The 137,324-nt window shown below is 45.4% G+C and overlaps 4 protein-coding genes across 10 annotated transcripts; 3 read left to right on the forward strand and 1 right to left on the reverse strand.

Annotated features, from left to right (window-relative positions):
- Positions 1-38,675: 38,675 nt before the first annotated feature.
- Positions 38,676-49,769, forward strand: SDHAF1 (succinate dehydrogenase complex assembly factor 1). 5 transcript variants are annotated; one of them, XM_040340949.1, is made up of 5 exons: positions 38,695-38,788; positions 43,477-43,533; positions 45,342-45,698; positions 47,671-47,758; positions 49,397-49,769. In XM_040340949.1, exon 3 carries the CDS (start codon positions 45,369-45,371, stop codon positions 45,627-45,629), a length of 261 nt encoding a protein of 86 aa, XP_040196883.1. In that variant the 5' UTR covers positions 38,695-38,788; positions 43,477-43,533; positions 45,342-45,368; the 3' UTR covers positions 45,630-45,698; positions 47,671-47,758; positions 49,397-49,769. The 5 variants fall into 5 exon arrangements, with proteins under 5 accessions (XP_040196892.1, XP_040196875.1, XP_040196883.1 ...); XM_040340922.1 differs by lacking the exon at positions 47,671-47,758; XM_040340930.1 differs by lacking the exon at positions 47,671-47,758 and having other exon boundaries at positions 38,714-38,752.
- Positions 49,770-58,947: 9,178 nt separating this feature from the next.
- Positions 58,948-96,785, reverse strand: AGGF1 (angiogenic factor with G-patch and FHA domains 1). 2 transcript variants are annotated; one of them, XM_040340992.1, is made up of 14 exons: positions 96,346-96,785; positions 94,210-94,300; positions 90,781-90,968; positions 86,468-86,599; positions 84,805-84,990; positions 78,558-78,627; positions 73,380-73,491; positions 73,239-73,290; positions 72,959-73,060; positions 69,339-69,504; positions 66,899-66,981; positions 64,802-64,929; positions 63,066-63,165; positions 58,948-59,690 (listed from the first exon to the last, which is right to left on the reverse strand). In XM_040340992.1, exons 1-14 carry the CDS (start codon positions 96,595-96,597, stop codon positions 59,499-59,501), a joined length of 1,854 nt encoding a protein of 617 aa, XP_040196926.1. In that variant the 5' UTR covers positions 96,598-96,785; the 3' UTR covers positions 58,948-59,498. The 2 variants fall into 2 exon arrangements, with proteins under 2 accessions (XP_040196926.1, XP_040196916.1); XM_040340982.1 differs by lacking the exon at positions 78,558-78,627 and adding an exon at positions 75,784-76,039 and having other exon boundaries at positions 96,346-96,784.
- A 77-nt stretch (positions 96,786-96,862) lies between these two features.
- On the forward strand, positions 96,863-120,719 carry LOC120929501 (THAP domain-containing protein 1-like). 2 transcript variants are annotated; one of them, XM_040341019.1, is made up of 3 exons: positions 96,863-96,960; positions 100,113-100,205; positions 119,747-120,715. In XM_040341019.1, exons 2-3 carry the CDS (start codon positions 100,138-100,140, stop codon positions 120,501-120,503), a joined length of 825 nt encoding a protein of 274 aa, XP_040196953.1. In that variant the 5' UTR covers positions 96,863-96,960; positions 100,113-100,137; the 3' UTR covers positions 120,504-120,715. The 2 variants fall into 2 exon arrangements, with proteins under 2 accessions (XP_040196953.1, XP_040196942.1); XM_040341008.1 differs by lacking the exon at positions 96,863-96,960 and adding an exon at positions 97,729-97,804 and having other exon boundaries at positions 119,747-120,719.
- LOC120929489 lies at positions 113,190-116,298 on the forward strand. The gene is made up of 2 exons (XM_040340970.1): positions 113,190-116,067; positions 116,284-116,298. The coding sequence occupies exon 1, from the start codon at positions 113,203-113,205 to the stop codon at positions 116,062-116,064; it is 2,862 nt and encodes a 953-aa protein (XP_040196904.1). The 5' UTR covers positions 113,190-113,202; the 3' UTR covers positions 116,065-116,067; positions 116,284-116,298.
- Positions 120,720-137,324: the final 16,605 nt, after the last annotated feature.

The raw sequence follows: 137,324 nt of genomic DNA on the forward strand, positions 1-137,324 counted from the left end.
TGCATACAAGCACGTGGGGGCCATACAAACTACTAAGTACCTTTTTGAGTTGCTGCAATGAAATTTCAGTAAAATGGACAAGCCTGCTGCATAATTTTTTACTTTTTTGGGGTGTCTTTGAATTCAGCCCTCTATAGGTGGATAATTTAAATTTGCATCAAACGATGTGGCATCCTTTTATTCCTAACACATTATCCAGTCCATATTAGCATATATATATCAAGCATGATATTTTCCCCATTGAGATCTGATGTGTTTTCAAAGTGTTCCTTAAAATTTTTTTTGAGCAGTGTATTTTCCAGGAAAGTCGCATGACTATCAGGAAGTTCAATAAAACGGTTAAACAAACATATTACCACCTTGGCATCATTTCTCCATTGCTGTGTTGTTGAAAATACAAAGTTGGCACTGAACAATGAACCATCAATCATATCTGAATTCAGTTTGCCCAAGGCAATAACAATCATTAAGTAACATAGAAATCTGTGCATGCAAGAATACAGTATACAGCAAGTATAATGCGGGAATCACGTGAAATATGATTGTTCTGAGAAAACCAGGATACACAAGAGAGATGTGACCCCCCATTCCACAGATTCAGATGATGTTGCATTATTTATTTATTTCCAAATATGCAAGATCCGTCTTTCAAAAGATTCCTTCCTACTCTCCCTTATCAATAATAGTGCTGCTTTCTATTCAGAGATCTAAAGCATGGAGGGTACTTTTAATACAGCGGTTATTTTAGGAGTTATAATCCAATATACGAAGCATCATACTTTCTGTATGTGACACTGGGCAAGTCGCTACATCTCTCAATGACTCAGAAACACAGAATGAGATCATAATATTATTATTATAAACATGATATGCGGAGCTCTGCTATGATCTCTGATGTATAATCTAATAGAGAAAATTGCCACTTTGATTGCTGGAACACTGCGGAGCTGAAAAAAGTTATATTGCCTCTTGTATTTATTTGGTGTGTTGCTATTAACTGTTATTTTTCATATCCTATGGATGATACAGTACTGTTCTCGTGTCCCTAATATTTGCACATGTATCAGAGAACAAATATAAGTTTCATAATTAACCACTTCAATACAGGGAATTTTCACCCCCTTCCTGCCCAGACCAATTTTTAGTTTTCAGTGCTGTCGCACTTTGAATGACAATTGCGTAGTCGTGCGACGTAGCTCCCAAACAAAATTTACGTCCTTTTTTTCCACAAATAGAGCTTTTGTTTGGTGGTATTTGATCACCTCTGCGGTTTTTATTTTTTGCTCTATAAACAAAAGAAGAGCGACAATTTTGAAAAAAAATAAATAAAAGAAAAAATAGATTTAACCACTTAAGCCCTGGACCTTTAGGCAGCTAAATGCCCAGGCCAGGTTTTGCGATTCGGCACTGCGTTGCTTTAACAGTCAATTGCGCGGTCGTGCGACGTGGCTCCCAAACAAAATTGGCGTCCTTTTTTCCTCACAAATAGAGCTTTCCTTTGGTGGTATTAGATCACCTCTGCGGTTTTTATTTTTTGCGCTATAAACAAAAATAAAGTGACAATTTTGAAAAAAATGCTATATTTTTTACTTTTTGCTATAATAAATATCCCCCAAAAACATATATAAAAAAAAAAAATGTCCTCAGTTTAGGCCAATATGTATTCTTCGACCTATTTTTGGTAAAAAAAATCGCAATAAGCGTTTATCGATTGGTTTGCTCAAAATTTAAAGCGTTTACAAAATAGGGGATAGTTTTATTGCATTTTTATTCATTTTTTTTTTTTTACTACTAATGGCGGCGATCAGCGATTTTTTTCTTGACTGCGGCATTATGGCGGACACTTCGGACAATTTTGACAGATTTTTGGGACCATTGTCATTTTCACAGCAAAAAATGCATTTAAATTGGATTGTTTATTGTGAAAATGACAGTTGCAGTTTGGGAGTTAACCACAGGGGGCGCTGTAGGAGTTAGGGTTCACCTAGTGTGTGTTTACAACTGTAGGGGGGTGTGGCTGTAGGACTGATGTCATCGATCGAGTCTCCCTTATATAAGGGATCACTCGATCGATACACCGCCACAGTGAAGCACGGGGAAGCCGTGTTTACATACGGCTCTCCCCGTTCTTCAGCTCCGGGGAGCTCCCCGAGGGAACCCGACCGCCGCATGTAGCGGGGGGGGTCTCGATCGGACCTCCGACCCGCGTAAAGGCAAGGACGTACATGTACGCCCATTTGCCTGTACGTGCCATTCTGTGGACGTACATGTACATGCGGCGGTCGGGAAGTGGTTAATAAATATCAATTTTTTTTTTAACTATTTTTTCCTCAGTTTAGGCTGATATGTATTCTTCTACATATTTTTGGTAAAAAAAAATCACAATAGGCGTATATTGATTGGTTTGCGCAAAAGTTATGCCGCGTACACACGATCAGTCCATGCGATGAGAACGGTCTAAAGGACCGTTGTCATAGGTTAACCAATGAAGCTGACTGATGGTCCGTCGTAAAAAAACGATCGGGTCAGAACGCGGTGAAGTAAAACACAACGATGTGCTGAAAAAAACGAAGTTCAATGCTTCCAAGCATGCGTCGACTTGATTCTGAGCATGCGTGGATTTTTAACCGATGGTTGTGCGTACTAACCTATCGATTAGCAATCCATCGGTTAAAATTTAAAGCAAGTTGGCTTTTTTTTAACCGAAGGTTAAATAACCTATGGGGCCTACACACAATCGGTTTGGACCGATGAAAACGGTCCATCAGACCGTTGTCCTCTGGTTAACCTATCGTGTGTACGAGGCCTTATAGCGTCTACAAAATAGGGGATAGATTTATTTCATTTTTATTTATTTTTACTACTAATGGTGGCGATCTGGGATTTTTTTTTGTGACCGTAACATTGCGACGGACATATCGGACACCTTTGACACATTTTTGGGACCATTCACATTTATACAGCGATTAGTTCTATAAAACTGCACTGATTACTGTGTAAATGTGACTGGCAGGAAAAGGGGTTAACACTAGGGGGTACTAAAGGGGGCTAATATGTTCCCTAGGGAGTTTTTCTAACTGTAGGGGGAGGGAATTTACAAGAGGAGGAGACCGCACCACGAAAGTATGTGCAAAAAGTTCAGTAACAGTCACTTATATCCAGTAATTGTCCATTAATAAACATCCAAAGGTTTAAGAAGCCCAAACTGTAAGTAGTTCCGCAGTGATTAGTGCTCTGATAACACAAAGGTCTTTAGGTGACTATAGGTGCTCCCCCACAAGAGTCCCCACTCACCAGCTCCAATTACCCCTACAGGGGTGATTAGCATATAGGATCAGGTCCAATCGATATCCAGCAATTAATCCCACTGCTCACCAGGTCATCCGAATCCAGGCCTTTTTAATAAAGGTCAGTAAATGGCACCAGCAAATTTCCAGTATCCCCAGATAAAAAGAAAAAGTGCTCCGTAGTGTAGTACCAAGAAAAATTAATTGATTAAAAATAAAGGTTAAAAACAAATAAATAAAACAAGCCGGCTCCTGGGCTGGAGAGTGGCGTAGTAAGTGTAAACAATACAGCGACACGGTACACACGCCAAGCTGGAAATCGCAACGTGCGCTCCAACTGCTTTCCAGCCGACAGTACCCGGAAGTGACATAATATACGTAGCTCCGGCTTACGCGTTTTGTCCTCGACGTCGTCTGAGGCGGTCAAATGGCAATCTTCATCTGGTGGCAGGCGACGTGGCAAGTGACAAGCTGCATCTGGTGGCAGGCGACATTGGCAAGTTACAGTACACACTCAGGGCTCCCACTGATTCTGCATTATGGTGAGTTGAACTATTTAATTTTATATTACAATGTAATAATATAAATAATGCGCTTCAATCATCCTGACACCATATGCAGTTATGATTGAAGCTCTAACACTAGCCATAGCCCCCGACAAATTGCAGGAAAAAAATAGAGCATCTGGAGATTTGGAGGAGGCTGAGAGCAATAAAAGAGACTTTTTTTTAGTTAATGTGACATTAAACCCAAAAACAAAAATATCTTATATTGCAGCTTACCAATTCTTAGATGTGATGCCTGCATTTGTAAATTTTATACTTTATTTTCACCTGTTGATCTAGCCAGTAAGTCTGTTATTTTTCAACTCATTTTACCAGACCAAGCATTCCAGCACAAGTCATAGAAAATTGGAGGGTTCAGACAAGCCATTTAACAATTACAATAGTCAGCTTTTGTTCATCTATGTAAAACCTAAAAGGAAAAAAAAAATGTTGCTGTAACTGCATAGTCTAGTACATCTAAATCTGCTAGCCCATCTAGCACCTCCCTCTCCCCAGATCGACAATGTTGCTGTCGAAGGGTGTCTCCAATGCTGATTGGAGACACCCTTATAAAGGAAGGCCCAGATTCACATAGGGAGCGCGTATTTGTGAGCGGGCGTAATGTATCCTATTTACGCTACGCCTCCGCAACTTTGACAGGCAAGTGCAGTATTCACGAAGCAAAGTTGCTGCGGCGTAGCGTAAATAGGCTGGCGTAAGCCCGCCTAATTCAAATATGGAACATGTGGGCATGTTTTATGTCAATCTATTGTGACCCCACGTAAATGACGCTTTTTACAAACGGCGCATGCGCCGTCTGTGAAAGTATCCCAGTGCGCATGCTCCAAATGAACCCGCAAAAAGCCAATGCTTTCGGCGTGAGCGTAAATGACGCACAGCCCTATTCGCGAACGACTTACGCAAACGACGTAATCGACGGAAAATTTGACGCTGGCCCGACGTCCATACTTAACCACTTCCCGACGGCCGTACGAATATGTGCGGCCGCAGGGTGGTTCTAAATCTCTAACAGGACGCATATATGCGTCCTCCGCTCTTCCATGCCACTAGAGGGCGCGCGAGCGCTGCCGGCGGCGCGCGCGTGCCCGCCGCATTCCTGAGATGCCGATGCGCGTGCCTGGCGGCCGCGATGTCCGCCAGGCACTCGCGATCGGCGGCTACAGGGACAAGACGTGGAGCTCTGTGTGTAAACACAGAGCTCCACGTCCTGTCAGGGAGAGAGGAGACCGATCTGTGTCTCTTGTACAGAGGGACACAGCATCGGTCACCTCCCCCAGTCACCCCCCTCCCCCCACAGTTAGAACACACCCAGGGAATACATTTAACCCCTTCCATGCCCCCCTAGTGTTAACCCCTTCACTGCCAGTCACATTTATACAGTAATCGGCGCATTTTTATAGCACTGATCGCAGTATAAATGTGAATGGCGCCAAAAATGTGTCAAAAGTGTCCGATGTGTCCGCCATAACGTCGCAGTCCCAATAAAAAATCGCAGATCGCCGCCATTACTAGTAAAAAAAAATTATAATAAAAATGAATAATAATTCTGTCCCCTATTTTGTAAGCGCTATAACTTTTGCGCAAACCAGTCGCTTATTGCGATTTTTTTTTTTTTACCAAAAATATGTAGAAGAATTCGTATCGGCCTAAACTGAGAAAAAATATATATTTATTTTTTTTAAAAAATGGGATATTTATTATAGTAACAAGTAAAAAATATTGACTTTTTTTAAAAATTGTCGCTCTTTTTTTGTTTATGGCGCAAAAAATAAAAACCGCAGAGGTGATCAAATACCACCAAAAGAAAGCTCTATTTGTGGGGAAAAAAGGACGCCAATTTTGTTTGGGAGCCACGTCGCACGACCGCGCAATTGTCAGTTAAAGCGACGCAGTGCCAGAAGCTGAAATTTCACCTGGTCAGGAAGGGGTATACGTGCCCAGTAAGGAAGTGGTTAACATTGGCTGCGCCTCATATAGCAGGGGTAACTTTACGCCAGAAAAAGCCTAACGTAAACGGCGTATCTGTACTGCGATGGCCGGGCGTACGTTCGTGAATAGGCGTATCTAGCTTATTTACATATTCTAGGCGTAAATCAGCGTACACGCCCCTAGCGGCCAGCGTAAATATGCAGTTAAGATACGACGGTGTAGGAGACTTACGCTGGTCGTATCTTAGAGAAATTCTGGCGTATCTGATTCTTTGAATCATGTGCCAGGATATGATGCCTCACACTCAGAGATACGACGGCGTATCTGGAGATACGCCGTCGTATCTCCTACATGAATCTGGGCCGAAGTGTGTTACTGGCTGGCTCACCAAGTGAAAAAAGTAAAAAAAAAAAAGAAAACAAATGCAGCCACCAATGAGGATTGGTAAGCTACAATAATAGTGGTCTCCAAACTGTAGCCTAGGGGCTGGATGTGGCCTTTTGCTTGCCCTTTTTTTCCCCTCCCACTGACACCAATAGTGGGGCTCTATTTCTCCCATGGACATCAACAACGGGGCACTATTCCTCCCATTGACACCAAAGATGCGGCATTATTCCTCCCATTGACACCAACAATGGGGCACTGTTCCTCCCACTGACACTAGTGATGGGGCACTCTTCCTCTCACTGACACCAACAATGGGGCACTATTCTTCTCCCTAATACCAAAGATGCATTGTTTAATGCCACTGATACCAGGACAATTTCTACTCCCAACGGCCAAAGTCTAGCCCCCCAAAGGTATGAAGGAAAGTACTTTAGAAAGTTTTGAAACCCCTGTGCTACAATAAATTTTTCATATTTGGATTGCTTACTGCTTCAATAATATACAGTATCTTACAAAAGTGAGTACACCCCTCACATTTTTTTTTTATATTTTATTAAATCTTTTCATGTGACAACACTAAAGAAATGAGACTTTGCTACAATGTAAAGTAGTGTGTTCATACATCTACGTCTTGTGGTTTTCGAGCAACAGATCTCCAGTGGCAACCTGTGAATCTCTGGTGAACTCCATGCCCAAGAGGGTTAAGGCAGTGCTAGAAAATAATGGCGGTCACACAAAATATTTTTGGGTAGATTCACGTAGAGGCGCCTAAAATTAGGACGGCCTAGCCTACTCTTTTTAGGCTACACCGCCGTAAATTATTTAGGTTAGTAGTGATTCTCAAACCACTTACCTTCAAATTTTCGGCGGCATAGCCTAAAACGAGCGGGCGTAAGCGCGCCTAATTTAAATGACTGGGAGGGGGGGTGTAGTATTGAAATGAGGCTTGACCTCACGTTTTTTGACGTTTTTTTACACTGCGCATGCGCCGGGCAACTACATTTCCCAGTGCGCATTGCGGCTAAGTAGGCCGTACGGGCCTATTGATTTCGACGCGTACGTAAACGACGTAAATCCCGATTCGCGGACGACTTGTGCAAACGACGTAAAAAATTCGAACCTCGCGGCGGGAACGGCGGCCATACTTAACATTGTTAACTTTAGGCGGCCTATCGCGTACGGAAACGACGTAATGCGACGGTGTAGGCCCGGCGTACGCTCGTGAATCGTCGTGAATCGTCGTATCCCCTCATTTAAATAATCTAGGCCGGCCGCAATGTAAGCGCCATCTAGCGGTAAGCCGGAACTATCTTAGATATGTTTAAGTGTATCTCTGTTAGAGAATACACTTAAACATAGGTCGGCTTAGATTCAGAGTTAGGTTGGCTTATCTGTAGATAAGCCGGCCTAACTCTTTGTGAATCTACCTATTTGTGCGCAAGTTGGACATTTTCACTTAGGGGTGTACTCACTTTTGTTGCCAGCGGTTTAGACATTAATGGCTGTGTGTTGAGTTTTTTTGAGGGGACATCAAATCTACACTGTTATACAAGCTGTACACACACTACTTTACATTGTAGCAAAGTGTAATTTCTTCAGTGTTGTCACATGAAAAGATATAATAATATATTTACAAAAATGTGAGGGGTGTACTCACTTTTGTGAGATACTGTGTACTTGAATTGCTTTTTAAACCAGAATTTAGTGTCACTGTAACATTGCACATAAAATGTAACAAATCTAGTTTGTCCCTCCTCTACACTGTAAAGCGATGCGTAAACTGTTGGCGCTATATAAATCGTGTATAATAATAATAATAATAGTTAGAGATGTTACATTTATAAAGCAAGAAATAAAGAAAGGCTTCTTTTGTAGACGTGTAGATATTTCTTCTCCATCAAAAATAGCCGCACTGTAACTCAGGAACAATAGTCCCTTTTGGCTGCCAGTGCCAAGGCATGGGTTTTCAAACTTCGACTTCCTGGACATTTCTAGGAAAAGGCTTATTAAAATGTGCTCTGGTGTGTTTGTTCTCCTCACTTTGTGCCAGAATTGTGTTTTAGTAAATAAAGACAGTCACGTGATCTGGTGCTTGAAAACATCAAGACGTAAATGTATGAACACACCATGGAAGGATTCATGTTTAACATTTCAGCATGGACAAAAATGTAAATATACAGTAAAACCTTGGTTTGAGTGTAACTTGGTTTGAGAGCGTTTTGCAAGACAAGCAAAATGTTTTGCCTTGATATACAAGCGATGTCTTGATATAAGAGTAGAGTCATGTCACAACTGAGTATAAAAAATAAGAGAGGAGCCTCTAATTGTAGCAATATTGTTACATTTAACCATATACCCCCCTCCTGCCCAGGTGAAATTTCAGCTTCCGGCACTGCGTCGCTTTAACTGACAATTGCGCGTGCGATGTGGCTCCCAAACAAAATTGGCGTCCTTTTTTTCACCACAAATAGAGCTTTCTTTTGATGGTATTTGATCACCTCTGCGTTTTTTATTTTTTGCGCTATAAACAAAAAAGAACGACAATTTTGAAAAAAAATACAATATTTGTTACTTGTTGCTTTAATAAATCCCAATTTAAAAAAAAAAAAAAAAAAAATTTCAGTCTAGGCCGATACGTATTCTTCTACATATTTTTTGTAAAAAAAATCGCAATAAGCGACTGGTTTGCGCAAAAGTTATAGCGCCTACAAAATAGGGGACAGAATTATTATTTTTTTTTTACTAGTAATGGCGGCGATCTGCGATTTTTATTGGGACTGCGAAAATTATGGCGGACACATCGGACACTTTTGACACATTTTTGGCACCATTCACATTTATACTGCGATCAGTGCTATAAATATGCACTAATTACTGTATAAATGTGACTGGCATTGAAGGGGTTAACACTAGGGGGTGAGGAAGGGGTTAAATGTGTACCCTGAATAGTGTTCTAACTGTGGGGGGAGGGGGGTGACTGGGGGAGGTGACCGATCTGTGTCTCTATGTACAAGAGACACAGATCGGTCTCCTCTCTCCCTGACAGGACATGGATCTGTGAGAGCCGGTGACTTGTCCTCAATGTTCCCTAGCGGGGAAGTTCCTTCACTGACTGCACAGGCGCAAACTTTCCGACGGAAATCCCCGAACCTCGCCCGGCATCCAGGCTCATTCTTTAACATCACCGTGGATTGGAGGATGTTAAAAAAAGAGCCAGGAGGCCAAGCGAGCAGAGCGAGCCGTCCGAGCGCAGCGAGGACGTGAGGCCGACTGGCCACTTACCTCGAAATCCACGTCGCCCTGGATGCCGGCCGTGGTTCGGGGATTTCCGTCAGCAAGTTTGCGCCTGCGCAGTCAGTGAAGGAACTTTCCCGATAGCTGTAACCGTCTCAGCACATCAGTTTGCGCATGCACTGGAACTTCCACGATAGCTGGAACCAGCACGGCAGATCACCGGCAATGAGAGATGATCTCATACTGTATGTTTACATATGAGATCATCTCTCATTGGCCACACAGATCGCCTACCAAACGGCCACTCCGATAGGCCGTTCACGGCTATCTGTGATTGGCTGTGTCCAAGGGCCAGCACAGAGTTTCCCCGCTGCGTGCTCGGGAGCCCGCGCGGGGAACGAGGAAAGGGGCGGACGTCATTTGAGGTCCAGTTGGATTTTCAGGTCCGCGCTGTAGCCGTCATTCGGCTATAGCGCGGGCCTCAGGTGGTTAATGAAGGTACAACATTTAGCAACATATTGCTACACTTGCTTCACAGTGTCTCCCCGCAAGGATGTAGTCCCAATGGAGGGGTACGCACGCTAACTAACCCCAAGCCAGAACGGCTCGGATGATGGGGGCAAGCTTACTGAGGAGGAACAGGAAGTGAGAAATTCAGGCAAAGAAGAAAAACATTTAAAAGGAAAATCTAAGGAAAAGGTAAGTGAACCAACAATGCACTAGCTTAAAGCGGAGTTCCGGCCACAAATTGAAAAAAAAAAACTTTTTAAATATAAATACCCCTGTAATACACAAGCTGAATGTATTCTAGTAATGTTAGTCTGTAAACTACGGTCCGTTTTGTTAGGTTGTTACAGCATTTAGACACTTTATAAAATAGAAATTGACTGGGGCCATCTTAAGTGTGGGCATCATGAAGCCAGACTGTATGACTTCCTGGATTTCAGCCTCGCACATGCTCAGTGCTGTAGAAGCAGTGTAATGGTTTCAGATCAGTTTTCAATAGCAACGGGAGTGTCAGAGGAAGTTACCGCCCCTTATCTATGCAAAGCAAACCTCTCCTCCCCTCCTCCCCTCCTCTCCCCTCCCCCTCCTCCTTCCAGGAACCAGTAAATATACACAATAATTTGTTCCTGTGCAGATATATCTACATAACAAGATGATATATATATATATATATACATCTCTTGTTATATATGTGGTGTGTATACATATACCAGACATGTGCACTGTCAATAAATTCATTTTGTTAGTGCGGTGATGTTAGTGCGGTGATGTTAGTGCGGTGATGTTAGTGCTGCGATGTTAGTGCTGCGATGTTAGTGCGGTGATGTTAGTGCTGCGATGTTAGTGCTGCGATGTTAGTGTGGTGATGTTAGTGTGGTGATGTTAGTGTGGTGATGTTAGTGTGGTGATGTTAGTGCGGTGACATTAGTGCTGTGATGTTAGTGCTGTGATGGTGCGGTGATGTTAGTGCGGTGATGTTAGTGCTGTGATGTTAGTGCTGTGATGTTAGTGCTGTGACATTAGTGCGGTGATGTTAGTGCGGTGGTGATGTTAGTGCGGTGACATTAGTGCGGTGACATTAGTGCTGTGATGTTAGTGCGGTGATGTTAGTGCTGCGATGTTAGTGCTGTGATGTTAGTGCTGCGATGTTAGTGCTGTGATGTTAGTGCTGTGATGTTAGTGCGGTGATGTTAGTGCGGTGATGTTAGTGCGGTGGTGACATTAGTGCGGTGATGTTAGTGCGGTGGTGATGTTAGTGCGGTGACATTAGTGCGGTGACATTAGTGCTGTGATGTTAGTGCGGTGATGTTAGTGCTGCGATGTTAGTGCTGTGATGTTAGTGCTGCGATGTTAGTGCTGTGATGTTAGTGCGGTGATGTTAGTGCGGTGATGTTAGTGCGGTGGTGACATTAGTGCGGTGACATTAGTGCTGTGATGTTAGTGCTGTGATGTTAGTGCGGTGATGTTAGTGCTGCGATGTTAGTGCTGCGATGTTAGTGCGGTGATGTTAGTGCGGTGACATTAGTGCTGTGATGTTAGTGCTGTGATGGTGCGGTGATGTTAGTGCGGTGATGTTAGTGCTGTGATGTTAGTGCTGTGACATTAGTGCGGTGATGTTAGTGCGGTGACATTAGTGCGGTGACATTAGTGCTGTGATGTTAGTGCGGTGATGTTAGTGCTGCGATGTTAGTGCTGCGATGTTAGTGCTGCGATGTTAGTGCTGCGATGTTAGTGCGGTGATGTTAGTGCGGTGATGTTAGTGCGGTGATGTTAGTGCGGTGATGTTAGTGCGGTGATGTTAGTGCGGTGGTGACATTAGTGCGGTGATGTTAGTGCAGTGGTGATGTTAGTGCGGTGACATTAGTGCTGTGATGTTAGTGCGGTGATGTTAGTGCTGCGATGTTAGTGCTGCGATGTTAGTGCTGCGATGTTAGTGCTGCGATGTTAGTGCTGTGATGTTAGTGCGGTGATGTTAGTGCGGTGATGTTAGTGCGGTGATGTTAGTGCGGTGGTGACATTAGTGCTGTGATGTTAGTGCGGTGATGTTAGTGCTGTGATGTTAGTGCTGCGATGTTAGTGCTGCGATGTTAGTGCTGCGATGTTAGTGCTGCGATGTTAGTGCGGTGATGTTAGTGCGGTGATGTTAGTGCGGTGATGTTAGTGCGGTGGTGACATTAGTGCGGTGACGTTAGTGCTGTGATGTTAGTGCTGTGATGTTAGTGCTGCGATGTTAGTGCTGCGATGTTAGTGCTGCGATGTTAGTGCGGTGATGTTAGTGCGGTGATGTTAGTGCGGTGATGTTAGTGCGGTGACATTAGTGCGGTGATGTTAGTGCGGTGGTGATGTTAGTGCGGTGACATTAGTGCTGTGATGTTAGTGCGGTGATGTTAGTGCGGTGATGTTAGTGCTGTGATGTTAGTGCTGTGATGTTAGTGCTGTGATGTTAGTGCGGTGACAGTGCGGTGATGTTAGTGCGGTGATGTTAGTGCGGTGATGTTAGTGCGGTGATGTTAGTGCGGTGACAGTGCGGTGACGGTGCGGTGACAGTGCGGTGATGTTAGTGCGGTGACAGTGCGGTGATGTTAGTGCGGTGATGTTAGTGCGGTGATGTTAGTGCGGTGATGTTAGTGCGGTGATGTTAGTGCGGTGATGTTAGTGCGGTGACAGTGCGGTGACAGTGCGGTGATGTTAGTGCGGTGACAGTGCGGTGACGGTGCAGTGACAGTGCGGTGACAGTGCGGTGATGTTAGTGCGGTGACAGTGCGGTGATGTTAGTGCGGTGACAGTGCGGTGATGTTAGTGCGGTGACAGTGCGGTGACAGTGCGGTGATGTTAGTGCGGTGACAGTGCGGTGACAGTGCGGTGACAGTGCGGTGATGTTAGTGCGGTGACAGTGCGGTGATGTTAGTGCGGTGACAGTGCGGTGATGTTAGTGCGGTGATGTTAGTGCGGTGACAGTGCGGTGATGTTAGTGCGGTGATGTTAGTGCGGTGATGTTAGTGCGGTGACAGTGCGGTGACAGTGCGGTGATGTTAGTGCGGTGACAGTGCGGTGACAGTGCGGTGATGTTAGTGCGGTGACAGTGCGGTGACGGTGCAGTGACGGTGCGGTGACAGTGCGGTGATGTTAGTGCGGTGACAGTGCGGTGACAGTGCGGTGATGTTAGTGCGGTGACAGTGCGGTGACGGTGCAGTGACGGTGCGGTGACAGTGCGGTGATGTTAGTGCGGTGACAGTGCGGTGACGGTGCGGTGACGGTGCGGTGACAGTGCGGTGATGTTAGTGCGGTGACAGTGCGGTGACAGTGCGGTGATGTTAGTGCAGTGACAGTGCGGTGACAGTGCGGTGATGTTAGTGCGGTGACAGTGCGGTGATGTTAGTGCGGTGACAGTGCGGTGATGTTAGTGCGGTGACAGTGCGGTGACAGTGCGGTGATGTTAGTGCGGTGACGGTGCGGTGACGGTGCAGTGATGTTAGTGCGGTGACAGTGCGGTGACAGTGCGGTGACAGTGCGGTGACGGTGCGGTGACGGTGCAGTGACGGTGCGGTGACAGTGCGGTGACAGTGCGGTGATGTTAGTGCGGTGACAGTGCGGTGACGGTGCGGTGACAGTGCGGTGACAGTGCGGTGACGGTGCGGTGACAGTGCGGTGACAGTGCGGTGATGTTAGTGCGGTGACAGTGCGGTGATGTTAGTGCGGTGACAGTGCGGTGACAGTGCGGTGACAGTGCGGTGATGTTAGTGCGGTGACAGTGCGGTGACGGTGCGGTGACAGTGCGGTGACGGTGCGGTGACGGTGCGGTGACAGTGCGGTGACAGTGCGGTGATGTTAGTGCGGTGACAGTGTGGTGACAGTGCGGTGATGTTAGTGCGGTGACAGTGCGGTGACAGTGCGGTGACAGTGCGGTGATGTTAGTGCGGTGACAGTGCGGTGACGTGCGGTGACGGTGCGGTGACAGTGCGGTGACAGTGCGGTGACGGTGCGGTGACGGTGCGGTGACAGTGCGGTGACGGTGCGGTGACGGTGCGGTGATGTTAGTGCGGTGACAGTGTGGTGACAGTGCGGTGACAGTGCGGTGATGTTAGTGCGGTGACGGTGCGGTGACAGTGCGGTGATGTTAGTGCGGTGACGGTGCGGTGACAGTGCGGTGATGTTAGTGCGGTGACAGTGTGGTGACAGTGCGGTGACAGTGCGGTGATGTTAGTGCGGTGACGGTGCGGTGACGGTGCGGTGACAGTGCGGTGATGTTAGTGCGGTGACAGTGTGGTGACAGTGCGGTGACAGTGCGGTGATGTTAGTGCGGTGACGGTGCGGTGACGGTGCGGTGACAGTGCGGTGATGTTAGTGCGGTGACAGTGTGGTGACAGTGCGGTGACAGTGCGGTGATGTTAGTGCGGTGACGGTGCGGTGACGGTGCGGTGACAGTGCGGTGATGTTAGTGCGGTGACAGTGTGGTGACAGTGCGGTGATGTTAGTGCGGTGACGGTGCGGTGACGGTGCGGTGACAGTGCGGTGATGTTAGTGCGGTGACAGTGTGGTGACAGTGCGGTGACAGTGCGGTGATGTTAGTGCGGTGACAGTGTGGTGACAGTGCGGTGATGTTAGTGCGGTGACGGTGCGGTGACGGTGCGGTGACGGGGGCGGAGGAGGACGGGGGCGGCGGTGACAGACGGGTGGAGGAGCTAGGACGGGGGCGGAGCTAGGACGGGGGCGGAGCTAGGACGAGTGGAGGAGCTAGGACGGGGGAGGAGTTGGAGAGGGAGAAGAGGAAGGACACCACCTCTATGGGCGGCACTGCCCTCCCTCCCTCCCGCCCCCCGAGATGTTCATCCACGGCTGCGATGTTGAGGCCAGCCTCCTGGGATTGAAGACACACATATCCCAGGAGGCATAGCAGCGCTGGATGCGGCGGGGGGGGCCATTCCGCCGCGGCGGGGGAATAAGAGACTCACAGATAAAAACGTGAGTTTTTAAAAGACAAAAATAAAACATCCCAAATGTATTTAAAGGGGCAGTGTAAAAACGAATGCAAAGAAGTTGTAAAATAGGGTGGAACTCCGCTTTAAAGGAACCTATTTAAAAAATAAAAAACTAACCTTTACATCCCCTTTAAATCTTTAGTGAAGAATACGACTCTCCCAAATCCCTCACAGGCTTTGAGTCCTTATGCAGAATGGCTTCAACTACAAAATATATTTCTCCCTAATCTATGCCTCAGTCACACAGTCAGGTTGAAAAAAGACACAAGTCCATCCAGTTCAACCAAAACATTTTTAAAATATCTACAATCCCATTGTATCACCCACAGTTGATCCAGAGGAAAGTGAAAAACCCCAGCAGAGCATGATCCAATTTGCTACAGCAGGGGAAAGAAATTCCTTCCCGATCCCCCGAGAGGCAATTAGACATGTGCACTGCTGAAAAAGTGTTTCATTCTTTTTTTTAGCTTTTTTTTTGGAAATTTGAAAATTCGGAAATTTGAAAATTCAGAATTCAGAAATTCGAAATTCGGAAATTAGAAAATTAGAAATCCAAATTTTAAGATTTTTGAATTTTTGAATTTCCGAAATGTCGAATTTTAAAATTTCCGAATATCTGAAAATTCGGAAATTGAAAAATTTGGAAATTTTGGAATAATTAATTTGGCAAAAATGTGTTCAAAAATGAATTTGGAACTAAATGAGATGCACATGTCTAGAGGCAATCGGATTTTCCCTGGACCAACTTTACCTATAAATGTTAGTACCCAGTAATATTGGGCCAGATCCACAGCCAGCCGCCGTAACTTAAAAATTCCCATTTAAGTTACACTGGCTGAAAATTTCTACCTAAATGCCCGATCCACAAAGCACTTACCTAGAAATTTTCGGCTGTGTAACTTAAATCCGGCCGGCGTAAGGCGTTCCTATTCAAATGGGGCGAGTCCCATTTAAATTAGGCGCGCTCCCGCACCGGACGTACTGCGCATGCTCGTGACGTCATTTTCCCGACGTGCATAGCGCGAAATTACGTTACGCCGAGCTTCGTGAATCGCGCCGGGTCAAAAAAGTTGCGTCGGGAAAAAAAACGAGTTGCGGCGGGAAAAAAAAAAATAATAAAAAAAAAAGACAGCGTCGCTGGAAAGAAGGGTCTGCTTTTACAAGGTGTACTAACTTTACACTTTGTAAAAGCAGCCCTAATTTTACACATGCAACTTAATACTTACGGAGAAAAAACGAAGCTGAACAGCTTTGTGGATCTCCGTAAGTGCTAATTTGCATACCCGAGGCGGCATTTCGACTCGAAATGCCCCCAGCGGCGGATGCGGTACTGTGGTGTCCCAGTACAGGTATTTGCTGTAGGCCCTGTCAGATTGAGGCCCTCGGCTTGTGGGGTCTCCCCTGCAGGGACTCAGTTAGTTATGATGTGATTTATACTGTTATGGTTGTATAGCTTTAAGGGGTTTAGCCAGCCATCTCATGTTCAGTCAGAGTGTATTACCATCTCATGTTCAAGTGTATTAGAGTCGGGAGGACTGAATGCTAGACAATACCTTATTGTGTTGTGTTATACTACAGGTCAGTCTCTATGATCCACAGCTCTCAACCAATAGGCTTCAGTCTAAACAGGCCCTTATAAGGGATTGTACTTCCTGTTTAAGCCAGTCTAATGCTTCACACAGTTCCTAGCAGAGCCAACACAGTCAGAGGAGAGGCAGTGCAGGCCCGAAGCCTCCAGGAGAAAATACAGCAAAGAGTGGAGTATCCCTAAACATTACAGAACCAGTACTTCAGCTCATTTATCAGATCAATCCGTTATTCCGGCAAAAAGCCTCAAGTCTACAGACACTTCAGTAAGTGTATCTATTTTTCAGCCTAGTTAAGCATAGGCCCTGAATTACTATCCGGCTTTTGCAGCCGAGTATATACAGTATATGATCAACTAAGCTCAAGCATTATCAGCTGTGTGATCCAGAGACTGCCTACAGAACATTTTGACACTCTGTTTAAAGCTGTGAAGATTTTGACACCTGCCTTCATGCCAGTAAATCCTTTGTTGTTTTAACCCCCTGTTGTGGACTGTGTTATTACCATCCTAACTAGCGGGGATACGGAGGCCCCCGGAGCTGTAGTTTCCCGGGGTATACCAAGACTACAGTGGCGTCACGTGACAGAGAGGGTTAATACCATCCGGCCCTCACTAAGGGTTAATACCACCTGACCCTGGGCTCCTAGCCCCAAGAACCAAGTAGCTAACCATCAAGCGCATGTGTGTGGCCGTGGGACTCACCCTCCACGGTCACCACATCGTTTTCTGGCGTCACGAACAGGATACGGGTGTACGCCTTAACCATTCAGCCACTAAAGCAAGTCCTCCCCCCCCCCAGAATCTGAACTGTGTCATTGAAAGTAATTTACTCAGCGAGGCGCATATACAAGTGGTGGGGGAGGTGAAGGAAAGACTGTTAGCTGCCATTGTTAAGTGGAGAAAGTCTGTACCTGAAGGGGTTAAATTGTTTCCAGCATTTCCCGCGCGCGGGAGCGGTCGCAGCTCCGCCCAGTCAAGCCCCGGCGGTGACCCCTTTTCAGTGTGCAAGCCGGAACTAGAGAATCCACTCTGTGTTGCACGGAGGAAACAATTGCTGACCGGACCAAAAAAAAAGGAAGTTGCCGGGCGCAGCCATAGCAACGTGTCCGGCAATAAAAGACAGCGCACTCAAAGACAGCGCACTCAACGACATCGCACTCAAAGACAGTGCACTCAAAGTTTCTTAAAGTGACAGCGCACTCAAAGACAGCGCTCTCAAAGTTTCTTAAAGTGACAGCGCACTCAAAGACAGCGCTCTCAAAGTTTCTTAAAGTGACAGCGCACTCAAAGACAGCGCTCTCAAAGTTTCTTAAAGTGACAGCGCACTCAAACAAGGCTACAACATGTCAGCCCCAAGATCACCAGATGCAGGTGATGTACCAGATCCTCTTGCGGCTCCTGCACAAGCTACCCCTCCGGGATCACCTCCAGTACGACGTCATGACAGTGGGGCCCCCCCATTCTACCTGGGGAAGCCTGTGTTGCCTAACTACAGAGGGGATCCCTTTTCCCTCAAGGATTTCCAGGAGAGCTTCCAAAGCATTTTCTCTCTCTACTCTCTTCCCCCTAACCAACAGGTGCTGTTGCTCTTGGGACAGTTGCAGGGACCTGCACGTGAGGAAGTCCGTACCTGGCCCACTTCTGAGAAGACCACAGTAGATCAGATCTTCGAGGGATTACATCAGGTATTTGAGTCCCACTCACCCTCAGAGGTCCGCCTCAGGCTGTACGAGAGGCGACAAAAGCCGGGGGAAACACTAAGGGCATATGCAGTAGCCTTGCAGAATGCCCTGGAGGCAGTCCAGAAACTGGACAATATCACCCCTGACCAGGGTAACAAACTATTGATGGATAGATTCATAGAAGGGGTCCAAAATAAATGGGACAAGGCGCAATTAAAGATGTTAGCTGTACAGAACCCCAATATGTCTTTCTCTGCCTTTAAGCGCCTAGCCCTTCAAGTTATAGAGCAGGGGGCAAGCCCTGAGGAGCATCCTGACCCTAAAACGGAACCCATGGGTGCGGCGGCGTGCCCTGCACCACTGTTACCACCAGCCCCCGCACCCGTGGCTGTCACCCCGGCCTCCACTACAATTACTGAGATTCAAGAGGTTAGACAAGATATTGCCCAGCTTACCCAAGTGGTAAAGGAGTTGGCTAATCACACCACTCGGGTACTTAGAGAGCCTCCAGAGACTAAGAGACCTACTCCTGCCCCTCCTCCCCGTTATAGCGGGCCTCGCTCGGGACCCTCTAGTAGGCCTTACTGTGATTTCTGTGACAAACCCGGTCATTGGAAGATGCAATGCTGGGCTTAAAACGGGCGTCCCCTGAGGTCGAGGACCGGCCCTCAGGAAAACGAATCACAGGTCCAGCAGAAGAGCCAATATACTCAGGACAGTCCTTATACATTGCATCCTGCCCCTATGTAAATGTTACCATAGATGGTGTCCAACTGCAGGCCCTGATTGATACAGGCTCGCAGGTGTCTACCATCTCTAAGGGCCTATTCTATAGGTACTGGAATGTCGATTCATTGTGTGAACCAGATGATATGGATTTTAGTGTCCTGGCAGGGGACGGGAAACCAATTCCCAGACATGGGTACTGGGAGCCCACTATTCAGCTGAGAGGTCACACACTTAGAGGTCAAGGTATAATTGTCACTAATGTCACGGTACCAGGGGCCACAGAGTTTATATTGGGGATGAATATAATGAGACATTGCTTCAGTGATATTTTGGATGCCTTGCATGGCTCTCTCCCCCACATGTCTTCCTCAGGTCAGAGGACTGCGCAACACCATCTCAAAATTCTGAAAGCAGAACAGAAGTTCGCGAACCGGAGAGGAGAAATCGGTAAAGTTCGGATCCAAGACATGAGGCCCGTGACCCTGCAGCCGAACACAGAGACAATTTTGTGGTGTCGGGCGCGCCCTGGTGTAAGGAATCAGGACTATCAGGCCTTACTGGAGCCCATACAATCTGAAGATTTTCCTTTGGTCCGAGCTGCAAGGAGCCTAGTGACGGTGGTGAATGGACGGGTCCCAGTCCGCCTAGTTAATTTGTCCGGCGTAGCCACCACCCTACCAAAGTACACTCCAGTGGCCCAACTTGTTTTCTTGGACTCCAGTGACATACTCTCTTCACGGAAGGCGGCCCAACAGCTGAGTGCCCAAACCGTGTCAGGGGCTACCGAAAATTCTCCAGAACCTTGGTGGCGCCAACTGCAAATAGGAGGATCTCTCACCCCACCAGAACAAGTCGAAGGGGTCATCGAGGTGGTGAAGGAGTGCCAGAGTGCCTTCAGCAAACACCCAACCGATTTTGGAAAAACCTCCATGATTAAGCATCGAATCCTGACCGGCGATAAACCCCCCATCAAGGAAAGGCATCGGCCTGTGGCACCAGGCATGTACCAAACCATCAAGAAACTGTTAACCGACATGAAGGAGGCAGATGTAATACAAGAGAGCCAGAGTCCCTGGGCAGCACCCGTGGTGTTAGTTAAGAAGAAGGATGGGACCATCCGTTTCTGTGTTGATTACAGGAAATTGAACGACATCACCCATAAAGACGCATACCCTCTCCCCCGGATTGAGGAGTCACTCACCGCGCTGGGCTCCGCGGCCTACTTCTCTACATTGGATCTGACCAGCGGATACTGGCAGGTGCCCATGGCCGTCGAAGACAGGGAGAAAACAGCCTTTGTCACCCCCATGGGTCTTTTCGAATTTAAAAGTATGCCCTTTGGGCTGTGCAATGCCCCAGCTACCTTTCAACGGCTGATGGAGAGATGTCTGGGACACCTTAACTTCCAGAGTGTCCTACTCTACCTGGATGACGTGATTGTGTATTCCAAATCCTATCAGGAACATTTGACTCACCTGTCCGACGTCTTCCAAGTACTGATCCAGCATGGTCTGAAAGTCAAACCCGCCAAGTGCCACCTACTCAAGCCACAAGTACATTACCTGGGCCACGTCGTCAGCGCCGAAGGGGTCCAACCTGATCCAGCTAAAGTCGAAGTTGTCAAGAATTGGCCTATCCCACGCACCGTTAAGGATATTCGGAGCTTCTTAGGATTTGCAGGATATTACCGCCGCTTTATTCCTCATTTTGCACAAATTGCCGAGCCATTGACCTCTCCCCTGCGAGGCACGGCGAAGGGGAACTATAATGGCAAGCTGCCTGTGGAATGGGCCAAAGAGCAAGAGGTGGCCTTCCAGGCTCTAAAACATCTATTGACAGAGCCTCCCATCCTGGCCTATCCGGGTTATACTCAGCCTTTCCGACTGTATACAGATGCCAGCTTTGAAGGACTCGGGGCAGTGTTGTCCCAGATGCAGGGAAAACAAGAGAGGGTGATAGCTTACGCCAGCCGGAATCTGCGAGGGGCTGAGAAGAATGATTCTAACTACAGTTCCTTCAAGTTAGAGCTCCTGGCCCTCGTGTGGGCAGTCACCGAAAAATTTAAGGACTATTTGTCAGCCACCTCATTCACGGTCTACACCGATAACAACCCCCTGGCTCACCTGAACACCGCTAAACTAGGTGCCCTTGAGCAAAGATGGGCCTCCAGACTGGCCAACTATGACTTCTCTATCAAGTACCGAAGTGGCAAGTCTAATATTAACGCAGATGTGCTATCACGCATGGCTCCTGGCGAAGATCCCCCAGTGGAGGACAAGTGGGAAGATGTGGAGATGCCTCCCTTCTATCAAAGATTCGTGAATCAGGATGTGGTCGTCACCCGCGAGGGGAGTGAATCTGGGTCTAAAACAATCCAGGAAGACCTGTATACCTGGAGGACCCTACAGGAAGAAAGTCAGACTATGGGAGATCTGCAGGAGTATTTATTGACCAGGAGGGTACCTCCCCGGTTGCGACGGGGCCAGAACGACTACGAATTGAAGCGATTGTGGCGTCAGAGGAAAAGACTATTTGTGCACAAAGGAATGGTGTACAGGAACTTCTTGGACCCAGTGTCGGGTGAAAGGCTACACCAAATTCTGATCCCTCGGAGAGATGCCGCCATGGTATTGAATGCCTACCACGACCAGTCAGGACACTTTGGGGTCCATAAAACAGAAGCCACCATCCGACGCCGGTTCTACTGGATTGGAATGAGGAGCGACGTTGAAAAGTGGTGCAGTGAGTGTGCAGTCTGCAATATCACCAAGAATGGTCGCAAGAATGCGCGAGCACCCCTCCATTCCATTCAGAGCGAGAGGCCCAACCAATTGGTCGCCTTGGATCATGTCAAGCTGTCACCTACCCGGTCCGGGTATTCATATGCTCTCACCATGGTGGATCACTATTCCAAGTGGGTAGTGGTTGTGCCAGTCAAAGACTTAACAGCCAAGACGACAGCCCAGAAGTTCTACACCCATTGGGTACAGATACTTGGATGTCCTGAAACTGTCTTGTCCGACCGAGGTCCGGCCTTTGAGGCCCAACTGTTTCAAGAATTGTGCCAGTTCCATGCTTGTAAGAAACTCAGGACCACTGCCTATCATCCGCAAGGGAATGGACTCTGTGAGAGGATCAACCAGGTGTTTATCCACATGCTGAGAGCGGCTTCTGTATCCCGACCTGAAGAGTGGCCTCAACTAATGCCTGAATTGTTGGAAATCTACAACAATACCATCCACTGTTCCACTGGTTATACTCCATTTTACCTCATGATGGGCCGACACGGTCAACTGCCTAAAGACAGGGTCTTTGGACTTCAAGCACCTTTCAACCACTCCCCCCAAGCCTCTTCGGAGTGGGTCTCGGAACATCAGAAAAGGATTCAGGAAGCGAGAGAGATAGTCAACAAAAAGATGGGCGAGGCACATTATAGGCAGCAACAGGACTACAACCGCCATGCCTCTGCCCAGCCATTGCAAGTTGGTGATAAAGTCTGGCTGAAGAAGCATCCTAGAACCCATAAGTTGGACTCCCTTTGGGAAACTGAACCGTACACAGTGATTTCCATCCCTTATCCGGACTCGGATGTCTACTCAGTTCAAAAAGCCGGATATGCACCACAAGTTGTCCACCGAAACCGGATCAAGCTGTGTCACAAAGGGAACCTGCCTGTGTTGGTGCCTCCTTCTGCACCACCAAGTCTTCCACCTCCAGTTCAGCCAGCACAAGTGCAGCCCACCAAGCCAGTTGAGCCTGAGAGGCCACTCCTGATGTTCGAAGATGATCCTCTCTTCCCTTCTGATCAAAACGTCTTCTTTGGTTATGTGCCAATCAGTTCCATTCCATCCACCTCAGTCTTGGCACCAGAAGCTCCAGAGTTTACTCCAGCCATCCGCTCACCTGCTGCAGTCCCATCAGAACCTTCTAATGTGGGAGAAAGCTCCATAAGTCAAGAGCCATCACAGGCCCCCATTGTCCAAGATGAAGGTGCAGCTGTCAGTCCAGAAGAAGCAAGTGTTCAAGGAGAAAACAGTGCTCCAGAAAACTCAGAAATGGTGTTGCGTAGATCCACCAGACCTAATTTCGGATATCCCCCAGCAAGATATAGGGATTAATCCATTAGTTATACCTACAATATATGTAGATAGACTACATACACCTCAGTTAGTATACATCTCAAGTATACATCATTACTAATTAATATGTCACTAGTTACCTACTTACCTTATTTAGTGTATAGGAACATACCTGGCCAGTAAGTCTCCTATCCCTCACTTAAGCACTACAAAAAGAAAAGGGGTATCCTCTAAGAAATGTCTAATTGTGTACTTCAGGCATAGAATAAAAATGTCTAGCAAATATTAAAGTGTGTTCTGGGGAGAAGAGCTAATAGCCTAAGGGCCCCAGTAGCCAAGGCATTGGGTAGAAAGCCTCCGGCAGCCCAATCCAAAACCTGCTCAGTCTTAAAAGTGTGATCTAACAATAATATACTATTCAAAACTGAGTGATAACGTTTAACAGATATGTATTCTGTCTGGGACCCAGATAACCACTTACCCTGCACAAAATAATGATCTCACTTTATCTAATAAGCCTGCAAGGGACATTTATGTGTATAATGCCTCGGGACTTATCATATGATCCTGTTCTTATATGTTTATTTTTCCCAAAGAACCTGGAACGGACATTGGTGTACAAATGCCTCAGGACTTCTAGTGGCCCCAAGGTCACCTCATTCCTCAATCCGTCAGTGCCTTAATCGTCGAGGACGACTTCTGTTTAGTGGTGGGGTTTGTGGTGTCCCAGTACAGGTATTTGCTGTAGGCCCTGTCAGATTGAGGCCCTCGGCTTGTGGGGTCTCCCCTGCAGGGACTCAGTTAGTTATGATGTGATTTATACTGTTATGGTTGATAATACGTTTATTAGGTGTGTATAGCTTTAAGGGGTTTAGCCAGCCATCTCATGTTCAGTCAGAGTGTATTACCATCTCATGTTCAAGTGTATTAGAGTCGGGAGGACTGAATGCTAGACAATACCTTATTGTGTTGTGTTATACTACAGGTCAGTCTCTATGATCCACAGCTCTCAACCAATAGGCTTCAGTCTAAACAGGCCCTTATAAGGGATTGTACTTCCTGTTTAAGCCAGTCTAATGCTTCACACAGTTCCTAGCAGAGCCAACACAGTCAGAGGAGAGGCAGTGCAGGCCCGAAGCCTCCAGGAGAAAATACAGCAAAGAGTGGAGTATCCCTAAACATTACAGAACCAGTACTTCAGCTCATTTATCAGATCAATCCGTTATTCCGGCAAAAAGCCTCAAGTCTACAGACACTTCAGTAAGTGTATCTATTTTTCAGCCTAGTTAAGCATAGGCCCTGAATTACTATCCGGCTTTTGCAGCCGAGTATATACAGTATATGATCAACTAAGCTCAAGCATTATCAGCTGTGTGATCCAGAGACTGCCTGCAGAACATTTTGACACTCTGTTTAAAGCTGTGAAGATTTTGACACCTGCCTTCATGCCAGTAAATCCTTTGTTGTTTTAACCCCCTGTTGTGGACTGTGTTATTACCATCCTAACTAGCGGGGATACGGAGGCCCCCGGAGCTGTAGTTTCCCGGGGTATACCAAGACTACAGTGGCGTCACGTGACAGAGAGGGTTAATACCATCCGGCCCTCACTAAGGGTTAATACCACCTGACCCTGGGCTCCTAGCCCCAAGAACCAAGTAGCTAACCATCTAGCGCATGTGTGTGGCCGTGGGACTCACCCTCCCCGGTCACCACAGTACTGCATCCTAAGATCCGGCAGTGTAAGTCCCTTACACATGTCGGATCTTCTGTCTATCTCTTGGAAACTGATTCTGTGGATCAGTTCCAAGGATAGAAACAGGGATACGCAGGCGGAACAGCAGATACGCCTGCGTATCTCTTTTGAGGATCTGGCCCATTGTGTGCATTTAGGAAAGAATCCAGGCCTTTTTTAAAGCAATCTACTTTGCTTGCCAGAACCACCTCTGAAGGTCTATTCCACATTTTCACAGCTCTTACTGTGAAGAAACCTTTCCGTATTTGGAGACAAATCTTTTTTCCTCCAGATGTACAGAGTACCCCCTTGTCCTCTGTGTTGACTTTAAAGTGAATAACTTAAATGGAGTTCCACCCATTTTTTTATGTTTGTCTGTGCTGCATGCCCTAATCTCATAGCGTTCAGAATGGACAATTTTTATTTATTTTGTTGCTTGTAAATACCTTTATTTTGTAGTCCTTCATTACTTCCTTCTCCTTATTAGCCTAGGCTATTAAGTCACAAGGCTATTCGCAAGGGTTTCTGGGATAGGCTAAACTAAATGCTGTAACAACCTAACAAAACGGACCTTAGTTTACAGACTAACTTTACTAGACTACATTAAGCTTGTGTATTACAGGGGTATTTATATTTAAAAAGTGAAATTGTGGGTGGAACTCCCCTTTAACACCAAGTTCACTATATGGACCCTTTATGTATTTGTACATGTTGATCATATCCCCCCTTAATCTCCTCTTCTCAAGATAAATTCTCTTCCTCTTTAATCTTTTCTCATAGCTGAGCTCCTCCATGCCTCTTATCAATTTGGTTGCCCTTCTCTGCACTTTCTTCAGTTCCCTGATAACCTTTTTGAGAACTGGTGCCCAAAACTGAACTGCATATTCCAGATGAGGTCTTACTAATGATTTGTACAGGGGCAAAATGATATCTCTCTCTCTGGAGTCCATACCTCTCTTAATACAAGAAAGGACTTTGCTTGCTTTGGAAACTGCACCTTGGATTTATTATTGAGCTTATGATCTACCAAAACCCCCAGATCCTCCTCCATCATTGATTACCCCAATTGGACTCCCCCTAGTATGCATATTCTTAGCCCCCTTAGTTTTGGGAAACACTTTTAAAAGGGCACTGCCCTATTGTGCCCTCTGGGAACATAACCTGAACAAAACTCCTCAGTCGGCAAACTGAGTGACAATCTTGCAAACAACATCTACATGCTCCTGTAATATTCAAGCACTGGAAAATATATGTAGCGCCTGGCTACTTTTATGGCAGGTGCTATTGTAAATTTAGAAGGGGGTCAGAGAGTTAATTAACTCTGACCGTGTTGATTTGGTTAAATTTAAGGCCTCTTGTCAGGGAAATGGCCGAAGAAGGTCTGGCAATTCCGCCCAGGACAATCATGGCCGCCATGGTGACTAAGGTGGGTGGTACTTCCTCCTTGTAACCTGAACAGATCACATGACCAACTTCCTGGTCTATTTAAACCTGCTGCTGGAGCTGCTCATTGCTGCATTATCTCTTCAGTCTCCTGTGTACCTTGACCTTGTCTCCTGATCCGTGCTTCTCTGTTGTGACCCGGCTTGCCTTAACCTTGCTTCCTGATCTCCTGTGTTTGACCCTCGGCCTGCTTCTTGACTCTACTTCTGCTTCCTGATCACCCGGCTTGACCTTCGGCTTGTACCTGGACCCTGCTCGTGTATGACCTTGGCTCGCCCCCGTATATGCTCTGGACTGACCTACCTGTGTTTGACCCCTGGCCTGGCTTCTGGTATCTCTGTTCATTTAAATACTACAAGTTCAGTTCTGCCTGCCTCAGCCACCCCTCAGTGGCTGAGCTCATCAGACTGCAAGCAAGCACCTGGCATACCCCGCTTCTGTGGGCACCGCGCTTCCTGTTCCCAACTCCAGGGTCGCGCTGCACTCAGCCGCAAGGGGAGCCCTCTTAGCATCTCGATCTCCATACTCGTCCCTGACACCTCTGTTCCAGCCCTGGCTGTGCTGTGTGCCTATCCTCCTGTCTGGGGACTTCAGTCACCTCCAGACGGTAGGGGGCAGAAGTAAATACAGGGTCGTGTGGATACTTCTCCTCGGCAGCCAATCAGGAGGGTTGATCGCCTCGCTGTGCATGCTGGGGAGGGGTATTTAGGGGGCAGACGCCATTGGTGCAGGTCATCGTCGCCCTCCTGGCCAGGGTGTGTGATGCTGTGTTCCTGGCTTCAGAACCACATTGGTCCGGAGCATTAATCTACCTAATAGGCTCAGTAAGCAGACTGAGTCTACGAACCTACAAGTGGTCCTATGCTGTCTGTCCAAAGTGGAGGAAGCCGGTCGATGGGGAACCGGTCTGAGGGACACCGAGCACAAGGCTGGTGTCGCAGGAGAGGCCTATTCACTCATCGAAGGACATTTCGTACCTGAGAGGCTGGATGATGGTCGCCTGTCAGTTATTGCTGCAATTGGAGCTATTTGAAGTAGATCCGGGTGCTGAATCCAGTTGAGAGGGATTTTGGACCGAAGTCATCTCCACCTTTAGGAGGGTCTGTGTCAGAGACGTTAACCTAAAGTTCCGAGTGACACTCTGGCTGCTAGGCCGGTGAGAGAGGCCTGTCCAGATGCACTATACCCACTCTGGCTAGAGTGGTGAAGAGATTTATCATTGGGAGCAGGACTGTTTCCACGCCAGTTAACCCTGAATCCGTCATTTCTCAAATTTTTCTATCCCTTCACCCTTCTACTATTTACCGTTTTTACCCGGCTAGGTAATAAAAGCACAGAAAAGACTATGGGCCAGATTCACGTACAGCGGCGTATCAACACAGAGAGGCAAGACCAGTATTCACAAAGTACGGCGGCGTAGCGTAAATGGGCCGGCGTAAGCCCGCCTAATTCAAATTAGGAAGGTAGTGGGTGTGTTGTATTAAAATTAACTGTGACCCCATGTAAATTAATGGCCGAACGAATGGCGCATGCGCGCGCATGTTCAGAATCACGTCGCATATACTCCCTAAGATACGACGGCTCAATGCGTACGACGTGAACGTAATCTACGCCCAGCCCCATTCAGGTACGACTTACGCAAACGACGTAAAATCCGACGGCTGTTCCGACGTCCATACCCTAACACGACTTACCCCTGCTTTATGAGGCTTAACTTTACGCCGGATGTACGCCTTACGTAAACGGCGTAGCTTACTGCGACGGGCGCAAGTACATTTGTGAATCGGCGTATCTAGGTCATTTACATATTCGACGTGTAAATCAATGGAAGCGCCCCTAGCGGCCAGCGTAAATATGCGCCCAAGATACGACGGCGTAGGAGACTTACGTCGGTCGTATTAAGCCAAAATTCAGGCGTATCTTGTATTGTGAATTAGGCGCATTGATACGACGGCGCATTCGTGGACTTACGCGGCGTATTAATAGATACGTTGGCGTAAGTCCTTCCTGAATCCGGGCCATTGACTTTATTAGCAGCTCCTTCGGGGGTAGTGCTACACGTATATAAAAGTATTTTCCCACTGGTACTTCACACTGGCACAAGTAGCCAGACGCATTCCAAATTGCCCATCATTATGCTTTTGAGGTTGCGGGGCAGAGAGTGAAATGTTCTATATTTTGTGGGCTTCTTTAAAGGCATGCCGTATGTGGATAAGAGTATACGCCATGATAAACTTGATAACGCAGATCAATCTTCGCAAAAACCCATGGAAAACGACTCCACAGACCAGTAAAAGACATTGCACGGTGCACCTGCTGTTTGACCACCCACATTTTTATGGTTATGAAACAAACCATAGCATATGCATAGAAATTGCCATCCCTATACTATGAAGAAGTGAAATTGAGACTTCAAGGGACATTTGTAAATGAAAAATTTACTGTAGTCTTACAAGACAAACATGATTTTGACATGTGAAATTCAGATGACATTTTCGCTATTTGGAGATTTGGATGTATCTGAATTTCTGAATCACAATGGTAACAAATTTTAACGAATCCAAATAAAATTTTAATTAAATGAATATTTTGAATTTGAAAGTGAATTTGAAATAGAAACATGTTGCAATAAATACATTAAGGTATAAAAGTGAAAAAAGATGATTATTTCTAATTTGCTTTATAGAAAAGAGTAACATAGAAAAAAAAGAACAGAATAGAAAAAAAAGAAAATAATAGAATTGAATAAAAAATTGAATAGAAAATAATAAAACAGAATAGAATAGAATATAGAGAAATAGAATAGAATAAAACAGAAAATACTAGAATAGAAAATGAAGGAATATAATAGAATAGAACAGAAGAGAAAAGAATAAAATTGAATAGAAAAGTAGAATATAATTAAAAAAAAAAATTGAACAGAATAAAATAGAATGAATATAGCTGTCTTCTGAATTTCAAAATCTATTTGAAAATAACAAATATATTTTCAAATTTCGAATCGATTTCAAAATATACAAAACTAATCCGAATATACAATTCAAATTCCGAAAAATAAATCATTCTAACAATGAATATGACAAATCGAAATTATTAACGTAACAAACGTATTTGAAAAAAAAAATACATCTACTTTCCGGGGATCCAAACCCTTCTTCAACAGAATTTGATGTAGTATCTTATCCAAACGCCTCATATAGTCGGATAACTTTTCCCCTGCGTTCTGGTAAGTATGCTTCAATTGGTACATGAGGTCAGAAGCCTTTTCAGTGCACCCAAACACATCCTGCAGAATGCTCAGGTAAAGCAGGAACAAAAATTGTCTCTGGACAGCCGCACTCTGAACAAATTGTAGCCTTTATTAAAAGAAGGACAGCACTACAAGTCACAGCAAAGTAAAATGAAACCCAACTACTGACGCGTTTCGCACTGAAACTAGTGCTTAGTCATAGCCATGGCTATGACTAAGCACTAGTTTCAGTGCGAAACGCGTTAGGGTTGGGTTTAATTTTACTTTGCTGTGACTTGTAGTGCTGTCCTTCCATGGCTATGACTAAGCACTAGTTTCAGTGCGAAACGCGTTAGGGTTGGGTTTAATTTTACTTTGCTGTGACTTGTAGTTCTGTCCTTCTTTTAATAAAGGCTACAATTTGTTCAGAGTGCAGCTGTCCAGAGACAATTTTTGTTTCTTGCTTTTGCTAAGTGCATTGCCTGCACCTGAGTTGTCTGCAACGGTGGATGTTCGTCTGGGTTCCCACCTGGAGCGGCTATTCCCTTTCCCAAAATGTTCAGGTAGTCTTGAGCAACTCAATCTTTCTTACTGAGCTTCAGATTGCGGATAGCTTCTGAGGCAGGGCCTCTTAGACTCTCTGTAATTCTCTGCTTCTTGTGAGTCTAAGGAATGTTCCATTCATCCAGGGCTTGCGTGGCCTGGTCCAGCCACTCTTAAAAGTTGTCCTCTCCTGTAGGCACTGGATGTCTTCCAGAAAAGGCCCGGAGTTTCGGGTATTCATTTCCAGAACACAGTGGGGTATCCCTCTGATACTTTGACACGAACTCCCCCATAGCAGTGAAAAATTCTGACCCAATCACGGCTGAAGGTGTCGTGGATGGGTCTTCTTCCTTCATGGCTTTTACTCGACTGGTACTTGCCTGACACCTCTCTGGTGTGTGTGTGACTGGATTAAACAAAACTCAGTCTGGTCGGCCCACCGCACACTGGATCCGCGGAAACGGTCAGGTATCAGGGTGGACTGGCCTACCGGGATACCGGGAAAATTCCCGGTAGGCCGGCTGCCTGGCTGCGCCTGCCTGGCAGCGGCTCCTGAAAAAATATGGCTGCAGCCGGGCCGACATGCAACTGTGCATGCGCAGTGACACGATGGCGCAGAGCGGCGCCATTTTTAAAAATAAAGCAGTACCGCGCTGTTCAGTGAGTCCTCGTCTAGCGCGCGTGTGCCTCTTTCTATGTCGCTCCACCGGAGACTCTGACCTCCTGTTCACCGCCCCCCACAGCCTCTGACCTCCTGTCCACTTCCCCACAGCCTCTGACCTCCTGTCCACCCCTCACGCAGCCTCTGACCTCCTGTCCACACCCCACAGCCTCTGACCTCCTGTCCACTCCCCCACAGCCTCTGACCTCCTGTCCACCCCTCACGCAGCCTCTGACCTCCTGTCCACTGCCCCACAGCCTCTGACCTCCTATGCACCCCCTGCAGCCTCTGACCTCCTGTCCCCCCCCTCATGCAGCCTCTGACCTCCTGTCCACCCCCCTGCAGCCCCTGACCTCCTGTCCACCACCCATGCAGCCTCGGACCTCCTGTCCACCCCTCACACAGCCTCTGACCTCCTGTCCACTCCCCATGCAGCCTCTGACCTCCTGTCCACCCCCCACGCAGCCTCTGACCTCCTGTCCACCCCCCCTGCAGCCTCTGACCTCCTGTCCACCCCCCCTGCAGCCTCTGACCTCCTGTACACCCCCCTGCAGCATCTGACCTCCTGTCCACCCCCCCACGCAGCCTCTGACCCCCTGTCCAATAATAATAAAGCAGTACCGCACTGTTCAGTGAGTCCTCGTCTAGCATGCGTGTGCCTCTTCCTATGTCCCCCCGGAGGCTCTGACCTCCTGTCCCCCCCCCCCCCCCACAGCCTCTGACCTCCTGTCCACTTCCCCACAGCCTCTGACCTCCTGTCCACCCCTCACGCAGCCTCTGACCTCCTGTCCACCCCCCACAGCCTCTGACCTCCTGTCCACTCCCCCACAGCCTCTGACCTCCTGTCCACCACTCACGCAGCCTCTGACCACCTGTCCACTGCCCCACAGCCTCTGACCTCCTATCCACCCCCTGCAGCCTCTGACCTCCTGTATCCCCCTCATGCAGCCTCTGACCTCCAGTCCACCCCCCACGCAGCCTCTGACCTCCTGTCCACCCCCCACGCAGTCTCTGACCTCCTGTCCACCCCCCAGGCAGCCTCTGACCTCATGTCCACCCCCCGTGCAGCCTCTGACCTCCTGTTCACCCCCCGCGCAGCCTCTGACCTCCTGTCCACCCCCCCTGCAGCCTCTGACTTCCTGTCCACCCCCCTGCAGCCTCTGACCTCGAGTCCACCGCCCGCGCAGCCTCTGACCTCCTGTCCACCCCCCTGCAGCCTATGACCTCCTGTCCACCGCCCCCTGCAGCCTCTGACCTCCTGTCCATCCCCCCTGCAGCCTCTGACCTCCTGTGCACCCCCCCTGCAGCCTCTGACCTCTACTGTCCCCCCCCCCTCTGCAGCCTCTGACCTCTCCTGTCCCCCCCTCTGCAGCCTCTGACCTTTCCTGTCCCCCCTCTGACCTCCCCTGTACCATCCGCAGCCTCTGACCTCCCCTGTACCATCTGCAGCCTCTGACCTCCCCTCTACCATCCCCAGCCTCTGACCTTCCCTGTACCATCCGCAGCCTCTGACCTCTCTTGTACCATCCGCAGCCTCTGACCTCCCCTCTACCATCCCCAGCCTCTGACCTTCCCTGTACCATCCGCAGCCTCTGACCTCTCTTGTGCCATCCGCAGCCTCTGACCTCCCCTGTACCTTATATATCACGTCTGCAGTCTGGACAGGAGTCAAGAATGGGAGTGCCGCCGGGATGGGGGTCATGGGAGAAGTCAGACATGTGTGGACTGTGGAGAGGAAACTATAGGAAAACCAGAGCCACTAAGCTGGAGCCGACTGACTGATCCCTGCACAGTGCACCTGAGAGGAGGTCAGTGACAGCACCGCCAGGCCAGTCTAAGAGGGGGGGGATCACTGATGTAAGGGGCATTGATTAAAGGTTTCCCCCTTATATTAGTAAACCCCCTTACTTTAGGGTTTTCTTTTTGCAGAAGGTGGTCTCTGGTTAGCAGAGTCCTCCCCACATTCCCAGAGCTCCCCTTTACATCATAGCCTCGCTGTGCATGCTGGGAGGGGGTATTTCTGTGGCGGAGGCCGTTGTTCTGGGTTCTTCGCGGGTTCCTGTATCCAGGTGCGGCACCCACCTTTAGGGTGTGCGCACATCGCGGAGTTCCTGATTCTGGGCCCTCCTGGCCTGGAACAACTGATGCCACAAAGGGGCCCCAGTGACTTACTGGGTCCCCAATTCTACTGAGGAGATCCCAGGCTGTATGCCGTTCAGTGGGGGATCGACTTGAGGAAAACCTGGAGGCAGGTTATCCAAAAGGGCTTGAACGAACCATCGGGGATCTGGTGACCGGACATTGACAGGTACACTTGCACTGTCAATCGGTGACCCTGAAGTGATCTATTGGGAGGAATCGCTCTGCTGTTCACATTGTCAGTATTGAGCCTGTGGCAGAGGTTTCATCTGGCATCCTAATCTAATCAGAGCCAAGTCTGTGGCAGAGACTTGTTCCTCCCAGAAACCTAAAGTGATGCTCCGGCTGCCAGGCCTGTGGCTGAGGTCTGTCCGGGGGCACTTCACCCACTCTGGCTAGAGTGGCGACGTATTATTACAGCTGTTGAAAAGCAGGACTGCTTTTCCTTATCCAAGGCCTAATACCGCAGAGTTCCTTTATTTCATCAACCTTTTCTGTCGTTGGACCAAGAAATAAAGCATTCAGAAAAACTTAATTTACCGACTGGACATTCAATTACTGCTCTACTCACTACCTTCACCCCTTCATCGCCCAGAGGCGATTCAGTTCGCATGTGTTGCGCTATATAAGTTTCTCACTCACTCACAACACATAGAGGTAACTTAATACGCCGATCCCAATACAATCAGCGGCTCCTGAGGGGACGTAGCGCTACAGGAACACAATAGAAGACACTGAATCCAGAGCTGTATGTGTGTCAGCTCATATTAGGCGCCTTTCACACGGGCAGCTGTTTTGCCGCAGATAAAAGCATGTTTATGTTTTTCTGTAATCCAAGACTTAGCTGCATTTGTACAGTGCTTTTAGCTGCGGTTGCGTTTAGCCGCGGCACGATATTGAATGGGGATCCGACTTGGATCCCTGCCAATACCAAGCACTGAGTTTGGTATGAATCTTGAGGGGGAACTCCACGCCAAATTTCAAATAAGAAACCGGCATGGGTTCCCCCTACAGGAGCATACCAGACCCTTGAGTCTGCTATGGATTTTAAGGAGACACCCCGTACGCCGAAAAAACAGTGTGGGGTTCCCCCCAAAATCCATACCAGACCCGTATCCGAGCAGCAGCCTGGCCGGTCAGGAAAGGGGTGGGGACGAGCAAGCGCCCCCTCCTCCTTATCCGTGCCAGGCCGCATGCCCTCAACATGGGGGGGTAGGTGCTTTGGGGCGGGGGGCGCCCTGTGGCCCCCCCACCCCAAAGCACCTGTCCCCATGTTGATGAGGACAGGGCCTCTTCCCGACAACCCTGGCAGTTGGTTGTCGGGGTCTGCGGGAGGGGAGCTTATCAGAATCCAGGAGCCTCCTTTAAGAAGGGGGTCCCCAGATGCCGGCCCCCCGCCCTAGGTGAATGAGTATGGGGTACTACACAGGGTTTTTAAAGTAATTTATTAGTCAGCTCCCCCCTCTCTTCTTTAGCTCTTTTACAAGGGGGGCCTGCTTCTTCGTTGTCTTCTGCGGGGGGGGGGTGTCTTTACTGCCGTCTGGTTCTCCTCCGCCGAGGGGGGCCCCGCTTTCTTCCTTAGCTCTTTTACAGCGGCCCCCCTTCCTCCCGGCTTCTTCAACGTTTTCAGCGGGGGGGGGGGGGGATGTGCCGGTCTTCACAGCCGTCTGGTTCTCTTCCGCCGGGGGGCGCTTTCTTCTTTAGCTCTTTTACAGCGGCCCCCCTCCTGGGCTTCTTCTTCGACGTCTTTGGCGGGGGGTGCCCAGGCTTCTGTCGCCTTCTTCTTCTCTTCTTCGATGTTGACACGTCGCTTCCTCCCGCTGTAATGCCGTGTGCGCGGCTCGCACCGATTTATATAGGCCTCTTATGACGTCACAGTCCCATCATGCTCCGGTTGCACGGAAGGCAATTTCAGTACAGGAACCTGTGACACTGTACAGGAGGTCAGGAATAAGAACCTCAAACAGCATTTTGTTTTATTATTTTTACAGATTACTTTGGTCAATTGGTCTTCCATAATCTAGGGGGCTATCAATATCCAACTAGTTCAAGTAAACCTTCACTTTTGATGATGAAAAAATTGCATTTGAAGTTATTCCATTCCTGTTTTTTTAAGGTTGGTGTTTTATTAAAGTGTGCCAACCTTGATAACATAAATAGGATTATCAAGATAACGTACAATATAATTCTCTTTATATTTTTGTCTCAAATAAAAGAAAGAATAGTATAAAAAAAAGTGGCAGTTTCACTCCGGGATGGTTCTATACATGGATTCCTCATTGCAGATTTCTAACCTATTTTGGTTTCAGACTCACTGTGGCAAAATTCAGTTCAGTAACTTCCTCAAACGCATTGGTGAGTGGCGGGGTCTTCCTGGTATAATTCCTTGATCTGACCTGAGTCTCATTTCACAAAGCTAAACACCCCAGGATAAGGATGTGCATTTAAAAAATAAGTGACAGTTTAGAGATTTGAAATAGCATCACATGCCCCCTCCCAAGAAAAAAAAACTCTCTAGCAATACACACCCAACTGAACATGTGCAGAGTGCCCTCAAGGCTCTGTTCTATCAGGAGATGGATTGGGGACTGTGGAAGAAGGGGAGGATCAGAGAAGACAGGATCAAACAGCCTTTTTACACAATGCGCAGGATTAACCCCTTAGGTTCCACAGTGAGTATAACACGCATGCTTTACTGCATATACAGACTGATTTTACTGTTGTGGGTTTATTAAAATGTTATACTTGTTTTAATGCATAGTGAATTGAGCTCTAGTGTTGCACCAGGAGAAACAAACCTCCTATAATGTTGATCAAGGTAAAAAATGTCTGCCTTAGGTGGCAATCATGGCCCCCCGGGCAAATATCTATGGGCCAGATTCATGTAGAAATCCGGCGGCGTAACGTATCCCATTTACGTTACACCGCCACAAGTTTTCAGCGTAAGTGCTTGATTCACAAAGCACTTACCTGTAAACTTGCGGCGGCGTAGCATAAAGCCGTCCGGCGCAAGCCCGCCTAATTCAAATGGGGCGTGTATCATTTAAATTAGGCGCGTTCCCGCGCCGAACGTAATGCGCATGCTCCGTTTTGAAATTTCCTGCCATGCTTTGCGCGAAATGACGTCGCCCCGACGTAATGTTTTGAACAGCGACGTGCGTTGCGTTTCCGCATTCCCGGACGACTTCCGCAAAAAAAAAATTGAAATTAGACGTGGGAACGACGGCCATACTTTAACATGGGCTGTCTATTTTTACACCACCTAAATAGCAGCCGTAACTTTGCGACGGGAAAAGCCGACTAGCGACGACGTAAGAGAATGCGGCGAACCCGCGTGCCTTCGTGGATCGCCGTAAACAGCTAATTTGCATACCCGACGTGGAAAATGACGCGAACTCCACCCAGCGGGCGCCGAAGTATTGCATCCTAAGATCCGAAGGCGTACGAAGCCGTACGCCTGTCGGATCTTAGCCAAATGCCTTTGTATCTTTGTTTGAGAATTCCAAATAAAGATACGACGCGGCAAATTTCAAAGTACGCCGGAGTATCAGCAGATACTCCGGCGTACTTTTTCTGTGAATCTGGCCCTATATGACTATCATTAAAATGTAAATGTAGAACTTTTTTTTCTTTCTCCTGGACTGTGCATACTTAGTATTTAGTTGTAGAGTATGGGCTCACAACAGGGGGGACTGACAACTCATGAGGCCCCCGGGCAATAGGAGATTATGGGGCCCCCAGGCAATAGGAGATTATGGAGCCCCCATGGGCAATAGATTATGGGGCCACACAGTATACACACACACACATACAGCATGCATACACAGTATACACACACAGTATACACACACAGTATACATACACACAGAATACACATACACACACTAAAAAATGTACTGGAGAGGCGGGGCAGCTATTAGCTTGGGATTTAAAAACAAAACAGAGACTTTTACATACTGTCCCTGGTTTTACTGAGGCTGGCAACCCTGATGGGGCCCCCTAGTGGCATGGGGCCCTCAGGCAGTGCCCGAGAGCACGAATGGTTACTCCGCCCCTGGCTCACAATCTACATTTACCCCACTTTCATCCATCTCTGTCATAGGAGTCCACTTTTGCCGGAAAGTGGTGCCTCCCTACCAAGTACAGATCAATGTGCTTGTTTTGCAGAATAAATGATGACTAGTAGGAACTGGCATGCACAGACTCATCATGTATCGCCTTTGAGTTGGATGCCAGAATTCAGGCAATGCAAAGCCATCGCCAGAACACGTTCTCTACAAGAAGTGGGCGTCATCTCTGTGTGGGTTGTGTGTCTTATCTTAGCTACTGGTTATTATCAAGTGTTAAGTCCTTAATATAACAGCAACGTGTTTGGAAGGGAAATTACCTTATGCTGTCTTATTTTAGCAAACTCACCACGCTATTTCACTTTATTTCAGATATTAATTTGATGACATATATTTACCTAGTGACCATTATAGTTCACTGTTGGGGACATTTTGGGATATAAGGTGAATTTTTTTTTAAAAATGTGAAAGATGAAGTTACGCAGAGTAAATAGATACCTAACATGTCACGCTTCAAAATTGCACACGCTCGTGGAATGGCGCCAAACTTCGGTACTTAAAAATCCCCATTGGCGACGCTTTAAAAATGTTTACTGGTTACATGTTTTGAGTTACAGAGGAGATCTAGGGCTAGAATTATTGCTCTCGCTCTAACGTTCGCGGGCAACACCTCACATGTGTGGTTTGAACACTGTTTTCATATGTGGGCGGGACTTACGTATGCATTCACTTCTGTGTGCGAGCACACGAGGACAGGGGCGCTTTAAAAAAAAATGTATTGTTAATTTTACTGACTTTTTTTATTTTGACACTGATAATATGACATGATCGGACCTCTTTACAGTGAAATATTGGGTCAATAAGACCCCACATCTCATCTCTAGGCTGGGAAGCCTAAAAAAAAAAGATCACCGCTTCCTAGCCGAAGCCGGGCCGTTTTTTTTAATACAGAGGCCGGGCGTGACGTCATAACATCGCGCCCGGCCTCTGATGATCATAGAGACTCCGGCGACCATCTGGTCTGCCAGAAATCTCTATGGTCAAGAACCGAGGCCAGTGGATCCTCTGACCGACTCACCGATCCCTCAGGTGAGTCGGTAGAAGCACCGGATGGCGGCAGGAGGGGGGGTGTCCCCTCTCGTCACCCGTAAGAACGATCAAGCGGTTGAACAGCTACTATGATCGTTTTTATGGTGTAGGGAATCGCCGTCTGAGAACAGCAATATCTGAATGATGCCTGTAGCTGCAGGCATCATTCAGATATAGCCCCACGAAGCCGAGGACGTCTTTAGACGTCCAGCCGTTGGCAAGCGGTTAATAAAAAATGGATACGATGGTCCCTTTTTGGTAACTAAGGTGTTACAACAGCGAATTAATATTCGCTGTTGTAACACTGATCCTCAATCCGGCCAATCAGAAGCAGATGATTTTTTACCTTTAATATCTACCTTAAATCGCATTGCTATTTATAGAGTGTACTTGTTTGTAGCTTAAATACTAAAATTTGCACCTAAAACTGTAATTTTGTAAAATGCCAGTAAAAATTTGTCTGTGCCAGTAAATTTTGGGTTTTGTGCCAGTAAATTTCAATCTGGTAGGTTGGCAACAATTGACTGTACAGACAGTAGGTGGCATCAAGAGGCGTTCTGGATAGACCTAGTGACATTGTACAGACAGCTGGTGGCAGCAGAGGGCGCACAGTGTGATGCTGACATAGCCAGCTCGTAGTAAAACTGTACAGACAGCATGTGGCACAAGGAGGCGCGCACTGAGCCCTGGGTAGTGAGACCTTGTCGTGCCAGCAGAACTAGGCGCGCTCTGCTCTGGAAAGAGGCAACGTGTAGTGACAGTATTTAGACAGCTGGTGGCAGCAGAGGTGGCGCTGTGTGCTATGGATAGAGGAAGTCGTGTCCTTCTCTCGCTTTTGTAACTTGTCACTTCCGGGAAGTTGTGAAGCGCGTGGCGTGGAAGGTCAGTGCGTGTAGTGTGCGCCGCATGGAATGGAAGGTTAGTGTGTGTACGTAAATACGGCTTTGTGGGGTGAAATCACAGACAATACATACACCTGTATGTTTCCAGCAGGTATTGCTAGGAGTTGTAGTTCCTGGAAGCTGGTGAAAGGGATGGGTATCGTGTGGGTTGCACACAGTGGTGGGTGTGATGTGAGTCGGACTCGGACCCCCCTGATTGTTACATTGTTCTCCAAATGAAGTGCTCTGTACTGACATTTCCTCGTGGCGTGCCCTCCATTCTGTACTGACACAGTAATGAGACCGCAGAGATTCACGCAAGAACACAGAAAACTGCAGCGATGCTTACCAGCCAATCACAATGTATCCTCTAATGATAATCCCATCCTTTAGTTCAGTCATTGCATCGTTTAGAGCTGTGCACAACCCCGAGGCCCACCAGTCCCGAGGGCCCGCTCTCTCCCCCACCGGTCCCGAGGGCCCGCTCTCTCCCCCACCGGTCCCGAGGGCCCGCTCTCTCCCCCACCGGTCCCGAGGGCCCGCTCTCTCCCCCACCGGTCCCGAGGGCCCGCTCTCTCCCCCACCGGTCCCGAGGGCCCGCTCTCTCCCCCACCGGTCCCGAGGGCCCGCTCTCTCTCCCTCCAGTCCCGAGGGCCCGCTCTCTCCCCCACCAGTCCCGAGGGCCCGCTCTCTCCCCCACCAGTCCCGAGGGCCCGCTCTCTCCCCCACCAGTCCCGAGGGCCCGCTCTCTCCCCCACCAGTCCCGAGGGCCCGCTCTCTCCCCCACCAGTCCCGAGGGCCCGCTCTCTCCCCCACCGGTCCCGAGGGCCCGCTCTCTCCCCCACCGGTCCCGAGGGCCCGCTCTCTCCCCCACCGGTCCCGAGGGCCCGCTCTCTCCCCCACCGGTCCCGAGGGCCCGCTCTCTCCCCCACCAGTCCCGAGGGCCCGCTCTCTCCCCCACCGGTCCCGAGGGCCCGCTCTCTCCCCCACCGGTCCCGAGGGCCCGCTCTCTCCCCCACCGGTCCCGAGGGCCCGCTCTCTCCCCCACCGGTCCCGAGGGCCCGCTCTCTCCCCCACCGGTCCCGAGGGCCCGCTCTCTCCCCCTCCGGTCCCGAGGGCCCGCTCTCTCCCCCACCGGTCCCGAGGGCCCGCTCTCTCTCCCTCCAGTCCCGAGGGCCCGCTCTCTCCCCCACCAGTCCCGAGGGCCCGCTCTCTCCCCCACCAGTCCCGAGGGCCCGCTCTCTCCCCCACCAGTCCCGAGGGCCCGCTCTCTCCCCCACCAGTCCCGAGGGCCCGCTCTCTCCCCCACCAGTCCCGAGGGCCCGCTCTCTCCCCCACCAGTCCCGAGGGCCCGCTCTCTCCCCCACCAGTCCCGAGGGCCCGCTCTCTCCCCCACCAGTCCCGAGGGCCCGCTCTCTCCCCCACCAGTCCCGAGGGCCCGCTCTCTCCCCCACCAGTCCCGAGGGCCCGCTCTCTCCCCCACCAGTCCCGAGGGCCCGCTCTCTCCCCCTCCAGTCCCGAGGGCCCGCTCTCTCCCCCACCAGTCCCGAGGGCCCGCTCTCTCCCCCACCAGTCCCGAGGGCCCGCTCTCTCCCCCACCAGTCCCGAGGGCCCGCTCTCTCGCCCACCAGTCCCGAGGGCCCGCTCTCTCGCCCACCAGTCCCGAGGGCCCGCTCTCTCCCCCACCAGTCCCGAGGGCCCGCTCTCTCCCCCACCAGTCCCGCTCTCTCCCCCACCAGTCCCGAGGGCCCGCTCTCTCCCCCACCAGTCCCGAGGGCCCGCTCTCTCCCCCACCAGTCCCGCTCTCTCCCCCACCAGTCCCGCTCTCTCCCCCACCAGTCCCGAGGGCCCGCTCTCTCTCCCTCCAGTCCCGAGGGCCCGCTCTCTCCCCCACCAGTCCCGAGGGCCCGCTCTCTCCCCCACCAGTCCCGAGGGCCCGCTCTCTCCCCCACCAGTCCCGAGGGCCCGCTCTCTCCCCCACCAGTCCCGAGGGCCCGCTCTCTCCCCCACCAGTCCCGAGGGCCCGCTCTCTCCCCCACCAGTCCCGAGGGCCCGCTCTCTCCCCCTCCAGTCCCGAGGGCCCGCTCTCTCCCCCACCAGTCCCGAGGGCCCGCTCTCTCCCCCACCAGTCCCGAGGGCCCGCTCTCTCCCCCACCAGTCCCGAGGGCCCGCTCTCTCCCCCACCAGTCCCGAGGGCCCGCTCTCTCCCCCACCAGTCCCGAGGGCCCGCTCTCTCCCCCTCCAGTCCCGAGGGCCCGCTCTCTCCCCCACCAGTCCCGAGGGCCCGCTCTCTCCCCCACCAGTCCCGAGGGCCCGCTCTCTCCCCCACCAGTCCCGAGGGCCCGCTCTCTCCCCCACCAGTCCCGAGGGCCCGCTCTCTCCCCCACCAGTCCCGAGGGCCCGCTCTCTCCCCCACCAGTCCCGAGGGCCCGCTCTCTCTCCCTCCAGTCCCGAGGGCCCGCTCTCTCCCTCCAGTCCCGAGGGCCCGCTCTCTCCCCCTTCAGTCCCGAGGGCCCGCTCTCTCTCCCTCCAGTCCCGAGGGCCCGCTCTCTCCCCCACCAGTCCCGAGGGCCCGCTCTCTCCCCCACCAGTCCCGAGGGCCCGCTCTCTCCCCCACAAGTCCCGAGGGCCCGCTCTCTCCCCCACCAGTCCCGAGGGCCCGCTCTCTCCCCCACCAGTCCCGAGGGCCCGCTCTCTCCCCCCCCAGTCCCGCTCTCTCCCCCACCAGTCCCGCTCTCTCCCCCACCAGTCCCGCTCTCTCCCCCACCAGTCCCGAGGGCCCGCTCTCTCCCCCACCAGTCCCGCTCTCTCCCCCACCAGTCCCGCTCTCTCCCCCACCAGTCCCGAGGGCCCGCTCTCTCCCCCACCAGTCCCGAGGGCCCGCTCTCTCCCCCACCAGTCCCGAGGGCCCGCTCTCTCCCCCACCAGTCCCGAGGGCCCGCTCTCTCTCCCTCCAGTCCCGAGGGCCCGCTCTCTCTCCCTCCAGTCCCGAGGGCCCGCTCTCTCCCCCACCAGTCCCGAGGGCCCGCTCTCTCCCCCACCAGTCCCGAGGGCCCGCTCTCTCCCCCACCAGTCCCGAGGGCCCGCTCTCTCCCCCACCAGTCCCGCTCTCTCCCCCACCAGTCCCGCTCTCTCCCCCACCAGTCCCGCTCTCTCCCCCACCAGTCCCGCTCTCTCCCCCACCAGTCCCGAGGGCCCGCTCTCTCCCCCACCAGTCCCGAGGGCCCGCTCTCTCCCCCACCGGGCCCGCTCTCTCCCCCACCGGGCCCGCTCTCTCCCCCACCAGTCCCGCTCTCTCCCCCACCAGTCCCGAGGGCCCGCTCTCTCCCCCACCGGGCCCGCTCTCTCCCCCACCGGGCCCGCTCTCTCCCCCACCGGGCCCGCTCTCTCCCCCACCAGTCCCGAGGGCCCGCTCTCTCCCCCACCGGGCCCGCTCTCTCCCCCACCGGGCCCGCTCTCTCCCCCACCAGTCCCGAGGGCCCGCTCTCTCCCCCACCGGGCCCGCTCTCTCCCCCACCGGTCCCGCTCTCTCCCCCACCGGTCCCGAGGGCCCGCTCTCTCCCCCACCAGTCCCGAGGGCCCGCTCTCTCCCCCACCGGGCCCGCTCTCTCCCCCACCAGTCCTGCTCTCTCCCCCACCAGTCCCGAGGGCCCGCTCTCTCCCCCCCCCCCCGGAGGTGCATGCGAGCATGTGCTTTTTTTTTCATGTTCACGCAAGTCAATTTTTTAATGGGCGCGAACGTTTACGCATTTTGCACGTTGTGTGGGGGTGTCGCCAAGAAATAATGACACTTGCGTGTGACTGCAAAAGGCAGCACATTTTTGTGGATTACAGGAAAATATGTACGGTAATTGCGCACGTTACAGTGGTGTGAGCAAGCCCTAAAATGTAGTCTGGGTGGCAGAGACCCGTGATCTTGGGTGGCAGAGACCCGTGATCTTGGGTGGCAGAGACCCGTGATCTTGGGTGGCAGAGACCCGTGATCTTGGGTGGCAGAGACCCGTGATCTTGGGTGGCAGAGACCCGTGATCTTGGGTGGCAACCCCTCCAAATTCCCTCTTCTAGCACAGACCACCTAAAATCCTCCTAGCACAAATCGCCCCCCCCCTGGCAAACGTACCCCCCCCCCCCATTCAGCACAAACGCTGCCTGCCTCTCCTCTATTTGTATCTTGAGGGTGTATCCACAGCCTTGCAGGGTCTCATAGAGCCACCCTCATGTGCATCCTTCAGCCTGTGATGGTGGTGTTATAGCCCTAGGGATGAGGACGGTCATGTGACCATCATTTAACAAATAAGATGGATGCTCTTAAACCCGGGACAGGGACTACATGTGCTGTTATGTCAAAGGGGTCGAGGGGACCGCATGTACAGCTGATATCGTTGGGCACACATGTGCTGTGCTTTCGGTGAGATAAGGGACTAGTTACTAGTAAGTAAGGGACTAGTTATAGTGAGTAGTTATAAAACCTCTACAGTGCATGTTCTCCACATTTCTTTTCATCCAGAAGTTGAAGCTGGCTGCATTACATTCATAAGGAGCAAGTGACAACAAAAAGTAAAATATATCATCTCAAATAAATAAGTTGATGCTGTATGTTACCTTGGTGGAAGTGAATACTTAAAGCCTTTTTTTTTTTTTTTTTTTTAAAGCTATTTTAATTATACCCTACCCCCAATTGTATTTACTAACTTTTCCTTTTCTGCCATTCTGTTTACCACTCAGAGTGAAGAAAGATACATGATCCTTCTACGTATGGCTTGGCCCAGCTCGATCACATGGGTATGTGGAGTGACTCATTAGTGTTGTGTAAACTTGGATGGGCTGCTTCTCCTATTGGTGGACACAGTTGCGGGGAGTGAATGGGAAATATTCTGCCGACGTATATCTGTGTGCCCGCGATCGGCAAGCGGTTAAATTGGTATATTTCTGCTAGAAAAATTTAGGAACCCCAAACATATAGGATTCAGCGAATGGGTTTTTTGGTGCTGAAACCGATAATGAAAAATACAAGATGCCGAGAAACGGCACCAATACCGAAAGTGACTGTTTTTTTTTGGGGGGGGGGGGGGGTCCTGCCACCCATAAAAGTGATCCCATGTCGAATCTGCCGCCAGGACCATTTTTATTAGTCGCAGATTCGCCTGCAGTACCAGAAAATACTGGGGTTATGGCAGCTAGCTGCTGCCATAACAGTGATATTTAACATAAAAGTAATGATGCAAATGTGGGCGGTCTTGAAGTGGTTAAAGAAAACCTGTATGGAAGAAAAAAAATAGTGGCCACTGCTCCTGAATTTACTTGTCGCCTGGCTGTTAGCATCTTTCTGAAGGCAATAACCTAAAAGTTAGGAATTCTGACTTTGTAATCTGCATGCTGGTTTTGGGTCATTTACTCACAGCAGGACAGAGATGGCCAGGTACTTAGCCATTATAGAATGATATCAGTAATGGCAGCCTCAGTATTTCTCTCTTTATAGGTTATAGAAATCCTGATGTCACGTATATTTATGCTGGTTGGAAGAATTTTCCCTGTAATAGATGAGTTCCTAGGATTGTTTGCTCCATCTAGTGGCCAAATGTGGTATAGTGTGCTAAACTTTCTCAATGAGAAAATGTACTGCATTGTGGCCAGTAAACGGGGCTAACGATCATAGAAATGCATCTATTACAGGAAATCTGTGAAAACTGTTTGTGTGCTTCGACCAGCGAATGTTTTATACATGGAGCACAAGTGTGGAGGCATGAGAAGGTGGAGCAGTCTCCTTTTATCTGCCTGTTCCTACTGGGAATTAGGCCTGCAAGCTGCAGCTACATATAAATATATAAAATTTATTGCTGTATAGTGGAGTTTCCTTTACTGTGTAATACATGTTACCTTCATATGCACTCCCAACACCAGGGGATTGTATAAATGGGCCACTTCATCACTGGAGTGCTCAGAATGAATTGAATCATTTAGTTTTGCCTTAGAGTGGATAAAAAGCATTTGCCATGATGTAAGAGCCTGTGATTACAAAAAGATTTTCCAACTGCATCAGAAACTGGAATTCCTCTGTCATATGACAATGATCTGTCCCTGAGATTGCCTGCTATGCCTCACTGCCAGCAGATCACATGCTTTCCCATACCCAGGAGCACTAAGTAGTGTCGCTAGCTGTGATGAAGGAGCAGCAATGGAGCGTGTGCAAGATTCGTATATAATGGGGTTGCAAGGGTGTGGTGACATTGGGGGTTATTTACAAAAGGCAAATCCACTTTGCACTACAAGTATATTTGGAAGCACAGCCACTGTAGATCCGAGGGGGACACACAAGGAAAATAAAAAACAGTATTTTAGCTTGCACATGGTTGGATGATAAAATCAGCAGAGCTTCCCCTCATTTCAGATCTTCCACTTTAGATCTACAGCGACTGAACTTCCAAATACACTTTGCACTACAAGTGGATTTGCCTTTTGTAAATAGCCCTCATTGTGGTTTCCTAGGTTATAGACACCTTGATGAGAAACTTGGGTATAATACAAAAAAGGTTGTATTGGGGAGACCTAGTGTTGCTAATACAATAACAATGTCTGTTTTGCATTCCTAGGAGGCTGATCCGGCAATGTGAGCTACGATGATAAGACATAGCAACCTCCAGAAACAAGTTCTCAGTCTGTATAAACAGTTTTTACGGGCTGGCAAAGACAAGCCAGGGGCCCTTCCCCAAATCCAGCATGAGTTCAGGAAGAACACAAAGATTCCGAGGACTGAGATTATGCGCATTGAGTACCTGGTGCGCAGGGGCCGTAGGCAGCTGGATCAGCTGAAAGATGTGACTACCAAGCAGGTCGGGTTTTTCACCAAACCCCCTTCAAATCCATCTGGACCTACATGACCCAAAGCAGGATGAGCTTTGTGCACCTGGACTTGTCTCTTGGAATCCACAGGATAACAATGTAAACAGGTATTTGTCTAATATGGCTTGCATCAAAATGTTTTCATTGGAGAATTGTTTTGAAACTAAAGGTGCCCATACATGTGATTGATCATTTGAATTTATCTTTTGCTTAAAACTATCATTTGATAAAGCACAGAAAAGAAAATTTTTGTCTAATTTTGGATTTTCCTTTTTTTGAAGAAAATGTTTGTGGTTTTAAATAATTGCACACTTCCGAAACAGTTTATCGCACAGTGATCTTGTTTCATGCGTGACCAGCATTGAGGTATAATGATCACTTGGGGGTATATTTAAGGAGTGAATGCCACATTCACCAAACCTTACCAGTGCATGTATCTTAAAGTGGTTGTAAAGGCTGAAGATTTTTTTTATGCATGAAGGTAAAAAAAAAACTATGCTGCTCCCACTGCTGTCAATTACAGCCAGTGAGCCAATGGGGGGGGGGGGGGGCAGAAATCGCAGCTGTCATATTGACCCATAGAGCAGAGCTCGGGAGAGGGCACACATCAGTACCTCCACAACAAGTGATTTGCTATTGGGGAGCACTGGTCAAGGGGGGGAGCCAGGTATGCTGACAAGGGTCCCGAGAAGAGAATTGGAGCTTCTCTGTGCAAGACCAATTCACAGAGCAGGTTAAGTATAACACTTTTTTTTTTTTTTTACCTGAACCTTTAATACCACTTTAAGTTACGGTGATTCACTTGCAGTGAATGTCACATTCACTGCTTTATAAGCAGGTCCCTTGCTATCGGGGAAGTGATTTAAATGGTCCTTTCCATGTGCTGACCCAGTGATCTTGTATTTTAAGCAGGAGATTTTAAAGTAAAATCCCAGCCCACATTTTGGTTGATTAATTATTGGCTGGGATCTCATTCTCTGAAAATGCTTATTGTTTCCAGAACATAGAGATGCAGCACTGTGGGCCGGAAAGGCCCAACTTCCTGCAGCGGGTCTTTATTGTATATCCAGAAACAAAAAGGCTGTTCACTTGCATTTTAATAACTGAATTGTGTCATACCTAGAGTAAATAGGATTATATATATATTGTACTCGCATAAAATGAAATGTATTTCTGCTGTGGTTGAATTGCTTTTGCAAATATGGGTTTTATAAGGCACAGTAATAGTAAGACGGAGGCATGAGAAGGTGGAGCAGTCTCCTCTACTGCTCTTACTGGTATTTTCCTCCCAGATTAATTTTGCATGTGCTTGTTGGCCTCCCATTCCTGTTGGGAATCTAAATTGCATTTTGCATTAACAACTTTTTATTGCCTTTGATTCAAAATGTAATTAAAGTGACTGTATTGCAAAACTTACAAATACATGTAACTTGTAAATGTCTCTTCTGCTGCCACCAAAACATGACGAGAGTAAACGCCCCTTCCACTGCCGGTACCACCAAACACTGCTAGCGTAAAGAGGAATCCTCTGCTGAAGTTTTCAGGATGGTCGGTCTACCATGTCTCCTGCTGCTCTGCATTATTCTTGCCACTGACCCCCCCCCCTGTCCTGTCCTGTACTGACACAGAGGATGGCAGGAAGAATGGCTGAGCCCAGCAGCCTCCCAAACCCTGCTGTCACAGCCACTTCTGACAAAGGTTCAGCACTTTCAGGCAGTTTTAAAGCTTGCTTACAAGTCCCTCCCCACACATTCCTATTGGCCCGTCACTGTAATGGGCAATAGGAATGTGCAAGACATAGGAAGGGACTGGCAAACTTCAGCAATATTTGTACGTGCCAAAGCCTTGCCTGTTGGATCAGAGTGGTATTTAACCATTTTGGAGATTGATGCAGAGGTAACATCTAGTAATCCTGCAGTTTATATCTGAAGCAGTTATTTTTTTTTTTAATTTAATGACCGATCCTCTTTAAAAGCAAATCTGTAATGAGTGAGTAATGGTGGCTGCGATTGCTGACCACTTATTTTGAAGACCCTTGTTCCCAGGTGGCCATACTGATGCTGTCTTGAACCCTTTCAGATTCGATGACCTAGAAACAGTATAGGAAGGAGGGCTTGTGACGCTCTTTTAGAGAATGCTTGTTCCAGGGTTTAATTCACACAACCAGGTATGTAGCATTTTCAGGAGGTGGGCAGCAATGGCAGCCCCTAAATGTGTTGTAAAAGGACGTCCTTGACTGGAAACAGGCTTGAAACCCATAAAGTCAGGTGACCTAATGTGTAAGAGTATCGTTTACTGTCACTTCTTGCATTAAAGTTGGATAGAATAGGGGTTAGGCAACCTCAGGGTTCCTATATTACGCCGTAAGCATAGATTCACATGGGAGTCCACGTTTTTCTGGGTAGAGCTGCCATAGTGCACAGGATACACTGACAGATGCAAGGATTGGTTATGGCAGAACAGGAACTTTTTTAAGGTGAGAAGTGGCATGAAGAGGGCTTTATTCTTCCCCAGTCAAATGCTTCTTTAAGGCCCCTCTCACACTGGGGTGTTTTTTTCAGGTGCTTTTGAGCTAAACATAGCGCCTAAAAACAACCCCCCTGCAGTCTGTGTGAAAGCCTGAGGGTTTTCACACTGAGTGTGTACCGCTCATCCACCGCTCATGCCCTTTGAAATTATTGGGCAACGCGGCTGAACCGCTGGCTTTGTGGGTGGTTTTAACCCTTATTTGGCCGCTTGCAGGGGTTAAAAGCGCCCCGCTAGCAGTGGTAAAAGGGGTGCTTTACCACCGATGCCACCCCAGTGTGAAAGGGAGGGGCCTAAAGGATCAATTCATCTTCTCATAAAAAAAATCCTTGGCGCATGTGATTTCCCCCCCACCCCTTTCACCACCCTCTGTAGCTGATGTAATTTTGCACGTGCTTGTTGGCCTCCCATTCCTGTTTGGAATCGGCTCTTTAAAATTTCATTAAAGGGTTTGTAAACCCTTGTGTTTTTTTTATTTTTATTATATAACAAACACGTCATACTTGCCTCCACTGTGCAGTTTGTTTTGCACAGTGTAGCCCCGATCCTGGTCGTCTGGGGTCCCTCGGGAGCTCCTCCCAACATCGGTAAACCTCCTGGGAACTTGCGGGTGTGATTCCCCAGTGCAGCATTTGCATCTATTGAGACAGAATGCCGGCCTTGGATTTGATTGACATCAGCAGGAACCAATGGCCATGCTGCTATCAATCTATCCAATCAAGAGCCGAGAACCCCGGGACAGAGAAGGAGCGCATCTCCGCCGAGGCATCAAATGGCTCGGGTGAGGTGCTGGTGCTGCTGCTGCTTGCGGGCCAGTCACTGTCAGAAGTTTTCACCTTAATGCATGGGATGCATTAAGTTGAAAAAACATGAGGGTTTACAACCCCTTTAAACAGTGCTAGAGGCTGTATAGCAACATATTGCTTACAGTAGTGAGTGCTGATCAATGAGAATCTTATTGGAAAGGAGTCTCAAAAGCATTCTCATTGGTCTGTGTTCACATGGCCAGTGTACAGCAGTGAGCGTTCCCAAATGCTAGCATTATGCTGCTACACAACCTCTGGCACTGTGTAGTGATGTTTTAAAGAGTCAGACCAGGCTGGAAAGGATGGCGGAATATTGGGATCACATAAGTTACATGTAACAGGGACCAGAGGGGCAGGGAAGGTGTTGTGATTTATTATGAAAAGATGAACTAACCTTTTAAGAGAAACTTGAGATGTATGTAAATCGCAGTAAAAGGCGCTTCTGTTATGTAACTGTTTTATGTGTTTCTTAGGTTTGGTCATGCGGGATACAAGAGGATGATATAGAAACCTCCCAAGTTTGTACACAATACTTTCACTGACTTGGAAAGACCAGCTCTTGTTGCTGCCATGATTGCAGCATGAAGCCTTCCCTGAAGGAAGATCGTTTCTGCATCATGTCTTTGGCCATCCTGAATCATCTGAACTGTTGTAATTTCTTCACTCAACATATCTAAATTCGACTGTCCAGAATTTCCAACGTTATAGAGTATATATTTGAGTCTTTATGGATTGCACTGGAACTGGCTGGTGCCATGTAGCAAATTTTCTCACTAACCGGCTAAAAATTATATGTGTAACCATAAAAAAACTGTAAATTATCCAATAAAATTATGTTGGGCTTTCGAATCTGATTTGTTTTTTGTTATCATATATAGAGTGCAAAATTTGTAGCAGTTGCTTAATCTTTGATCATCAGTGATCCAATAGATGTAGTAGATCAGGGGTCGACAATATCCGGGCGCCCGATCGAAATTGCGAAAATAAATTGCGACTTGGCGCCCGCCGGTAATTGAGTCCGCGACCTACAAGGCCGCAGAGCCGTGGCCTCAATTACCGGCCGTCGTGGGCCCGCAGCGATCGCGAGGTGGGGGTGCACAGAGGCACAGGATCCTGTGTCTCCGTGCGCCCCCCCACCTCGCGATCACGGCGGACCCACGACGGCCGTTAATTGAGGCCGCGGCTTTGCAGCCTTGTGAAGGCCCAAGCTTACGTCTGTGACCTGGCGCCATCTGGTGGTGGCTGTTGGCATTACAAGTAAAACAGCAGTTCTTAAAGTGTTTTACTGCCATCTCCTTCCCTCTAATTAGAACCCCCAAACATTATATTTTTTTTTATTCCAACACCCTAGAGAATAAGAAGTTATCCCTTTTTTTTTTTTTTTTTTTTTTTTAAATATTGTGAAAGATAATGTTACGCTGACTAAATTGATACCCAACATGTCCCACTTCAAAATTGCGTCCGCTCTAGGAACTTTTACCCTTTAAAATCTCCATAGGCGACGTTTTAAAAAAAAAAAAATCTACAGGTTGCATGTTTTGAGTTACAGAGGAGGTCTAGGGCTAGAATTATTGCTCTCCAACAATCGCGGCGATACCTCACGTGTGGTTTGAATACCGTTTACATAGGCAGGCGCTACTCAGGTATGTGTTCGCTTCTGCGCGCAAGCTTGGCGGGACGGGCGCGTTTTCTGGCTCCTAACTTTTTTAGCTGGCTCCTAGATTCTTTTTCCAGGGTTTATGTCATGGTGGTTATTGCATACATAATCAAGGTGTAGGGTGTACACACCATAAAATTATGTTCTCACGGTCCAATCCTGTAAGTGGCAGCACAACTTGAAGGTTTAAGACTGCCTATAACCCAACTCAATGGACACTGGCAAACAAACTGTAGGCCAGCCCAGGAGAACCCCCCCCCGTCTCAGTTTTTTTTATAGCAAAATTGTACTGAGAGCATGATCATAAACACAGTGGCGGTCATTTATGAAAGGCAAATCCACTTTGCATTACAAGTGCACTTGGAAATGCAGTCGCTTTAGATCTGAGGAGAGGGTCTGAAATGAGGGGAAGCTCTGCTGATTTTATCATCCAATCATGTACAAGCAAAAAAAAAAGTTTTCCCCTTGCATGTCCCCCTCATATCTACAGCGACTGCACTTGTAGTGCAAAGTGGATTTGCCTTTCGTAAATGACCCCCAATGGGTAGGAACTGTGTTCCCCAATGGACGCTAAGGAAAGGATTTTTATGACGAGTACAAATATCATGCTGTCTCTCATTTAAGACTTCCTGTTAAGGTAGCGCCTGACACCTAGAAATGAGAAGCTGGAGTAACTTTATTTGGTCCAAACTGGATTACAAAATAGGAAATTTACTGAAAGTCTTAGACAGCAGAACAATTACCAGGTTGAGGTAAAAGTCAGAAACTACATTTAGTCAAGGAGGAAATCCTGGTCCTCAACACCACACTGTCCTGGTAGGACAGCTTTTGGCTTCATGGCCAGGCATTCACTGCGCCAATGCGCTGCGCTCTGATTGGACAGGCGATCGCCTGTGACCTGTCATGTGTCCCAGGCGATCACCTACAGGGAGGGGCCGCCAAAAGACGATATGACGTATCGCCTTAGTGGCCCCTCGGCAGAAAGAGGCAGTGGGACAGGATGTCCCACTCCTCCTGAAGCCCCCACTCCCCCCCCCCCCCCAAAAAAAATTACATGCACACGTGTGGCATGTAAGGGGGCGAGGAGTGGATTAAGCGGAAGTTCCACTTTTGGGTGGAACTCCGCTTTAATGAATGAATGAATGAGAAACTTATATAGCGCGACACATGCAAATTTAATCACCTCTGGGCGCTTGATGTACCTATCTCTTTTGATATCAAGAGATGAGTTTTGATCTTTTTCCTTAAGGCTAAGTGGTTCTCCTCCAACCGAACGCTGGTTGGTAAAGCGTTCCATAGTCTGGGACCTTGGACCGCGAATCTTCTATCTCCTTTGGACTTGTAGTTGGCTTTCGGTATCTGAAGAAGATTTTGATTGGTGGAACGCGATTGGGATTATGGGCTTTTATTTTTTCGCATAGATAATGGAGAGCACTTCCATGGATACATCTATGGGTTAGAGTGCTTTAAAAGCAATTCTGTCTTTTACTGGCAACCAGTGAAGGGTTCTCAGTGACAGTGAGATTGATTCCCAGGGTTTTTTTCCCAGTGACAAGTCTGGCGGCCATATTTTGAACGACTTGCAGACGAGCGATTTGGTACTTTGGGAGTCTGAGATAAAGGGCATTTGCATAATCCAGTCTGGAGTTCACAATTGATCCCACTACGATCGCTATGTCTTCTTTGGGAATAAAGGGAGTCAGTCTGCGTAGTAGGCGCAGCAGATGGTGAGATCCGCTGACTACTGACCCTATTTGTGCATCCATTGTCATGTCGGAGTCGAAGATGACCCCGAGACTTTTGACTTTGGCGCTGGGGGAGATGATTTTGCCCAGAATGGGCGGGGGTATCCACGGTGTTGCATTCCTCCGTTTGGCGTGAAACAGGAGAAGTTCTGTTTTTGCTCCGTTGAGTTTAAGGTAACTCTTTGTCATCCAGTTCTCTATCAAAGAGAGGCATGTCTCTAGATTGAGGTGGTGATCCTTTCTATTGCAAATGCGGAAATATAGTTGTGTGTCATCTGCATATGAGTGATAAAGCATTTTTTGGCTGCTGATGATTTCAAAAAGAGGACGAAGATAGATGTTGAATAACACCAGCGACAGAGGCGATCCTTGAGGGACTCCGCACGATACTGTGCGTTTTTCAGAAGTGAAGGGTCCTAACTTTACTGTTTGAGATCGGTTTTCCAAAAAAGAGGAGAACCAAGATAAATCGCCTTCTGCAACTCTGGCTACTTCAGTTAGCCTTGTCAATAATAGTTTGTGGTCTACAGTGTCAAAAGCTGCGCTTAGGTCTAACAGAACCAGAAGACAAGATTCTCCTTCGTCTGCGGCCTCAAGAGCGTCGTCCCATATTTTGAGCAATGCTGTTTCCGTATCGTGTCCGGGCTGGAAGCCAGATTGAAATGGCTAGATTTTGTAATGGCTTTAAGGCCTTACAAAGTCTAGAGCCACCTCTGAATGCTAGTAAATAAGTAAAGTTGTGTTCACTTTGACTACCTATTAATGTGCGAGGCAAGTACCCTTGTAAACACATAATGTATAGCCCAGCTTTATCTTATTCACCAAGATTCACTTTTCCAGGTAAACAGTCTTTAATCCTTTAGCCTCGATGAACCACACACGAATCGCACAGGAACTGTACCCCTGTGCAATTCATATGTAGCCCAGTGCAGTGTGATTTTAATCCCATTCATTTTGAATGGATTCAAATCAGGCTGCTTCGCACCAAAGGTTCACTTTTTTGGAGCTGCATCACAACCAGATCACACGGTTGTTTTGTACCATGTGATCCAATGCAGGCAAATGCATTGCATTTGGGGGAGTCGTTAACTTTGTATTGACCTGCAGCGGATCACAAGGACAGTGCTATTGGAATGCGCATTAGTGTAAACCTAGGCTTAGAAATGAACAGTGGATGTGTGAATTTGCCTTATTTATGCTTTCTTCCACGAGCATTCTTTATGAATGCCTAAAGTGATTGTAAAGTGTTATTTTTAACTAAAAAAGAAAAATTATACTTACCTGCCCTGTGTAATGTTTTGCACAGAGCAGCCCAGATCCTCCTCTTCTCAGATCCCTCTTCGGTGCTCCTGGGCCCTCCCTCCTGTTTCCCCACAGCAAGCAGCTTGCTATGGGTGCACCCAAGGGGAGCTGCAGCTCCCGATGTCCATTCAGACATGGATCTGCAGCCCGGTCCCCTTTAACTTATTGGCTGACTGACTTTGATTGACGGCAGCTGCAGCCAATGGTGCCATGCTGCTGTCTCAGCCAATCAGGAGGGAAGTCCCAGGCAGTTGATACACTGCTGGATAGAGATGGGCTCAGGTAAGTATTAACCTCTTGACCACCGCCCCATGTCAAAAAGACGTCCTCTTTTTAAAGTTGAATATCTCGATAACGGCAGCAGCTGCTGCCACAACCGAGATATTCATCTTTTCAGGGGGCGGTGGTGTACACGATAACGGCGGTCTCCGCGGCGGATTCGCCGCGAGATCGCCGTTATCGGTGGCGGGAGAGGGCCCCCCCCCCCTCCCGCCGCTCTCCCGCGCCCTCCGCCGCTTACCGGAGCCGTCGGTAGCGGCGGAGGGGATCGGATGTGTCCGGCAGCTGAGCGGGGACGGGACTGAAGGAGAAATCTCCTTCACCCGTCCTCATAGCTCTGCTGGGCGGAAGTGACGTCAAAACGTCAGTCCCGCCCAGCCTCTTAAAGAAACTTTTTTTTTGTCATTTGAAAAAATGACTTTTTTTTTTTATTTTATTTTTTGCATTTAAGTCTAAATATGAGATCTGAGGTCTTTTTGACCCCAGATCTCATATTTAAGAGGACCTGTCATGCTTTTTTCTATTACAAGGGATGTTTACATTCCTTGTAATAGGAATAAAAGTGATAAATTTTTTTTTTTTTTTTTTTTCAGTGTAAAAAATTATAAAACGAAATAAAAATAAATAAGAAAACCAAAAAAAATTTTTTTAAAGCGCCCCGTCCCGACGAGCTCGCGCGCAGAAGCATACGCGAGTAGCGCCCGCATATGAAAACGGTATTCAAACCACACAAGTGAGGTATCGCCGCGATCGTTAGAAGGAGAGCAATAATTCTAGCCCTAGACCTACTCTGCAACTCAAAAAATGCAACCTGTAGAATTTTTTAAACGTCGCCTATCGAGATTTTTAAGGGTAAAAGTTTGACGCCATGCCACGAGCGGGCGCAATTTTTAAGCGTGACATGTTGGGTATCATTTTACTCGGCGTAACATTATCTTTCACAATATATAAAAAAATTGGGCAAAATGTATTGTTGTCTTATTTTTTAATTCAAAAAAGTGATTTTTATCCAAAAAAAGTGCGCTTGTAAGACCGCTGCGCAAATACGGTGTGACAAAAAGTATTGCAATGACTGCCATTTTATTCCCTAGGATGTCTGCTAAAAAAAATATATAATGTTTGGGGGTTCTGATTAATTTTCTAGCAAAAAAATTGTGATTTTCACATGAAGGAGAGAAGTGCCAGAATTCACCTGGTGGGCAAGTGGTTAAGGCGGCTGCTGCACACAGAAGTTTTTTTTATCTTAATGCTTAGAATGCATCAAGGAAAAATGCTTCAGCCTTTACAACCCCTTTATGAAATCCAATCCTTGGTCTGTTCAGTGTTGAAGCCTTCTCGTGGGTATACATCAGGGATCCTCAAACTACGGCCCTCCAGCTCTTGCGGAACTACACATCCCATGAGGCATTGTAAAACTCTGACATTCACAGACGACTAGGCATGATGGGAATTGTAGTTCCTGATCAACTGGAGGGCCATAGTTTGAAGACCCCTGGTATACACAGATGTGATCCCCTATAGGAGCACCAAGGTCAATCACTGAATGGAGAGAAGAGGATGGGTACATCAATATAAAAAAATCACCATTACCCCCTCCCCCATACAAACTCCAACCTTTGCTTACTTCTGGAATCAGCAGTACATAATGGTTAGATTGCCATATTGCAAAAAGAATTACAACAGGATACTTTTTTTTTTAATAAAAGTTTGCGGTTTATTAAATTTACATGTGCAGTTTTAGTTCATTAAATTGTGTACAATTCTTCACAGAAGAAAATCAGGCATGATGACATTTGCTAAGGCAATATGAGGTATTGGACTTCGCAATTATACACAACTTAGAACGCTGTTTAAAAAATCCCGCTACCTGTATGTAAAATACAAAAAAAAAAAAAACACAGTTCTGTTCTCTCTTGAGCAGCATTTTCAGGATGTGAGTGAAGGGAGAAGACAATGTAACAATTCATTATTTAATGCTAGTAACACGTTAAAGGCCAACGCCAGCTTTCATTTACCATCATTTTAAATAGGTTGTCTGGACCAAGCGGTTCCAAACTATTTTCTTCACCAACACACATGCCTGCTGGGAGTGTTGTGTAGATTATATGTAGCATCAGCGTCATACAGCGCTGTGTATACTGTATGTAGCATCAGCGTCATACGGCGCTGTGTATACTGTATGTAGCATCAGCGTCATACGGCGCTGTGTATACTGTATGTAGCATCAGTGTCATACGGCGCTGTGTATACTGTATGTAGCATCGGTGTCATACGGCGCTGTGTATACTGTATGTAGCATCGGCGTCATACGGCGCTGTGTATACTGTATGCAGCATCAGCGTCACGCAGGACTGTGTATACTGTATGTAGCATTAGCGTCATACGGCGCTGTGTATACTGTATCAGCGTCATACGGCGCTGTGTATACTGTATCAGCGTCAGCGTCATACAGCGCTGTTTTAGGAACTTCCTTTCCTGGAATGAAATCAGGTTGGGCTGAGCGCTGGTCAGCCATTCATAGAAAGCCTTGTATTTTATGGATGACTACAAGGCTTCCTCTGATTGGACGAGATGGAGATTGTGACATTATCCACCTTCCTCTCCACCTCAGGCAGTAAGCCTAGTATTCATTCATAAAAAATACAAGCCTACCTGTGAATTTATGAGCAGCTTTCAGCCCGACTTGATTTTTCCTTCAGAAATGGGAAGTCATCATACCGCAGCCGAAACCCATCGCTGTATACCGTGTATGAAGCTCATGCTACATATAGTTTACACCGCATTCTCAGTTGGCAAAGGTGTTGGTGAAGGAAATTGTTTGAACCAGCTTCATCCAAATTAGTCAAGTTAAAAAGAAAGTTGGGAGTTGCCCAACTCTGTACAAGTGATTTTTTTTTCAATAAACGGATTAAAAAAAAAAAAGGGGGGAAGAAGAAAGTTGGGAGTTTAGTTTTAAATTTCCTGCCTCGGTGTCACAGCCACACAATGAGAGGAATACCACCCAATGAAGTCACTGAATACAACAATATCTGTAAACAACAAAAAAACATTACCTCTGTGCAGGTGTTTTACCTGTTCATATCATTTCTATTTACTTTGTGATTCATAAATTTGTATATGCCAGATAAATGACATGATCGTTATTTTGTTTAAAAGCTGCAGCGGCATATACAAAATGTATGAATCGCAAAGTAAAGAGAAGTAATCTGAACACACCTACCCAGACGTAACTTTTTTTTTTTTTAAACTTAAACCACTTGCTGACCACACGCTGCAGTTGTACTGCGGCGAGGCCATTCGGCTGTGCGAAACAACGTACCTGTACATTGTTTCATGTACTAGCCTGTGTGGGGGAGCCAATCAATGGGTCAGGCGGGCGCAATCATTTCCCACAGACACAGATCGGGGATCTGCCTATGTAAACAAGGCAGATCTCGGTTCTGACGGGGGAGAACACAAAGATCTCGTCTTCCTACCAAGCTGGAAGATGGGTCTGTGTTGTCCCAGACAGTCCATCCCATATACAGTTTGTAAACACTCTCAGGTGTTAACCTCTTCCCTGCCAGTGTCAGTACAATGTTAGTGCATATTTTTATCATTGATCACTGTATTGATGTCACTGGTTCCCCAAAAAAAAAAAATGTCACTTAGTGTCAGATTTGTCCACTACAATGTCGCAATCCTGCTAAAAAAAAAAAATCGCGCCATTACTAGTAAAAAAAATAAATAATGTAATAAAAATGTCATAAATCTTTCCCCCATTTTGTAGACACTATAACTTTTGCGCAAACCAATCAATATATGCTTATACATATTGGCCTAAATGGATTTTTCTTTTGCTAGAAAATTGATTAGGACGGGCATTGATGAAGAAATTAGATTTTGAATTTTTTATTTATTGGGTATATTTTATAGCAGAAAGTAAATTTTTATATATATATATATATATATATATATATATATATATATATATATATATATATATATATATATATATATATATATATATATATATATAATTTTTCAAAATTGTCGGCTTTTTTTGTTTATAGCGCAAAAAATAAAACCGCAGAGGTGATCAAATACCACCAAAAGAAAGCTCTACTTGTGGGGGGAAAAAAAAAGGACATACATTTTGTTTGTGTACGGCGTCGCACAACGCAGTGATGCAACAAATGGCCTGCTCAGACTTGTGGGGGGGGTTTAAAACTTTTCTGGTCCTTAAGTGGTTAATATAAAAAATATCTGTGCCTGGCATTGTTTAGTAATAGTATATAAGGGTAACAGATGGAGCTGTGGCTTCTGAAGTTTTGCGCACTATACCCAACGGGAATGTAAGGGTAAATCTCACCATATCTAGATGGAGCAAAAATAAAACATATCTTGGGGGTGGCTTTACAGCAGGCATAAAATAACAATAATAAGAGTTTCTGCAAGAAATTCCACCATCTACATCAGGGGTCCTCAAACTTTTTAAACAGGGGGCCAGTTCATGGTCTCTCAGACTGTTGGGGGGCCAGACTATAGTTTAAAAAAATATGAACAAATTCCTATGCACACATCTTATTTGTAGATTCTACATCATCAATTTGTAAGGATAACAGAGGTGCTTCCGGCCCCATATCTCAGAGCTCTAGGACTGTCCCCCATTCCTGCTCTGGACAAATAGCAGGAGATATGGACACTGGCTAAGCCACATATTACCACTAGTTATTAATGATATTATATGAACTGGCTCAGGCACATATTAGAGCACATCTGCAGACATAGAAGTATTATTATACATCAAACACAGCCTAAGGAAAAAAATAATATGACTAGGACAGTAGTTTTGTCATTAAATCTAAACTAAAAACAACTCGACTCAAATTCAGACTCGAGAAGCCACAAACATCCATGGTTTTTGCAGATACACAAGTGCGGCTCTCAGGACCCTGGTACCTCAATGACATCCTGGGAGTTTCCAGATCAAGATGATTTTTCACTAGGGAGCCTAAAATCTGATGATGTCAACAAGTATTATAGTCACTGACATTACAACCACCTCTTCAGCCGCTGTACTACAAGAACTAACAAGCAACAGTAAGCAGACGTTTATGGTATAGTATATCTAAACCAAATATTGCAGCTTACCAGTCCTTAGATGTGGTGGCTGTGTTCGCTTTCCCTTTAATTGTAGGGCTCCTGCCAGTAACACTTCCTGTCCTAGAGTGACAACATTCACTCAACGTACTCTGCATGGAGAACCAGCGTTGTCACCCTAGGACAAAAAGGGTCTCAATTCATAAACATCCCCTCCTCTTCACCATAAAATTATTGGAGAGGTGATCTGTAGCTCACCAAGAGCATCACCAAAAATGATGATAACTATGCAGCAGCGGCAGAGATCATAGGAAGTTATCTGCTCACTGGATTTCTGACAGGATGTTTTTATTTTGCGCTTATAACAAAACGCGAAAACATTTTTAAATGTTAAATTGTTCAAATTTACGTCTTCCTGACAAATGCTGACCGAGCTCTGGATACTCACTGAAAAGCTATATGCTGCAGTTATATAAACATTCAAATAAAAATCAAATGAATCCACCGGGGCTATTGTGCACTCTTGACAAAGGAGGGAGCTTTCTTTACTTCAGGTTTTTTATCATTCTGGAAATTCTCTGCATATCTCTCTCGTGCTTTTTCCCAGTTCTTCTTGTTGTGTGACGGGTTCTGTACATCTTCAATGGAGGTTGGGTTATTTGTCCCCAGACCAGCCTTCTTCTTATGCAGCTGGAGCTGAATCTGGTACAGTAAAGAAAGTTTCATCAAGTCAAGTATGTCTGGACAATCCAGGAATGTTCAGAAAATCCAAGTCAGCATAATGTATTGCATTAAAAAAATAATCTGTAAACTATGAATTTATACACCAACGCGTAAAGTGGATGTAAACCCTCCATACACCAGTGAAGTGAACAGCCTCAGATGATACACAGAGATTAACCAAATATCCCTACACCTTTACATTCATATCTGCTTTTTTCACATTTATATACGGTTTAGAAAGTTCAGATTGTGTTAGGAGATTTTCTTTTCCTGGTTAACACACAGTGTGATGTCTGGGCATACAGCCAAGATAGCCCACATTGCGGATTGGAGGAAAGGCACACACCCTCTCATCATAGGCAGAGATTCTCAGAGGTGTTTTTTTTTTTTTAACAGGACCTGCTCCCTGCTAAGCGATTTATAGCAACCTCCCCCTCAGTGCCGGCCCAAGACATTGTGCTGCCTGGGACCAAGAATTAAATGCTGCCCCCCCTCCCAGAAAAAAAGGGGACCCGTCATGGCTCTATACATGTATAAAGGAGTATAAAGAGGACCTGTCATTACTCTTTACATGTAAAGGAATATCAAGAGGACCTGTCATGGCTCTATAAATGTATATATGACTATAAAGAGTACTTGACATGGCTCTAAACATGTATAAAGCAGTATAACGAGGGCCTGTCATGGCTCTATAGATGTATAAAGAGGACCTGTCATGGCTCTATACATGTATAAAGGAGTATAACGAGGACCTGTCATGGCTCTATACATGCATATAGGCTTATAAAAGGACCTGCCTTGGCTCTATACATGTATCCAGGAGTATAAAGGGACCTGTGACTTGCCGGCGGCCACAATGTCTTTTGTGCAAACTAATCAATGTACGCCAATTGTGTTTTTTTTTTTTTGGCACCAAAAATATGTAGAAGAATACATATTGGCCTAAACTGAAGAAAATAGTTTATTTTTCAAAATTTTGGGGATATTTATTATAGCAAAAAGTTAAAAAATATATATATTTATAGCACAAAAAAAATATGCTGCCCCCCTAAAAGTGCTGCCTGGTACCCATGGTACCACCCGGTCCCATCATAGGGCCAGCCCTGCTCCCCCTACAGAAAAGTCAGGCTGCTTTTATCTGATGTGTTTTTTGTCAGGGGATAATAGAGGAACGTTTCAGGAGAGAGCTACAGGACTTTGATGTGTCTCTATGACGAGAGATAACAAAATACTCCACATATGTGTGCCCGGCTCAAATTAAATGAATTGGGTTTACAGCCACTTTAATTTAATTTAATAATGATTCATAGTTGCTTATGGAATTATTCTAGAATTAAAAATAATTCACTGTAAGAACCTTATATTATAAGTTAAGAAAAGAAGGGGGAGTTGGGGGAGTTTTTCTTTATATTATAAGTTGGTACAGTTCAAACCAGGGCTGTGGAGTCGGTAGATAAATGTTCCAACTCCGACTCCTCAGATTTATGTACTACCGACTCCGACTCCCCGACTCCGACTCCTCTGTATTAATATGCAAATGTATTTTATACATTCCTTGAGGGAAAGAAACGCAACCTACCACAGGACTACTGGCTGGGAAGCCAACAGTCTACTGTATTGCACAGTTTAAGCAAAAGACAAACACAATGAAAACAATCAAGTGGCTGGATAGTAGCAGCAGGCATAAACATCAGGAACAGGATCTTTAACAGTTCAAAAATACAAACCACATTATTTGGTTGTTTTAGAACAAAAACAAAGCTTATCTATAATGAACCAAAAACAAAATCTGCAAAACCTAGAAATGGTTTATATTAATCTTGAAATGTAGTTCTAGGCTTAGCAAATGCAAATCAATTCAATGTAGAGTTCTAAGGAAGAGAATTGCCTCTGCCAGACTTTATTATTTTTAGGGCTGAAAATAATCTTTCGACACTGACTTGGGTGGGTGGCATTGCAGTAACTATTCTGGCCACATCACTAACGATCTCTGGATAAACAAGGCTGGCTTCTTCAACAGTAAGTTTTGATGAGCGATCATACTTTTCAACTTCTTTTAGTGCTTTATAAAACTCCTGTTGGAATTTTTTTATTTGGACACTTACTGGTTCTCTAACATGCGTTCCCTGTAAAAGCAGAACACAACACTATGGAAAGTATAAGTATTGCAGCTCCTAATTGTGCGTTGCATGCCATATAGTGAAGCACATGAAAAGCATGCTTCTTCACGGTCACTTAACGTGTTCGTTTTGCGGTTACGTGAGGCACTGCATGCATTGGTCTTTATTCTTACAGTAGAGAAGTCATTAATTATAACTTTTTGTGAATTGGGACATTTAAACTTGCTTTTTTTTTTTTTAATTCCAATCTAAATTTAGTAGGAGTCGGAGTCGGTGCATTGTTTGCCGACTCCAGGTACCCAAAATTTCCCCCGACTCCGACTCCTCGACTCCGACTCCACAGCCCTGGTTCAAACACACACCGATTTATTTATTTTTTTCCCCCCAGCAACCTCCAGAGCAGGGAGATCAAACCATGGTGATTGCAGCATTGTGGGCATGACAGGGCATGGGGCAGAATTTCCCAATCTTCAGGTAGGGTGGAGGAGAGTGAGCAGTTTAGAATTACACAGGAGGTCTGGTGCTAGAATTGCTGCTCTTCCTCTGGCGTTGGAGGAGATACCTCACATATGTGGTGCAAACACTGTTTACATATGCTTGCAGGACTTACTTGTGAGTTTGCCTTTGCAAGAAAACATGGGGCCCTTTACATTTTTTTTTTACCACTTTTATTGCCATTACAAGGATTGGAGCAGTGACAGGTCCTCTTTACTGAGACATCTGGGGTCTATTAGATACCAAAGAGATGATTGGGGACGTTCCAGTCATCTCTATAGTAAGTCGGCTTCGGGCTTTAGTTCTGGGCTCGAGGCCGGACTGGCATGGAAGGCAGTGGAAGAGGGGTGACCCCCTCCCGCCGCATGTAAAAGTGATCCCGCGCCCATTTAGCCACTAGGATCGCTTTTACATATTAAAAAAAAAAAAAAGCATCTCCAGTTTGAAAAAAAAAAGAAAAAAAAAGGTACTGGGATGATGCCAGGCACTGAACGTGCAGAACGTCATAAGACATCCTACAGGCGGAAAGTGCCCAATCTATTAAAAGTGAAGCTTTCATATAATTTTGGAGATGGGTCTGATCTATCTCTACAGAGATATAATTGACTCCTACCATCCTTTGGTTAAATCTCTACATCTACATCCAAACACTCTACTATCTATCTGTAGTAACAAAAGAAGTGTCGGTTTGATCGTTGGTGGCAATATAATAAATCAATAAAAAAACATAACCACTTACAGGATCTCTCATGCCATCGCCAGTCTTGCCCAGCCCTTCACCCTTTTTCCATCCCATCTTCTCAAGCATTTTCCTTCCTTTGTTGCTGTCGCCGATTTCGCTGCATAAAAGAAAACCACATGTCACTTTACATTCACTGCTACTTTATAGAACTGAACTTCCTTTTACTTCCAGACATTTCTGGGCCTCAATTCATGTATAACTGGGATCTTTGCTGTGGTTTAGAGAACAGTGGGAATGTACTGCCCAGTTTTCGGCAGCCACTGCTTTAGGTTATAACATTTTATTCAATTTACCATGGCTTACTGTTTTGGTCCCCAGTGTACATACACACTCCATTGTCAAAAGTTTGGGGACACCTATATGAACTAGTTGGACGTTCCATTTCAAAACTATAGGTGTGAATATGAAGTTGCAGTTATAAACAGCCTTTGCACTTCTGTGAAGTATTTCAACAAGATTGTGGAATGTGTTTTTGGGAATTTGTGCCTACTCTGCCCATATATGAGTGCAGGTTCTGATGATGAACGAGAAGACTCAGCTCACATATGCTGTTCACCCAAATAGGGTTGAGGATCAGGGCTCCAAGCAGGCCATTTCTGTTCTTTCTAGGGTTGCCCCAATATTGTTTTTTTTACCAGCAAGTACAAGTACCGATACCTTCAGTCAAGTACTCACGGATACCGAGTACCGATACCTTTGTGGTGCGATTGGAGCACTTAAAATGAGTGAGCTCAAATCGCACTGCAAATAATACCATGTGATTTGAGCAGGAATGCGGCACGATTTCTGTCCTAATCGCATGTGGTTTTCTGCACCACTACTGTTGAACCCAAACCTAGGTTCACACAGGAGCAATGCGGGAAACTGCATGCGATTCGGACAGAAATCGCACCGCATTCCTGTTCAAATCACATGCAGTTCTGAAGAGGGATTTGAGCTCATTCATTTTGTATGGGCTAAAATTTCACCGCAAAAGGCATTGGTTTTAGGCACCGGGAGCACTATTGCAAAAGCTCAGTATCGGTGCAACCCTAGTTTTCACAGACTTCTTAAACCTAATCTTTATGAAGTTGGCTTAGTGCACAGTGGAATGTCGTGCTGTAAACAGAAAAGCCTTCACTAAAATGTGTCTCCAAGGTTAAAAGCACACAACTGTCTAAAATGACATAAAAGTGCTGAAGTATTAACAGCCCTTTCACTGGAAACATACAAACTCATTCATGTGCCTGAACCGCCATTAGATTTCTCATACAGCCTTGTGATGACAAAACATGCAGATAAAACAAATCACATAGAAATGTTAAGTCACCGTAAGGCCCCTTTCACACAGGGCGGATCAGCAATGATCCGCCCCGTGAACCTCCGCTTGCTCAGCAGGGATCGCTCCGTTGATCCCCGCTGAGCCGGCGGATGACAGGGCGGTCCCCGCACACTGTGCAGGGACCGCCCTGTCTTTTCTCCGCTCTCCCCTATGGGGGGATCGGATGAACACGGACTGTATGTCCTGTTTTCACCCGATCCGATAGACGGATGGAAAAGTAGGTTTTTCCTCCGTCACACTTTGGCGGATTGGAGCGGGTCGGATGTCAGTGGGCATGTCACCGCTGACATCCGTGGCTCCATAGAGAAGCATGTAGCGCCCGTTCAGGTCCGCCTAAAAAACTGACAGGTGGACCTGAACGGGTGCTCCATGTGAAAGAGCCCTAACTGTGATAAATAAAGATGAAGCTTACACGTGTACAGATGCTGGAGCTTCCGCTCTCTGGAAGGTGCCTTCACTTCCCACCACCTCTCGCCGCCTGCTCGCTCTGTCTTTGTACTTGGGGTTCTTCAGCACTTTGTTGTCTTCTTGGTCTACACCCTATTAAAAGAGATAGAAGATACCTACCATCAAGGTATACAAAAACAGCAAAAGGAAGTGCATTTACCAATATATCATCCCAAGAACAGGCACTTTCACCAAGGCAAGCCATACACGGGGCGAATTTCGAAAATCTTATCTAAGAATTTTCGTTCGTATTTCGCACCATTAGTGGGCTGCAGCAACAGCCAATTTTCGTGCGACCATTGAATTTTAATAATTGGACATGTTGGAAGTTTTTTTGGAAAACAAAACGAATTTCTAATCAATGATGGTAGAATTGTGCGAGAAATGTAATCAAAAAAGAAATGTGCATGTGCAAGAAAAGAAAATTCCCGGAAAGAAAAGAAGATTCCCAGACAAATTCTTTTCTGTGACATGAGGTGAAATTGAAGGTTTGGTTGGTCGAATTTTGAAATCAAATGATGGCATCATCAGATCACAAAATGCACACATTTTCTGTTTTTCAAGACAATTATTTCGAAATTCGACCATGTGTGGCCTGCCTAAGAAATGTTATTCTTTTTTTCTACATGTTGTGCCAATCAGGGTTACAAATATTGCAGAGGGCTTGAATTAAACTGTATTTAAAGCAAAAATAAAAATACAAAAAAGGAATGGTGTTACATTGTAAGTTTTTGTTTGCTTCCCGCTACTGAGACCCAACAGAGAGTGAGAGGAAATCTCTCCAAAGTGAGAGGAAATCACCTGCGACAGCCACTGGAAGATTTCTCCTCAATTTGGCCTCTTTCACACGAATACTCCTGTTTGAGAATCCATTTTTTTTTCAGCCTTTGCGTTTTGTAGATATGTATTTTCGCACATATGCGTTTGCACGATTTCGGGTATTTTCATGCGCAAACTTATTCTCGCGGTCACAATACGTCAATGGACGTTTGCGCACAAGTGTGCACGATTGCACACACAAACACACGTTTGTATGTGCACGTAATTGGGTGCTTTTCCGCGCATGATGCGTAAATTAAAATTACTGACCAAAAATGCAGATTTTCTCATTTTTTTTTTTTTACCGAAGAATACACAGGGCTTGTTTACGCGCCTGTATGCATAGGCACATTACAATTAATGGGCCGCATTTTAGCTCAGTAAAAAAATAAGCTGTACTGAGCTTTTTCAAGCTGCAGCATGCAAGAGGTCTTTCTGATCTGGGAGAAACTGTAAAATGTTGGACTTCTCATAACTGTCTGTCCAGGAACCATGGTCACCAGGACCCAACAGAGAATGTGACTCTCTCCAGGTGGGAGAGAGCAATCAGCTCCTGGCAGGAGTTTAACACTTGTATAACAAATAAAATTTTATAATATATATATATATATATATATATATATATATATATATATATATATATATATATATATATATATATATATATATATATATATATATATATATATATATATATATATATAGGCTGCGGAAATTAACGATTAATCATTAATTTTTTTGATCAGTACTAGTGGTGGAACGGATCGTAAAGGATCCGTGATCCGAACGGGTCACCATATGCAGATCCGTACACCACGTGATCCGCGGAGCTCCGCTGCTGCTTTGGCCATAGGAAAGGCCGCGGCTCCGGCCTAGCTCCCAGAGCGGCGGCCATCTTGGGCAACCGGTGGCGGCCTAGGTGAGCCTAGAGCCGCTCGCTGGCGTCATCACCCAGCCTCAACTGCTCGTGTTCGGCCAGCTTCTCTGGTAAGACTAAGCAAGCACTAATCTTCCTATACAGTTAGGGTAGAAGTCTGTGGATATTACAGTGGGTGAGAAGTCTGTGGATATATATATATATGGTGGCGATCCGAAAAATGTATGCGAGTTCTAATTAATCGAAATTAGTCGATTTAAAATAAATAAATAAATGAATAAATCGAACATGAAAATTCTAATCAGTAACAGCCCTAATATATATATATATATTACAAAATGCCAAAATACTATGACCGCCTCTTACCTGTAAGCCGTACTTTTCTCTGATTTTTTTAAGTCCACGTCGCCTCAGTATTTCCTTTTCTTTTTTACTCAAGACAGGGCCAACTGTACATGAAAGAAAATCCAAAGCATTTTCCATATTAAACACAGAAGTGCTGACCTCTTCAACTATTTCCTGCACGAATGTGCGCCCCCTGGGTGTATTGAATAAACAGTATGTAGACCCAGTTACATGCAGTATGCAGCCTTGTGTGAGACAAGACCTCCCAGTCTCACACCTGGAACAAAATAAGGTCGGCCTGAGTAGTGCTCAGCCATTCATAGGTAGCTTTATATTCTATCAATCAAGGTGGTGAGGTGGGCCGATGATGTCACGATCCCCACCGCCAATAAGAGAAAGCTTTGTATTCATTGATAGTGTAGGGTAGCTGGGGCAGCTTGGCCCAAACAAACTAGGTAAAGTGACAGTAAAGCTGCAAATCGGCTGTGTAAGGCCTTTCACACCGATACATTTTTCCTGCATTTTTAACTTGTAAAAAAAAGGCAAGGAAGGTTTTAAATCCTATGGGACTTTTCACAGCACTGCGGTGCGTTTTGAAAAATCCTGTATGCTGCATCTTTGGAACAGTTTTCGAAAACCACACCAAAAACGTAGCTTCCTACTGAAAGTTATGGAAATTGCGGTAAAAACACAGCGATTTGTGTTTTTGGTGAGTTATTGAGTCACAGATGCAGGCAACCCAAAACCGCACAGGAAACGCATCTGAAACACTGCAAAATCGCAGATGTTTTGACCACGATTTTGCTACAAAGCAGTGTGAAAGGGCACCAAGATTTGCTTGACCTTAAAAAGAAACTAGAAAAAAATAAAAGACTGGTTGAACAAAAACAAAAAACGAATAGGATTCCGAAGATAGAACTGAGCTGGCCTTCTTTTCACTAGAAAAGCACCTGCTATTTTTTAGTGCTTTGGGCATAGAGAGTCAAAAATCAGTTTGCGGACATTCAGGGAGAAGTCAATATAGCCTTAAACACACTTCTGGTGGAAGTTCCTTTAACCACTTTAGCCCCGGAAGGTTTTAACCCCTTAATGACCAGGCCATTTTTTGCGTTACGACACTACGTTACTTTAACCGACAATGGCACCTTTGTGCCATGCTGCACTCAAAATTCATGTCTTTTTTTTTTAACCACAAATAGAGCTTTCTTTTGGTGGTGTTTGATTACCTCTGTGCGATTTCTTATTTTTTTTGCGCTATAAACAAAAAAAGGAGCGTCTATTTTGAAAAAAAAAAAAAAAAAAAAACACACAATTTTTTTTCCTTTATGCTATAGAACACATCCAATAAAAAAATTTAATGTGTTCATTAATTTAAGCCAATATTTATTCTGCTACATATTTTTGGTAAAAAAAAAAAAATCATCGATTTTTAGCGGGACTGCGACATTTGGACACCTGACAGTGCTAGCGAAGGGGTTAACATCAGGGGCGATCGGAGGGTCCACTGTGTGCCTAGCTGATGCTTTCCAACTGTGGTGGGGGGTTGCTCTGACTGGGTGAAGCTTAGCAGGAACGCAAGATCTTCTACCCTGTCAGAACGGCAATCTGCCTGGTTTACATCCCGGAAACGATCGCGGGTGGCCGGCACCTCTGTGTTTAATCAGTACACGATTGCGCCTCCGGTGGCGTGCATGCCCCCAGTGGCTATTGCACAGAAACAGGTACGTGATTTCGCACAATAGAGCCGACCTGCCACAGTAAATATGCTGTAAGTGGTTATATACTTGTGCCCAATTCAGGCAAGCATTTGTGCCAGTAACATTACCAACTCGTGCACCAAATTCAGGTAGTTCTTACTACTGCCACTTTAAGAAACTGTTGCTATGGCAGTGACAAATTCTTAAAGAATTAACGCCAGTTCTCAGTTTAGGAAACGGGCAGTTAGACCAACTCTGAGATGGTGTACAGACCTATGCCAGTACTGGGAAGCCGTCATTATGTGGCAGTTTCCTGCATAGCGCTGCAACTCCTGTCACATGGAACTGTAGGCCTGGAGATTCCCTGGCTTAAAAAGTTAAATGCAAACAAATGGGTAGGAGATACAACTGATGTCATTACACAAATATAGGCAATGCCCCCATTTGAGAAATGACTCGTCACTGGGTGGGAGGAGCCTGATGGGGGATCAAGAGGCTAGTTAACCATCAGGTCTGTTTCACTTTTGATTGAGAGCACACAGTAGTGGGCGGATTCAAAACCACTATTGGACTGAATAGCTGTACACTTGCTCACTACAGCGCACAGGTACTTGAATTGGGAGCAAGCACTGACACTTTCAATGCCGCACCCAATGGAATGCCCCTGATTGTGTCTTGTGTGTTGCCCCACCAATAAAAGTAATTGCTGCTTCTTCACCAAAAAACAAACAAACATGCTAGAACACTGAGAAAAGCAGACTTACCTGAGCCCTCCTCCTTCTGATTTAGACGGAGATGTGCCCTGACTTGCCCAGGCTCACATCCATCACAGGTATCACTACCAGGGTGCACATGGAAGGACAGGACAGTCTCCCCAAATTTAACCTCGTCACCATGATGTAGCACATAAGGCTCACACACAGTTTTAGGCTGCAACACAGAATGCATAATATGTGAATTAACTTATTGCACAGCAAGTCTGCATAGGAACAAGGAAGAATCAAATTGTAGGACAATTCATTTAAAAGAAGCATTAACTTCTGAAGGATAAACAAAGCTAAGTAACGCAAGAAAAGTCTGAAATGTATTAACAGATTGAGGTAGCAATGACAACTACAGTAACTGTGCAGATTCATGGTAGTCATCACAATGCTGGGGGCAGTGTCACTTGACTTGTAAACTTCTAAAATACTTTCTATATTTACCCCCAAAATACACTGGAATATACAGAAAGATATATATATATGTATAGTATGTAGCAGTGAATGTATCATCTAAACTCAGTGCCAAAATAAGGTGTGTACTGCAGCAATATAGCAATGGCATACATATCCATGCATCGAGTATATGCTTCTACAGCATTATTTACCACACCTCTCATGTGTACAATGCTGCACATTTCCTTTTAATATACCCATTTAGAAATCATTGAATTAGACCCCTTTCACACTGGGGGCATCCGTGACGCTTTACCGTCGTATATGCGGGGGAATTCAGCCACTAGCAGGGAGTTTTTAACCCCCCATTAGTGGTCAAAAAAGGGTTAAAACCACCCGCAAAGAGCAGCTGCAGCAGCGCTTTGCCAGTGGTATAGCCGCGGTGCCCATTGATTTCAATGGGCAGGAGCGGTATACACACCGCTCCAAAGATGCTGCTAGCTGTCCAGTGTGAAAGCCCTCGGGGGTTTTTACACTGGAGAGACAGCAGCGGCTCTTTCAGGGCACTTTTCAGGTGCTATTTTTAGCGTTATAGTGCCATAGCGCCCCAGTGTGAAAGGGGTCCAATGCCCCGAACAGGCGATCGGAAATTTACGACAAGGAAAGTCAGATGTGAGCTTTTGGTCGGAAATTCCAACTGTCTGTATTGCTCCATCTGACTTTTGCTGTCGGAATTTCTGCCAACAAAAGATTGAGAGCTGGTTCTCAAATCTTCCGCTCGTCTGTAGCAATTTCCGACGCATGCTCGGAAGCATTGAACTTAATTTTTTTGGCTCGTCGTAGTGTTGTACGTCACCGCGTTCTTGACGGTCGAAAGTTCAGATAACTTTTGTGTGACCGTGTGTATGCAAGCCAAACTTGAGCGTAATTCCGTCGGAAAAACCATCCAAGGTTTTTCCGACTGAAAATCCGATCGTGTGTATGCGTCATTAGAGTTAAACTGTAATCGTTTTGGTTCAATTTTATTTTAGCTGCTTTAGGCCTCATGTACACTGCTGGTGCTAAACAGACGAAGCAGTTGGGCACTTTTTTTCAACTGCTCCTCGATTCTCCTCTATGTTATCTTATCAGTACATGTACACAGGGTAGTTTACAGTCGTTTTTAGGCCGTTGAGCTTAGAGGCTTTTTTTTTTTGGAAGACAAAAAAAAAAAAATGGGTTCAGAAGCTGGGTTTAGAGGCATTTCAAGCGCCAAACGCTTCTAAACGCGGTAACTCGCATTAAGCCGCCTTTCATTTACAGGCGTTTTTAATTTTTGGAGAAAAAAAAAAATAGGATATAGATTTTTATATATATATATATATATATATATATATATATATATATATATATATATATATATATATATATATATATATATATATATATATATATATATATATATATATATATATATATATATATATTTTTTAAGCGCTTCCAAACGAAAATACGGCAAAACGCAGCTAAACGCAGCATGTGAAGGCGGCAAAACTGACGTTTTAACCACTTGACCACCGGGGCCTATTCTGGCACTTCTCTCCTTCATGTGAAAATCACAATTTTTTTGCTAGAAAATTAATCAGAACCCCCAAACATTATATATTTTTTTTAGCAGACATCCTAGGGAATAAAATGGCAGTCATTGCAATACTTTTTGTCACACCGTATTTGCGCAGCGGTCTTACAAGCGCACTTTTTTTGGATAAAAATCACTTTTTTGAATTAAAAAATAAGACAACAATAAATTTTGCCCAATTTTTTTATATATTGTGAAAGATAATGTTACGCCGAGTAAAAGGATACCCAACATGTCACGCTTAAAAATTGCGCCCGCTCGTGGCATGGCGTCAAACTTTTACCCTTAAAAATCTCGATAGGCGACGTTTAAAAAATTCTACAGGTTGCATTTTTTGAGTTGCAGAGTAGGTCTAGGGCTAGAATTATTGCTCTCGCTCTAACGATCGCGGCGATACCTCACTTGTGTGGTTTGAATACCGTTTTCATATGCGGGCGCTACTTGCGTATGCGTTCGCTTCTGCGCGCGAGCTCGTCGGGATGGGCCGCTTTAAAACATTTTTTTTTTGTTTTCTTATTTATTTTTATTTAGTTTCATAATTTTTTACACTGAAATAAAAAAAAAAAAAAATTGATCACTTTTATTCCTATTACAAGGAATGTAAACATCCCTTGTAATAGAAAAAAGCATGACAGGTCCTCTTAAATATGAGATCTGGGGTCAAAAAGACCTCAGATCTCATATTTAGACTTAAATGCAAAAAAAATAAAAAATAAATAAAAATGTCATTTTTTCAAATGACAAAAAAAAAAATGTTTCTTTAAGAGGCTGGGCGGGACTGGCGTTTTGACGTCACTTCCGCCCAGCAGAGCTATGAGGACGGGTGAAGGAGATTTCTCCTTCAGTCTCGTCCCCGCTCAGCTGCCGGACACATCCGATCCCCTCCGCCGCTACCGACGGCTCCGGTAAGCGGCGGAGGGCGCGGGAGAGCGGCGGGAGGGGGGGGGCCCTCTCCCGCCACCGATAACGGCGATCTCGCGGCGAATCCGCCGCGGAGACCGCCGTTATTGTGTACACCACCGCCCCCTGAAAAGATGAATGTCGCGGTTGTGGCAGCAGCTGCTGCCGTTATCGAGATATTCAACTTTAAAAACAGGACGTCTTTTTGACATGGGGCGGTGGTCAAGTGGTTAAACGTGTGTTCTGTCAAATTAAAGGGGTTGTAAAGGTTCGTTTTTTATTTTCTAAATAGGTTACTTTAAGCTAGTGCATTGTTGGTTCACTTACCTTTTCTTGTTTTTTTTCTTTGTTTTCTTTGTCTGAATTTCTCACTTCCTGTTCCTCCTCAGTAAGGTGTTCAGTAAGCTATTCTAAATGACTTTCCACTGCTCGGATGATGGTGGAAAAGCTTACTGAGGAGAAACAGGAAGTGAGAAATTCAAACAAAGAAAAAAAACATTTAGAAGGGAAATTGAAGGAAAAGGTAAGTGAACCAACAATGCACGAGCTTAAAGGAACCTATTTAGAAAATGAAAGACGGACCTTTACAACCCCTTTAAGTCGTTCAAATTGTTGTAAAAACGTCCCGTGTACATGAAGCCTTAGCATTAACTATGTACAATCTTTGCTTTACAAAAACACATTCCCTTTAAACAGAGGGCACACTTACTTGCAGGATCTGGTTACCATTGATGACTGTGCCATTTTGACTGCCTTGATCAACAAGTACGTAATTCTGTAAATTGTGGTCAAAGAACACTTCTGCATGAAACTGATGGGAAATAAAAACAAAATCTGAAATTATCATTTACTACAGAAACTAAAGCACATTTATTTATATACCTAGAAGTCCATCTATAGGATAAGAATATTGTGGTAGGAGTTGATATGACTGCAACGCATTGATGAGAGAATTTACAATTCACAGTAGTGATGAGAACACGACTTACTTTACTGACACCAACTTCTGGGATGCGAATTGTATGCCCCATGTCCTTCTCTCTAAAGAACAAAATAAAAAATAAATTATTTCACCCTAAACACACACACACACACACACAAGTCCCTTCAATCCCCCAAGCTCTACCTACCTCCCAATGGTGGCACTTTTTACAGCTGTAATTATGAACAGTGATCCTTTCTGAAGCACCGGTGAGCGCACCACTATTACCCGAATACACGGAGGCCAGATCTGCTCTGTGTCTGCACAAAAACAGGGGGATATCAGTTCTCTTCAGAGGTTTCATGGGTTAACAAAAAACTAGATTGAAAGAAATACTGGCTTTGCCATTGGCAAAATTAAAGGTCAACCCTATCCATGTGAAATCAGGACCCCTATGTACAACTGTACCAACAAGTACACTTCTTGCTGTCCATTGCAACCAATGAGGTTTCAAATACAATTGATTAAGTGCAGACTTGGAAATAAAATATAGACTAGGACCGGTTGCTAAAAAGGTAACAAAATGTTTTGTTTGTTCACACAATTTTCATTTTTAGACAAGCATGGGTGCGGGACTGCCCCTTACACGCGGCAGTCTTTACAGAAATCGGACGACATTCGGTCAGCATGTACAGCAGCATGTCAGAGACTGGACATGCTAGAAAACCAGCATCCAATCAGCACCTGCAGCCAATGGCTGCGAGCGCTGATCAGTGTGTTCTGACAGGGGGACACTCCCCCTGTCAGAACACAATAGCTCAGCAGGAAACATTGTCGCAATAACCTCTCAGATTTTTTGGCTCCACCTGCTGTGTTGAACGGAAAAAAAAAAAAAAATACCTGTGTGTATCTAGCATTATGCTACAGTAGAGCTGCACGATTCTGGTCAAAATGAGAATCACGATTCTTTTGCTTAGACTAAAGATCACAATTCTCTCACGATTCTCAAAAACGGAATGCCAGAACCCCCCCCCCCCAAATAAATAAATAAACCTTTGATTTATCTGAAAATATGAATATATAAAAAAAAAGAGACCAGTGATATGTCTATAATGTTAAAGACCATATAACTCCTATGAAAAAAGCAGAATCAAACTTTTCTTTTTTCATAGGAGTCTTTAACATTATAGACATATCACTGGTCTCTTTTTAATACATCAGAAGCAGTACCACCAGCAACCATTGGGTGGCGCATGGATACACACAGTTGTACAGAACTTTGAGAAAGATTAATACATCAGAAGCAGTACCGCCGTCAACCACTGGGTGGCGCATGGATACACACTACAGTTGTACAGAACTGAGAGAAGCCCAGGCATCCATCCAGCGGCGCAGGCTGCCGACGTAGGTTCTGATATCAGCACCATTTGCGTTCCACGCTGGTTACGTGGAACCGGCGGTGACACAAAAGAATCGTGAGGTCATCCCGCGGGGAGAATCGAGATTCTATCTGCGATTAATCGTGCAGCTCTATGCTACAGTATCCATTAGATCTACCAACTACATAGTGCAAAGGCCTGCCTAAATGAATTCAAATTGAGTAGATTTTTACCTAGATGCTCACTTTATATTGTTTTGGTAAATCTAAAAGGAGATTGTACAGTCAGGCTGTAACATGTATGGCTGGTATCACTGTTTGTGACTCCAACAGTCAGCAAAATGCAGACAATGTATGGAAAAGTGTGTGTGTGTGTGTGTGTGTGTGTGTATTTTGTGTGTTGTGTTTTCTTTTTCTCAAACATAAAATACAACACACATATATATATATATATATATATATATATATATATATATATATATATATATATATATATATATATATATATATATATATATATATATATATATATATATATATATATATATATATACATATATATATATATATATATATACACACACATACATATACACACACACACACACACCCCTGTATCCCTGTATTTCTTCCCCCTTTCAACAACTAAATGGTCCTGTGCCTATAGCAAGCACATCATCTGTAACACCAACTGTGTAATGCTTTGTAAACATATGTACACTGGACGGTTTATAGATATAAGCCGGCAACTTGGTAGACTCAAACGTTGAAAATCCTTACTGGCTACACAAATACATCCAGTAAAACTATGGCAACGCATGGTATGAGTAAGGCCACACTGGCTGAAACGCATCAGCATTGTTTTACTGGATGTACTTGTGTGACCAATAAAGATTTTCAACATTTGAGTCCACCGAGTAGCCGGCTTATATCCATCAACATTAAAAGTATTGAGGGACTGCACTTGCCAGCCACAAGCACTGGTTTTCAGCCTTGGGTATTGTATTCAGTAATTTCACATGATGGTTTACATTTCACAATTCTGTATTATAAACTTCAATAAAAATACATTGAACAAGAAAAAAAAAAATAAACTTCAAATTCATAAAGAATATGACATTGAGGACAGGCTCCCTCTAGCCTGAATTAGTTGAGAACATATAATAAAAAAACAAACACAGTCATCACTTAGCCAAGAATACTGTCATAGTGTCAGAACTGCTATCATGATCACCTTCAGTGTCAGAGTTGTGAGTAGAGGCACTCTCTGCACTGGACATTTCTTCATCACTGGAGGTCTTCTCAGAGTCGCTGAGCTCGCCCTCTTCTGGTTCACTGTCATCTACAGAAGAAGAGCTGTCCCTGGTACTGGACTCTGCCACCTGACTGCTCAGCTTGAGCTTCTTGTTTCCACTAGCAGGCTCTTCCCTTTCATATGGACAGACTCTGTCATTTTCTGTACTACAGGACTCTCTCATCTCCTTTGAAGCCTTAGGAAAAATTGGGATAACGCTCAGGAAAAGAAATGATGGCAAGGATAAAAAGAGAACCAATCATATAAAAGCTAACGGATTCTAAGAAAGTTGAGCTTTTCCAGCACTGGTCCAAATAATTCACAGAGAGGCGTTTTATATCATATTGTACTGGGCAACCTTAGCCTCAGTGTGTGACTGATATAGGGATAAGAGAGGGGTAAGTGCTACAGAGACGGCATACTCTGTAAACAATCATGGAAGCCCCACGTCACGGGCAAAAGATGTTTTTTTTCCTGACATCCTGTCCGTCCCCCGTTGTGTGCTGGGAACACTCGGCTCCCAGCACACAGCGGGAGCCAATCGGCGGGCACGACTCGCGCATGCGCAGTAGGGAACCGGGCAGTGAAGCCGGAGCGCTTCACTTCCTGGTTCCCTCACCGTGGATGGAGGGGGGAGCAGCAGGGTGACGAGCGATCGCTCGTCCTCTGCTGCGGACGGCGCTGGACTCCAGGACAGGTAAGTGTCCTAATATTAAAAGTCAGCAGCTGCAGTATTTGTAGCTGCTGGCTTTTAATATTTTTTTTTGAGCGCACATCCGCTTTAAAGGGGTTGTAAAGGTACAATTTATTTTTTTTGCTAAATAGCTACCTTTACCTTAGTGCAGTCCTCCTTCACTTACCTCATCCTTTGATGTTTGCTTTTAAATGTCCTTATAAAAAAAATAAAATAAAAAAAATGTCCTTATTTATTCTTAGAAATCCTCACTTCCTGTTCTTCTGTCTAACTCCACACAGTAATGCGAGGCTTTCTCCCTGGTGTGAAGTGTTGTGCTCGCCCCCTCCCTTGGACTACAGGAGAGTCAGGACACTCTCTACGCTGCAGATAGAGAAAGGAGCTGTGTGTTAGTGAGCGTCCTGACTCTCCCGTAGTCCAAGGGAGGGGGCAAGCACGACACTCCACACCAGGGAGAAAGCCTTGCATTACTGTGGTGAGTTACAGACAGAAGAACAGGAAGTGAGGATTTCTCAGAAGAAATAAGGACATTTAAAAGCAAAAATCGAAGGATGAGGCAAGTGAAGAAGGACTGCACTAAGGTAAAGGAAGCTATTTAGGGGGGGGGGGGGGGGAATGGACCTTTACAACCCCTTTAAGGCAAAAACATGCTTCAATATTGAGAGATTTTAAAGCAACTCTACAGCTTTACTCTCTCAAGAGTTACCACCTCCAGCAGAATCTTTAGGATCCAATACCAATACACAGATGTGTCAGATGCCCATTTACCCTGCTACGCTCAATAGTTCCTCCCACTGGCCCTTATGTTACTACTGTGTCCTACAGCAATATTAGGAATGGCAGGGTGAAGTCAACGCACACAGTGGGAGATGCAGGCATCTGTCACTCCTGGAAGAATGTCAGATTTGAAGATACTAACATAAGGCTTCGTTCTGGAAAGAGTGAGAACGTTTTTTTTTATAAATTAGAAAAGGTTAAAACCCCTTCTAGGCTTATTGCTATCCGTAGCACTTCCTGCCCCAGAGATATTGCAGAGGTTAAAGCAAATCTCCCAAACTGAGGAAAATTACCATCTTTGTTGTACCCACGGAACACTGTTCAAATCAAAAACTACCACTGGGCTTTCCACTCAATCAAAAAAATAAAACACGTTGGCGTCAGAAGACTGAAAAGCCATAAAGATCAAATAATGACCTGATCCGGAATGCAATAATGTGGCTAATGCTGCGTAGACACGATCAGTCCATCCGATGAGAACGGACCGATGGACCGTTTTAATCGGTTAACCGATGAAGCTGACAGATGGTCCGCCGCGCCTACACACCATCGGTTAAAAAACCAATCGTGTCAGAACGCGGTTACGTAACGACGTGCTGAAAAAAAAAATGAAGTTCAATGCTTCCTAGCATGCGTCGACTTGATTCTGAGCATGCATGGATTTTTAACCGATGGTTGTGCCTACTAACGATCGGTTTTGACCTATCGGTCAGGAATCCATCAGTTAAATTTAAAGCAAGTTTGCTTTTTTTAAACCAATGGTTAAATAACCGATGGCGCCCACACACGATCGGTTTTGACTGATGAAAATGGTCCATCAGACCATTCTCATCGGTTTAACCGATCGCGTGTACGCGGCATTAGAGATCAACTCGCTTCCACAGCAAACCCATATCATTCTGTCTGCATTTCAGCCTCCTTAGAGCAAAGTCAGTCCAAGAGCCATTGTGACCCCCTAATGGTATATAAAGGCTGTATCTCACCCGGCGGTTTTGTACCCCCCCAATAAGGTAATCCTATCTCTCCATGCTTCACCATAGCAAGTCACTTCTCTCTAATGAGTTGGAACACTTGACTTTAGAATTCTGAACGTCCACTTGTTAGGTTTATACCAGATCACCGTTTTATCCTCGTTATCCTCTTTGTTCATGTACTATTCTGTATGTCTGTTATAAAATCTGAATAAAAAATCTCTTTGGAGGAAAGAAAAAAATAAAATATATAGAACTAGAATAAACGCTACCTTTATACGATGAGGTGTGTCCATAACGGGAAATCCTTAAGCTAGCCATGTTTTCTGTCAAGTTGTGTACCTAAATACAGGACAATAGTCAGCATAGCTCAAGGTGATTAAAATGAAGTCTGCAACTTTTTGGATCAGGGCCTGGAGAATAATTTTGTATTTTTATGTACATGTATAGATCACATCTATCTGGAATCACTTTGATCTGTTTTTTTTTTTTTTCTTCTAATATTTTCTATAATTTAAGCCCTCAAGTGGCAACAATCAGAAAATGCAATCTAGCCTATACAATATATTATTTTTTTGCTGGGTGACAGTATGAGAAAATGAATTGCAGGATAATGCCCTTGGACAATAGATGTTCTAGATTGCATATGGGGTAAGCAGCCAAACCAAATCTGCAAAATGCTGTTAAAGGAACACTAAAGGTACAATTTTTTTTTTTTTTAAATAACATACATGTTATACTTACCTCCACTGTGCAGATCGTTTTGCACAGAGTGACCCGGATCCGTGTCTTCTGGGGTCCCTCGGCGGCTGTCTCGGCTCCTCCTCGCAAAAGCTTTCCACGTTCATGCGAGCTCCCTCGCATGGTGGAAAGCTTTTGCGAGCGCGCTCCTGTGATACAGCAGCGGCCATAGCCGCCGACTGTATCACTCGGCCCCGCCCCCCGGCGCGCCGCGTCATCCGCTGTGATTGACAGCAGCGCCAGCCAATGGCTGCGCTGCTATCAATCCGCCCAGCCTAGCCAATCAACGGCCAGGCTGGGAACCGAGCAGGATGACAAGCACGCGCCCGGGACTTTCGAACGGTGAGGTAAGTAAAACGGGAGCTCGGGGGGGGGGGGGGGGGGGGGCGGTGCTGTCAGATGTTTTTTTACCTTAATGCATAGGATGCATTAAGGTAAAAAAACTTTTACCTTTACAACTCCTTTAACTTCTAATAACTTGATTTCCTTTCATTATAGTCATTACTGGACTTGAGATACTTTACTTTGTTCTGCCTATAGCACACAGATTCAAACATTGCTATAGATAACCAATTAGTGCAGTGATTAACGTGGTTCTAAAGTCTAACATTTTTTGGCTTAAAGTGGAAGTAAAGTCAAAAATTAAAAAATCTGCCGACAGGCCTAGGTTGTCTTCTGCCATAAATCTTCCCCTTTCTTGTCAGTGGTAAAGTGATCTGAGCCTGCACATGCGCAACTCGACCACATTTACATCCCTCTCCCTGTGCTGCTGCGCAGGAGTGACATCTCCACGGCCGAGCCATTTAGGTGACCAAGCTTGCGAAACCCGGAAGGAAGACCAGGTGAAGATGGAAGCGCCAGGGGAGCCAAGACAGGGCTGGAGGTAAATCTGTCATAATATAGTAGTATGCAGTGCATACTACTATATTAGGACTTAAAGTGTATGTAAAACAGATTCATGAAATTTGAGCTGGGCACATATATCTGCAGTGTTTTATAATCTCTCTTCAAAGCCGTAGCTGTCTTCTGCTCCGTTCTGTTATCAGCCTGATAACTCCTGACAAGTTCTCCATCACATATGATAAAAACAACTGAACTATTCAACTATCAGCTCTAAAAGTCTCTACCTATGCAAAGGGGGGGGTGCCTTTCCTCCAATCAGCTGTCTTGGCTGTATGCACAGGCTTCGCTGCAGTGCTAACCAGGAAGAGAAAAATCTGTTAAACACGATGTGCACTTTCTAAACAGTATATAAAGATGAGGACAGCAGATATACATGTAAAAAACTTATGTAGGGAGATTTGCTTCATTCCTGTGTATCATCTGATGCTGTTCACTTCACTGGATATATGTGAGGGTTTACATCCACTTTAAAGGGGTTGTAAACAAAAACATTTAAAAAAAATAAAAACAACATGTTATACTTACCTCCACTGTGCAGCTCGTTTTGCACAGAGTGGCCCCAATCCACGTTTTCTGGGGTCCCTCGGCAGCTGTCTCTGGTCCTCCCCGCAAGAACTACACACATTCATGCGAGAGAGCTCGCATTGTGTGTAGTTCTTGTGGGCGCGCTCCCATGATACAGCGAGCGGCCATAGCCGCTCACTGTATCACTCGACCCGCCCCTTGGCGCGCCGCGTCACTGGATGTGATTGACAGCAGCGCTGGCCAATGGCTGGGCTGCTTTCAATACATCTGCTCTAGCCAATCATCGGCCAGGCTGAGTGGCGAGGAGGATGTCAGGACCGAGCGCGGGACTTGAGGGGTCAGGTAAGTATAACAGGGGGCCGGTATACTCTGAAGTTTTTTCACCTTAATGCATAGAATGCATTAAAGTGAAAAAACTTTTTCCTTTACAACTCCTTTAAATCTGTAGGGGGACCATTTTTTTGCATCCTTATGGGGACTTTACCACCGTTTAATGCACATTTCATGTCTGTGGTTTTCATTAAAGTGGTTTTAAACCATTCATTCTATAGTGTGTACTTGTCTTAACCTAGAGCACCAAGAGTAATTTCTGTCCGCTGCTTCGTTGCTCTGCTATAAGCATGAATTACATCTCACAAGTTTTCCCCGACACCAAGAGAAAAATGGTGCCAGGGGAGGAAGCTCCAGGTGATTGACAGCTTCAGCTCTGTTCCTGTGTTGTATGAAGGGGCATGTGTGCCTTCCCTCCAATCAGCTCCCCTCACTGATGTAACTTCAGCACTCCACCCCCCTGCTTTCAGAGCTGAGAGATCCTGTTTGAATTCTGCACTTTAAATACATGTAGGGGAAAGATGGCTGTCGATAAACAAGTTCAACTTATGTAGGAGGATTTGTTTAAATTTCTGTGTATCAACTGAGGGAAGTCACTTCACTGGCTATATAGAAGGGTTTACAAACTACTTTAAAGAAACCTCAACCTACTCGTTTCCCCTCCACCCCTAAACACCTGAGTAATCAGTCCAGTGCAGTCCCCTCTTCCTGGTCTCACAGCAGAAGCCATAGGCTGTGCCACGCTGTGTGTGTCTATAGATGTACACGGATAGGATCGGAAACACTCCTGCAAGTGTGCCCTCAGCGCACAGCTTGCTGAGGTGGCATCTATAGAAAAAATGGAGCAGACAGTGTTGGGGGGGGGGGGGGAAATAACGCCTGAAGAGGAGGTAAGGGACCACTCTGTGCAAAACCATTGCATAGAGCAGGTAAGTATAAACATCTTTTTATGCAGACACTCTTGGCTGTACACATGCTGCGGCTGTGATGCTAAAATTACCACTAAAATAAACTCCACGTCACATTTGAAGGGCAGTACCAACTCTAAATGTGACCCATTCAAATGTATAGGGCTGCACAGTAACTGCCCTGCAACTGTGTATGATGCATGCTGTTGCGGTGAGGTGTTTTTAGCTTTTGTGGGGGTTAAAACAAGCAAACAAGGAGGCAACATATCCCCATCACCTGTCAAACACCCCTTGAAAAGCAATCCACCACACAGACCCCTTTTTGAGGTGGGGGGGGGTCTGCTGCATGTCAAAACAAGCCCTTTTCCAACTACCAGATAGTAGTAGGTTTTCAACAACCAGATGTGGCACTACATTTACACAATGCCTGCTTGCCACAGATTTTATGCAATTAAAACTATTTTTCATGTACGTTTCATAGCAAATTTCATTATAAACTGTATGACCTGAAAGAGGTTCTTTTGTGCAATAAACTTGGTATATGGGAAGTGAGAAGCATTGTCTTGAATTGTTAAACAAATGGAGAGCTTTAATTCCATGTTGGTCCTATCTCTTCTCTTTTTCTCCTTCACTCTTTACTTTTCTTCACTTTCACTGACTGTCTTATTTTCCTTTGTTCGCTAAGGCACACTGTGGCAGGCTGGACTCTGTGATGATATAGATACTTGGCCCTATGTTACCCAGATTGGATCTTGCATTGACCTATCTTTAGTGGTTTGTTCTAGATCTTTTGCTCCAGTTGTATTGCCGGCAACTCTGCTTGTCCTACCTAGTGCTGCCTCTTCATAATGTTATATTTCCTTTTATGTTTTATTTTTTGTCCTTTCTTTTGTTTTTCCTTTGCCTGGAAAATTCTATAAAATTTAAGTTTAAAAAAAAAAAAAAAAAAAAGAAGGATTGTAGAAAGCATAACAGCAGGGGAAAGTGAATGACAGGAAGCATGAACATTTTATGAGGGCCTAGCACAAGCTGACTTTTCTCTATATAAATAAGGTAAGTCATCCTTCTATAGTAAAGATCCTTTTTATTTAGTGCTGGGAGAGCTCAACTTTCCATGTGAGAAACACACTTCACACAGTTTAACAATTACAATAATACTGGCATTTATTACAACAAAAAACATTTATGCTGGTCATATATACAGTATATATTCTTTATTCATTCTCAAAACAATCATCCGCCATGAGACAGACCAGTGTTGCACATATGTTTGATTTGATAAGCCTTATTTCATATCAGTGGGTCAAATACTACAATGATTTCTTGAATTATTTCTAATGGCAGCTATGGCCAGCAAACACTGGATGGGACAATAATGTTATTAGGAGAAGTGTCTGTGTACAAAATAGAAATCATTTCTGATACTAATATTATGCCAACAAGTGACAAAGCACTAGTGGCTAATGAAGAAAAATATGAAAGCGTGACTCCAGCCAAAATTCTTTTTTCAAGTTTCACAGTTGAAAAGCATTAAAACCTTCGTAGGGATTGTATTGTCGTGTCTGTCACAGCAGAAAAATCTAGATTTTGAATGTTATCTTTTTAAAAAGGGCAACATCCGGAGTAAACTTTGTATTACACTTTGGCCCCATACACACGGGAGGATTTATCCGCGGATACGGTCCAGCGGACCGTTTCCACGGATAAATCCTCTCGAGGATTTCCGCGGATTTCTATGCGATGGAGTGTACTCCCCATCGCATTGAAATCCGCGCCGAAATCCTCTGGCGATGACGTGTCGTCGCCGCGATTATGACGCGGCGACGCTGTCATATAAGGAATTCCACGCATGCGTCGAATCATTACGACGCATGCGGGGGATCCCTTCGGACGGATGGATCCGGTGAGTCTATACAGACCAGCGGATCCATCCGTTGGGATGGATTCCAGCAGATGGATTTGTTTGGCATGTCAGCAAATATTCGATCTGCTGGAATCCATGCCAGGGGAGAAATATCCGCGGAAACAGATCCGCTGGAGTGTACACACCATAGGATCTATCCGCTGAAACCCATTTTCTGGGATTTTTCAGCGGATGGATTCTATCGTGTGTATGGGGCCTTTAACAAGCTGAACAATGAGACTCTGCTGAAAAAGGTCAGTTTACTTAAAAGTGGTTGTATAGTCAAACTTTTGACTTTTACCTAGAGGTAAGCCTATAATAACCTGTACAGTTTAGGAGATATTCCCCTTGCAATGCGCCGCGTGTGCATTGGGGATTCTCGGCTGAAAGCCTGGCAGATGCCGGACTTTGCCGGAAAGAAGTCTCCTGCGCACATGTGCGTGAGTGACGACATCGCGGCTCCAGCCACTCACAGCGCTGGAGCTGCGATACCCAGAAGACACGCCGAGGCAACATGTCATCTCCCTTGGCGTGGACCAGGTAAGTTACCGATGCCTCGTTCTAAGGTAAGTATTTCCATAATGAGCTAGTATGCGGTGCATACTAGCTCATTATGCCTTTTGCCTTGCAGGTAGAAAAACACACACAACTGTCAGCGGGTATACAGCCGCTTTAATAAACTGCTGCATGTCAAAATGCTCTTTTAAAGGTAAACCTGTCGCAAGTCACAAGAGTGCAGAACGAACTGCACTCCTGTGACCTACAGGAGAAATAAAGCCAAAAAGATTCTCTCAGATAAAAATGGACATACTGGAGTTGACTGCCAACATGTTTTAGAGGTGTAAACTACAGGCATGTGATTTTAGTGTTATTTCACTACTTGTTAAGTCACTGACCTGAAACAAGAAGGATTATAAAAAGGTGCGACATGCTATACAAGCGGTGGATCGTCACGTATTAAAGGAAGATGATAAGCCTGGAGTTTTCACCTTCAAACAAATCACAGTGACAGCTCCTAATATAATGATCCGAGACAAAATTCTACAGTTTTATGTATAACCATTGCCTAAAGATTATCCTAAGTGACGCTTGAATCTTTGTCATATGAATAAAGCAAGCATATACAGTAGCCTATGGCCAAACAGAGCATTACCCAACTGAAGGGTCACATGCTGCCACATGTCATGCAATTATAATTAAGGGACTTACCTTGTCCTCTTCCTGAGCACTCACTGGCTCTCGTTTTTTCTTCTTCACTTTCTTTTCTTTGCTTGGCTGTGTTTGCATGTCCACATAGGATTGTAGATCCACTCTTGAATGAAACTGGTATCGCCCACTCTCCACATCACAGTAGTAATATATTCCAGTGGAAGGATCATAATATAGTTGGGATTCCTAATTGGCAAATTTAAATGTAAAGGTTACAAAATGAGTGTGGTATTAAAAGGGTCGGCTGTTTTTTTGTTGTTAAAGCGGGGGTTCACCCGTACATGAGACTTTTTTCCGTTTACGAGATGCATCTTCTCCGCCGCTTCCGGGTATGGGCTGCGGGACTGGGCGTTCCTATTTTGATTGACAGGCTTCCGACGGTCGCATCCATCGCGTCACGATTTTCCGAAAGAAGCCGAACGTCGGTGCGCAGGCGCAGTATAGAGCCGCACCGACGTTCGGCTTCTTTCGGCTACTAGTGACGCGATGGATGCGACCGTCGGAAGCCGATCGGAAGACTGTCAATCAAGAAGGAACGCCCGCTCCCGAAGACCCATACCCGGAAGCAACGGAGAAGATGCATCTCGAAAACGGTAAGTACGGCTCATATTTTAAAACTAGCCTATTCCCCTAGACAAAACGAGCAGCCATCTAAGGGGATTGTTTGAAAAAATTGTCTTATGGGTGAACTCCCGCTTTAAATAAACATGTCATACTTAACTGCTCTGTGCAGTGGTTTTGCAAAGAGCAGCCCGATTCTCTTCTTCTCGGGTCCCCCGTTGGCTCTCCTGGCTCCTCCGCCTTGACCAATTCCCCTCAATAGCAAGCCGCAGCTCAACCCGCCCCCCGCTGTCTTCTTATTGGTTCATGGTCTGTTATTGACAGCAGTGGGAGCCAATGGCTCCCGCTGCTGTCTCAGCCAATGAAGAAAGGGTGTCCCCGGCACAGCCAAGGCTCTTATGCAAATCGCTGGATCGAGAGTGGGCTCAGGAAAAGTATTCAGGGGGCTGCGGGGGGAGCTTCACCCAGATGCTTTTTTTACCTTCATACCTGCTATCATATAATCATCACATAATCATCAGCCTTTACAACCACTTTAAAGGACAAGTTCACCTTTAAACATGTTACATGATCCATCCGTTTTAAGGGTGGAACATGTAACAGGTTCCCACTGCTGTAGCCGCCGCCCGCTGCTCGTTCTCCATGTGACAGCAGTACAGGGAGAAGTTCCCCATACTAGCGGTCACTTTTTAAAAACAGCTTGGCCATGCTTGGGCTCCGCCCACTCGTTCACACAGTTCTGTGAATAAATGAACTACAAAGTACCGACATCTTTTGCTTGTAGTTCTCAATAAACTACCATGGCGCTGCTGGCCGTACGATGTACAGGCACACAGCTTACACTCACTGTCTGCCGGCGTCCTGCATGGCATCAGTGATCTGCCGATTGCTGGTGCAATGCTTTCCAGGCTCAAAAATAAATAAAAGATAGTACATTTTACCTGCAAAAAAATAAAAATAAAATAATGGGCATTTATTATTATTATTTTTTAAAGTGAATTCATCCTTTAAAACTGTGGTATTACACTAGCTGTTCAGCAGAGGGTGCCCTACATAAACACTGCTGCATGACTGCAAATGAAATATAAAAGGATGGACATACCGAGTCATAGTAGAATCCAGTACTGTGATCGTAGTACATGCCAGTGTTCTCATCATAGGCAAATCCGGTTTGGGACAAAGCAGCTTCCGCAGTGGCTCTTAGACTTTCAGCAAGTGATGTTCCTTCCTCACCCTGAAAAGTTAAATTGAAATAAAAAGTGTTTTTTATTTCATCAATATAGCAAGACAACCATCACTGTCTCACAAAATGCTTATCGTTAGTGACTAGATAAAGACTTATATTGCCATTAAGAAAAATTATGCCACATCTGCAACCTTATTAGAGCCCAGCTCTACCTTCTGATTGTGTACTGTAGAGAAAGTCAAAAATATATTTAACTAACTTGTGTAAGAAAGGAGTAAAGTATCTCACAAAAGTGAATACACCCCTCACATTTTTGTAAATCTTTTATTATATCTTTTCATGTAACAACACTAAAGAAATTACACTTTCCTACAATTTCCTGTGGTCTAATGAGACCAAGATAAACTTGTTTGGATCAGATGGTGTCAAGCGTGTGTCATGGGAACCAGGTGAGGAGTACAAAGACAAGTGTGTCTTGCCTACAGTCAAGCATGGTGGTGGGAGCATCATGGTCTGGGGCTGCATGAGTGCTGCTGGCACTGGGGAGCTACAGTTCACCGAGGGAACCATGAATGCCAACATGTACTGTGACATACTGAAGCAGAGCATGATCCCCTCCCTTCGGAGACTGGGCCGCAGGGCAGTATTCCAACATGATAATGACCCCAAACACACCTCCAAGATAACCACTGCCTTGCTAAAGAAGCTGAAGGTAAAGGTGATGGACTGGCCAAGCATGTCTTCAGACCTAAATCTTATTGAGCATCTGTGGGGCATCCTCAAACGGAAGGTGGAGGAGCGCAAGGTCTCTAACATCCACCAGCTCTGTGATGTCATCTTGGAGGAGTGGAAGAGGACTCCAGTGGCAACCTGTGAAGCTCTGGTGAACTCCATGCCCAAGAGGGTTAAGGCAGTACTGGAAAATAATGGTGCCCACTACCCACACAAAAGATTGACACTTTGGGCCCAATTTGGACATTTTCACTTACGGGTGTACACACTTTTGTTCAGGGCTGTGGAGTCGGTAGATAAATGTTCCGACTCCTCAGTTTTATGTACTTCCGACTCCGACTCCTCTGTATTAATATGCGAATGTATTTTATACATTCCTTGAGGGAAAGAAACGCAACCTACCACAGGACTACTGGCTGGGAAGCCAACAGTCTACTGTATTGCACAGTTTAAGCAAAAGACAAAACACAATGAAAACAATCAAGTGGCTGGATAGTAGCAGCAGGCATAAACATCAGGAACAGGATCTTTACCAGTTCAAAAATACAAACCACATTATTTGGTTGTTTTAGAACAAAAACAAAGCTTATCTATAATGAACCAAAAACAAAATCTGTAAAACCTAGAAATGGTTTATATTAATCTTGAAATGTAGTTATAGGCTTAGCAAATGCAAATCAATTCAATGTAGAGTTCTAAGGAAGAGAATTGCCTCTGCCAGATCCTCTTTCATAGAGGCTCTTAAGTCAGACTTTATTATTTTTAGGGCTGAAAATAATCTTTCGACACTGACTTGGGTGGGTGGCATTGCAGTAACTATTCTGGCCACATCACTAACGATCTCTGGATAAACAAGGATGGCTTCTTCAACAGTAAGTTTTGATGAGCGATCATACTTTTCAACTTCTTTTAGTGCTTTATAAAACTCCTGTTGGAATTTTTTTATTTGGACACTTACTGGTTCTCTAATTCTTTGTTTGAAGAAGATGATCCGGAGTTACCACTATTGCTTAAAACAGGGATCTTCAAACTACGGCCCAGCTGTTGTGGAACTACACATCCCATGAGGCATTGCAAGACTCTGACATTCACTGACATGACTAGGCATGATGGGAATTGTAGTTCCTGAACAACTGGAGGGCCATAGTTTGAGGACCCCTGGCTTAAAAGAACTTCATCCCTGCATGCATTGGTCTTTATTCTTACAGTAGAGAAGTCATTAATTATAACTTTTTGTGAATTGGGACATTTAAACTTGCTTTTTTTTTTTTATTCCAATCTAAATTTAGTAGAAGTCGGAGTCGGTGCATTGTTTGCCGACTCCGACTCCAGGTACCCAAAATTTCCCCCGACTCCGACTCCTCGACTCCGACTCCACAGCCCTGCTTTTGTTGCCAGCAGTTTAGACATTAATGGCTGTGTGTTGAGTTATTTTGAGGGGACAGCAAATTTACACTCTTATACAAGCTGTACACTCACTACTTTACATTGTAGCAAAGTGTCATTTCTTCAATGTTGTCACATGAAAAGTTATAAAATATTTACAAAAATGTGAGGGGTGTACTCATTTTTGTGAGATACTGAATAAACTGGGTGGGCTGAAAATAGGCAAGTATATACATTCTTGCTTACACACACGCGTTAGTTAGCATTGGTGTCAGGAGAAGGGAGTTTTAGGAGGCGTTAGGGTTAAGCTGGAATTCCATTTTAAAAGTATAATAAAGAATTAGCAGGAGCTTGCTCTATCTTGGAGATGAAATGAGCACAATATATTCATATTATATAAATAATATTAGTCAATTCCTATAACACCAGTATTACTGTTGCAAGTAGATTCATTAGCCACAGAGGTGCAGAAAATTTTGATCCCATAAACTGGCACTTAAAATTGCCTTTGACAGACAGAAACAATATTGTAAAACAGATAATGTATATACACTCACGGCTCTTAAAGAGCCATATACAGTCAGGAGCCGGTATAGACCGTTAGAGCAGTGAGCGTATATACACTTTTTTTTGTTTGCAACATTGTTTCCATCTGCCAAAGGAAATGATCAGTGCCAGTTTAAGGCTGGCTTCACATATATGCGAACTGGATGCATTTTGAACCTCATTCAATTCGCATGACACGGCAAACTGGCAGCCATTTCTATGGAGCCGATTCACATATCTGCGGGCCAACCATGGTGCTTTTTTAAAAAGAGCCCTGTGAATTTTTCAATCCGGTTCAGATGCGATTTCATGTAGAAACTCGTACCTGAATCAGTGAATTAAACTGCACCAGACTCGTTTCCGAGAGGCAGAAGTAACATCAGACGTCACTCTGGTCCTTCAAGGGCATAGAGTGGGGGGTCATCTTGCCCTCCCTCTGCTATCTGCCCAGCCACCGATCGGAACGGATCGTTTCTGGGAAGTGGCGGGGGGGGCCCCCTCTACCGCTGCCTATAAAAGTGATCTTGCTGTGAATCTGCTGCCGAGATCACTTTTATATGAAAAACGTCCGCCTGATGTAAATAAAGATACTGGGGTTATGGCAGTTACCGTGTTTCCCCAAAAATAAGCCCGGGTCTTATATTAATTTTGGCAACAAGACACAGTAGGGCTTATTTTCAGGGTAGGACTTAACATGTAATGTGCTGTCTTCTCTCCCCATCTTCCTCCCTGTGTGAGAGGAATCCCTGCAGCGTGAAAGGAGTTAAAATGCTTGTAAAATCCTATAATCCACTCTATTACAGTAGTATATAAATGTACAATGTGCGTTTCTGTAATATAATTGTGCCAAATACCTTCGTTATATCGCCACGCTGTTATATCGCTATTCCCTCCTGGAAAATAGTGCTAGGTCTTATTTTCAGGGTAGGTCTTATTTTCAGAGAAACACGGTAGCTGCTGCCATAACCCCATTATTGAACGTCAAAATAATGATGTATATTTACAGTTAGGCAGTCGGCAAGTGGCTAGTAGCGGTCTGTTGCAGGCTGTGGTAGGGGGCATCACGCAGCTCCTTTTTTTTGTTGTTGTTTTGTACAAACTTTATGAGAAGTGTACAAAACATACACTTCATTAATGGCAATGTACAGCTGCGCGGTGTGCTGCTGTACAGTGCTATGCAATTTAACACAGTGCGCTTCAATAAAAATGCAGCATGTCTGCATTTTATCACAGCATGTTCCACTGCAGCCTTAGGCAGAGTTGCGGTGTGAATGGGACAAACAACTGTTTCCTGTGTGTCCTTGCAGTGACAAACATTTTACCATCCCGTAAACCGCCTGTCACCGCACATAGGTGAATTAGCCATTATACTGGTGTTACAGCAAGAGGTGCTTTAGGAAAGATTTTTTTTTTTATGCACATTGTAAATAATTTGTTTGCACTTCCATGGTACAAAAAATAAGCATTCCAGCAAAAAAATGTAAATAATTTTCTTAATGTTTTTATTATTTGTATAAATATCAAAACTTTATACTACCAGTAAGGATCAACAGAATTTATCCTACCGCAACATGTTGGGCATAGTCTGTTTCTTGTTCTCCAGCACATTGACTGTCTGATCTGGGGGGTTCTTGCTCATCCGTTGCTGCTTCTTGGGTCACCTCAATTGGCCCACTTTCCTGGTGTGCATCCACATTGGGGGCTGTGCTTGTGTCTTGATTTTCATAGCAGGAATAGTAGTAGCTGTAATAATCTGCAAGAACATCAACAAATCTCATTAATAAAAAAAAATTATAAATACACGTGAGTTTTCATTTGTGCAACAGAGAAACAAACATTTTACTGCGTTCTATGCATCAAGGTAAAATCCCCCCCCCCCCCCCCCCTTCTTATAATTACCAAAGTCCGATCTCGATACAGCACTGTGCATGAGAGCAGCGACTCTCCTGACTATCTCCATCCTCATTGGGCAGATTGATAGCGAGCCTGAATGATCGCACCCATAGAACACATTTCTATTGGGACATTTGCTGAAGAGAAAGAACCAGGAGTGTAGGTGGGGAACCTGAGAAGAGGAGGATCAGGGCTGCTCTGTGCAAAACCAATGCACAGAGCAGGCAAGTATGCATTTTGTATGTGGGTAAGGGAGATAAAAGGTTGCACTTGGCCACAAATATATTGAATTTTTTTATTTAAACTGCTGCACCCAAAAACGTCCTTAAATACTTCGAAATATCAAATACATAAAATCATGTAATGGTGCGCTGCATCTTGCAATTCACCTCAAGTGTTTTGATGTAAATATAAAAATTAGCTACATCATGGATCCAACATAATAAAGGGACAATCCACTGCGTACCTTATAACAACTCAATTACACTCTGTAAAATCCATACCTTATAAAGTGCCATGTGCAATCATCAAAAGTGCATATAAATACAACTACCGTATATACTCGAGTATAAGCCGAGTTTTCCAGCACATTTTCTTGTGCTCAAAATGCCCCCTTGGCTTATACTCGAGTCACCTTTTTGCGCCTGATCTCCCGGACTTTGGGGACATGTAGCCCAACTCTTCCTTTACAAGTGTGCAAAGTTTGTTGTCTGGGGGACCTACGGCCGGGAAGTAACGATTTTTCAAAACCGGGCACCCCTTCCATAGACTCCCATGTTAAACGTAAGTCTAGTCATAGACACACAGTGAGGCATGGGTACAGTGAGGCATGGGCACCCTAGGCTTATACTCAAGTCAATAAGTTTTCCCATTTTTTTGTGGTAAAATTAGGTGCATCGGCTTATACTCAAGTATATACGGTAATTGAACATTGTGCTCCACAATACATATAATCAATAATGTGCTCAAACAGTTCATACAATCTCCTTGCATAAACTTGATCTGTAGTTCCAACTTCCCCACATGCGAGAAGATAAAAATATCAAAAGTGCTTGTGTATCACCACCGTGCTTCAAAACAGAAGGATGGCCTCTTAGCAGATATATAGATCCCACAAAGGGGATCGTATGCGCATAATCAAGATCACAGCCAAAGATTGATTGCCGGCCAACCTTAGAGATTTGGGGTAAATCCAGGCTCTCATCACTCACAGTGTTTCATAGTGAAAGCATTATTGTTTAAAACATATTTTAATGAAACCTAAAATGCACTACATGCTGCTACATAATCATGCGTTTTTATAGTGCATTTTTGTGCTTCATGAGTTTTTTTGTAAGAGGCAGAGACTGATTGTTAGCATAATGGTCTCCAAACTGCAGCCCCTGGGCCAGATGTGGCCCCTTGCTTGCCTTTATCCGGCCTTTGGGGCACTATTCCTCCCACTGAAACCAATGATGGAGCTCTATTCCTCCAACGACGGGGCACTATTCCTCCCACTGACACCAATGATGGGGCACTATTCCTCCAACTGACACCAATGACGGGGCACTATTCTTCCCACTGACGGGGCACCATTCTTCCCACTGACGCCAATGACAGGGCACTAATATTTTTTTTACTCCCACTGATCATCAAGCCTATGGCATGGTTTACTTCCACTGATGCTAGGGAATTTTCTACTCCCATTGGACACCTGCTCCCCCCTGAATTTTGAAAGGCAGTAACCTGGCCCTTTGTTTTGAAAGTTTGGAGACCCCTGGTTTAGCACAAAACCCTGCCAAAAATACACCAACAAATGTATGTACATGCGCTTTTCATATATTTCCACTAAAGTCTGAGGCCAAAAACACACTATGCTGCACCAAAAGAAGCACCTGAATCTTTTTCGAAAAATGCACTGCATCATATTTAGAGGTCGACCAATATGGGTTTTTCTCTGGCCGATGCCGATATTTAGAAATCGGGGCAACCGATGGCTGATATAAGATGCTGATTATTCTTTTTTTGGCAGATGGCACTGGTTGCCACTGGCAGGTTTCACACCGAGCCGATTTGTCAGTTTCACAAACTGGCATTTGTAACTGAATGCAGAGAGAGACCAGCTGTCAAAATTCAGCGGGGATGTCGGGGCCCTGCAGCTAACACCAGCCAATGATTGGGCTGCTTAAAGCGGGAGTTCACCCCAAAAACTATTTTTAACATTAGATTGAGGCTCATTTTGTGAAGGGGAATCGGGTGTTTTTTTTTAAATCGAACCAGTACTTACCGTTTAAGAGATAGATCTTCTCCGCCGCTTCCGGGTATAGTCTTCGGGACTGGGCGTTCCTATTTGATTGACAGGCTTCCAACAGGCTTCCGACGGTCGCATACATCGCGTCACGAGTAGCCGAAAGAAGCCGAACGTCGGTGCGGCTCTATACGGCGCCTGCGCACCGACGTTCGGCTACTTTCGGAAAATCGTGACGCGCTGTATGCGACCGTCGGAAGCCTGTCAATCAAATAGGAACGCCCAGTCCCGCAGCCCATACCCGGAAGCGGCGGAGAAGATCTATCTCTAAAACGGTAAGTACTACTTCGATTTAAAAAAAAAACCACCCGATTCCCCTTCACAAAACGAGCCTCAATCTAATGTTAAAAATTTAGTTTTTGGGTGAACCTCCACTTTAAGAAAGGGGGCGAAGCCACATACACATAGCGGCCCACCCAGATCCCATCCCATTGGCTGGTGTTTGATAGCTGCTGAGTCCCACCCACCCCCAACATCACTGCTGAATTCTGACAGCTCCCCTCTCTCTACATTCAGTTACAAATGTCAGCTTCACACACAGCGGCAGAGCCGCTCAGTGTGTGAAACTGTCAGTGGAGTGTGGGGAAGGGAAGCTTGCAGTCAGTAATTGGCTGAATTTACCGATTTCGGCTGATATGTCAGTCGACCTCTAATCATATTACAATGATATGAAGACGCACCATTGAAAATAATGTTATTTCTATTGTTTTACATGGTAGTATGACCAAAGACGCAGGAAAAAATAATAAATAAAATAAAAAATGTGAATGGAGCCTTACGCATTCTTAAAAATAAGATGCAAATCTCTGCTTACCTGACCAGGCCGAGTAATCGTCTGTTTGCACTTCCTTGTCAGTCTTTATAGATTTATTACGCTCATGGATTTCTTTACATAAATCTTCCACCTGCCAAACAAAAACTGAAGTGCTGAGAACCATGCTAAAGTAAAAAAAACTTTAAATACTATATATTGAAAAAGGTACAAACAAAAGCATTAAATAATAATAAAAAACAAAAAAATGTAAAAGGGGAGGAATGAGTGAACTATTTAATTTGCCATTTCCAGGATAAAATTGCTCTCTGCAGGACCCCTTAAGCAGAACAAGGCAAATCTCCCCCCCCCCCCCCTTTCTTATTTTAGAAAGAGATCGTTCGGTTTTGCTCAACGTTTCACTGCAAGTGGGGACAGAGGATTAAAAAAAAAAAAAGGGGGGTATGATTTTTTTTTTTCACAAGGATTATCTTTACAGCAATGATCTCATCACTGTTATAAGCATTGTGTACTTTTGTAAAAGGGTACAGCTATCACATGGTACAGGTCCACCAATCACAGAGATAACATTAATACACAATGCATGGCTATTAATGAAAGCCATTGTGTACTACTGGCAAGTGGTTGCTGTGATTGGTCACAGCTAGGGTTGCCACCTCATCCCTTTAAAAAGGAACACATCTGAATTACACAGATTCTGAGGCTAATTTATTGCAGGTAAGGCACCAAGTGAGTTTAATTACCACCTTAATCAGCCACAGAACCTGTGTAATTCAGATGTGTTCCTTTTTAAAAGGATGAGGTGGCAACCCTAGTCACAGCAATCCCATGGTATCAGAGCCAGCCCGGTTCCAGTGGGGACTGGTAAAGTTTTAAGATGGTGGGGCGCCAGACCATGCCCTTCCTTTTTGACACCTCCCATTTCTCTGAAGCCCCATCCCCCCGTATAACAATAAGACTCCAGACGCGATACAAGAGATGGCCAGAGAGAGACTGCAGACGCGATACAAGAGATGGCCAGAGAGACTGCAGACGCGATACAAGAGATGGCCAGAGAGACTGCAGACGCGATACAAGAGATGGCCAGAGAGACTGCAGAGGCGATACAAGAGATGGCCAGAGAGACTGCAGAGGCGATACAAGAGATGGCCAGAGAGACTGCAGACGCGATACAAGAGATGGCCAGAGAGACTGCAGACGCGATACAAGAGATGGCCAGAGAGAGACTGCAGACGCGATACAAGAGATGGCCAGAGAGACTGCAGACGCGATACAAGAGATGGCCAGAGAGACTGCAGACGCGATACAAGAGATGGCCAGAGAGACTGCAGACGCGATACAAGAGATGGCCAGAGAGAGACTGCAGACGCGATACAAGAGATGGCCAGAGACTGTCAGAACATGCTACAGGAGTTGTTGCAGACTCAGGACATCCCTCAGGAGACAGTCAAGGGCCAGAGACATGTTACATGAGACTGCTATAAAAGGGCAATAGAGAAACACAGATAGGTTTCTGCAGGGGCCCCCAAGGAGTGCCAAACGGACAATATTTGCATGTTCTCCCTGTGCAAGTTTCCTCCCACACTCCATAGACATGCTGGTAGGTAAATTGTCCCCGATATGCATGTGAGTTAGGGTAAAGTGACCAGATTTTTTAAATGAAATCCGGGGACATATTTTTTTTTTCACTAGTAATGGCGGCAATCAGCGACTCTCTGCCTGTCGCCACCGCCACCCACCTCACAGCCTGTCAAGTCTTACTCTCTGTGCCCCGGCTACTACTGGGTGGGGAGCGGAGGAAAATCACTCCGCCAGGGAAGGCAAGGAGATAAGCAGGCAGGCGGCTGGCTCTTGAGCCAAGGCAGAAGAAGATGCAAGCGGAGCTAAATGGGCATGCGCTTGAAACTGAAGAAATATTCCCTTCGACCAGCACATGATCATCAGAAAGGGGCACAGATAATGGAAAAAAATAAACCACCCCCCCTAAGCTAGTAGGAGCGGCGGAGTGGGGGTGTGCAATTCAGACTTGGTCCGGGGACAGTGTCTTCAATCCGGGCACTGTCCCCAGAAACCGGGGATGTCTGGTCACCCTAAGTTAGGGACTTTAGACTGCAAGCTCCTCGGGGGCAGGGACTGCAGTGAATGTACTGTAGGTAAGTAGCCTGTGTGGGGTCTGACCTGTCTCCTTAGCTCCTGGTTGGTGCTCTCTGCAGTCTGGTGCAGTTTCTGGCTGAAGCTCAGCTGTTTCTGGATCTGGCACAGTTCCTCCTGACAACTCCTCAGCTCCTCCTCCAGAGCCTGGACTCTGTGGCACAGCGCTGGCTCCGCACATGGGGCTCCGCGCTCCTCCTCCTCGGCGGCGGAGACCCCGCCCTCCAGACATGCCTCTTCTTCCTCTTCGACACTTAGCCCCTCTCCATGCTGGGCCATAACACCGCACACAATTCACATCACTGACCACCACTGCTTCTAAGAAGCCAATAATTCCTGGTGTCAGGCGCGGCCTGATGACGTCACGTGAAGCCGAGCAGCCATGGTGGAAATGGGCAAGACCCTGCAGCAGCGGTAAAGCACGGGGCAGGCTCCTGTATGACGGACCCGTGTAGGGAAGGGTTCAACGCGGTGACTAATGACGGTGTAAAGGCGAGACCCTCGCTGTTCCTTCCGGTACATGTTCCCGGCTCCGCCCGCTCGGTGTTACGTGAGGCGCGCCGTGACGTGCTCGGAGTTCCAGGAAGTGAGCCGCCATTTTGTAGAAGACAGAGCCCGCTGCAGACTCATCCTACTCGTACTGTAAGCTCTTACCGATTTTAGTGAGGCAAAATTCAAACTACTTCCCGAACTGACGGGGGGAGCTTCCAGCCACAGGAATAATGTGCATTGGGGGAGATGACGGGGAGGGGGAGCACAGCTTAGTACAATGACTGGGAATGGTGTGATGTGTGGAGACAGTGATAGGAGAGCAATGATCCTCATTACCACCTATGTAAACCCCACAACCAACCAAGCCCCATACACACTATGAGGAAATCGCATGAGCGATCGTTCGGTTTTCTCATGTCGCAGCAAGTCAGAACCGAAGAATGTACATAGATTCTCGTACCACAAATGCTTTATTTGTTGTTTATTGTTTCTGAACATGTCGAGTCTTTCCTTTCTGATCTTTCTCGTCCGAAAATGGTACGCATTAACCCCTTCAGCCCCGGAAGGATTTACCCCCCTAATGACCAGTCCATTATTTATGTTTTTTTGCGATACAGCACTGCGTCGCTTTAACAAAATTGATGTATTCTCCCACACATAGGTTTTTTTTTATATCAGTTTAGGCCAGTATGTATTCTTCTGCATATCTTTGGTTAAAAAAAAAAATCCCCAATAAGTGTATATTGATTGGTTTGCGCAGAAGTTATAGTGCCTTCAAAATGGGGGATAGATTTTACTGGTAATGCCGGGGAACAGCGATTATTAATTCTTCTTCCTTTTTATTTTTATTTTTTTTATAGCAGGGCTGCAACATTGCAAAGGACAAATCTGACACTAATGGCCCGTACACACGACCCGAATATCGTACTTCTCTTTTAAGGTTCCATTCAGTCGCCATCAGCACGGGTGGAAAGTGGTTAAAGGGCTTGTAAAGGTACATTTTTTTTCTAAATAGCTTCCTTTACCTTAGTGCGATGCCATTATTTCTTAAAGGGGTTGTAGAGGTAAAAAAAAAAAAAAAAAAATGTTCCTAAATAGCTTCCTGTACCTTTAGTGCAGTCCTCCTTCACTTACCTCATCCTCCCATTTTGCTTTTAAATGTCCTTATTTCTTCTGAGAAATCCTCACTTCCTGTTCTTCTGTTTGTAACGCCACACAGTAATGCGAGGCTTTCTCCCTGGTGTGGAGTGTCGTGCTCGCCCCCTCCCTTGGACTACAGGAGAGTCAGGACGCCCACAAACACACAGCTCATTTCTCTATCTGCAACGTAGACAGCGTCCTGACTCTCCCGTAGTCCAAGGGAGGGGGCGAGCACGGCACTCCACACCAGGGAGAAAGCCTCACATTACTGTGTGGAGTTACAGACAGAAGAACAGGAAGTGAGGATTTCTCAGAAGAAATAAGGACATTTAAAAGCAAAATACTATAATATCCCCAAAAATATAGGAAAAAAAAATTTTTTTTTTCCTAATCAGTTTAGGCCGATACGTATTCTTCTACATATTTTTGGTAAAAAAAATTGCAATAAGCGTTTATTGATTGGTTTGCGCAAATTATAGAGTCTACAAAATAGGGGAGATTTTATGGCATTTTTATTAATGTTTTTTTTTACCGGTAATGGCCGCGATCAGCGAAAATAAATAAATATATATATATATATATATATATATCCTTTTTTTTTTTTTTTTTTTTTTTTTTTTTTATTGTGACTGCGACGTTATGGTGGACACTTTTGGGACCATTGTCATTTTTACAGCGATCAGTGCTAAAAAAAAATGCACTGATTACTGTGAAAATGGCAGTGAAGGGGTTAACCTGTAGGGGGCGCTGAAGGGGTTAAGTGTGATTCTTACTGTGTGGGGGGGGGCTTGGCGTGTGACGTCAGTGATCATCGTTCCCTATGACAGGGAACAGAGGATCAGTGACAGGCTCACTAGGAAGAATGGGGAGAGGTTTGTTTACACTTACCTCTCCCCGTTCTTCAGCTCTGTGACCCGATTGCGGGACACCGACCAGGTCTGTGTGTCCCGCGGTCACGGAACTCAGGACCGGGTCGCGACTGCAAACACTCCTGGCTCTGTGCCAAGATTTGTTGCATGAACTTCTTTAGGAGGGGAAGTAGGCCCATTCAAATGAATGGTGCCGCTCCAAAAACACAAACAAAAAATCCCTGAGCTGTGAATGGAGCCTAAAGGGAGATTGATGAGCTCCTCACTCTGTCACTCGCTCTTCCTCTCTGCACGTCCCTTGTTAGCACATGAGCATACAGCACAACTGTCTGGATCCTTGTGTTGCTTCTCCCTCTTCTAGCTTTGCAGTACAGGGGAGTGCAAGAGTCTGATACCAGGTCACATCTACTGGTGGCATTTAAAATAATGATGTGCCCTGATGGGTGCTTTTCTGCGCTGCATTTTTCTGCAGCACACTCTGACACCTCATGTCACTGCACTGCTGAAACCTGAATAAATTATACATTTGTGCACTTAAAAAAAAAAAAAAGTGAAGGCAATGCACTAACAACCACTGCATCAGATCAACACAATAGAACCTAAAAAGCAATTGTTTTCTATGTGCCCTGTTCATGCAGCAGCGGAGCCCCTGGGTGCAGAGCCATGGGGTGTGGAAAATCCATACTGCAACAGACTGGAGCTCCCCTGAAGGTTCCATGCACTGTCTGTGTCTGTGCAGGGAACTAAAGCTGTGGTGCATAGATACTAATAACTAAACAAAAAGCTCTTAAATATGCGTTGCACCGCTCTCTCCCTGGCCTTCAGCTGACACGCTCTGGGTTTACATGTGAACGGGCCCTTACAGTTCTGGCTCTAGTACAGTCCTCACAGCGGGTCGCTCATTTACCACCTCTTCCATTTAGAAAACATCTTGTATTCTTTTTCACTAAAGACGAAACCACCTGTGAATGTAGGAGGTGCAGATGAATCTCCTCTCGTCCAATCACAGAATGCCTTGTATTCAATGAAAAGAGTACAAGACGTTTCTGAATGGAAGAGATAGTGAATGAGCGGCCCACTGTAAGAATTGTACTCCCTTAACTGTAACCCTCAGTGCTTACTGTCATGTCCAGAGGGGTTTTCTCATCCCATCAGCATCCACTTCAAAAGTGATCATTTATTTTTACGGTGCAAAAGTCCAAAAACAGTTTTTGCCCTGAGTTGAGCTTCATGAGGGAATGTGTGGTTGACAGGTTTGGTTTAGCCATAACTTCTATTTTTTATTCCATGTAGGCTTTGGAAAACATTCTAAGAAAAAATGACTGTCTGTGCTGCGAACGGCTGTAAGAATCGCCTGTCAAAAGGATGCGGCAAGCATTTTTTTAGGTAATTGGTGTAGTATGTATTTTATATGAAAGTGAACCTGTACTCAACACCATGTGTCGCAAATATCCAAATTAATCATGGTTCAGAAAATGAGGATGCCAGGAGGATGATGGCACTAGATATAGACAGTCAAAGATATACGTGGATTGGAATGTGTTTTTAAAGGGGTTGTAAAGGTGCAATTCTTTTTTTTCCTAAATGGCTTCCTTTACCTTAGTGCAGTCCTCCTTCACTTGCCTCATCCTTCCATTTTTGCTTTTAAATGTCCTTATTTCTTCTGAGAAATCCTCACTTCCTGTTCTTCTGTCTGTAACTCCACACAGTAATGCAAGGCCTTCTCCCTGGTGTGGAGTGTCATGCTCGCCCCCTCCATTGAACTACAGGAGAGTCAGGACGCTCTCTACGTTGCAGATAGAGAAAGGAGCTGTGTGTTAGTGGGCGTTCTGACTCTCCTGTAGTCCAAGGGAGGGGGCGAGCACGACACTCCACACCAGGAAGAAAGCCTTGCATTACGGTGTGTAGTTACAGACAGAAGAACAGGAAGTGAGGATTTCTCAGAAGAAATAAGGACATTTAAAAGCAAAAATGGAAGGATGAGGTAAGTGAAGGAGGACTGCACTAAGGTAAAGGAAGCTATTTATGAAAAAAAATAATTGTACCTTTACAACCCCTTTAAGCGGCTGCAGCAAAGATTTGTTTCCTTTTTGGGATAAGGCTTTTCTTAAATGAATACATTCTGACCATTGTTATCCACCTCTGTCAATGTTGATTGGTTTGTCTCAACCTTCTAACTGCCACTTCTGCTGGATAGGAAGTTGAAAATGAACACTTACTGGCTGGATCACTAGGTGAAAATAAAGAAAAATATGCCAAAAAAAGAAAACGAATGAAGCAGGTGAAAATGAACCGTATTAAGGTTTAGATGCCCTTTAGGAGGGTGGCATTCTAGTAAAATGGACGAGTAATATACAAGTAAATAGCTATACACAATCGTATAACGTTAGTAAGAATTATTCTTACAGTGTAGACACGCATTGTATGCTAGAGTTGCAACATTGTAATATATCATATAATTGTTTTAAAAAAAAAATACACTATTTCTAAACCTTCTAATAAACCCAGGGATCCTCAAACTACGGCCCTCCAGCTGTTGTAGAACTACACATACCATGAGGCATTGTAAAACTCTGACATTCACAGACATGACTAGGCATGATGGGAATTGTAGTTCCTGAACAACTGTAGGGCCATAGTTTGAAGACCCATGAACTAGAGTATATTGAAATACAACATTTGTCCACAAACCACAATCATAGTTATCAGGCCTATAATCTGCAGGGGAGAGTCTGCGCACTGATCTTCTCCATCAGAAAATATCAAATAACCAAGCGCCCAGGCCTTGACTCTTGTGGCCACAGCATTGGAGGTAGCCTGAAAAAAATATAATACAATATTTCATCCCAGGAATATTGTTACCATAACAAGTCAAGACATCAGAATAAACGCCTAGTTCTGTAGAGCGTCCCCATAATCATAGTAACCTTTACTATAAGAAAATGTGAAGATACCAAATATCCATCTTGTTAAATAAGGTCACAAGATCGGTGCTGCCTATTTCTAAACTGCAGCTTTTGAGGAGGGATTGCTGTAGAAGCTTAACCACTTCACCCCCGGAAGGTTTCACCTCCTTAAAGCGAAGTTCCACCCATTTAAAAGTCGGCAGCTACAAAAAGTGTAGCTGCTGACTTTTTATTAATCAGACACTCGCCTGTCCCACGGTCCAGCGATGTGGCCATACGAAGCCCTGATCCTCTCCACGACGCCGGCATTCTAACTGTGGGTGCCTGGCTGTGGCTTTACAGCTGGGCATACGCTGTGAATGGCCGGGCAATCTTCTGGGACCTGTGACGTGTCCCAGTAGATTGTAGCGAGGGAGGAAGGTGGGAGAGGTGATCTTCCTTCCGGTGCCTGTAAAAACGGCATACCCGCCTCCCCCCACCCAAAAAAAAATAGAGGAAAGACACAGTGTGCGGGGACCGCCCTGTCATCCGCCGGCTCAGCGGGGATCAAGGGAGCGATCCCCGCTGAGCAAGCGGAGGTTCACGGGCGGATCATTACTGATCCCCCCCTGTGTGAAAGGGGCCTTAGGCTTTGAAAAAAAAAAACATGATTGGCTCCCATGCACAGCTGCACCAGATTCTGTGTGCTCCAGTTTAGGTAAATCCCCCCCCCCCAACAGCCTTTTCAGCTCCCCCCTAGACATAGCGAACATTTAATATGACTCAATCATTTAATCACCCTCCTTTAGTGTGTGTGTGTGTGTGTGTGTGTGTGTGTGTGTGTCTCCAGACTCTGGACCGGCTGAGTGACGTCAGCCACAGAGGACTTTAGCCTGCTGTTGGCTAAATACCAGTCACAGGATTGCAGAACTAAGTGCTTTAGCCAGTGATGTGTAATCTGCCTTTAGCTGTCTGCATTAACCAGTTTGCCTTAAGATGTAACTACAGGCAATTTATTAATTTTTTAAGTTTTGGATAGAGTGATGAAGGGATTAGAACACCTGTCAGTTTTTATTGCTGTCTGTGCCCTCTCTATTTGTCCTGTTTATTGTTATCATCGAAAGTGAAAGTAAAACAAAATCCAGATTTTTGGGTGGACACCAGAACAGTAATAGAGGGCAAATCTTCCAATAAGGTCACTATTTCTGTGGACTCTGGTGACACTCTGGGATCCCCTCACTTTGGAGGGATTACCTATCACTTCCTGTTTTGGCTATGGGACAGAAAGTGATAGTAAATCTCCCCAATGAGACACAGGAGAGAAAAAAAAAATAAACCTGACGGGGGCTGATTCTATCCAGAATGGGGAAAAAAAATTGGAATTGGTTTTACTTATATTATTTTTTAATACATTGTTTTTTTCCCTTCACTTGTATTGTACCTACATTCCGCCAGGAGATGGCGACAAATATACAGCAACTGGCAATTCGAAATGAGGAAATCACTGAAATCCACTCTGGATTTTCTTTAGAGATTCACCCACACTGCACATTAATCGTAAATGTTTGTTTCTGTTTTTTCTTTTTTTAACCACTTGAAGACCAAGCTTTTTCTGGAACTTTTTGTTCACATGTATCTATTTGTTTTTTTAATTTTGGTAGAATATTACTTGGACCCCCAAACATTATATACTGTGTGTTTTTAAAAACAGACTGCATAGAGAATCAATTGGTGGGCTTTGCAATTTTTTTTATTTATTTCTTTTATGTCGCACAATATTTGCGCAACGTTTTTTTTTTGCAAAAAAACTAAACACGTAACCAAACTTTTTTGTACAAAATATAAAAGATTTATGTAGAGTAGATAAATACCAAACATGTCACGCTTTTAAAATTGCACACGCCCATGCAAGAGTGACAAACGGCATACATTTTAATATCCATTGGCGACACTTTAAAGTGGTTGTAAACCCCCAAATTATTATTATTTTTATTTATTTTTTAAACCTGAAAGACAAAGGCATAATGAGCTAGTATGACTAGCATACTAGCTCATTATGAATTACTTGCCTTAGATCGAAGCTCCCGCAGCGGTCCTCGTCCCCCCCTTCAGCAGCAACATCTCTCCCGGAGGATACTTCTGGGTATCGCCGCTCCAGTGCTGTGATTGGCCAGAGCGGTGATGACGTCACTCCGTGCATGTGCACAGGAGCTGCTTTTCACCGCATGTCCCCCGGCTTGAAACGGTACAAGACGGCCCTTTCAAGACGGCGCATGCCCAGAAGGCGGTGGCGCTTGGGGAAATTGCAAATATCTCCGAGACCGCGTAGGTCTCGGAGATATTGCAAGCACCTACAGGTAAGCCATAAAGCGGAGTTCCACCCAAAAGTGGAACTTCCGCTTAATCCACTCCTCGCCCCCTTACATGCCACATTTGGCATGTCATTTTTTTGGGGGGGGGGGAGTGGGGGCTTCAGGAGGAGTGGGACTTCCTATCCCACTTCCTCCTTCCGCCCAGGGACCGCTTAGGCGATACGTCATATCGCTTACGGCCCAGGCGATCGCCTGGGACATGTGACGGGTCCCAGGCGAACGCCTGTCCAATCAGGTAGCGCAGTGCCGCTCGCGCATGCGAAGTGAGTGCCCAGCCCGTGAAGCCGAAAGCGGTCACTGCTAGGGTTCCCACAGTTAGGATGGAGGCGCCGGCGGAGCGGAGCGCCGGGCGACGTGTCGCTGGACAGTGGAGCAGGTAAGTGTATGTTTATTAAAAGCCAGCAGCTACACTTTTTGTAGCTGCTGACTTTTAATAAACGTAAAAAAAAGTCTGGAACTCCCCTTTAATCTTACCTGTAGGTGTAACTTCCCCGAAAGGGGTTTATAACCACTTTAAAAGCCTTTACACAGGAGGTCTGGTGCTAGAATTACTGCATATGATCTTATGTTCACTGTGACACCTCACATGTGCGGGACCGACACACGTGTTAGCCGTTGCATGATGGGACGGGGGCACCTAAAAAAATAAATAAAAATCTGTTTGTAAACAGACAGGTACTCTTTATGAACCGATCAAATCCCTCCTCCACACTTAAAAGCATTCAAAACATCAAGATTGGTGTTTTTTAATACTTTTCGATTTTTTTTTTTTTTTATGGTGCCGATGACAACTGGGTAAACCAGAAGTGGTGTCAGCTCATCGCTTCTCAGTTACCATAGCGGTGACCCGATCAAAGCCGATCCCTGCGGTTGGTAGTTTGGGTCTCCTGGTGGGATGGGAGAGCCTAAGCAAGCTGCGGAAGGCATCCTGGTACAACCATTTAAAGACCAATCATGCACCAGGTAGGTGACTGGTCGGCAAGGCAGTTTTTACCAAGTACCCCTGATAAGGACCTTGTTATCTCAACTCCCCTTAACATATTTACATTATGAGCTTAAGCCCTGGTTCACATTGGAGCGTTTTTGGCATGCGATTTGACATGTCAAATCGCCAGCAATGGCACCGTCCGAATCGGTGCAACGCCACATTTGCAGAGCTGCACCGTCTCCTAAAAGTAGTTTCTGTACTACTTTTGGCGACTTCAGGGTGCGATTTCCATTGACATCTGTGCAGCAACCCACACAGATGTCTCTAAAAATCGCCCCTGAAGTGGGGACTGACATGCGGGAATAAAATCGTGAGAGTTCTGCTGAACTTGCACGATTTCATTCACATTGTCAGTGTGAACCTAGGCTTAGTCCAAATGTGTATGAGGGTTTTCCAAACAATCGTTTGTTTTTTATACAACTAGGATACTAACTTGGCCTTATGTTATACATAATTTATTATGTGGGAGTAACAAGTACAAATGTTGTTAAATTGTTGCTTCCCCCTCCTCCTACCCATGATGCATAGCATTAAAAAAAAAAAAAATAAATCTGTGGAAATATGTTCCTTTTTTTTAATTAATCTGCTGCAGTCCAATCACAAGCCCTGATTCCCCTGTGTCAGTGCATGGCTGTGCGAACAACGGACAGGCAATGGAAGCTGGCTCCAGAAATTCAGACCCATTGTCAAGCTGTCCCTGACAATGGGGAGCCGCTCTTTCTCAATCATGTGACCACACTGGTGCAGATTCCAATAAAGGTATTTCCCCCTCCAGCAGTGGCGGATCACTTTTCAGAGGACAGTGTAGCAGTGGCTGGTATTCAGGAGGAGGTGAAAGCTGTCAAACTTTGCAGGACAGGTTAAAAAGGTTAAAATGTCTGTAAAGCAAAGCATCCCATCTGAGGCATGTATACAGTTATACTGTTCGGCTGTAATGTTAGAACTTGGGCGGCTGTTAAAACCGTGGCCGACTTTTACTGAACCCTATTCGCCCATGTGCCTTTGGATTGAAATATGGTGAAGGTGGTTCATCACTGTGGTTAGGTCTTTTGATGACAATCATATTAACCACTTAAGCCCCTGACCATTTTGCTGATCAAAGACCAGGCCACTTTTTGCGATTCGGCACTGCGTCGCTTTAACTGACAATTGCGCGGTCGTGCGTCGTGGCTCCCAAACAAAATTGGCGTCCTTTTTTTCCCCACAAATAGAGCTTTCTTTTGGTGGTATTTGATCACCTCTGCGGTTTTTATTTTTTTGCGCTATAAACAAAAATAGAGCCACAATTAAAAAAAAAAAAAAAAAATTCTATATTTTTTACTTTTTGCTATAATAAATATCCCCAAAAAATATATAAAAAAAATTTTTTCCCTCAGTTTAGGTCGATATGTATTCGTCTACATATTTTTGTTAAAAAAATCGCAATAAGCGTTTTTTGATTGGTTTGCACAAAAATTATAGCAGCTACAAAATAGGGGATCGTTTTATGGCATTTTTATTTAATAATTTTTTTTTTTTTACTAGTAATGTCGGCGATCAGCGATCTTTATTGTGACTGCGACTTTATGGCGGACACCTTTGACACATTTTTGGGATCATCAGTGCTATAAAAATGCACTGATTTACTGCAGTGAATGGGTTAACCACTAGGTGGCGCTGCAGGGGTTAAGTCTGTTCTAAGGAGTGATTCTTACTGTTAGGGGGCATGGCGACACGTCACTGATGACCGTTTCCGATCACGGGGAACAGCCATCAGTGACAGTGTCACTAGGCAGAATAGGGGAATGCCTTGTTTACAACCACTTAAAGTTAACCACTTTAACCACAATCACGCTTATTTAACCACTTGCCGACCGCCGCACACAATTTGCCTGTTCCCAGGACCCGCGAGCACGCTCACAAGGCACGCACGCCCGCTGGCCCGCAAATTTAAAGGGACGTACAGGTACACCAATGTGCCTGCCCATGCCATTGTGTTAAGGTACATCTGGGTGCGGCAGTCGGCAAGTGGTTAAAGAAGCGTCACACAATGTAATAGCAATACAAGAGTAAGAAGCAGAGGCAACGGGGAAAGTGGGGAGGGGTGCTTGGGTGTACTATAGCAAACCCAACATTTCATTATTTCATTAAGCGTTCCTCTATCACCTCCTTTAGCAGCCACCATTGCAGAGGTGGAAAGATTAATATTATAAAGTTCACAGTACTAACCAGATTTTGCAAAAGCGTTTGACAGTTCCCCACACACGGCTAATGTGTAAGGTAAAGTCTATGGGCTCGGAAAGATCAGTTTGTAAATGGAAATAAAACCGGGGGGGGGGGGGGGGGGGGTTGGGGGACCGAATTCAGAGAGTAGTGGTTAATGATTCTTACTCTGAATGGTCTAGACTCTAAGGTTATCAGTGGTGTACCCCAAAGTTCAGTGTTGGGACCCTTATTTTTTTAATATCTTTATAAATGATATTGGGTCTGGGATTAAAAGTACCATTTTAATGTTTGCAGATGACACCAAGCTATGCAGTGGAATAACGTCCTTACAGGATGCCTCCAACTTGCAAGCTGACCTCAATGCTCTGTCTAATTGGGCAACTAAGTGGAAAATTAAGTTTAATGTTGATAAATCTAAAGTTTGCACTTGGGGGCTAAGAATATGCCTGCATAATGTATATACCGTATTTTCCGGCGTATAAGACGACTTTCTGGATGCAAAAAAATGCATCCAAAGTCGGGGGTCGTCTTATACGCCGGGTATACGCTAAGTACTCACTTTTTTCCCCAGCGCTGACAGACCCCCATGCTGCGATCGCGAGCGTGTATTGATTTCAAAGCCGCGCCTTCACTGCAGAGTGTTCTGTGATAGGAGGAACAAAAATCTTCCCAGCAGCGCCTCTGTTCTTTGTTCCTCCTATCACAGATGCCTTCTCATCCTCGGACGAGATGAGAAGACGTCCGTGATAGGCGGAAAACATAACAGAGGCGCTGCTGGGAAGATTTTTGTTCATCCTATCACAGAACACTCTGCAGTGAAGGCGCGGCTTTGAAATCAATACACGCTCGCGATCGCAGCATGGGGGACTGTCACCACTGGGGAAAAAAGTGAGTGTTATTGCACTGGGGGCAACAAGTACAGGCACAGTGGGGGCAAGTGATGGCAATGTGGGGGGCATGTAATGGCACAGTGGCAATGTGGGGGCATGTAATGGCACAGTGGCAATGTGGGGGCATGTAATGTAATGTAATGGCACAGTGAGGAATGTAATGGCACAGTGAGATTTGAAAAAGACTGTTTCTGTCAGCGGTTCTGGCTACCCCTCAGCTTCCAGAAAGACAGTAAGAAGGGGGTAGTCTTATACAGTGAGTATATCCCAAAACCAAAAATTTTCCTGGAAAATTAGGGGGTCGTCTTATACGCCGGGTCGTCTTATACGCCGGAAAATACGGTACTAGGGGGAGTACAACTCCATGGTGGAGAAGGATCTGGGTGTTCTGGTAGATTATAAACTCAATGTGATTTCCAAAGCAAAGTCCTTTCTTGTATTAGGAGAGGTATGGACTCCCGTGAGAGAGAGTTATTATGCCCTTGTACAAATAATTAGTAAGACCTTATCTGGATTTTTTTTTTTTAGGTTGAACTAGATGGTTTTTTTTTTTTTTTTTACCTGACTAACTATGTAACCAAAAAAAAAACGATTCCAGAGTCCCTGGAGCCAGCAGAGTATTTTCTCTTTCCACTTCAGTTACATATTTCGTCTTGTTTTCAGATGTTCACAATGTTTTGGTCAGAAATACATTTGCTTCAAAGGAGAGAATCGATTTTGTTTTTTTCATTTAACCTGGGCGAACAAAAAAAAATTGGCCTGCTTAACAATTGGGAGCTGGGAGGACTGGCTCTCAATCAGGTGATCACTGTAATAACCAATCACAATGATTGCTTGTTATCTAGAGAAGATTTTCTTTTTTGAAAAACCTGTAAAATAAAGATAACATTTAGGTCAGCACTTGCTCTAGATTAGTGTTAGAGCAGGCAAGTATAACATGTTTTCTCTTTCGTCCATGGACGGACACGGCTTCCTTAATTCTTGACATTAGGTAATGTTCAGTCTATTAGGAGAGGACTGGGCAGACATGTTAGATATTTAAAAACATGTAACTTTAGCAAAGCTAAACAACACAGCCCAGGGGGCGGTCCCTCTGGTCATAACCCTGCACTCGGCAGCTCAGTTTTTTTCTGCCTAGTGTAGGAGAAGGACCTGGCTCCCTAGGGGCCCATTGGTCCTTCCCATGCATTGCTGGGCCTGCTGGGTACCTCATCGGGGGGGCCCTGGGGGCTGCGCGGTGGGTCCAGGTCCGCTCTAGTGTGACTGGTCTGCCTTGTGGGGGGCCTCCGCTCGGAGGCCCAGTGTATTTTCTGCCTTTTATTTTGCCTCACAAGATGCGCCGGCGCCATTTTCCTGTAGCCGCGCTGTTCCTGTTGCTAATACAGCTGGCGGCCATTTTCTTGTAGCCGCGCTGTTTCTATTGCTTATACAGCGGGCGGCCATTTTCTTGTAGCTCGCGCTCTTTTTCCTGAGGGAGCTGGCGGCCATCTTTTTGCAGCTTAACAATGGTTTTGGCCTCTAGCGCTGGTTTTGTCATACTGAACGGCGCGAATGGCACAGATCACCTCGGGCACACACTTGGAGTGGCCGCAGCCCCTGGGTCAGTGCGGTGAGTCCTCTGGGAATACCCCTCAGTCTGTGGCAGCTAGGCGGGTGGGCCTTTTTTGTACCTTGACTTAGTCCCTGAATGGTTGTCGGGTGAGCAAGTCAGCATGGTGTCAGATGCTGGTGCTTCTTCCCCCAGACCTTCCGGTGGTAGCAACCGGTGCCCCTGCACCTGCGGTACCTATGAACGCTTTGACGGCGGTCCAGGAATCATTTGTTGCAAGGGTGGAGGTGGTGTGCGGGCGAAATGGGGCTAAATAACGCCCCCTTCCCCCACCATCTTCTGGGGAAAGCTCAGACTCAGTCCTGGCTGGGGCACAAGGCCCCTGTTCTGAAGTATCAGAGTATGCAGACCAGGACCATTCGGACAGTGAGGAAGACTGTGTCCGGGTCAGCGCAGGAAAAGGCGCTTGTTGGAGCACTTATCATCGCAGTGCGGGAAGCCCTCAAGCTGGAGGATGTGGCTGGGGTATCTACTGAGGTGTCAGTCCCTTTTGGGTCCCACAAGCCGACCCGCACTACTAAGGTGTTTCCTTATGTAACTTATTTTTATAGACAAAGAATGGGAAAGACCGCAGAGAACCTTTTCGGTCCCAAAACGCATGGTGGTCCGTTACCCTTTTGAGGAGAGCCTTTTGAAAAAATGTGCATCACCCCCTGGTTGTGGACCCCCCGGTGTCTAGGTTGAACAAGTTCACCATGATTCCGGTAGAAGGTACCCCTGCAATTAAGGACCCTGCAGATAGGAGGTCCGAAGTGGTGGCCCGGTCCATGTTCAACATGCTGGGGTCAGCAACACGGCCAGTATTGGCTGCGGCCCTGGTGTCACAGACACTTACTGAATGGGCAAAATTGTTGCACAGGGAGCTGGTGAAGCAACAGGATTCCCTGGTCTGCGTAGAACTGGGCAACCAGTTGGTGCATGGCCTTATATATGTCTGCGATGCAGCCCTGGACACGGCTCCCTTGATTTCCAGAGCCACAGTATCTGTTGTGGTACTGTGTCGCTTGATTTGGCTGAAATGCTGGTCCAAGAAGGCTCTGGCGGATTTGCCCTTCCAGGGTGAGAGGCTATTTGGAGCCTCGCTGGACGACAATATTAAGACTGTCATGGGGTAAGAGCACGCTGCTCCCACAATCCAGGAAAGGTAAGGAGCCACGCCGTAAGCCATGGCCCTCCTTTTCCACTCGGAAGTGTTTTTCCCTATCCGTCTTTCAGGACAGCCACAACTTGAGAGATAGGCTCCTCCTCTTCCTTAGGAAACACTGCACAGCCTTTAAAATCTCTCCTCCCCCTGCTAGACCTCAGTTCTTAGTGTTTCCTCCGGTGGGGAGACACTGCTAAGGAACCAGGCAGGGCAGTCAGGGGACTGTGGCCATTATTTTTCCTATGTGGGAGGCAAGGGCTTCCTAAAGGAGATTGGGCGAAAAACTTACCGCCAAAAAACGCACCCCAACCAGGTCGAGCGCGACAGACGGTTTGTGGGGGGGTCCCTATCGTGTCCACAGGACCGTGGCGGGGGAACTCGGCTCCGGGCACCCTGATTACAGGCCGCACATTGTTTTTTTTTTTTTCAAAAAGTGCGGGCCGAGTGGCGGGCGACGTCACTTCCGGTGCGCCTCGGAAAGGATTCCCTGTGACCCGCGACTTCCGGTTCCGGGTCGCGGCGCTGATAAGAGACCCACGCGTCCTGCTGGAGGTGTCGGATACTCGTTGGGACGAGTTAGACACAGCGCAACCACCCCACTATGTCGGTGACCTCTCCGGAACGGGACCCGACTAGGGACGCTACCTCCAGCCAGTCCAAGGTAAGGGTTCCTGGGGAGGGTTTCCCAAAACTTTAGACTGTGTCTTTTTTCCTTCCTCTACTTTCCCTTGGTGGTTGGGGGAGAGGAGGGATAGGCAGCAAGGGCACCTAGCAGTAGTGTCTGTCTAGTGCTTCCCAGAGGGTTGTAACCATGTTGTTGTTTTTAAAAAAAAAAAAAAAAAAACTTTTTTTGTATCTTTGCTTTTTTAAATGTGGGTCCTTATGTCTTCTATTTTTCAGAAGAGCCTAGAAAAAAGCCAAGAAAAAACAGGAAGGACACATAGTTCTAAGAAGAAATGTGCTTCCTGTAGGGACTCCCTTCCTGATTCTTGGGCAAAAGTTTTGTGCAGAGACTGCATAAACTCTCTAGTTGGGGAAAGGGATGCAGAACAGGAGGATAGTCTAGCTGCTTCAGTTAAGGAACTGGCCTCTACCTTTTCCTCTTTCAAAACCTTGTTTGAAAGGGTGCAACCCCCCCCTGGTACCCACACAGGTTACAGCCCACCCTGATGTTCAGGGTCCTGCACCTGCCTCTCCTGATCCTTCAGCGGAAGCAGTTGATTTTGTAGGCCCTTCTCAGGGGCAGCACTCCTTAATGGAGAATGTTGCTTCCGACTCGCAGGCAGAGTCAGGTGAAGAAGACCAGGACAGTGAGTCCAAGAAGTCTTCCAGATACAAGCTATCTCTTGATGAGGTTGAGGAACTGCTAGGTGCCATTTACACGACCCTAGGCATTCACACGGATATTAAACCTCTTAGTCTCCATGACCAGATGAACAAAGGTCTAGGGGAACACAAGGGCAGGGTCTTCCCAGTGCACGAACTTCTGGTTGATACTGTTAAGAAGGAGTGGCAGGACCCTGAAAGAAAGCCTTTCTTTTCTCAATCCCTTAAGAGAAGGTTTCCCTTTGCGGAAGATTCCACGTCCGTTTGGAATAAGAACCCTAAATTAGATGCGGCCTTTTCACAAGTCTCTAAAAAGACTGATTTAGCATTTGAGGATATGGGCAACCTGACGGATGCTATGGATAAGAGAATGGACTCGTTGTTGAAAAAAGCATGGGAGTCCATAATTGGCAATTTAAAACCAGAATTGGCAGTTACAGTAGTGGCCCGTAATTTAGAACACTGGCTCTCAAAGATCCAAGAACATATTGAGGCAGATACGGACAAGGACACTATTTTGGCTTCCTTCCCCACAATTTTAAAAGGGGTAGCCTACATTGCGGATGCCTCAGCAGAATCCGTCCGCATGTCAGCCAGGTCAGCAGCCCTGGCTAATTCTGCCAGAAGAGCTCTCTGGCTCAAGACTTGGTCAGGAGACATTGCGTCTAAGTTATGTGGGATTCCCTTTACAGGAGATCTCCTATTTGGTCCTGACCTGGAGTCAGTCTTAGACCGCACGGCGGATAAGAAAAAATATTTTCCGTTTAAACGTAAAACTCCACAAAAAGGGAGAGGGTTTCGTCCCCAGAGACAAACAGGGGTCCCGAAACCAGAGACTCAAAAAAGGATCTGGACACCTAGGGGTAGGGGAAGAGGAGCGATTTTTCGCCCACCTGACCAGCCCCCCAAAAAACAATGACTCCCAGATCAGAGTGGGGGGAAGGTTGGGGGCCTTCCTCCCACAATGGGAGTCTTTTTCCCCAAACAGGTACGTATTGGCGATAGTGAGAAGGGGGTATTCCCTAGAGTTCTCATTCCTTCCGCCACAGAGGTACCTGGTCACTCAGCTTCCCAGAGCCAAGGAAAAAGCAGAAGCTCTAGTGGGGGCCTTGAGGGATCTGGAGGTCCAAAATGTTGTTTGCAGAGTCCCAAAAGGAGAGGAGAAAAGAGGGTTTTACTCCCACGTTTTCGTGGTAAAGAAACCCTCTGGCAAGTACAGGTTAATCCTAAACCTGAAACCGCTGAACAAGTCAGTAACATACAAAAGTTTCCGTATGGAGTCAATTTTCACGGTAAGGGCCCTCCTACCACAGAATTGCTTTATGGTCTCCCTGGACCTCAGGGACGCGTACCTGCACGTACCCATTGCAGAGGGGTCTCAGGAGTTTCTACGGCTAGCGATAGACTTGGGAACTTCGGTGGTGCACCTACAGTTCCAGGCCTTGCCATTCGGTCTATCCTCCTCACCCCGCGTGTTCACAAAGGTCCTGGCGGAACCAATAGCTTTTCTGCGTCTTCAGGGAGTGGGTATAATAGCGTACCTGGACGACCTGCTTCTTTTTGCAGCCTCTCCGGAACAAGTCTCCAGGGACCTGGAACTAACCAAAAAGACCCTTATGGACCTAGGTTGGCTGTTAAACCTGGAAAAATCCAGTCTAATACCATCGCAGCGCATTCCTTATTTAGGGTACACCCTGGACTCCACCCTGCTAAGGGTCTTCCTTCCATTAGAGAAGGCTCTAAAGTTAGAAAAGTCGGTATCTGCCCTCCAGGGCAGCCATCAGGTTTCAATCAGATTCCTGATGTCAACACTAGGACTGTTAACTTCCACTCTACCGGCAGTCCAGTGGGCAGGGATTCACTTTCGGGCCCTGCAGGCCTTTGTACTCAGAATCTGGGACCACAGCTCAGAACACCTAGACGTCCTGGTACAGGTCCCAAGTCAGGTAAAGAGATCCCTCTGGTGGTGGAGAAAGATCACCAATCTGTCGCAGGGTCGTCTATGGCATATCCGGTCTCCACTGATTGTCACCACAGACGCCAGCGGCAGAGGTTGGGGGGCTCACCTGGGGGTACTTCCAGCACAGGGTGTTTGGGAAGTGGCAGAGCTGAAACATTCCTCCAACTGGAAGGAGCTGAGGGCGATCGGTTTAGCTCTCATCTTCTTTCAGGAGAGACTTCGAGGACACCACGTCCAGGTGAGGTCAGACAATGCGTCGGCCGTGGCCTATGTAAACAAACAGGGTGGCACCAGGTGTGTAGCCCTGTCGGCCATAACGACAAGAATCTTTCGCTGGGCCGAAACAAACACCCTGTCCTTATCAGCAGTTTTTCTAAAGGGGATAGAAAACAGTACAGCGGATTTCCTCAGTCGAAGTCAACTGAGGGAAGACGAGTGGTCCCTCAATCAGGAGGTCTTCCATCTTTTGGTCAAGAGATGGGGGTCTCCGGAGATGGATCTCTTCGCATCCAGGGAGAACGCAAAAACACATTGGTTTTTCTCTCGGGGCAGGGGAGAGGGAGCAAGAGGGATAGATGCCCTATCCCAGAGCTGGCGATTCGGGATTTGTTACGCCTTCCCACCCCCAGCTCTTCTACCACTGGTCCTGAGAAAATTTCAGCTGGAGAACACCTCACTTATCCTTATGGCACCCCACTGGCCCAAGAGGGCTTGGTTTTCGGTTCTCAAGCAACTGACCACAGAACCCCCTCTTTTTCTTCCTCTTCGAGAGGATCTCCTCTCGCAGGGTCCAGTTCTATGCCCACAGGTACACAGGTGGAACCTTGCGGCGTGGTTACTGAGGAGTCCTTGCTGAGGTCCAGAGGTTTTTCGGACAAACTGACTGCCACCCTTCTTAACAGTAGGAAGAAGGAGACACGTTCTATTTATAGAAAAGTTTGGCTTCGTTTTAATACTTGGTGCCAGGAATTTTCCTTTCCAACACAAAGCCACAAGTCCGTTCTGGAGTTTCTCCAGTGCGGAGCGGATAAAGGCTTGTCAGTGAGTACCCTTAAAGGCCAGGTCTCAGCCCTCAGTGTGTTTCTAGAGAGCCCTCTAGCATCCAATCCTTGGGTCATCAGGTTCTTTAGGGCTTTGTCCAGACAGAAACCTTCCCAGGGACCTCCCTTCCCCAAGTGGGATCTATCACTAGTTTTACAGGTGCTAACAGGGTTGCCCTTTGAACCCTTAGACAAGTGTTCGTTAAAGGATCTAACGTTTAAAACAGTCTTTTTAGTTGCAGTGACTACTGCCAGGAGGGTCAGTGAATTGGAAGCCCTGTCCATTCGTCCTCCTTTTTGTGTAATTTTTCCGGATCGAGTTGTTTTTAAAACCGATCCGGCCTTCCTTCCGAAAGTGGCTTCCAAGTTCCATAGAAGCCAGGAGGTTGTGTTACCTTCATTTTGTACCAATCCCTCGGGTGAAAGGGAATTTAAGTTTAGTACACTAGATGTTAGGAGATGCATCCTACAGTACTTGGAGCTGACTCGGGCTTTTAGGAAGTCAGACTCTTTGTTCGTTTTGTTTTCTGGGACCAGAAAGGGACAGAAAGCGTCTCGGCGCACAATTGCTAGGTGGCTTAGACTAGTTATTGGGCAGGCTTACTCCTTGACTGGTAGGGAAGTCCCTACAGGAATAAAGGCACACTCTACCCGAGCGGTGGCTACTTCTCAGGCTGAAAGGGCTGGAGCGACGCCAGATCAAATATGCAAAGCCGCAACTTGGTCCAGCTACGCCACTTTCATCAAGCATTACAGAGTAGACTTGGTGTCAGCAGGTGAACAAGCCTTTGGGAGAAAAGTCTTGCAAGCCGTGGTCCCACCCTAAATTGTAAGTACTCGATTATCCTCTCAAGTTGTGGCTGTCCTGAAAGACGGATAGGGAAAAATGGAGTTACACTTACCGGTAACGTCCTTTCCAGTAGTCTTTCAGGACAGCCCTAGTTACCCTCCCGAAAAGTAGGAAGAAGGGGTTTCTAATCCAGGAACATAGTATGATATTGATGTGTTAACTATGGATTACTAACATGTTCTTGTGTCTCCCCAGCGGACCGGAGTGCTCGTATAAAAACTGAGGTCTAGCAGGGGGAGGAGAGATTTTAAAGGCTGTGCAGTGTTTCCTAAGGAAGAGGAGGAGCCTATCTCTCAAGTTGTGGCTGTCCTGAAAGACTACTGGAAAGGACGTTACCGGTAAGTGTAACTCCATTTTTTTTTCATCACTCTGGGACCACAGGTAAGCTTTCCCAGGCCGACAAGGGCCCAGCTGAGGGGAAAAAAGCGTCCCTGGGTTTGCAAGCCTGCAAACAAATCTACGTCAGCAGGAAGGTTTCCCCCCCCGCCCGACTCTCGGGTCGCCTTCACGAGTTTGCAGCTCGATGGACCTCCCTGCTTTCCGACCAGTGGGTTTGAAAAATAGAATTTCTTTCTTGTCCACCAAACGGATTCTTTCTCTGAAACCTTCATCTTCTTCCGGCTCGTCAGAAACGCCCTGTTTGGGGCAGTACAGGACCTGCTGATACGTGGGGTAATAGTACCTGTGCCGCTGCCAGAAAGGTTTCAGGGATTCTACTTCAATCTGTTTGTAGTCCCAAAGAAGGACGGGGTCCGTTCAATCCTGGACCTCAAGGCCCTCAACTCCTTTGTAAAAGTATCGAGGTTCAGGATGGAATCCATTCTCTCTGTGGTCGTTGCACTCCATCCGGGGGATTTTCTGGCGTCCTTGGACATCAAGGACGCATACTTGCATGTCCCCATATATGTTGGGCATCAGATTTCTGCGCTTTGCAGTCAGGGACGATCACTACCAATTTGTAGCTCTCCCCTTTGGCCTGGCGTCGGCACCAAGGGTTTTCACCAAGGTGCCCACCCCGATTCTGGCTCTGCTGAGACAGCGAGGAATTGCTATTGTGGGCTACCTGGACAACCTCCTCCTCAGAGCAGCTTCAGACTCAGAATTAGAGGAGGATGTGGCGATTGCCAGTCAGACCCTTCAAGAATTTGTTTGGGTACTGAACCTCCAGAAGTCAGTGTTGGTACCGATTCAGAGCCTGAAATACCCAGGCTTGGTTCTGGACTCCTCAGAGGTGAGAGTTTTTCTCCCTTTGTAAATTTTCCAGACTCTTCAGGCGGCAGTGAAGCTGTTGGCATCCCGCAGGTGGTCGTTGCTGCGCTTTTGCATGCGAGTCCTGGGTCTCATGGTAGCCTCCTTCGAGGCGGTACCGTATGCTCAATTCCACACTTGAGTCTTGCAGAAGGAGATCCTGTCCAAGTGGGACAAGTTTCCGTTGTCCCTGGATTCTCAAATCCGGGTGAGCCAACTAGTCAGGACTTCCCTGGTTTGGTAGCTGAGATCTCCGGCCCTTCAGTTCGAAAAGTCATTCCTTCCCTTACACTGAACGGTGATCACGATGGATGCCAGTCTGACCGGCTGGGGGGGAGTTTGGGGTGTTCAGTCGATACAGGGTCACTGGAAGCAGGAAGAATCCCGCCTGCCGTACAATGTGCTGGAACTTCGGGCGATCAGGCAGTGCCTCTCCACATGGTCAAAGAGGCTGCAGGGACGTCTAGTCAGGATCCAGTTGGACAACGCCATGGCGGTGGCGTATGGCAACCATCAAGGAGGAACAAGAAGCTCGGCTGCAGCATCGGAGGTCGCTCACATCCTGTGGTGGGCAGAACGGAGCGTGACGGTTCTATCGGCCGTATACATTCCGGGCGTAGAAAACTGTCAAGCAGACTACCGAAGTCGTCAGATACTGGACCAAGAAGAATGGTCACTACACCTGGATCAGCGTTGGCTGTTTTTCTTTCAACGACCCTTGGCGGCTCATTCACTGGTAAGTACATTTGTGCAAGGGGTCCGACATGTGGCTCCTCCGGTTCGACCACCACTACCTCCATGGGATTTGAATCTGGTGCTCTCGGTACTTCAGAAACCTCCTTTTGAGAACATCAGATTGATTCCTCTTTTAGCACTCTCTCAGAAAGTTGCCTTTCTGGTGTCCATTAAATCAGTCAGGAGGGTTTCTGAGTTGGCGGCCTTGTCTTGCAAGTCCCCCTACTTGATCCTCCATAAGGCTAAAGCAGTGCAACGCCCGCAGCCTTTTCTTCTGAAGGTGGTTTCGGCTTTTCATCTAAATGAGGACATTGTACTTCCATCCTTGTGTCCTCGGCCGTCGCATCCCAAAGAGGTTGCGTTACATTCCTTGCACGTGGTACGTGCTCTGCGGGTGCATCTGTCTGCTATGGCTCAGTTTCGGAGGTCAGACTCGACCTGGTCGTCCATTCACACTTTCACTAAGTTTTACAAGGTTGACGTGCATGCATCTGCGGATGCGTGCTTCGGCTGCAAGGTTTTGCAGGCGGCTGTTTAAGGTTGCAACTCCTCTGTTGAGGAGCTCTGTTTGTTTTGTGGTGAAGTTTGTTTGATTGCTGTTCCCACCCCTTGGTTTTTTGACACTGCTTGGGGACGTCCCTAATGTCAAGAATTAGGGACGCTGTGTCCGTCCATGGACGAAAGAGAAAATAGGATTTTTGTACTCACCATAATATACTTTTCTCTAAAGTCCATGGACGGACACAGCACCGACCCCCTCCTTTTTATGTTTGTACTGTTTTTTGCTGAACTAAGCTGCTGAGTGCAGGGTGAGGGGTTATGACCAGAGGACCGCCCCCTGGGAGGGGCTGTTCAGCTTTGCTATAGTTACATGTTTTTAAATATATCTAATATGTCTGCCTAGTCCTCTCCTAATAGACTGAACATAACCTAATGTCAAGAATTAAGGAAGCTGTGTCCGTCCATGGACTTCAGAGAAAAGGATTTTATGGTGAGTACAAGAATCCAATTTTTTATTTTAAGAAAGACATTTTTAACTTTGCAATTTTAACGAACACATGTCAAAAGTGCAAAACTATGTTTAGGTAATAAGGTTTCTTAAACCTTCTTTCATTAAAAGAGAAGTTCAGAATTTATTGTTTCTTTCTAAAAAAATAAAATAATACTTACCTAGGCGGATGCTGCATTTGTCCCCCTCTGGCTCTGACTGAGAACCAAGTGATCAAACACCACTGATCGCTCAGTTCTCAGAGCTCTGTTAGCAGAGAGCTGGTGACCGTAAGAGCCGTCTGCTCTTCTTTAATACATTTCCTCCACTAAACACTACTTGAACTTGGTAATCGGGCTGACCGTGTCAGTACCTACACGTTATGCTTAACAAAAATAGAAGGAATAAATGACAGTTCACATTTGAAAATGTTGTGAGTGTTTTATGCTCTGCATTTATGAAAGTCTCATGCTTCAGGAGCTGAAATAAGTTGTGGTTGTTAAGGAAACCCATAGGAGGCACGATTTAGACAAAAGAAAACTGTAGGCTTGAAATTGTTGTATTGATTCACAGTAAATCCTCTCTAACATGAGAAAATAAGTAAACAGAAAAAAATAACCATTTTCTTTTTCACAAAAAATGTTTTATCCAGTTCCTAACACTTTAATAAATTATCATCTTCTTTAGATTTCCAATTAAAAATCCTGAATATCTTGCCAAATGGCTTGCTGTCCTTCGCCGTGACAAGTGGAAACCATCAATATACAGCAGGCTATGTAGCGACCACTTCACAGAAAATGATTACATGTTGCGACCGGGGGCCTCATTTCCTTATCTGCGCCTGGATGCTGTGCCTTCCATTATTGATGGGGTCTGTATAAAAAAAGAACCAGTGAAGAAGCTTCCAAAACCAATAGAGATTAGCCCATCTACCTCAGTCTTGCCTAATAAGCCACCATGTGGCACACCTGCACCAGAGGTGGGCACGGCTGAGCACTCCTATTCTGTTATTTCATATAAGGATGTGGCCGAAACTCCAAAAGTGGATCCTGTTCTGGTTAATTTAAGGAGGAAGAAGAACACATTGCAGAAACAAGTTTTAAGGCAGAGGAACAGCATAACCAACCTGAAGAAGCTGATTGTGCAGCAGCGAAACAACATACAAGGAAATGATCCTGTGCAACTAATGTCAAAGTACTTCAAAGGATTAACATTGGATATGTTCAGACATTTAGTTCAAAATGGAAAGAATAACAAAGGAGTACAATTCTCCAAGGAGATCAAGGGATTTGCTGTCACTCTATATTACTATTCCCCAGTAGCTTACGAAATTTGCCAACCAGTTCTTTCTTTACCTGATTTGGGGACTTTGAGAGAATGGATGCCTTCAGTAGTGGACATGTCTCATTCTGGGGTAGTCATTCAGACAGAGGAAGCCAGCTAAATGGATTGGAATGTCCTAGTAATAGAGGATTAAGGGAGCCATCGGCAGGTTTTCTTTTTTTTTGTTCTTACCTGTACTAAAAATTAGATGGCTAAATTGGATTGGTTCCTGAGAGTAACACTTCTTTTTATACATGCGTCGCAAGAAAAAGCACATAAGATATCGGATTGTTTTTCTTTAGTCAATAAATGTGTTCTGGAAAAATATAGCTGTTAACCAGGCTGCATTGGGGTTATATTTTGTATGTTGAAAAGGGTTTTTCACCTTTTTCAGCAATAAACCCTTCTGGTCACACAAATGACCTTGATTCTTCACAAATTTCCTCACTTCTTCACAAATTTCCTCACTTATAGAACATGACTCTTACACACAAATATTTAGATTGTTTCAATGAACCCCCAAGTCATGCCAGGTATGCCAACCTTCAACTCAGCCTCCTTGCTAACGGTCAGGGCTGTAATTGGTGAGTGTAAATGAAGGTGTCAGTTGAATGTGTGGCAAATCTGTGCAGGAAGGGAGAACAGCACACGGGTTGTGAAGATATACATAGGAAATCATTTGATTGGCAAATTTAGGGTGGAAAATGTGTCCAGGTGTAGCCACTTTTAAAAATATTGCAAATGTTAACCACTTAAGACCCGGACCAAAATGCAGCTAAAGGACCTTGCCCCTTTTTGCGACTTCCGCTTTAACTGACAATTGCGCGGTCGTGCGACGTGGCTCCCAAACAAAATTGGCGTCCTTTTTTTCCCCACAAATAGAGCTTTCTTTTGGTGGTATTTGGTCACCTCTGCGGTTTTTGTTTTTTGCGCTATTAACAAAAATAGAGCGACAATTTTGAAAAAAATGCAATATTTTTTTCTTTTCGCTACAATAAATATCCCCCAAAAATATATGTAAAAAAAATGTTTTACTCCGTTTATGCCGATACGTATTCTACCTATTTTTGGTAAAAAAAAAATCGCAATAAGCGTTTATCGGTTGGTTTGCACAAAATTTATAGCATTTAGAAAATAGGGTGATAGTTTTATTGCATTTTTATTATTAATTTTTTTTTTTGTTTACTACTAATTTTTTTTTTGTGACTGTGACATTATGGCGGATACTTCGGACAATTTTGACACATTTTTGGGACCATTGTCATTTTCACAGCAAAAAATGCATTTAAAATGCATTCTTTATTGTGAAAATGACAGTTGCAGTTTGGGAGTTAACCACAAGGGAGCGCTGATGGGGTTATGTGTTCCCTGAAGTGTGTTTACAACTGTAGGGGGGTGTGGCTGTAGGTGTGACGTCATCGATTGTGTCCCCCCTATAAAAGGGATGACACGATCGATGCAGCCGCCACAGTGAAGAACGGGGAAGCCGGATTAACTCTTCATAGCAAGACTGGGCACAGATGACATGAAATCCTATACTGTACAAGCCTTAATTGTTAAAAAAAAAAATAGCGGTTTACTTCCACTTTAAAGGAGAAGTAGGGCCTGATGCCCCGTACACACGACCAGTTTTCTCGTCGGAAAAACTGCGATGAGAGCTTTTCTTCAGGAATCCCGACCGCGTATATGCTCCATCTGACTTTTTCCCACGGGGAAAAAAAAGAGCAGGATCTCTTTTTCCCGTCAGGAAAACCGTTCGTCTGTATACTTTTTCGACGGGAAAAAAACATGCATGCTCGGAAGCATAGAACTTAATTTTGTCGGCTCGTCGTAGTCTTTTACGTCACCGCGTTCTTGGCAGTCAAAAGTTCAGGGACTTTTGTGTGACCGTGTGTATGCAAGGCAGGCTTGAGTGGAATTCCGTCGGGAAAACCATTGTTTTTTTTCTGAAGGGAAACCCCCTCGTGTGTACGTTGCATTCGCCTCTCAGCATACCACTGAGGGCCAGAGCCATCCGCTCCCACCCCCTCCAGAGAGCGAAACTCCAGTGAGTGCTGGAGGGGCAGAACAGAAAACCGGTGACTCCTCTCTGCTCCGTTAACAGAGAACAGAGCGATCGGCAGTCTTTGATCGCTCAGTTCATTGTTGTAAAGGTGGTAGGGGACAGATGCAGCATCAGATTGCTAGGTGAGTATGGATGTTTGATTTTTTTAATTTATGCACTGGTCCTCAACAACATGATGGAGTTTATTTACTAAAGCTGGAGAGTGCAAAATCAGTCTCACTTCCGTAGAGAAACCAAACAGCTTCTAATCTCGGCTTGTTTAATTAAGCTTTGGCATTAAAACCTGAAAGCCGATTGGTTTCTTTGCAAAAGTTAGACTGATTTTTCACTAGCTTTTGTAAATAAACCATTATGGGACCTATTTATAATGGAGGGTGGATATTGCTATCTACTCTTTGATATGACTCATTCATAAAATGTGGGCCACAATGCCTCAGAGAGTTCTCTCTGCGACTGTGACAGGTTCCATGGCCAGGCTTTCCTCACTGCTTGGGTTGTTGTTCTCTACCATTTATTCAGTAGCGCTCTGCCAACCTTGGACTCCCAAAACCGTTGTCGCACTAGCATATCTATAAAATGCATTTCTGTCATGAAAACAGTACCAACACTAGCTTAACAAACTTTGATACATACATTCATTATTATTACATATATTATTATAGTTGAAGACAGGTTTGGCACCAGTGGGTCTGTCATATGTGATGTCAGTTGCATAGTTTAAAGGCACAATTACAACCAGAGCATGATCTGCCTGAACATCACAATATAGACAGCATAGGAGCTGATTTAAAAAACAGAGACTGTCTGAACTGTGAAGTTCAGACATAGCATTCTTTTTGGCATTACATTGTGCTTTTAAACGATGCCATTGACATCACAAACGATACACCCACAGGTTCCATACCTGTTTCTGACAATAGTAATGAAGAGATGTATCAGATTCGTTAGACCTATCAGTTTCTGTGACAGATTTCAAGCCAAAAGGTCAGTAAGACAGACAGGCAAATAGGCAGCAGTTACACCCGAAGGAAAGAAATGCTATCAGAGGGTTGCACACTGGCAAACAAAGATTGTAGGCCAGCCCAAGTTATAACTTTCTACTAGAATGACTGTTTTTTTGCTAGTGTACTAGGAGGATGGACGTCTTTTCTTCTGCTCTTCTGTTTTTAGGAGTAACCTGTGGTTTTTCTAAAAAAAATAAATAAAAAAAAACATTCTTCACATTTTCAATTAATCGGTACCGTAATCTTTTCTACATCACTGCCAGAGGTTTCCCCTCCAAATTGTAGCTATCCATCATGGTCATCCTGTGCCTGGCTTTTGCACAGTACTGTGTTCGGACCACACTGTTGCATGGTAAGGCTGGAAGTGACATTTGGTGGGTACTTTCCAGACTACCTTCTATTTAAAGCGGTAGTAAACCGCTGGTTTTTATTTTTTTTATTTTTTTAAACCTGCTTCACATACTAGCACATTATGTGAAAACTTACCTTAAAACAAAGCCTTCCAGCGGCGTGCTGACAGAGCTTCCATCTCCACCTGATCTTCCTTCCGGGTTGTCGGGCTCTGGTCCTTTGGACGCGACATGATGACGTCACTCCCGCTCATGTGCACGGGAGCTGCTATTCAAGGCACAGGACTCTGAAGGAACAGAACAGGCATGCTAAGATGTGTGACATCAGGGATCGCCCCTTTCCTTTTTGAAATTATTTTTGTTTGCCAGTATCCAATTCTCTTGTGTGTGACAGTATAATCCAAAGACCTCCTGTGTCCCTCAAACGACACAAATTCTATTTTCTCTAAGGAGTGAGCAACTTACTTCTTTTTTAATGACTGATTTTTTTCCTTAAGAAAAAAGGAGCAGATTTGCAGTTTATAAGCAAATATTATATGACTCATTAATAATGATGAATATACAGAATCTATTGTATTATTATGGCATGCAGGTCATTTTAGAAAAGGGTGGTCAACAGTGGCACACTTTATAATAATTCCTCAGTATAGGTTTACTTTAAAGCTGAACTCTGTGTAATAAATTCCCAACCCACCCAACTTATTGCTATGTTATTTACAAAAGAAAAACTGGGTTAAAAGCCACGTTAGTAACCTAGTCACATGATCCTTGTCTGGGCGATGTGGACACTTCCCATCGGCTGTCCAGCACCGAGATTCTCTCCAGGCTACAAAGAACTACACAGTATGATGTCATGAAGAGGTGACTGGTTGCCACAAGGTAAGAATGCAGTGCTCCATCACCTGCACCAGAGGGATGCATACAGCAGAGTTAGATGAGTAATAAAGAACTTTTAAAGCTGGAGAATAGGAGTGGGATTTAGCTTTGTCAAGAGATAATATTTCAAACCTATCTGCTTGCCTACAACTTATCTGCATTTCACAAGTATTTCAAAATGTTTTAGTCCCCTTTCACACAGGGATACGGATCTGCTTTCAGCCGTCTGCCAGCTCAGTGGGAGATCTCTCCGCTGAGCCAGTGTTCTGCCGATATTTGCACCCGCCCTTCAGTTGTTTAACCACTTCCAGCCCAAGGACGTGATATGACGTCCTGGACTTTCAGTGGGGATGTCTCAATGATGCCTGCAGCTACAGGCATCATTCAGATATCCATCTGTTTAGTCGGCGATTCTGCGCACCATAAGAATGATCATAGCGACAGTTCCCGCCGCTTAATCGTTCTTATAGGCGATGGGAGGGCACGCCCCCCCCTTCGGCCGTCATCCGGTGCTTCACCGGGCTCTCCCGTGCCATCGGGGACCCGGAAAAATGATCTGCCGGCGCCGGACGGGAGGCATAGAGATGACTGGCGACCATATGGTCACCAGTCATCTCTATGATCGTTGGCGGCCCGGGCATGATGTTATGACGGCATGCCCGGGTACCCGGGATGTAGACAAAGTCGCAATCGCGGCTGAAAGCATGAGAACGGTGAATTTTTTTTTCACGATCTCATGCTTTCCAGCCTGGAGGAGAGATGTGGGGTCTTATTGACCCCGCATCTCTCCATAAGGAGTGCCTGTCACGAACCATTCCTATTACAAGGGATGTTTACATTCCTTGTAATAGGAATAAAAGTGATCAAAAAAAAAGTGTAAAAATGTAAATAAATGAAGTAAAAAAAAAAAAAATTTAAACGCCCCTATCCCCAGTAGCTCGCGTTTCGAAGCGAATGCGCACGTAAGTCCCGCCCACATATGTAAACGCCGTTCAAACCACACATGTGAGGTATCGCCGCGTGCGTTAGAGCACATTATACAAAAAAATTGGGCTAACTTTACTGTTTTGTTATTTTTTTAATTTATGAAACCGTTTTTGTCCCAAAAAAAGGCGTTTGAAAAATTATTGCGCAATACCGTGCAAGATAAAAAGTTACAATGACAACCATTTTATTCCCTAGGGTGTCTGCTAAAAAGGGTGTCTGCTAAAAAAACATATATAGTGTTTGGGGGTTCTGAGTAATTTTCTTGCAAAAAAATTATAATTTTTGCATGTAGGAGAGAAGTGCCAAAATAGGCCCGGTATGAAAGTGGTTAAACACGCCCCGCAGACGCGGTAAAATCACAGCCAAGTTAATAGATCTGCACATCATTCGAAAACTCGGCCTCTTCTGTAGCTATCCGCCCCTTAGACAATATAACATTAATGCACCCACCCCCTTGCAGAGTATAGGGGGGACATTATGCGCCGGGGGAACTTTTTCTGCAGGACACCGGCGGTTGACAGGTCCCTCTCTGTTCACTGAGCGGGGAGGGGCTTGTCCAGCGCCGCTGTCTCTTATGGAGAGATTGGACGAAAACGAACAGCGTGTCCGGCTTTCATCAGATCTCATCCGATCCGTCATGGACGGATGGCGACGTATAGTCACCCGTCTGATTTTAGCGGATTGGGTCGGATGTCACCGGACATGTCTCCGCTGACATCTGACGATCCATAGAGATGTATGGAGCGGCCGTTCAGGTCCGCTGACAAAACTGACAGGCGGACCTGAGCGGTCTGACCGTGTGAAAGGGGCTTTACAAATCCAAATTATATGTATACAGAATCAATAATGACCACAATACATATATGCAGATGAGATAATGGCAATAACACGCTCGAAAAGCAGCAACCAGATGTGTATATAACTCAGTAGAACAATATCACAATACTGTAATACAGGCTTCAATAGTATTATTCTTTTGTATGTTCCTTGTATTTTGTGTCTTCCTTATGGTGACTTTTGCACATAATTACAATATACTACTACTGTGATATTGCTATACTTAATGCTGAAGTTTAGGAGGTAGTGGTAGAAAAACATTGCAGCTCTGAACCTTCTATTTGCATTGGCGATAAGAATTCAATGTTCTTCCACTAAATTGGCCACCTAGGAATCATTTAGAGAAAATCACATCAACAACTGTACAATATTAAATGTATTTATCCCAGTAGGAACAGTCACTGTGTGTTCATTCTCAATGCAGTACTGCAGAAAGAAAGCACATTTGGCAAAATGTATCACACAGTCTTAATTGTAATGTAGATCGTTGGTTTTAAAAGTACAGATAACACCTTTGTGGTGGGACAAAAATAGTTCTTGGTAGGGTTGTCCAGAAATCGGCTGCTTTAATGCCATTAAACTAAAGGGAAATTTCCAGATTCAGCAGAATCAGAAAAGAGCTGCTGAGCGCTTTCAGCATGATCTCTCAAGCTCCATCAGGTTGGATGGGGAGTGTCGGGGCACAGCCATTTTCAGATCTCTCCAGAGATGTTTAATCAGGTTCAAGTTGGGGATCTGGCTGGGCCACTCAAGTACATTCACAGAGTTGTCCCGTAGCCACTCGTTTGTTATCTTGACTGTGTGCTTAGGGTCGTTGCCTGTTGGAATATGAACATTTGCTCCAGTCTGAGGTCCAAAGCACTCTGGAGCAGGTTTTCATCAAGGATGTCTCTGTACATTGCTGCATTCATCTTTCTCTCGACTAGTCTCCCAGTTCCTGCTGCTGAAAAACATCCCCACAGCATGATGCTGCCACCACCATGCTTTACTGTAGGGATGGTATTGGCAAGGTGATGATGGGCACCTGCTTTCCTCCAGACATGACGCTTGCCATTCAAGCCAAAGAGTTCAATCTTTGTTTCATCAGACCAGAGAATTTTGTTTCTAATGGTCAGAGTCCTTCAGGTGCCTTTTGGCAAACTCCAGGTGTGCTGTCATGCCTTTTACTGAGGAGTGGCTTCCGTCTGGCCACTCTACCATACAGGCCTGATTGGTGGAGTGCTTCAGAGATGGTTGTTGTTGTTCTGGAAGGTTCTCCTCTTGCCAAAGAGAAATGCTGGAGGTCTGTCATTGTGACCATCGGGTTCTTGGTCACCTTCCTGCCAGACGGCCCACTCTAGGAAGAGTCCTGGTGGTTCCCAGCTACTTCCATTTATGGATGATGGAGGCCACTGTGCTCATATGGACCCTCAATGATGCAGTAATTTTTCTGTACCCTTCCCCAGATCTGTGCCTCGATTCAATCCTATCTTGGAGGTCTACAGACAATTCCTTGGACTACATGGCTTGGTTTGTGCTCTGACATGAACTGTTAAATGTGGGACCTTATATAGACGGGTGAGTAAACTTTTCCAAATCCTGTCCAATCAACTGAATTTACCACATGTGGACTCCAATCAAGTTGTAGAAACATCTCTAGGAAGATCCGTGGAAACAGGATGCACCTGACCTCAATTTTGATGTCACATTTGTGTCATGGCAAAGGCTGTGAATACTTATGTACATTAGATTTTTTTTTTTTTTATTATTAATTTGCAAAGATTTCAAACAAACTTCTTACACATTGTCATTAAAATAATCCATTTTCGAATAAGGCTGTAACATGCAACAAAACGTGGAAAAAGTGAAGCGCTGTGAATATTTTCTGGATGCACTGTGTGTGTGATGTATAATATTATATATATATATATATAAAGTACCACCACAGAGAGAGGGTTCCATATATTTCAAGTAGAAAATAAATATATAGCTATATACAGCATATAAATTATACAGTGAAAATAAATGTTAGGCCCTTGTGATGTTTCTGGACAAGGTTATTGACTTTCCTTTGGAGTCCAGAGATTCTTAAACCCCCAAGTAGATGTACTGTAGAGAAAAGAGAATGGCCAAGTTGTATTTTTTCAGCCAATATCTTCGCAGCACTGGCAGTATCTGATTTTAGTGTAATTGTACCCAATCTTCTCATGCACATCTTCATAACTAAAAGATTACACGCTTTACCCACAACCAATAAAAATACTTCTGCTCTATGAATCACTTCTATAGCTTTAGGAAGATCCATACTGAGTAATGAAGTAGTCATCTTGAGGAATGAACGTAGTAATAACTTCATTCCAGATGGTTAATGCTGTTTTCATGTTCTCAGAATTTCAGACCAGATCCCTCTCCTACATATGTAAATACATATGTTTATTTGTTTCAAAACAGGTGACAAAGACCATATAATAAACAGGTAGCAACAACAGAATTTGGTCAGAAAAGTCGTCGGAGTGCACAAATCACATTACAACTCTCCGTACTATTATTAACAAAATAGCACAAAGTGTCACAAAAACATCAAGCTAGGTCAATGGAATATAAATGAAGAGGTGGCGTAACAAGCCAAATATAATGCCAGTACAACAGATGTGGTCATAAGAAAACAAAATGCCTTATCTGACCTGTTGTATAATAGGAATAAAGAGTGAGAAGAAGAGCAGGCTTGTAGGCCTGCGGGAAGATAGAGAATTAAATAAAGAGCATGAAAAGGAAAAGGGTACTAAAAGACTCGGACAAACTCTCAAATGTCATTCTAGGAGAGTACATAAAAATAAATAGATAAAAAGGTAAGCGTAAGTGTCACTATTTCCATCACTCAATCACAAATGGTCAAGGGTGAGGTGAACAGGTGGGGGAAACGGAAACAAAGATCAAGGCTTTAAAGCATCAGAGAGGAGGAAAATGGATCCCAAACGAACCAAAGCATTGACCGTTGAAACCCATTGCGAATGAGGCGGGGTGGTAGTAGATTTCCAATGAGCAGGTATGACCTGTCTAGCTGCAGAAAAAAAATGTTGCAGCAAATTTTACTTTTGCGATATTACTGAACCCGGCAAACTAGGAAAGCTGGGAAATTTCAGGGGAAAAAGACAAGGACTCATCAAAGATCCTGTTGTATATCGCAAACACAGCAGTCCAAAAGGGTTGTATGCCAGGACATCCCCACCAGATGTGAAGGTAAGTACCCTGCACATGGCCACATCTCCAACAACATGCCAACTGCTAAGGGAAAGGATGATAGAGAGAGACCGGATCTCTGTACCATTTCATGAGTATTTTAAAATTCTTCTCATGCATAGCAGAAGATAGAGGATTCATGAGTGAATAAGAACGACTTACTCCAATCCTCAGGAGTGATATGGCCAAGATCTTTAGCCCACATTTTTGTGTAAGAGGGCAAGGAGCTGTTTAGGGAGTATTGTAAGAGTTTACATATAGTGGAAAGTTGGCTTGTAAATAGCTGTGTAAGGGCGTCAAGGGCACAATTCCCTGCCCCGCTTCATTCCTTCCAGAACAACAATCACCTGCTCCATACCAGAGGCCTCCTCACGACATTCCCAACCATTAACCTTTATATCCCAAAGGAAGGAATGTCCACGCAGAAGTAGGATTCCTACTTTTTACTGACAGTAGTTGAAAGATGGCAAATATAGTCACATTATATCAACATACTATCTGGGTCACTTGACAGTGCATTTTCAATCACATATAGTAGACAATTTGCATCAATCACATATGAAAGCATCTACAGTAGCAGTACATACAAAAAGCCATCTTCACTAGCTCAGTCTCTCTCTACTCAAGGTCAGTAGTACTCACTCCTCACTCAGAGGTTCTGGTTTGCCTTAGGCTGTCTGCGTCCACCCACTGTTCCTTAAAGATAGCCCCTCTGAGGTAGGATCACTGCAAACACCTCTAGCTGGGAACAATTCTCCAGGTCCTTCAGGGGAACAACCTTACTCCATGCAATGCTTGGCTTGGCCTAGAAGGTGTTTTGCAACCTGCACTAGTCTCCACCACCATAAGGGTCAGGAAGCCAACAGCTGGCTCTTCTGGGTGCAGGTGTATTTCTCCCTGTCCTCCAACCCCTTCCCTGGGCCTTAATTGCTGACTACATTTGCTGCATGGTGGGCTCTCTGGCTTCTATGCTCCAACTGCACTATTGCCCCTCCCAATTTGGCTTTTATGTGCGCACTGACTTACCCATTACATCACTACAGGAGGCTCTAGCTAAATGGGACCTAGTACCTGATTACACCATTCTCTGTAACCACACACACTTCTAGGACAGAGCCAGCTAGTGGCAGGCTAGCTAATTGCACTTGCTTACACACAGATGTCATGGTAGTCGAGTATGAGTGACTCGCTAGGGTCTGAGTAAAAAAATACTTTTTCTCTTATCGTCCATGGACGGACACAGGCTTCACAAGTCTTGACAAGTGGGTTATGTTCCTGTTCATAGGAGAGGACTAGGCAGAACATGTTAAATATTTATGAATAAAGTGATTGATGAGCGCAAAATAGTGGTATAATAAAATAGAATAGCAGTGAAACGTCCAATTAGAGAAAATAACACTAATAAAGTATGATCTCCAAAGTGATGCAAAAGTGTAACAAATGGTGACAAGTATGCACAATGGATCTACAAAATCCAATGTGTAAATGATACTAATAATGAAAAAATAATAAAAAATTGTGAAAAAAAACAATAGTGACAACAGTTCATATGTGACAGTTCATGAATCACAGGAGTGAATGACAATTCCAAACGGTGACTGTGTATCCAAGCAGAGTGATGAAAGGATCCACATGAGCAGCTGAGCTCACAATGTGCTTACCTCACACACATGCAATGACAGCATGGTATCTCCACAAATGAAATCCGACACGAGAAACGAATCCTCCTCACCTCTCCTATAGTGACACCGACTGGAGGTCTGTGAATGGTAGAGACGGCGTCCTTCTGGTTATGTCTGCAGCTCCGGACTTCACCAAAATGGAGGCTCCGTATGCAAGTGCGCTTAGGATGGTCCCAAAACAAACGGAAAGAATCTCCAATAGTGAAGTATTGTAAAACCAATTTAATGTCGTCCACAAAATAAAATAACAGGGGGTTCAGCTAAACAGAGCCTGAACCAAAACAGACAGCGAAAACGGCTGTGTGATCGGGTAGGTGCGTCACTTCCGGTCACGTCTTTCGATGCCTTACGCGTTGCGTCACGTCACGTGACTTCATCAGAGGCTAGTGATTGGCTGAGCTATCTACACCTTTATACAGCTTGGCCGGAAATACAATTACGGCCATTTTGGAACCTGGTTACCATCAAAACACATCGCGGCCATACTAATAATGGGCACAGCCGATGAAAACATGTGGGCTTTGATGGCAGAAGTGTACTGTATCGAAAAAATTTACAAAAACCGTGTTGTGAGAGACCATGAAGGACTAACATGATCTAAATTCAACACAGAAAATATAAAATAAATGTCATATAGTGCAAGATACTATATGTGTATAATACAACCTGGCAAAAATCATTTAAAAAGAGGATAAATATCCAAGATGGATAAGATTTATCATGTAGGGATAAAATACATTGCAGTACCGTCTAATAAGACAGAATCAATATATTATCCATTTATTTATATAAAAACCAATATAATAAAATATTTAAAATTGTTATCTTTAAGTTTAAAACTTTAAAATATAAAAAAGAGATAGTAGTGAACAGGGTCACCCTTCTCAATGGTGATACATCATAATATTTCATTTATGAGGGAAAATCAGCTTGCAATGTCTGGTGTATATATGGATAAAGCGGAAAAAAAAAAAAAGGGGAAAAAAGAGTCTAGCAAGAAAAACTAGACCAAAGTGACACCTCATTCCCTTTATCGCAACCTCATTAATACAATAATACAGTTTAAAAATTGCTTAAAAAACAGTTAACATCAAAATCCACATTAAGGCCATCCGGCACTAATGTGTGGAGGGTATGTATCCATTGAGACTCTTTCTGACTGATGGTCCTAACCAGATGGGCTCCCCTCCATGGCTTTTTAAATTTGTCGATGGCCCAAAAGGATAAATGACGTGGATCTTTGTTATGGACTTCAGCAAAGTGTCTACTGACACTATGCTTGTCGAAACCTTTTAAGATGTTCTTAATGCGGACCATTAATGGTCTTTTGGTTCTACCTACGTATTGGAGCTTACACGTACATTGTAGTACATAAACCACACCCTCAGTGTGGCAACTAATAAAATCCTTAATGGGGTACCACGTATTGGTATAGGTCCCCAAAAACTCTGTTCTTTTGAGTTGTGGGCCTTTTGCGTGTAAACAGGCAAAACAGTACTTGCATGGAACAAACCCTTTTGTATTGAAAAATGTGTAGCCACTCTTTGGGGGAGGGTCTACTACATTTTTAACCAACAGATCTCTAATTGTGGGTGCTCTTTTATACACAATATTTGGCCTAATTGGTAAAATACTTTTTAAATGTTTATCTGTTGTTAGAACATGCCAGTGTTTTTTCAACACTTTCTCCACATCCTTGTGTTGGATGTTGTAATCCAAAATAATGGCTGGTGCTTCAGCCATTATTTTGGATTACAACATCCAACACAAGGATGTGGAGAAAGTGTTGAAAAAACACTGGCATGTTCTAACAACAGATAAACATTTAAAAAGTATTTTACCAATTAGGCCAAATATTGTGTATAAAAGAGCACCCACAATTAGAGATCTGTTGGTTAAAAATGTAGTAGACCCTCCCCCAAAGAGTGGCTACACATTTTTCAATACAAAAGGGTTTGTTCCATGCAAGTACTGTTTTGCCTGTTTACACGCAAAAGGCCCACAACTCAAAAGAACAGAGTTTTTGGGGACCTATACCAATACGTGGTACCCCATTAAGGATTTTATTAGTTGCCACACTGAGGGTGTGGTTTATGTACTACAATGTACGTGTAAGCTCCAATACGTAGGTAGAACCAAAAGACCATTAATGGTCCGCATTAAGGAACACATTAAGAACATCTTAAAAGGTTTCGACAAGCATAGTGTCAGTAGACACTTTGCTGAAGTCCATAACAAAGATCCACGTCATTTATCCTTTTGGGCCATCGACAAATTTAAAAAGCCATGGAGGGGAGCCCATCTGGTTAGGACCATCAGTCAGAAAGAGTCTCAATGGATACATACCCTCCACACATTAGTGCCGGATGGCCTTAATGTGGATTTTGATGTTAACTGTTTTTTAAGCAATTTTTAAACTGTATTATTGTATTAATGAGGTTGCGATAAAGGGAATGAGGTGTCACTTTGGTCTAGTTTTTCTTGCTAGACTCTTTTTTCCCCTTTTTTTTTTTTCGCTTTATCCATATATACACCAGACATTGCAAGCTGATTTTCCCTCATAAATGAAATATTATGATGTATCACCATTGAGAAGGGTGACCCTGTTCACTACTATCTCTTTTTTATATTTTAAAGTTTTAAACTTAAAGATAACAATTTTAAATATTTTATTATATTGGTTTTTATATAAATAAATGGATAATATATTGATTCTGTCTTATTAGACGGTACTGCAATGTATTTTATCCCTACATGATAAATCTTATCCATCTTGGATATTTATCCTCTTTTTAAATGATTTTTGCCAGGTTGTATTATACACATATAGTATCTTGCACTATATGACATTTATTTTATATTTTCTGTGTTGAATTTAGATCATGTTAGTCCTTCATGGTCTCTCACAACACGGTTTTTGTAAATTTTTTCGATACAGTACACTTCTGCCATCAAAGCCCACATGTTTTCATCGGCTGTGCCCATTATTAGTATGGCCGCGATGTGTTTTGATGGTAACCAGGTTCCAAAATGGCCGTAATTGTATTTCCGGCCAAGCTGTATAAAGGTGTAGATAGCTCAGCCAATCACTAGCCTCTGATGAAGTCACGTGACGTGACGCAACGCGTAAGGCATCGAAAGACGTGACCGGAAGTGACGCACCTACCCGACCACACAGCCGTTTTCGCTGTCTGTTTTGGTTCAGGCTCTGTTTAGCTGAACCCCCTGTTATTTTATTTTGTGGACGACATTAAATTGGTTTTACAATACTTCACTATTGGAGATTCTTTCCGTTTGTTTTGGGACCATCCTAAGCGCACTTGCATACGGAGCCTCCATTTTGGTGAAGTCCGGAGCTGCAGACATAACCAGAAGGACGCCGTCTCTACCATTCACAGACCTCCAGTCGGTGTCACTATAGGAGAGGTGAGGAGGATTCGTTTCTCGTGTCGGATTTCATTTGTGGAGATACCATGCTGTCATTGCATGTGTGTGAGGTAAGCACATTGTGAGCTCAGCTGCTCATGTGGATCCTTTCATCACTCTGCTTGGATACACAGTCACCGTTTGGAATTGTCATTCACTCCTGTGATTCATGAACTGTCACATATGAACTGTTGTCACTATTGGTTTTTTTCACAATTTTTTATTATTTTTTCATTATTAGTATCATTTACACATTGGATTTTGTAGATCCATTGTGCATACTTGTCACCATTTGTTACACTTTTGCATCACTTTGGAGATCATACTTTATTAGTGTTATTTTCTCTAATTGGACGTTTCACTGCTATTCTATTTTATTATACCACTATTTTGCTCTCATCAATCACTTTATTCATATTATTCATTTGTTGTTATTGCAATTTTAGATTTGAGCAGCATTAAGTTTATTGTATCATTCTTAGTACTTCATTTTCCACCCTGCACATTTGGGCACTGCTAGCGCTTTAGTTTCCCCTTTATATTTATGTTAAATATTTAAATACATGTTATTTTAACAGAGTTGAACAGCCCCGCCCAGGGGGCGGTCCCTCCGGACATAACCCTCCTCCTTGCAGAATGCAGCCTCAGTTTTTTTCTGCCTAGCAGAGGAGAAGGTCGTGGCTCCCTTTGGGCCCAGTGCCCTGAAGAAATTTTTTATTTTATTTTAATTAAGATTCTTCTATCAACTGCCCACTGGGTGACAGGCTGGATATATAGATCCTTGTAGTCTCCTCAGTCAGGCCAGCGAGCGTGTGCACACCGTAGCTGAGGGCTGGGTCTGCCACGACATACCCCACGGCTCCTGGGGTGGCCGGTGGGCCTTTTGCTCCAGGGTCCACATATGACTGGGCTGTTGTGTTGTCTCACTCACAGTGGACCGGGCCGACAGCTACTCCAATGCGGTTGTATGCCTGTCAGAAATGCGCCAGCAGGTCCTCGCATGGACGGGTAAGTACAGTTCTTCTTGCCTCAGCGGGTCGGAACGGCTGGGCATTCCTGGGGTTTGGTTGTTCTATACTCCATTTCCCTGCTCTCTGGCACTTTTCCCTCTGCTGCTCTAACGTTGCTACTGGGGTGGACCTGTGGGGGGGGGGGCTCCATTTCCCAACGGGGGACTGTGGGGTGTCTGGGCCCTTTTTTTTCTGTAGGGGTGTGCTTTGCCTCAGGGAAGCCCCATTAGGCCTTCTCATCCACATCGCAGAATTTTTCCCCGCCACTCTGGCGGCGCCGGTGCATTTTTTTTTGCAGTCTACCGTGTACATTGGAATTTCCCATTGGCAGACATTTTGCCGTGTTCGCGCTATGGCGCAGCTTGTTATTGCGGTCGGCCATTTTACTGTGGTCGCGCCCTGTTGTATCTGAAGCGTCTGGCGGCCATTTTGTGTGGGGTTTTGGCCTCTAGTGCTGGCTTCTAAGGGCGCGCAGCACATTTCTACTCACAGTTCTGTTCCTCACAGCTTTTCCTCACAGCTTTTGCTTCACAACACACAGAGGGCGGGCAGAGACGCTGAGCAGTCTCTTGCTGGGTTGGTGAGTCCCCTGGGAAACCCCCCCCGGTCAGCACAGAAAGGAGGGAGGACTTTTCAGGTCTTGAATTAGTCCCTGAGGGCTCAGTATCTGGTCCTTTTTCCCCAAGAAAATTCACATAGGAGATACGACGGCATATCTCCAGATACGCCTTTGTATCTCTGAGTCTGAGGCGTCGCATCTTGGCGCCTGATTCAAAGAATCAGATACGCCAGAATTAGTATAAGATACGACCAACGTAAGTCTCCTACGCCGTCGTATCTTAACTGCATATTTACGCTGGCCGCTAGGGGTGTGTATGCTGATTTACACCTAGAAATATGTAAATCAGCTAGATACGCCAATTCACGAACGTACGCCCGGCCGTCGCATTACAGATATGCCGTTTACGTTAGGCTTTTCCGGCGTAAAGTTACCCCTGCTATATGAGGCATACCAATGTTAAGTATGGACGTCGGGCCAGCGTCGAATATTACGTCGTTTGCATAAGTCGTTCGCGAATAGGGCTGTGCGTAATTTACGTTCATAAGATACGAAGAGAGGAAATGGATAGCCGCACTCCAATAACCAAAAAGGTTGTCTTTTTATTCAAACGAACAGCAAATACATCACTTCACAAGGTTACAGCAAAGGAACAGGGGAACAGCCGACGCGTTTCGCACTAGTGCTTAATCATGGCTAGCAACCTTGTGAAGTGATGTATTTGCTGTTAGTTTGAATAAAAAGACAACCTTTTTGGTTATTGGAGTGCGGCTATCCATTTCCTCTCTTCGTATCTTATGCATGGTCAGTGCATTGCCAGCACCCACGGTATCCTGAGTCAGTCTACTCTACATAGCGACCCACCTGGAGCGGTGATCCTCTTTTTTCTCTATTTAATTTACGTTCATGTCGAAAGCATTGGCTTTT

The sequence above is a fragment of the Rana temporaria genome, chromosome 1 (assembly GCF_905171775.1).
Source record: "Rana temporaria chromosome 1, aRanTem1.1, whole genome shotgun sequence".
In the NCBI taxonomy this organism is placed as follows: Eukaryota; Metazoa; Chordata; class Amphibia; order Anura; family Ranidae; genus Rana; species Rana temporaria.

Bases quoted from the DNA above. Each gene is read 5' to 3' on its own strand.
- LOC120929501 (XM_040341019.1), top strand. From the start codon at position 100,138: ATGACTGTCTGTGCTGCGAACGGCTGTAAGAATCGCCTGTCAAAAGGA. The intron at 100,206-119,746 runs GTAATTGGTGTA...CATCTTCTTTAG, and splicing joins TGCGGCAAGCATTTTTTTAG to ATTTCCAATTAAAAATCCTG.
- SDHAF1 (XM_040340958.1), top strand. From the start codon at position 45,369: ATGATAAGACATAGCAACCTCCAGAAACAAGTTCTCAGTCTGTATAAA.
- LOC120929489 (XM_040340970.1), top strand. From the start codon at position 113,203: ATGGGAGTCTTTTTCCCCAAACAGGTACGTATTGGCGATAGTGAGAAG.
- AGGF1 (XM_040340982.1), bottom strand. From the start codon at position 96,597: ATGGCCCAGCATGGAGAGGGGCTAAGTGTCGAAGAGGAAGAAGAGGCA. The intron at 73,291-73,379 runs GTAGGTAGAGCT...TTTGTTCTTTAG, and splicing joins AAAAGTGCCACCATTGGGAG to AGAGAAGGACATGGGGCATA. The intron at 64,930-66,898 runs GTAAGAGGCGGT...CTCTTTTAATAG, and splicing joins GAGAAAAGTACGGCTTACAG to GGTGTAGACCAAGAAGACAA.